The sequence below is a fragment of the Sturnira hondurensis genome, unplaced genomic scaffold (genome assembly GCF_014824575.4).
Source record: "Sturnira hondurensis isolate 20B ecotype Veracruz unplaced genomic scaffold, ASM1482457v3 Scaffold0014384, whole genome shotgun sequence".
Classification (NCBI taxonomy): Eukaryota; Metazoa; Chordata; class Mammalia; order Chiroptera; family Phyllostomidae; genus Sturnira; species Sturnira hondurensis.
The window spans coordinates 15,086,599-15,230,777 of NW_028087015.1; the positions used below are offsets into that span (position 1 = coordinate 15,086,599).

General features: G+C 43.1%; 2 protein-coding genes and 1 pseudogene across 3 annotated transcripts; 2 read left to right on the top strand and 1 right to left on the bottom strand.

The window, feature by feature from the left end:
* The first annotated feature begins 6,604 nt into the window (after nucleotides 1–6,604).
* Nucleotides 6,605–71,196, top strand: MARCHF6 (membrane associated ring-CH-type finger 6). Its single transcript, XM_037063004.1, has 26 exons — nucleotides 6,605–6,853; nucleotides 22,091–22,187; nucleotides 23,483–23,556; nucleotides 26,161–26,304; nucleotides 29,566–29,638; nucleotides 32,815–32,983; nucleotides 34,870–35,059; nucleotides 36,691–36,752; nucleotides 37,536–37,568; nucleotides 39,741–39,792; nucleotides 45,320–45,378; nucleotides 46,613–46,693; nucleotides 46,935–47,003; nucleotides 47,088–47,162; nucleotides 48,008–48,142; nucleotides 50,191–50,310; nucleotides 51,664–51,764; nucleotides 52,790–52,927; nucleotides 53,908–54,112; nucleotides 54,669–54,738; nucleotides 55,888–56,069; nucleotides 57,659–57,793; nucleotides 61,197–61,286; nucleotides 63,889–64,021; nucleotides 65,078–65,213; nucleotides 68,011–71,196. Exons 1-26 carry the CDS (start codon nucleotides 6,835–6,837, stop codon nucleotides 68,099–68,101), a joined length of 2,733 nt encoding a protein of 910 aa, XP_036918899.1. The 5' UTR covers nucleotides 6,605–6,834; the 3' UTR covers nucleotides 68,102–71,196.
* A 5,504-nt stretch (nucleotides 71,197–76,700) lies between these two features.
* Nucleotides 76,701–97,459, top strand: ROPN1L (rhophilin associated tail protein 1 like). 2 transcript variants are annotated; one of them, XM_037063005.1, is made up of 6 exons: nucleotides 76,701–76,815; nucleotides 76,987–77,160; nucleotides 80,336–80,459; nucleotides 81,735–81,896; nucleotides 90,185–90,360; nucleotides 97,282–97,459. In XM_037063005.1, exons 2-6 carry the CDS (start codon nucleotides 77,030–77,032, stop codon nucleotides 97,340–97,342), a joined length of 654 nt encoding a protein of 217 aa, XP_036918900.1. In that variant the 5' UTR covers nucleotides 76,701–76,815; nucleotides 76,987–77,029; the 3' UTR covers nucleotides 97,343–97,459. The 2 variants fall into 2 exon arrangements, with proteins under 2 accessions (XP_036918900.1, XP_036918901.1); XM_037063006.1 differs by having other exon boundaries at nucleotides 77,006–77,160.
* A 3,630-nt stretch (nucleotides 97,460–101,089) lies between these two features.
* LOC118998686 (40S ribosomal protein S15a-like) lies at nucleotides 101,090–103,151 on the bottom strand (annotated as a pseudogene).
* Between the last annotated feature and the right edge of the window lie 41,028 nt (nucleotides 103,152–144,179).

The following is a 144,179-nucleotide window of genomic DNA, read 5'->3' on the forward strand; positions in this document are numbered from 1 at the left end:
TCCCATATAAGTCTTTAAATTCTAAGGTCCAGGACTCCATTCAGGGATGTACATTGCATTTGTTGTCCTATCTCATTGGTTTCCTCCAGTCTGGAACAGTTCCTCAGTCATTCTCTATCATGCCCTTGACAGTTCAAAAGAATATAGGCCTTATGTTCTGTAGGGTGACCCTCCACCTGGGTCCATCTGATGATGTTTATTCATGTCCAGTGTCAGGTGTGTATTCTTGGTAAACTTTGCTTTTCTCATGTCAGTCTGTTCCTTCACTGGTGATGTTACTCTTGATTATATAGTCATGCTGATGCCTTCACTGTAAAGCTACTCTTTTTTTTTGTAACTGTTGGAAAATATTTCAATAATGTGCTTGGTTTGAATTTTGCCCAGTTTTAGCCTCTGTCGACAACTCAAGCCTGAATAACTATCATGTTTGGCAAGTGGTTTTCTAGTTACATCATTCTTTCTACATTTATTGGTTGACATTATACTGCAAATGAAGAGCTTTTGCAGTAAGCTCTTTCTCCCCACTTATTTATTTTTAGCACTATGAGCATATGGATTCCTATTGTATTCCATAAGTTATAATCTGTTACTGTAAATCTTTATTTTTATGCTCAAATTGCCACCAAGTGGGCCAGTGAGAGCCCATATAATCTCATGTTTATGTCCTTTTAAGATGTCCCGATTAGTCTTTGAGCACTTCCTTAATTTCTGTCACAAAATGTTCTAGTCTCGTCTTGTAGTTTCCTGTTCTAGCCCTAAAATCTGATCTTTCCCCAAAGAGTCTTGGTTCTTTTCCCTGCCCCCAGGTAACTACTTTAAAAATATAGCAGACTGTATTATTTTTAGAGCAATTTAAGGTTCCCAGCAAAACTGAGAGAAAGATACAGATTCCCATATGCACCCAGCCCCCACACAAGCATTGCCTCCCCCATTGTCAATCTTCCCCACCATGGTGGTACATTTGTTACAATTGGTGGGCCTACTTTGACCCATCGTGATCTCCCAAAATCCCAGTTTACACTAGGGTTCATTCTTGGTATTGCACATTCTATGATTTTGGAAAAAAGCATAATGACTGTATGACACCATCATTATCTATCATACAGTCTTGGTCCCTATTAGTGGAGCATGGTATTAGAAACCAAAATCCATGTATTCAGTGTACTCAAAGTTGTTGGGGTATCACTGCATGTAGATCCTGTCAGAGGATAGAACTAGGACATTTACATATTTCCCAGTATATGTATTTAATATCTAATGTATATTATATATAAATTTAGACATGCATGTATAATTTAATATTTGTTTATGTATTTCTTAAGTGAGTTCATAATGACATTTACATTTCTGATCTAATACCTTATGGCCCTTTCTAGCTTTCCCCCTTTCCATGTTAGTATTTTCTCAAACAGTGGAAAATCTGATCATTTTTAAAGGTTTTATTTATTTTTAGAAAGGGGGAGGGAGGGAGAAAGAGAGGGAGAGAAACATCAATGTGTGGTTGCCTTTTGCACACCCCCTACTAAGGACATGGCCTGCAACCCAGGCATGAGCCCTGACTGGGAACCAGTGACCATGTGGTTTGCAGGCTGGCATTCAGTCCACTGAGCCACACCAGCCAGGTCTGGTCATGATTATTCTCAGTATCTTTACTCATTTGTTCAACATAATCAACTGTCCAGCACCAGTCTTCTCTGTTACCCTCATGCCTCTCCCTTCAGTTCTCATGTTCTTGCCCAAATCACTGTTGTGTCTCAGGGAAGAAAGGGAAGAGAAATAGAAAAAAAAAAGACAAAAAGAAAAGGAAGATGGAATAGGAAGGGAATATAGGAAGGAAGGAAATATGAAAAGGAAAGAGAAAACAGGAAGGGAAGAGTTTAACATTAAGATAATGCCATAAATTGCTTTCAATAATTTGTTAATGTCAATGATTTCAAGCTTATAGTAGGGCACTCTGCCTAATTAACATATCTATGTGTGTTCAGCAGCAATTCTGGGCAACTGTTGCAAAGTCATGGGTTCCTGTATAAACATGGGCTCACAGTAAAAAGTTAAGAGTTAAATGGCAGTGTTAAATTGGTGGCTGCTAATGGCAAACTGGCGAGGTTTAACACTTGGAGGCCTGGAGTAGGACAGACTTGTGCTTTAATTCTGGTTCCTTTTCTACATGTGTGGCCAAGAGCTAACTTAACAGCTCTGAGTCTCAGATTCCTCACCTGTGAATGGGTATAATATTTATTTCACAGGCTTGCCATTGATGTTCATCGGATATAATAGTGAGTTTGATTAATTATTATTATAGGTAGTGCTAAAAATTGTACTGTCTTGATACACATGCCTTTTTGTTCATTTTATTGCTATGAGAAACCCAGCTCTGGATGATGTGGCTCAGTGGACTGAGTGCTGGCCTGTGAGCCAAGAGGTCGCAGGTTCTATTCTCAGGCAGGGTACATGCCTGGGTTGTGGGCCAGGTCCCCAGTTAGGGGTGTGCAAGAGACAACCACACATTGCTGTTTCTCTCCCTCTCTTTCTCCCTCCCTTCCCTTCTCTCTAGAATTAAAAAAAATCTTTAAAAAACCCACAGCATTACTACGGTATCCTCATGACACAGTAAACACACAGATATAAATGAGGCTGGAACTTGTGTATGCTATACCTTTAAATACTTCTTTTGGTCAAAATAGCATTTTTCAAGATTGTAATTCTGTACCAATTCTAACATTGGTTTTGTTGTATAAAAGTTTGCCAAATAAAAATGTTTCTATGTAATATTGGTGTTCTCATTTGAAAATAATGAGACTTCTAATATAATGGACATCTGTTGTTTTGTCCATCTGTAATGTGGTGCCACCAAGGCCCCACTCAAAAGAGGGATTTGTAATGGGGTCCAGAACTTGGGGTGTGTCCAGGAATTATAAAATATAGGCTATCCTCACCCGCAACGTGTTTTTGAGCTGGGGGTGGGACACAAGATCAGGGCCATTGAGATTTATTTTGCATATCAACAATTGGCCAGCTTCATACCTGATATACAAAAACAATTATTTTACATATCTATAACAGCTGGCTAGCTTCATAGATAAGTAGCTGTGGCCATGCTTTGAGCCAGGGGGATGGGAGTGACTTTGACCCAGGAAAAAACTGGGAGGCAGCTCCCCCTGGTTACAGCACCTGCGTGAGAGCTTGGAGATGGTTCACTCCATGCCACGGGGCCAGGCCTGCCCGGACTTACTCTGGCAGCCCAGAGGAGCTGGAAAAAAAAAAATGCAGGAGTGCTAGCAGGTGTAGACAATTGTGGGAGGAGTCGGAAATGGGGTTGCAGGGGAACATTCGAGGGATTTAAACCCAAGTGCAGCAGCCATGCAGGGCTTACCACACAGTTTTGGGGGGAACCACATGGTTTTGGGCCTCCCTTAACCATGCAGCTTAGGAAGCAGGAAAGCAGGATGTAGCAACAATGCAGAGCTTTCTCTTAGCTGTTTGGAAGAATGCAGGATAGACGACAATGCAGGACTAGGGATAGGGACAATGTGAGACCTTGCAGAGCAGGGAAGGGGTAAAAGGACTCGTGCTGGTGGGCCATGAGAAGGTGCCATATGGGTTTAGATTAAGGAGTGGAGATCCCAGCGACACAGCTGATGGTGCTGGGAACCGCGGGAGACCTGCCAGCCAAGCACAAATGACTGAGAAGAACCAGGAGAAGTGAGCTGCAGATTTGTGTTTTTTCTTCTGGAGGATGGTACTTCTGATTGGCATGTTCTGAGACTGCCTGCTGGGGCAAAGGTGGGAAGGAAGGACTGTGAGTGTGGGTGTTTTAAGGGACTTAGGGATTTTAATGAGGACCTTAAGTCACTACTCTAAGTTTGTATAACTTTGAATAAATAGTTCCTTTCCTTCTCACCAAGTTCTGGCATTGAGTGCCATAATTCCCATTCCCTGGTGGTGGGCAAGGAATCCACAGTGACAGAGGGACCCCAGGTGGGAGGGAGCGTGTTTTGGTAACAGTGTCTTGCCCCCCCCCACCCCCGCCCTGCCGCTGGGCTGTTCTGTAACACTTCCTTTTACATGGGAAATGTTTTTTCTCCACTTCAATAATTTAGTTCAGGGGCAGCAGCCACGTTCTTAGTGATCCTAGCTCTTTGGCAAAATCATTTGGTTCAGGAGTGGGGACCTTGCTGAATCAATGAACTGTTCTTCCCTTGGAATTTTTAACTTGGGACAAGAGATTATCACTCTCAATCTGTCTGATAGGCTGAATATGTGACCTTGAGACCTATCAGTGGCCTTTTCTCCAGCCACACGGAGGAAGCTGGTTTGAGAGCATGAAGCTAGTGTGCAGTGTGAAGCAGGGCTTTGCGATGGGGGCAGCGAGGGGCACGCTGACCAAGAGCAGTCCATGAGGCCCAACAGACCACTACTTTTGTCCAACTTTATTCATATCAACAGTGCATTCCTCCTGTTTGCCTCCCAGTTTACTTGGGTTCCTTTCAATGGCAACCAAGAGGTTGACTGACATATCTCAAAGGGATGTTGATAGGACCAGTTCCTGGAATGTACCAGGGACTCACAGATGTTGGTTTAGTACTTATATTTAACCTCCAAGCGAAAAAGATTGAGCACTTCTTGATTATAGAAGTAACTTTCCTTTGAGCATCACTAAGGAAGACACCTAAAGACAAAAGGAGCCCTCCACCCCATCACACACACACATATCCCTCCAGTCCTAATTGGGTTTTGCTGCCTGGAGGGTCACATACCTGCATTGAAAAACTAGTACTTCCTTCAGTAAATCTCAAAGTCCATCCCTCTCTCAGAATCCTTTTTTCCCTTTGCTACTCAACATCTGAGACTTGGCCTGGTGGTCCTGAATTGTGTCCCTGGCCTGACCTGAGTGAGACATTCTCATTGGGGAGAGGTGATCTCAAGTTGGGACTAGGTGGAAGAGATCAGAGTCAGGGAATGAGCCTTCAAATTCATCATGAAAGGCTCAAATATGCTCATGTCTGAAGGTTAACCATTGAAAACAGGGGGGCTCCATTATTGTGTTAAAAATTTGCTTTCAGACCCTGGCTGGTGTGTCTCAGTAGATTGAGTGCCTGCTTGCGTGCGAATCAAAAGTTTGCCAGTTCAATTCCCAGTTGGGGCACATGCCTGGGTTGTGGGCCAGGTCCCCAGCTGGGAGCATGCGAGAAGCAACCGATGCTTCTCTTCCCTTCTTTCTCCACTCTCTAAACATAAATAAGCAAAATCTTAAAAAAAAAAAAGGGCTTTCCTGCCTTGGCTAACATTAGTCAAACCAGTGACACTAGTCTTCAAGGGCTGCTCTTTTTGGAGGACTCCGGCTTATTATTTTTATTCTTCGTCTTGTCCTGATTGATGAGACTTGGGAGAGGAGTCTTCTCAATTTCTTCACTCACACAGATGGGAAAAAGTTTGCATTCTTGAATCTATCTGCATATTGTTTAAAATATATATTTTATCAGGGTTAGAGCTCATCTTTGCTTCTATTCGGGCAATTCTAAAGTGGTGGTCTTTCTAATCTGTATTTTCTAGTTATTCACTTAGAGAAAGAGCCAAGGCTATGAGGAAACTGGTGCACTGATGCAGGCAGAGGTCAGTCTTTTATCAGGCCAAAGCAACTTAGGTAAGCATCCGTAACTCAGTAGATCAGGCCCTGTCTGGTCTAAACACTTCTCTTTGGTTCACGTTTCAACCCCCAACCTCGCCAGTTTATGGAAGTTAACCTAACCACAAGCAGAAGTCTCCCTGGGTGGAATCTTGGTAAAGTTAACTCTTGTCTTACTTTCAGCACTGCTTTAGCACTTCCTCTTACATTTCACTGATATTTTAGTGCCATTTTCAACCCATGTGCTGCAAGAGTATTTAAAACATGCAATACCTATTTAAGCCAGGGACACTGATCCCTTTTCTCTTAGATTGTCAAATTAAAAAAGAAAAAAACAGCCAACACAACAGTAGCCATCTGGTGTGAATCAAAATTATACCTATTTTTTGTCTGCTCAGCAAAAACTATTTTTGTGTGTTCCTGCATAATTTTAGTAATTACTTTATATGTGACATGAAATGAAAAAGGGTTAAAATTACTATTTTTGTGCTTCCTCAAAACGTGCATCAGAAGTACCCCAGTGGCAAAAAATGCATCTTCCTGGGCCCACTCCAGGAATCGGCTCCAGAATCTCCGAGTGGGGGGTGGGGGGTAGAAAGGCGGAGAACCGTATATTTATACGGGCCCAGGGAATTCTTAAGCACCCCAGGAAGGTCTATGGTTCCAGTTTGGAGCTGGTGCTGGGCTTCCTGCCTCACCGTCAGGGACTCGCGCACGCACGCTGCTTTCCCCCCTCGCACTCTCTGTCGCCTCCCAACGTGCCACCAGAGCTCAACCACTTTTTAGGTTATAGCCCTGTTGCCCCACACAGCCCTCAGGACTTCAAAGCCCAGATAACCGAGTGCCTGCCGAGTATTGCTACCACTGAACACACACACAGCTCCCCGCCCCACGGCCGCCGGAAGTGACGGCCCTGGTCGTTGGGAGCATCCCGCCCCTTCCGGCCAGCGCCCCGCCCAGGCCTCGCCCCTCTGGTCTCCCAACCCCTCCCCCTCCCCACTCTTGCCCGCTTTCTGTCAGCCTCTCTCCCTCTCCCTCTTTCCCTCCATCCTCCGGCTTCCTCACTCGCACCTGAAGACACGCACCTGCCCGGACCCAGCTCCACTCTCTCCTCCCTTCTCCCTTCCCTTCCTCCCCACCCTAGACGGAAGGCTCCGGCCTCGCCGCGGGAGCCTCGCGGCTGCGTCACCACCGCCCTGCCAGACAAGATGGACACCGCCGAGGAAGGTAAGTCGACCGCGTCCGCGCCCTTGCACGGGAGCCCACGGTCCGGCTGGCACCCCATCTGCGAAGCTCGAGGTGTGAGCGGGCCCGGGCTGCGCGGCAAGGCGCCTCCCCTCTGGGCGGGGGGCGCACGCGGTGACAGCAGCGGGGCCAGCGCCCGAGCCGTTTGCCCATGGAACAGTCGGCTCGAGGGGCTGTGGACTCTGGTGGGCAGGGGAAGGTGACCCCTCGGCTCTCCACGCTGTTTCCCGCCTATGGGCGCAGCGGTCAGGACCCTTCGGGGCTGGGGCGTCTGGGCAGCAGGGACTGTGGCTGCCTGGGCTCCCCCACCCCTCCTGCATCCCGCCAGGCCCCGGGCAGGGGGAAGCGCGGTCGTGGCTGTTCTAAGTGTGGGGGCGTTCTTCACACCCTTCCCTCCCTCGGTTTTGTCTTTCTGTCGTCTTGCGCATCGCTATGCGGGCCCTACCCCATTGCAACAAAACTTCTTTGTTGACTCTGAAACTTAGCGAAAATAGCCCGCCAGGCAGTGGCCGAGTGGAGTGAATTGGACTGACCCCTGTTTAAAAACCTTGCCTTCTGCTTGTGTCCTAATTGAAACGGGGAAGTGGAAGGTCCGGCCAGGTTATTTGAAGGAGGGAGGCTCTTTAGGATTCTTTTGTTTTGGTGTAGTTTATTTTGTGTTTAATTCGCCCGACACCGAGAGGCCAGGTTTCGTGTGTGTGCGTTTTGTTTCGTGGGTGCGTGTGTTTTGGATATGGTAGTTTGGGAACAAGCTGACCCTTGTAAATGAAATACGTATATATAAACATCAGAGTATTGAATGCATTTGTTTGTCTGGCTACCGAAGGTCAGAGGTTATTTTTAAGCAGTTATATTTTTAGAGCCAGTCAAATAATTTAGTAAGTCTCTGGAGGAAATGGCAAAATTATCCTGTTTCTTGATGTTTTGGCTATTAGTGAAGACACATTTATGCTTTGGGTATCTTTAAGTGGGGAAATGATAAAACACCTTTCAGCCTTATAAGTTGCGATTTTTTTTTGTTTTTGGATGAAACTCATGGAGCATTGTTACGGCGTGAAGTAAATAATGAGTGCTAAAATATTTGATATTGTCCGTATATGTCATGAGCTGATAGAATTCGATGTACCATTTTTTATAAGAAGTCTTTCATAATCAGTGAGAACCTCAACTGTAATAACATTTGCATGTGACACTTAACAGTTTACAAAGCATGCTCACATGCATTCACATTTGATCTTCACAGAAGCCCTATGGAATATGTAGATAGGTATTATCCTTTATAGACGTGGAAATTCAGGCTTCGTTATTTTAATAGGTTCAAGTTTCACACCCAAGTAAGAGAGAGATTTGAACCCAGGTATTTGGATTACAGGTAGAGTTTTCCTTTTATTATGCCTCCATTTGACAACCCCTGATTTTGTATTTGTTTTATGAAACTACTAGACATAAAATGAAAATGAATTTTAATACCTTTGATGCCTACTTTTGCAAAATTCTAAATTGGAAGTCTTTTGAAATTGTAAAAATTAATTTAAATTAAACTTGGAGAAACAGTGGAAGGAAAGGGAGGATTACAGAGAATTTCATTATAAAAATGTTAGTCAAGATACCAAAAAGTTTGGAAACAGCTGTTCTATTTGCCAAATTACAGATCCTTCCTTTTTTAAAAATTTTACATTTTAAAAAGATTTTATTTATTTATTTTTAAAGAGAGGGTAAGGGAGGGCCAGAAAAGAAAGTTTGTTCTGTGAGAGTGAAACAGTTGCCTCTCACACGCCCCCAACTGGGGACCTGGTGCAGAACGCAGGCCTTTTCTCTGACTGGGAATCAAACCAGCGACCTCTTGGTTTTGCAGGCCAGTGCTCAATCCACTGAGCCATACCAGACAGGGCCAGAGTATTTCTTTTGTAAAAAATTATTTTAAATGGATTGATTTTAGGCAGTGAGAGAGGAAGGGAGGGAGGAGAAAGAGAAACTTTGATTTGTTGTTCCACATGTTTATTCATTCACTTATTCATTGGTTGATTCTTGTATATGCCCTGATTGGGGATCCAACCCACAACCTACGTGTATCAGGATGATGCTCCAGCCAACTGAGCTACCTGGCCAGGGCACAGATTCTTTCTTTCTTTTTTTTTAATTTTTGAAAAATTTTATTTATTTTTAGAGAGAGAGGAAGGAGAAAGGGAAACACCAGTGTGTGGTTGCCTCTTGTGCACCCCCTACTGGGTTCCTGGCCAGCAACCCATGCATATGCCCTGACTGGGAAGCGAACCAGCGACCCTTTGGTTCATAGGTTGGCACTCAATCTACTGAGCCACACCAGCCAGGGAAGACACAATTATTTCTTAAATTAAAAAAAAAAAGCAGTTGTTTTTCTTTCTGTGATTACAAAAGAAAGTCTTTTTGTAGGAGACCCAGAAAATACTGCTAAACATAAAGAAAATTTTAAAAATCTCTTAAACCTATCACACTATTAAAAACTGATATTTTTATTCTTTTTTTAATGTTAATCTCAGCAAATGGAATTAGAATGCTACTAAAATATTAACCCTACAAGCATTGTAACTTTTTTAAAAATAGCATTTGCTTGCCTCTAGTGCTACCATATATTATGTTATAATGCTCAGACTGTTTTGTATCTATACTAAATAGTACTGAATTCTGTTAGAACATTGGTTAGTTCCCAGATGCATTTTGACCTTTCATATTTTTTACTAGATTTGAAATATATCTAAAGTACTTAGTATATTAAAACTTATTTTTCTAAAACCAGCAGGTGTATAATATATTTTTATAATGCAAAAGGTGGATGAATCATTCTTATTGTTTGTATGAGTTCAAGTGTATTAAAACTGTTGTCCATTATCAAATCTTTAAACTTAATCACTGAGGAGACCATAGATACACAGCTTCCTCATTTTATGGATTAGGAGCCTAATCCTGCACTGCACTGAGATTTTTCAGTTTCAAAGGAAAAAATCTATCTTTTGGTCAAAGATACATTTAAAAAAAAAATAAAAGTACCACACTATTAGAATAGATGTTGCAAGCAAGTACTGATCTATGAAACTCTCGTTTGATAGTAAATGTTTTGACATCATTCGGCTCATTTCAACTCAGTGATACATATAGCTGATTTTTTTCATTTTGCTAAATTACTCCTTATACTAGCAGAATTTAATTAAAAATCTAACCAGCAGTTTTTCAAAAACAAAATGTCAAATCAATTGTTCTTTATGCTTTATGAACACATTCATTGGGAAGGTATGAAGCTGAAGTATATTGCAGTTGATCATGTTCTCTATTTACTATGGGAAAACTTGAGGTGACTTCGATTTGGATGAGTTAAAAGGATGAGAAGTTATCAGAACCAGACAGCTAGTTACTGTCTTTCTAGAACCACATGGTTTTTCATCTCTACTTCCAGGCATGTCTGCTTCGTATTTCTCTCCACAGATAGCTTTCACTGCTTTGGCATGCTTATGACCAAACAGATATGCACTTCTTTGTCAAATGTTTACTGCGCACATGTTACAAGCCAGGCATACTATGTTATGAACCTGGGCTGGGCAGACAACAAAATACACAAAATCTAAGACCAAAAAAAAAAAAACAAACCCAACAACCCTAAAACCCTCCACAAAAGCCATGTAAGAACTTATATGGCATAACCTTCTATATGGCATAGAAGGTTATATGTACTGTGGACAACAGTAGATGAGGAGGGAATAAGGAGTGTCAGGATATGAGGATTGGTTGCAATTTGGAATATGTCTCCTACTCACTGGGAAGGAGCAAAGAAGGAGAGGGAGTTAGACATGCAAATAAATGCTCTGTGGGCAGAGCATTCTAGGCACAATGAATAGCCAATGTGAAATCTCTAAGTTGGGAATATGCCAGGAATTTTCAAGAAATGAGTTGGGGGAAAGAGTAAGCAAAATATGAAGTCAGAGAGGTCATGGGGCCAGTGGGGAGTGTAGAGGGAGAGTAAGTAGAACTTAGTGGACTTACTTTTGTGAAATAGAGTCATGGGAGGGTTTCGAGCAGAGACAAGACGTAAATTGTCTTGCCACTCTGTCACTGGCGACTTCCCTGAACGTACAGTCAAACTTTCATTCTTGAATGTCTCCTATTTTGAACAATTTGGTTCTCAACCAAGTTGTTCATGGAAAAAATGCTTCATTTCTTGAAGTGACAACCCTTTCATCCTGGTACCCATATGATTAGTCACACATCTCTTAGGCATGATTTGGTTTTTGAACAAATCGCTTCTCGAACAGCCTTCCAGAATGAATAAAGTTCAAGGACTGAGGTTCCACTGTACCTCTTTCCAAATCAGCTCTTAAACCCAAATTTCTGGGAGCTAGAATCTGATTGGCCCATATTGGGTTGGTCAGGTACCTACCTATGATCCAGGTAGCTGGCTAGGTGGTAGTTAGAAAGATAATGTAAGAATAAAAATCATGTCCAAAGGTACAGACTTCCAGTATTTGAATAAATCCTGGTGATATAATGTACAATATGGTGACTATAGTTAATAAATAATACTGTTATTTATTTGCCAGGTGAAAACAGTAGATCTTAAAAGTTCTCAGAATAAGAAAAATAATTTGTAACTGATGATGCTTTTACCTAGACTCATTGCACAGTATATACATGTATTAAATCTTTATGTTGTACACTTTAAATTTTTAAAAAATATTTTCTTTGTTTATTTTTAGAGAGAGGAGAAGGGAGGGAAAAGGAAAGGGAAAGAAACTTGGATGGGTTGCCTCTCACATGCCCCCCAACTGGGGACCTCGCCTGCAGCGCAGCCATGTGCACAGACTGGGAATTGAACTTGCAGCCTTTTGGTTTGTGGGACTATGCCCAACCCACTGAGACACACCAGTCAGGGCTGACTGTATACTCTTTAATGATAGGTTAACAAGGTATAATTTACACACAATAAAATTTACCTTTTTAAACTTAAATTGTTTAAACATTTGTTATTTATTAATTTTAAAGAGAGAGAAACATTGATTTGTTGTTTCACTTATTTGTGTATTCATTGGTTGTTTCTTGTTATGTGCCCTGACTGGGGATTGAACCCACAACCTTGGCATATCAGGATGATGCTGTAACCAACTGAATACCTGGCCAGGGACAAAACTTACCCTCTCAGTGTGCTGTTCCATTATACCACTTCTTTTTTTAAATAAAGATTTTATTTATTTATCTTTAGAGGAGAAGGGAAGGAGAGAGGGAGAGAAATATCAACATATGGTTGCTTCTCGTGCGTCCCCTGCTGGGACCTGGCCTGCAACCCAGGCGTGTGCCCTGACTGGGAATTGAACTGCGATCCTTTGGTTCACAGACCTGAGCTCAATCCACTGAGCTATACCAACCAGGGCTATTATACCACTTCTGAATACAAGAATTGGAGATTCCTTGTCTTTGCTTTCCTTTCTATTTACCAAATAATTGAATACCTGCTATGTACTTAGGCCCTGTGCCAAAGTGTTTTCTACATAAGTTTCATTTCCCCCGTTCTCAGACATTGCAAAGTTCCTTAGTATCACTTTTATTGAATGGTACAGTTTGAAGACCATTGGTCTTAGGATTCCTTTACACTCTTAAAAATTGAAGATCCAAAGGACTTTTGTTTAGGTGGGGTATGGGTGTGTGTGTGTATGTTACTGTATTTGAAATGAAAACAACTTTAAACATGACACATGTAAAAATAACTTTATGATAAGTGTTTTTTTTAAGACAAACAGCCTTAATGAGAGAGTAGCACTGTTTTAATTTTTTTGCAAATCTTTTAAAAATGTTTTAAATTTTTTAAAAATATATTTTATTGATTATGCCATTACAATTGTCCTGTTTCCCCCCACTTCATTCCCCTCCACCCTACACACTCCCTCCCCCACCATTCACCTCCTTTAGTTTATGTCCACATACCTCAAGTTCTTTAGATTCTATATTTCCCATACTATTCTTGCCCTCCCCCATATCTGTTTTCTATCTACTGTCTATGCTACTTATTCTCTGTACCTTCTCCCCCTTCTCCTCCTCCCACTCCCCTGTTGCTAACCCTCCATGTGATCTTCATATCCATGGTTCCACTCCTGATCTAGCTGTCCTCTTAATTTGCTCTTGTTTTAGGAGTGGTTGTTAATAACTGTGTGTTTGCTGTCCTTTCACTGTACATATTTTTCATCTTCTTTTTCTTAGATAAGTCCCTTTAACATTTCATATAATAAGGGCTTGGTGATGATGAACTCCTTGAACGTGACCTTATCTGAGAAGCACTTTATATGTCCTTCCATTCTAAATGAAAGCTTTGCTGGATAGAGCAATCTTGGCTGTAGGTCTTTGGATTTCATGATTTGGAATACTTCTTTCCAGCCCCTTCTTGCCTGTAAGGTCTCCTTTGAGAAATCAGCTGACAGTCTGATGGGAGCTCCTTTGTAGATGACTATCCCCTTATGTCTTGCTGCTTCTAGGATTCTCTCCTTCATTTTAATCTTGGCTAATGTAATTATGATGTGCCTTGGTGTGTTCCTTCTTGGGTCCAACTTCTTTGGGACTCTGAGCTTCCTGGATTTCCTGGAAGTCTATTTCCTTTGCCAGACTGGGGAAGTTCTCCTTTATTATTTGTTCAAATAACTTTTCCATTTGCTCTTTCTCTTCCCCTTCTGGTACCCCTATAATTCGGATATTGGAATGTTTAAAGATGTCCTGGAGGTTCCTAAGCCTCTCCTCATTTTTTTGAATTCTTGTTTCTTCACACTTTTCTGTTTGATCATTTTTTTTCCCTACTGGTCCACTCCCTTGATTTGAGTCCGTTTCCTTTCCATCACTATTGGTTTCCTGTGCATTTCCCTTCATTTCAATTAGTTTAGCCTTCATTTGTTCATCTAATTTGTGGCTAAAATCAACCAGTTCTGTGAGCATCCTGATCACCAGTGTTTTGAACTGTGCATCTGATAGGTTGGCTATTTCTTAGTTGCTTAGAGTTATTGGCTCTGGGGCTTTGAGTTCTTCTTGAGCCATAATGTTTTGGTCTATTCACGCCTGTTACCTATGAGGGGCAGAGTCCTAGGTGTTCACCAGGGCTGGGCAACCCAGGTCTCTGGGTTGTGATGCTGTATGTGGGGGCAGGGTCAAGGAGGGGCAATGGCGGTCCCCTCTGCTACTTCCCACTGCTGGGGCCTGGGTGGTTTGTCTCAGTGCTCGCTCCTTCGCCTGGTTTATCTGCGTGCGAATGTGTGACTGCCGTCAGCCTGCCCCCTTGCGCCTTCACTGAGTCCTCCCGTTGCCACCCCACACATGGGATCAGCCAATGGCTGCCTGTGTGCCTGGGTCAGTCCAGCAGATCTTTCCTGTCCAACACTGCTTCCCCCCTGGCTCTGTCCCTCATACTGGTCTGGCGGAACGGTTTGTTGTTGTCGGACTTCCGTATAGTTCAATTTTCTGTGTTTTGGTTGCATTTTTGTTACTAAAACTTTGTTGTCTTTAAACTTGTTTGTGCGAGGAGGCACAGTGTTTCCACCTATGCCTCCATTTTGTATGGAAGTCTCGCAAATCTTTTTTATGTGTGGGTTATCAGAAGACAATTGGATTCTCATTTCTGCCTGTACAGTTACTGTGTTCTTATATGTTTCAATTCAAGTAGGTGAAGATTTGTTCTCACACAGTTAGTTTGAAAAGGGAGGCATATTTTCAGATAATTTGGGATAGTTTGATATTTTACCAAAACTCAACAAGTAGTAGGTTCTTAAGCAGCATTATATCTGGAAAACATATCAATCAAATGTTAAAAATTAAATCAACTTAAAATACATTGGTCTGATGGTTCAGGAAAGAAAGTCCAGAAATAGACCCATTGATATATGGACAATGGATTTTTGAGTAAGGTACAAAAACAATGCAGTAGAGAAAGTATAGTGCTGGATAATTGAATATCCAGTGGCAAAAAATAAACTTTGAGCTATACTTTGTATCATGTACCAAAATTATGTCAAAGGGGTATTAGACCTAAATGAAAAAAACAAAACTAAAACTATGAAACTTCTAGAAGAAAATATAGGAGAAAATCTGTGTGATTTTGGGTTAGGCCAAGATTTCTTAGGTACAAAACTAAAAGTATAAACCATGAGAGAGGAAATTGGATGGTATAAAAATTAAGAACATCTGTTCTTTGAAAGACACTTTTAAGAGAATTGAAGACAGGCCACGGAAAGTGTTTGCAAAATGTATGCCTGATAAAGGATTTATTTAGAGTATGTAAAAAACTCTCAGTACTTAATAAGAATGTGAATAACGGAATTTGAGAAATAGCCCAAAGATTTGGACAGACACTTCACCAGAGAATATATACACATGGCTAGTAAGTACATGAAAAGATGATAGGCATCATAGTCACTAGGTACACACAAATCAAAACTACAGTGAGATAATTCACACCTACTAGGATGGCCATAATCAAAAAGGACAGACAATCAGTCTTGGTAAGGATGTGAAGAGATCAGAACCTTCATTCATTGCTGGTGATAATGTATAGTACTGCAGCCAATTAGCCTCAAAACATTAAACTCAGTTACTATATGACCCAGCCAGCACTTTCATTCTTAAATATATACCCAAGATAATTAAAAATATATGGTTTTTTAAAAATATTTTATTTATTTATCTTTAGAGGGGAAGGGAAGGAGAGAAGGAGAGAAATATCAATGTGTGGTTGCCTCTCATGAGTCCCCTGCTAGGAACTGGCCTACAACCCAGGCATGTGCCCTGACTGGGAATCGAACCGCGATACTCTGGTTCACAGGCCCGCGCTCAATCCACTGAGCTACACCAGCCAGGGCTTAAAAATATATGTTCATAAGCCATAGAAACAACACATTGTTCACCAGCTGTTGGATAGATAAGCAAAATGTGCTATATATAAAAAATGGAATATTATTTGGCAATACAAATGAATGAAATGCTACTACTTGAATTAATCTCACAAACATACTAAGTGAAAGAAACCATTCATGAAATAACACATTTTATATCATCCAATTTGCATGAAGTGTCCAAAATAGGCAAATCTTCATAAAGAGAAAGTGGGAGGGCTAACAGAATGGGGAGTAACTTTATAATATGTAAATTATGTTTCAGTAAAGCTGTTAAGAAGGAAAATTATGAGGTATTACTGCATACCTATTAAAATGGCTAGACTGGAGGCAAATCACACGTCCATGTCTAATTTCTAGGTGGCAAAGTTCTGTCCTGCCATATACACAGAAAGTGGAATTCCAGAAATATTTGATGACCAATGCTAATGATTTCCACAGTCCCATTAATTCCTACCTGGTTGAATGAAATGAATGTGCTCATTGGGACACATTTCACTCTACAGCTTCATTAGACTGAATTTGGAGGGGGAACAGTAATTTTTTTGATGTTGTCATTTGTTATTTCTTCCCACATGTATATTTAAACATTACTATAGTAAGTCTTGTTCTTTTAAGTTGAAGTATACTTTAAATACAGTAAAATTTACCTTATTAGTATTCCTGGGTTTTTGACAAATGCATAGTCACATAGCCAGCACAATTAAGGTGTAGAATAGCTCCATCACTCTCCAAGATACCACTGTACCCTTTTAAATTAACACTCCCCCAGACCCTGGCAACCACTGATCTGTTTTTGTCTCTGTAGTTTTGCCTTTCCCAGAATGTCTTAGGTGGAATCATACAGTATGTAGTTTAACTCTGCAAACTTATGACTTGTTTCAGATTTTTCTGCTGGAACATGGATTAGCAGGGAAGAAGCTTCCATTCCTTCTAGACTACACACAGATTAGCTAAAGAAATTTAGCTGAGGCTATAGAGCCCGAGCAGGTACAATGCAGGTACAACCTCTCTTCCACAGCTTTTCCTGGCTTCCAGTTCCCGAATAAAGTGCGGATATGCCCTTGACACAGCCAAGCAGGGCTTGGGACTGCCAAGCAGCTGAATATTTGCTTTACAGGTATTTAATAGTTAGGGCTTATCACCATTGTAGTTGGTTTATACCAACAATATTTGCTTTTTCATTTAGGGGAATATTTATACATAAAGACCTTTTGAACAAAACTCATTTAGTCACATCATCAGTGGGAAAAACAGTTGATACTGCAACAGAGACTTGTGATACTGTCCTTTAGAACAAATTCCATATTTGAGACACTTAGATTAAATGGTTTTATCTTTTCATTTTTTAAAATTATTTATTATTTTTTTATTTTTAAATATTTTTTAAAAGATTTTATTTATTTATCTTTAGAGAGGAAGGGAAGGAGAGAAATATCAATGTATGGTTGCCTCTCGTGAGTCCCCTGCTGGGAACTGGCCTGCAACCCAGGCATGTGCCCTGACTGGGAATCGAACCACGATCGTGTGGTTCGCAGGCCCGCGCTCAATCCACTGAGATGAATTATTTATTTTTAGAGGGAGGGGAAAGGAAGGAGAGAGGGAGAGAAACATTGATGTATGAGAGATACTACAGCGATGGTTGCCTTTTGCATGACCCTAACCTGGCCCACAACCCAGGCATGTGCTCTAACTGGAAGTTGAATGCAGACCAGCACTCACTCTACTGAGCCACACCAGGCATGGTTAGATTAAATTATTTTAAATTAGAATTGGGTTGTTGGTTGCATGGATATAGGTTTTTAGGAATGTTGAGACAGATGTTATTTAACTTTGATTTTGCTTTCTTCCTCTGATGAAGATAGTGAAAATTTTATCACATTTTTAAAAACATAGCCAGTGAAATAAGAAAATTGCTAATGTGAATTTTCAAATTTGTGTGCATGTTACATTAATCACAAGCTAAGCCCTCTTGCTAAAGAACTTCATTGATAAAATCGGACTTGGTAGTGTCAGTAAAGTAGAGGTTCAGCTGTGATATTTGCAGATTGCGTATTTAACTTTTGCGTATTTAAAAAAGTTTCATTATGTAAAATTTTTAACACTTACAAAATAGACTAATTTAATAAACTTTCTTATAACCAGCATCTAGATTCAACAGATACAAGCACATCTCACCTCCCTTCCCCACTTTGGATTATTTTAAAGCAACTCCAAGATATGCTATCTTTTTATCTGTAAATATGTATGTATTCTAAGAAATAACTTCTTAAACACAAAACCACTATCATACTGCTTATTGCCTTTATCCTTCAAGTTTTAAAATGACCATCAGTATTGTTATTAACATAATTGCTGAATTCTGCTTATGATTTCTTTGCAGTTCTTCTATCTTAGAATATAGCCTATTAAGGACGTATGATCAATCATTACTGTTTTAAAGTCTCTAAAATAATTTTTTTGTGGTTAAGTTTGATATGCATAGGTCCATTTGTTTGATTTGTTGCTGATTTGGGTGTTGCTTATTTTTCCATTTTGATGTTTGTTTTATAATTACGTAAAAGATTTTTATGGTTCTAAAGTAAAGTGATTCAGATACCTAATGTTCCCTTCCCTTTTATAGACTCAATGGAGGCTTGTGGAGCTCCTGATAAAATAATGAAAAATTTGTTTATGTGTGTATTTTGAGAGAACGATAGTTACTCTGATTTTTCCCCCAAAGGTTCCAAAGGCAAAAAGTGCATTTGAACCAATACTTTGGAGCAGTAGTTCTTCAATGTTTTTGGTTTCAGGATCCAAAGTCTAAACATGAAGTCTAAAAAGGGCTTTTATTTTCCATATGAGAAAGTAAAACAAAACAATTGGAAATATTTATTAATTTACTTAACATACCCATTATATGTTAATAAAAGCTTTTTTTAAAAAAGAAAATAACTATATATTCTAGAACCAAAATATTGGTGAGAAGAGTGGATTTATTTCATATTTGCAAATCTCATAACTGTCTGGTTTAATGGGAGGCATCTGGATTTTTTTCATCTGTGGCTGTATTCAATCAGTGTCTTAATCTAGCATCTGGAAAACTCCACTGTATACTGGCAAGCCAATGACAGTAAAAGACAGACAATGTCTTTCTGTTACAACGAAAATAGTTTTGACCTTGCAGAGGCTGGGTGAGTCCCAGTTTTTTTAGCTGGACTGTGTTAGGCAGAGCCTTGGGCTTGATTTAGATTTATTGTATTTGCTTAGTTTTGGTTCGTTGGTTTGTTATTCAGAAGGACGGTCTTCTGAAAATGTGTGTCCCATTTTATTTCAGGTGTATTCCTCAGCCCCCTAAGTGGAGGTCCAGTGTCTCTAACCTCTTTGCCCCAGCGGGCTGTTACATGGTGTTTGCCACAACTCCCCCCATCCACACGGGGCTGGCTGCCCTGGTGGGTCTGGTTCATATCATAGGACGAGCCCACCTGGATATGGTTCTCACCTAGATGGATATTGCTCCCAGCATAGCCCTTGCATTCTGATGCCAGTAGTGTGCTAACAAGAAAAATCCCTGCCTTACCCCAGTCCATTGCTTCATTTGTGGGGGCCTCAGTTACTGTGTTTATGGAGGACTGTATGACAATCCTAATTCATGTGATCGCAGTGTCCCACTGCCTTCTTCCTCTGCACTGTTCTGCCTACAGACACCCCCTTGCCATGCTGTCATTGCTGTACTCTACCTGCATCCACAGCTTCCCTGAGAGTTGGCTGGGGAAACAAGCAAGATGGGACCACTTCGCTCCATGTTTCACCTGCCTACCTACAATGTATCCAACTCATTCTGCATGGTTGATCTTGTAGTAGCAAGTGCCTATTGCTCAAGTTAACCCGGGCTCTCCAAATACTTGTAGCTGGTTGGGTGATGTTGCAAATGGATTTGAGCGCTTTTCCACTCTTACCTGCATAACTGTGGTAATGTTAGAACAAGCCCATGCCCACGGGTACCAGTGGCTCTGGTAATTCTAGATCAGGGGTCTCCAACTCTGGGCCGTCGTCAGGCACCAGTCCATGACCTGTTAGGAACCCGGCTGCACAGCAGGAAGTGAGTGGCAGGAGAGTGAAGTTACACTCACATTATCACCTGAGTTCCGCTTACCCGCGTTCCCCAAACCCCATCCACGAAAAATTGTTTTCTGCGAAACAGGTCCCTGGTGGCCAGAAAGGTTGGGGGCTGCGGCTGTTCGAGATAATAAGAGCGATCGAGAGTCCTATGTCGTAGTGCCTTACGGTGGCAACTATGGTATTCGGGAATTCTGGTGATCGGGAATCAGGTTTGGTTCCATGGAGAGAGCCTTATAATCAACTGTCCTAACTAGGGAAGACAGCAGACGTGCAAATTATTCACGACTTGGGAGAGCAGTGGTGAAAACCTGTACTGGACTTCTTTGAGATCCTGAAATTGAAGTGAATCCACTTTAACTCTTTCAAGGAGGATCCATTGCATGGCAAATCTGATGCTGGCAGCTGGGGTAATCCCAGTTTCAGTGCAGGGTATTGAATTCGGTGCGATTAAATTGCCATGCTTGGATCTCTGGCGCTGGTTCATGGTAGGGGAACCTTGGTCCCCATCCCTGCCCCCTGGCTCTTTGCTCTCCTGGCTCTTAGCCGAGTTTCTGTGGGCTGAAGTGTGCACTTGGGGAAAATTAGAGTGCTCAAAGCACGTGCAAGCCTGAACGCTGGCGCTAGATATCATGCAATGCAAGTGTGATTCTGTTTTTTTCTGTGTCAGAACTTCGAGGAAGCTGATTAGGCTGGATGGCTGGAGTGCTGGTTCATATTTGTACCACTGAAGTTCAAAGTCTTAGATCAGTGCAGGATGGACCAGAATGAAAGCTTTTGCCAAGAATGCTTTAATTAATCAAGGATGAAAGTGAAAGTGGGAGGTTTGAAGAGGTACAGATCTAGTGTAGTTCTCAGTATAAACCATGCAAACTGCACGCATTATTCCTGTGACTCGCAGAAGTGTCCTTTGGTTGGTGGTTGCTTGGAGGGTCTTGTTCCAAAGCTGAACTGAAAGGCACGACAATGGAGCCTGAGCTTAATTTGATGGAATCTAGACAACCCTCTTCCCACTCTGGCAGGAATATGATTGGCACATGGATTGCTCCTTCATGGGTGGCTGTGTGTGGGGTTTCCTTTGCAGAGTGATTTGTCTGGCCTATTTATAACTAGGAGGACTTGCCTGCTTACCATTTGGGCTATGCTGAGTGCTCAGTGTTCCTCAGCTTCAACAGATTACGTTCAGCTGCTGGAGATTGAGCAGTCATAAGTCTGATGCTCTTACATATCTGGGACTGCATGCCGCACTGCTCAGCCGGTTCCCGGGGCCCATTAAATGCGTTAGTAATGGGTTTGGATTGCAGTTATTCTGCATTAAGAGGAGTTCCCTGTAAGAGAATAGATCAAAGGTTGCTTTAAGTCCCCGCCCCTTCTACACACTGTCCATCACCCCTCAGATTGCCCACTTGGGGTTGGCACTTGACCCTGGCGGATCACAGAGAAAATGGTCAAAAGTTCGGTAGGTGGTCCTGCAGGAGGAGTATTAAGGAGCAAGTGAATGTGGTGAATCTGTTGTGATTCCTTCCCTGTAATTACTCTGCTGTGTTTATCAGGACAGTCCCGGCCATCTTGGCGAAAAGAGACACAGGTGTGTGCAAGAGCTACTAACGGCAGTGGTTGGGAGGGTGAGGGATGAGCTGCTGCCCCCTGGCTCTGGACTCGGTAGCCCTGTGCTAGGGTAGCTTCTGCTTAAAGTGGCCTCCAGCTTTTCTCTCCCTGGCCTGGCATCTTCCTGATCTTGGGGTCATGCTCCTCTCTGCCCCCCAGTCACATGTGCTCCTGTGTCCTTCTAGCTGTCCCTCTGGTGGAGTGAGGTAAGGCTAAAGGAAAATCCCTGGTGCTGCCCACTTGTGTTACTGTGTTAAATCCTTAGATGTGTTTTTATATAGTGTTAACTGTTAGGACACTAATGCATATTTTGCATATTTTTATAGTATTGTTAGTTATGAAGAGTGCCATTTTAAATAAGAACTCATATTCAACTCTGATGTACTTACAGAGCTCATACAAAGGAACAGTTCACCTTTTTATATAGTAGGAAATTTTTTAGTTTCACATATATACCTGATTATCATCCTAATGACGGGGCTTTTTTTTGGTTTTCTGTGCTTTTGATTGATGTTTTACCAAGTGATAGGCTCTTGCTTTAATATAAAATATTTTCATTTTTGGTGGTCTGTTATTCCTAAAAATTATAACCAAAGATAATGCAAATTTTGTTTTTCATTAACAGACATATGTAGAGTGTGTCGGTCAGAAGGAACACCTGAAAAACCTCTTTATCATCCCTGTGTTTGTACTGGCAGTATTAAGTTTATCCATCAAGAATGGTGAGTCATCCTTTTAGAAAATTTTATGTCTGAGCTTTAGTTTTTGTCATCTGTATAAGAAGGATTGTTTCAATGAACTATTTCTATAATTAATTATTAAGAAATTTTTGTTGTGAAATTTGTGAATTATCCATATTCCTTATTGCTGTGCTGTGTCATTTGGTATATTTTCTAGGTGTATGTGACTACTGTTCATTTATTTCTGCCATGGAGAGATTCTGTTCATTGGGAATGTTAGGTTTTCTAATTTGCTTGGCATGATAATAGTTTACTTACATTGTGAAATGCTTTGTGCCAGGTAGTGCTCAGTGCTTTTACATATCTTTACTCATTAATCCTACAACAAAAATGTGGTGGGGTAGTTATTATTATGTAGATGAGGAAACTGAAGCATAGAAAGGTTAACTAACTTGTGCGAGGTCACATAGCCAGCAAGTTAGTGACAGAACTAGAATTCAGACCCACACCCTAGGGTATTATCAGGCCAGAACTCCTGTTGGTGTTTGGAGATTCTTTCATGTTCATTTAGCTTTGAGATTACAATTTATTTATTTATTTTTTATTTTTATTTTTTTAAAGAGTTCAAATTCTTTTTTTAAAATTTTTATTTAACTCTTGTTCAAGTACAGTTTTCTTTCTTTTTTTAAAATATTTTATTTTATTATTTATCTTTAGAGGGGAAGGAAAGGAGAGAGGAAGAGAAACATCAATGTATGGTTGCTTCTCCTGCATCCCCTGCTGGGAACTGGCCTGCAACCCAGGCATGTGCCCTGACTGGGAATCGAACCGCAATCATCTGGTTCTCAGGCCCGTGCTCAATCCACTGAGCTACGCCAGCCAGGGCTGAGATTACAATTTAAATCAATCAAACTGTTTTGATAGTAGGAGTACATATTGTTTTTTTTTTAAATTGTTGTTCAAGTACAGTTTTCTGTCTTTTACTGGAGTACATATTGTTTTTATCTTTACTATTAGTGCTTTGTACCTTAGCAGGCAGCTGTAAAACATTTTGGAATATTTTGAAGTGTAAAAGCTCTATGAAATGTAACATATCAATAAAACAGAACATTACCGTATTTTGCCATGTATAATGTGCACTTTTTTGCCCAAATTTTTTAGGGAAAAATAAGGATGTTCATTATACGTGGGCATAATAATGGGTATAATAATCCCATGTGTAATGAACACAAAAACGTGAGTGCACATTATACATGGCAAAATATGGTCATTTTCAATGAAATTTTCACATTTCCTTGTAATAAATATTGTACTTATGAGTGTATTTGTAATTGCAGCTTAGTTCAGTGGCTGAAACACAGTCGAAAAGAATACTGTGAATTATGCAAGCACAGATTTGCTTTCACACCAAGTAAGTTCTTTAGAAATTTACACTGCTTTTTTGGGTTATAACTGGTTGTATGAGGGTATTTAATAAGTATGTAACAACTCCTATTTTCAATTAGTTTGTCTTTGGTAGTAATGGAAAGTATTGCTATAGTGTTATAGAAAATATTTTCAAAAATACGTATCAGCTCTTACATATTGAGAGAGAGATTGATGTTTCCTTTTTCTTTTTCTTTTTATTATGGACAGGTTCAAATGCTGTAACGAGCCCACATGTACACATCACTCAGTTTGACCTATTTTCATCTCATGGCCTTTACATGGCATTACTTATGCACTTATTCTCTACCTCTCCATTTTTTTAGAGCAAATGCCATTATTTATAATTTTATTGGTAGATATTTTTGTATGTATCTCTAGAAAATAAGGGTTCTTTTTGAAAAACATTAGCTATTATGTTTATGAAAATTAATAATGCCTTGATATTATCAAATATGTCACTGTTGAAATTGGGGATATCTTTTGAGTTAAAAGTGTGTAGGTTGAAATAGTAATAATAATAAAGACAAAGTTTTTACTTTTAAAAAAGATATAATTTATTTATTTTTAGAGAGAGGGAAAGGGAGGGAAAAAGAAAGGAAGAAAAACATCAATGTGTGGTTGCCTCTCATGTGCCTCCTAACGGGGACCTGGCCTGCAACTCAGGCATGTGCCCTGACTGGGAATCAAACCTGCAACCCTTTGAGTTCAGGCCAGCACACAGTCCACTGAGCCACAACAGCCAGGGCTTACCTCACGTTTTAAAATGAGACTTTTTAACCTCAGTATTTTGTAAGTATATAGTAAATATTTTTCAGGTCCTTAAAATTTCAATTATAGTTTATAATTCCTGTACCCATTGATCATATTTAATGTTCATAGTAAACAGTTAAAGGACTATAACTGGCAAATTATGGAGAATTTGAAGCATAGTTTTTATTCTGGATCTTTGTACATTGCCCTCTTCCCCCAAACTTTTTTTTATTTGTTTGTCTGTTTTTAGTATCTTGAGTTGCTGAATATAAATTAGTATTAGTTTTACTTTGTTTTTATGTAATGAGCACAGTTTACTAAAGTCATTACAGTTTCACTTTTGGAGCTTACTATTCATCAAAATATCAGTTCTATTGTTTCATAGTCTTTTTTTGTAGGGCATAAAGACTTTATAGCTTAATTTTATGGCAAACTGTAAGACTAAATAATTGAATATCTTTATGAAGTTTCATTAGAAATACTTGTGAGCTTTTTTACTTTGAGGCTAATAAATGTTACTTTTCATTTGACAGTCATATGCTGTATTCTTTGTTTTCTCAAAAGCTCTTCTGGGTTAATGTCTTGTTATGTTTATCAAATATCTTCTTAAAGTAAATGATCTTTGTGGGTATGTTGTAAAAAGTTGCTGTTTGTTGATTGTTTATTCCTTAATGTTTGTAGTTGGGAACAGTATTATGATAGTATGCTCATAAATCTTAGATATTGATTTAAAAATTTTACATATCATAATTCTTATTTTGGCCTCACTGGAGAAAGAGGTATTCTTTTATATGTTCTTTTGCAGATACCTGTGTTTGAGCAGTGGTTTACATTTGACCATGAAAAAACAAAATCTTTCTAAAATATGGCAAAGCTGCTTTCTCTCAGTGTATTGAACAGTGTCTTACAGAAAGTTGGGAAGACCTGAATTTGCATTTGCAGTGTTAATTGTGCTAAAATTGAGGAGTAGGTGGCTAACAAATGCCAGTTGTCTATTTGCGTCACATAAAATGAATCTGCTGCAGATTGTTGTGCTTTTGAGTACTATGTCTAGGACTTATAATTGGAAGGAGGGTTTATTTATTATTATTTTTTAAAATTTATTTATTTATCTTTAGAGGGGAAGGGAAGGAGAGAGGGAGAGAAATATCAATGTATGGTTGCCTCTCGTGTGTCCCCTGCTGGGAACTGGCCTGCAACCCAGACATGTGCCCTGACTGGGAATCGAACCGCGATTGTCTGGTTCACAGGGAAAGGAGGGTTTATTGTTGATGTCCTGTCATCAGCTTCACCTTTTACTCCTGTCTACTTTATCTGATTTTTTATTATTTGGGGAACCAGATAATTATATTGTTTGAATGTAAAGATATGTGTAAATTAACTTTTCATGAAGTTCATAGCTATGAGTGAGGGATGCAAACTTCTCTTGAATTTTTTCCCCTTCCTCAGAGGTCTTTTTTGTTGGCTTCTACACAAATGTGGTATTATTACATGTATGTGTTCACTTTTTTTATAGGAAAAATACTAAGTTTAATACAAATATTGAAAGTTAAGCCCTGACTGGTATGGCTGAGTGGGATGGGTGTCCTACTGTGAAGCTTAAGGTTGCTGGCTCAATTCCCAGTCACAGCACATGCCTGGGTTGAGGGCCAGGTCCCTGGTTGGGAGTCTGGGAGAGGCAATCAATTGGCGTTTCTCTGGTACATCCCCTTTCTCTAAAAATGAATAAGTAAAACCATTAAAAAATTTAAGATAATGTTACATGCCTATTTTATATTTATGAATTAAACTATTTTTCAATCTTTGTGAAATTATATGTACTTTTTTCCTATAATAGTTTATTCCCCAGATATGCCTTCACGGCTTCCAATCCAAGACATATTTGCTGGACTGGTTACAAGTATTGGCACTGCAATACGATATTGGTTTCATTATACACTTGTGGCCTTTGCATGGTTGGGAGTTGTTCCTCTTACAGCATGTGAGTATTCATTCCTCTGTGGTTGGAGTTAGTTGAACACTGCATAACTATTTAATAATATAGAGTAATATTACATCATATTTTTGGTCAAATGATATTTAATTATTTGATGTTATGTTATTATATATGAGGAAAGCCTCACTTAGGAAAACACATTATTCACCTGAATTAAGAAGTATTTGTTAATAGGTCAGTTTCTTGAATGAATGTGGGAAATAAAACTATACCATATAGAGGTTGACAATACAAGTTCATGAAAGAATTGAAAAAGCAAAACAAACTGTAGTTGGAAGGAACTTAAATTTTACCCCTTAGACTTTTTAGAGCTTCCAGGGATTGCAAAAAATGGGTTCTTTTGAGATTTTCCCTTGCTTTTAAAAGTCACTTGTATCAAATGGTCTTGAATAATTGGGAGACTTATCTTTTAAATACAGGAAGCTTTCAGGAAAGTTGATATACTAACCCTTAATTGGTACTTTTTTGGTTCTTTGTTGTTCTTGAAGACATGGAAAGGAATATATGATACCAGAGTATATAGATATGATTCTTTTGAATCATATGAGATATTATGAATAAATAAGTACAAATGATATATTTGAATAAATATGATTAATGTTTTCATGTCTCCTTAAAATAAAATAAACTTGCTCATTTATGAAAATGAAAATCTTGGGAGATAAACCAAATAGCTGAGTAGGTACTATTTTATTTATAAGAGATTAGTGAACTAGAAGATTGAGCAAGGAGTTCTCTAGGATATAACTCAAAGAGACACGAAGCTGAAAGTATGAGGGAAAAACTGAGAGATGGAGGTTACATCGAGTTTTTTTTAGTATCTGTCTGATAAGTAGTTCCAGAATAAAGAGATAATGGAGATAAAGAAATCATGGATGTCTTGCCAATTGATAGAGAGCTGATCATGATAAAAGGAAGAAGCTCAAAACCTTGAATACCTTCTAAAGTTTTTCAGTTCTGAGTAAGGTGGTGAATAGATGTTTCATTTCCAAATTATCCCACAAATTAATGAAAATCAGGTTGATGTCAGGCTTAAATCAGTGAATTTTTTTTCTGAAGCCAGAAGAAAGCATAAACTTCAAATTGAATGCTAGAAGACAAAATTCAAAATTCGTGAAAAATTTTGAACCTAAAATCTTCTACCCATGAATTCTCAGATGGAAGGGCTTCTGAGATGGGCAGGCTTAGAAAGTTTATCATCTCAAACTATTTATGAAAAATGTATAAGAAAATATATACTTTCCTTAAATGAGTGAGGAGTCAAAAAGAGTGAAAATGTGAACTATAAAGAAAAAGAAACAAGTGTATCTTATAGCTAAATTATAGTTATTATTAATCTATAATAATTAATCATTTTTAGGTAACAGCCTGGAACTAAAATTCTAGATGATCTTAACATGGGAAAAATTGTGAGGGTAGGATAAAAATGAGAATTTTTTGAGTTGTCTTATTTGTGGGAGATGGGCTTGATGCAGATAGGAAAAATATAGTGTAACTATGCATCACACATATAGAGGTAACCAAATAGAGTCCAGAACTAGATCCACACCTGCACTGTTACCTGATTAACAGTAGGTTCTACCACTGTTCAGTGGAAAAGATGATGTTTTCAGTGAATGATATAGCATCATTTGGATAGCCCTGTGGGGGAAATGAACCATATCATTATGTCATACCTCATACAAAAACTAATTTGATATGCATCATTAGCCTAAGTGTGTAAAACCAAAATCTTTTAAAACAATATAGAATTACCATAAAAGAAAATACTGATAAATTGGACTTTAATTAAAATTAAGAACTTTCTTCATGCTCAAATACTCTTACGAAAGAAAGGCATGCCACAGAGAGAAAATATTTACATTACACATATCCGATAAAGGACTTGTATCTAGAGTTCATAAAGAACTCCTCTAAATCAATAAGAAAAAAGACTACCCAGTTAAAAAGTGGACAGAAGATTTGAGTAGGTGTTTGTGGAAAGAGTAAGTAGCCAATAAATACAAGGAAAGGTGCTAATCGTTGTTGGTCATCAGGGAAATGTACAAGATCTGGTACGTACTCAGCAGGAATGGCTGAAATTAAGATAAGACAATGCCAAGTGATTCTTTTCTTGTGAAACCACTTTTCTAAGTGGTTTCATTCCTTGTCTTTTCTCTTCATAGCCAGAGTTAAGATTTTCTCTTTTTGAGGACCCCTTGAGTCTGTGTTTTTAAAAAACAGTTGTTAGTTTCCTGTTCACGGCATTGGAGCAAGCATATACTCTGTTGAGAAGTCCTCTTAATTAAAAAAAATCTGTACTTCCAAAACCAAAACCCTTTAATTTCATGAGCCAGACTCAAGGAATTTTAGAATTCTAGGTTAAAAAAATTCTCCATGTAGTTTTCGGAGATATCTGTACCTTTAGTTTTTTTTTCTTTTCAGAAATTTAAGCTTTCAATAAAAACAAGCAAGCAGATCTACAATCTAAACTTTAAATGTATTTGTGTAACTTACTCTTCACTGTTAGTGTATTTATGCTTGACTATTTTTAAAAAGTTTAGTATTTTGAGACTCAGCCTTGCAAAGACTAAATGTTTATTTCAGTGGCATTCATGGTGCTACTTCACCTCTGTTTAGTTGAGCAACTGATGCAGACTCCAGCCAGCAGGGTCTGTGTGTTATGGCTCAGACAAACAAATTCACACAGACTACAGAAGCCTGTGGAGAAAAGGGCCGGCATGGCTGCTCTCTAAGTGAGAGAGAGCCCCTATCTCTGCTGGGATAAACATTTATTGCTTTTCTAGGTACATTACATCTAGGATGGTCCTCATTTACAATGCACAGGTTCGCTTTAGGTGATGACCTTTTACATATAACAAGGGGAAGAATGTTGCTAATTAACTTCAAAGAAAGGGATGTTGCAGATGCAAGGGGAAAAAGTGGTTGAACTGGTTACACCCCATACTTGGGAGGTTAGCACAGACTTTAAAGATATGGAGTAAACCTTTTCTGCCTCAATTGAAAGTGAGGGAATTTTGGCAAAAAGCAAGCCTCAAAGCAGCCTAGATGCAATGCAGGCCTGGTTCCCCATGGAAAACTGATTTGTGGGCCTGGTTCCTGTGTGCCAACTTGCTCCCCATCATTTTTCCAAATCGGGCTGGGCTATATTCACCACTGCCACGTAGATGGGTTCTCTATAAGCAACTAACTATGTGATTCATGACAGGAGTTGTGACTGTGTGCTATTGTGCCCTTTTTTGGTAGGCCGTATCTACAAGTGCTTGTTTACTGGCTCCGTGAGCTCACTACTGACACTGCCTCTGGATATGCTGTCCACGTAAGTATGAACCTTGTGATGGTGGCAGGCTGCATTATGTATGTAGATGGTGCTTGTTTTTGCTCTGACAGTATTTGTTATAATTTGAAAAGTTACTCTGTTCTGAGGTCAAATAATACAATTTTTATATCTTATTTTAATAGTGATAGGTACAGTAGAAACACCTCCTCTGTCTCTCTCACATGCATGCACACGCACACACACACAAATGCTGTTTGTTTTAAAACATACCTATCTTAAAGGTCTGTTTTGTAATAGTGAGACAACTTGTCACATAGGCTGTCATGTAATGTGGTATATATACTACTATATTCACATGGGGAGAGTTAATTTAAATGTGTTTTTAACAGTATAGACATTTGAATTCAAATTTATTTTTTAAATATTCCTTGTGATTATTTGAGTATGAACTCTAAAAACTTGTTCACCTGTTTTTTCTGTATCTTAAGTTGACATTAAACATTGTAATTGCATTTCTTGGGAAAGAGATAGGTGTTTATTTATTTATTTTTAAACAATCTAGTCTTTTTTACAAATTTTCTAAAATTTATTTTTAGAGACGGGAAGAGAGGGAGAAAGAGGAGAGAAACATCAATGTGTGGTTGCCTCTCATGCACCACCCCATACTGGGGACTTTGGCCTGCAACGCAGGCATGTGCCCTGACTGGGAATTGAACCACTAACCCTTTGGTTCTCAGGCTGTCACTTATTCCACTGAGCCACACCAGCCAGAGCTGTGCTTTATTTATTATGGATATCAGAATTAGAAATGCTGTAAATGATTGACTGTATCAAGATCATTAGATTATTAAGCCTACAAAGATTATATCAGATTTGCTAAATCTTTTTTGCCCAGCTGCCCTTAGTCTTCTGATCCTTATGTCAGTAAAGGCAAAGAGCAGTGGTGGGACTTCGGTGGATCAGAAGCATTCAGAGTACAGCACCATCAAAGTGGGCCAGCCACATGGCAGCTGAAGAGACAGGAGAGTCTGTTACATTTCTCACAGGACAGAAATTGAGAAGGAGATCTTTTTAGTCTTTTGTGTCTGCGTTATTTTAATCATAGTGGAAAATACTTAGAAACATTACCTGTATCTGCAACACATCTACTGGCTGCTTATATCTCTTTTTGGATAGAGTGGGTGAGTCATGTTACATTTGTTTCTATGACAGTGTAGGGAGCAGACAACATAAAAAGGTTGCTATACCTTATTTACATTAGAATTGTTTTTGTTTTCATTATTGAAGAATAGCTTTGATTAAGTAATATTTAGAAATGGACAGGGGCCTTGAAATGAGGGCACTAATTGGCTATGACAAAAAGGAGAATCAGTAATTTGACACACTTTAAAGGTTAGAAATGGTGTAAGAAGACAACCCTTTGCATAAAAATGTAGACCTTCTATGAAGTGACGCAATAGAAACAAATTGGACAACATTCCTATTTCTAGACATTATATGTTTTATCTCAGCCGTACACAGTCTTAATCTAGAAGCCAGAAAAATCAGTTTTTAATGGCTCAGCTGTTATCATTGAATCTCTGTGTGTATGACATAGTTCATCTCTGGCTTTCATCTAGGAGTTGTGTATAAAACAAAGATGCATATCACAAGTAGCAAGGGTAGCCTGGCTGGTGTAGCTCAGTGGATTGAGTGTGGGCCTGCGAACCAGATGATTGCGGCTCGATTCCCAGTCAGGGCACATGCCTGGGTTGCAGGCCAGTTCCCAGCAGGGGACTCACAAGAGGCAACCATACATTGGTATTTCTCTCCCTCTCTCCTTCCCTTCCCCTCTAAAGAAAAATAAATAAAATCTTAAAAAAAAAACAATGTAGGTAGAGAATTGTAGCAATTTGTCATTTGATTTCAGCCTAAATAAGCACATTCTATAAGAAAGTTAGCAATAAAAATCTATCATTAAAAAAAAAAACAAGTAGCAAGGGTAGTTAGAAAAAAGCAAGGGTGACTGCTGAGATTGATGGAACTTGTATTTTAACATCTATAAACCATTTCAAATAGGGCAGTCTTATTCCATTTTGTTCACGGCTAAAAATCCAAATATCATTGTAGTTTTGAGAATATAGTGTAGTAGCAAGTCAGTATCTCAGTTGTCTAGAAAAGGTGACTTGAGTTTCCATCTGTGTTGCTTAATAAACGGGTATGCGTAAACATGTATGTGTAAACACTGTATGCAGATTTTGAGCACTAGGTTAATGTATAGCAAAATTGGAAGCTCACTATTGCTTGCCTTATGTTGGCAGATGCCCCTTTTCTCTCTGACCTGGTTGGTTAGTGGGCTTCCTGCATTGCTTTTATGAGACTACTCATTCCTATGGGAGGAATGCTGGCAGCATGGTGAAAATAGTCAAAAGAAATTGTAAACATAGTTTGGTTTTATAATCCCATGTGGCCTTTTATGATTTGAAGAATTGAACCAGTTTTTTCCTGAAAACATTTATAACTAAATTATTTTTTTCCTGAGTAACTTTTATTTTCTCTATAGTATTAATTTTACTTTTGAAATTTTACTTTAAATTTCTTAAATTTTTTTAAAATCATTTTTTAAAATTTCTTAATAACATAGCAGCTGCTACATATTCTGTAGCCCAGTAGGTCATCTCAGAGCACAACCTAATGGTTAAGTTTCTTCAAGATATACCATCCCTTAAACTTAGTGGCTTAAAACAATAGCCATTTTGTTTGCTCATGGTTCTGGTGGTCAGCATATTGGGCTGGGCTCAGCTGATCAGTTCATCTTTTGGGTTTGCCTTAGTTACTCATGTGTTTTACTAGGGTTGGACATCTAAGATGGCCCTAGCTGGGGTGCCTTGTTTCTCCTCCATGTAGTCTCTTATTCCAGAAGGCTAGTGGTGCTTTTTTATGTCATGTCTCAGGGCAGCACTCTAAAAGGGTGAGAGTGGAAGTTAGTAAGTTCTCTTCTAGGCTCTCGAACATGGGCAACATCACCCTTTGTCTAGGCAGTTCACAAAACAATAAGATAGATTTTCATCATCCTCAAAAATAAAAATTTTTTGAGAAACTGATTTTCACCAAGAAAATTGTGAGTTTTCTGGCTGCTTTTCTGAGATTTTAGTGTAAAATGTTGCTTTGGTTTCTTTGATTTTCTTAGGTGTTCTTTGCAGTAAGTTCATGTATTTTTTTTTATTTTTTACTAGGGACAATTTATTGGCAGATTGTTTGCAGGGTTGTTTTGTGGTGACGTGCACATTGTGTGCATTCATCAGCCTGGTGTGGTTGCGAGAGCAGATTGTCCACGGGGGAGCACCGATTTGGTTGGAACATGCTGCTCCGCCCTTCAATGCTGCTGGACACCACCAAAATGAGGTAACTCCCCTCAGCCCTTGAGTTCATTTTATTGGGGCAAGATATGAGGATTATCACCTTCTAAAACCCAAACCCTTGACTCCTATGTCCCTCATTGCAAAGCAGAATAGTTAAAGGGTTTGTGAGAAGGTGAAAGGAAATGTGAAAAAAGAAGAAAGCTTGCTGTGATTTGGCCTCATAATTTTCTAGCAAGATTGGGAGCATATCAGAGGTGTACTAAAGTACTCTTTCATGGGCTTTGCCTGGTTTAACTGCTTAATGCTGGCCTGGAAGTTAAGACACAAGCTTCTTCTACATAGTTCCGACATGCTGTGTAAGGAGGCAACTAACCCTCTTTGTTCATCAGTTTCTTTGTATGTAAAATGCCTGGTCTTTGCTGTTCCCAGCTGAAACATTACCAGAAGTAAAAACATTGGGACACTGTAACAATGGTGTTCAGTTTTACTTTTTCTTTGTGAGAGATGACATGCATAGATGCTAGAGCATTTGCTTAGAGGAGTTAAGAAGAGAAGGAGAGCCCTGGCTGGTGTAGCTCGGTGGATTGAGCACAGGCCTGTGAAGCAAAGGGTCACTGGTTCGATTCCTAGTCAGGGCACATGCCTGGGTTGTGGGCCAGGTCCCCAGTGGGGGACACATGAGAGGCAACCACACATTGATGTTTCTCTCCTACTCTTTCTCCTTCCCGCCCCCTCTCTCTAAAAATAAAGAAATAAAATATTTTTTTTTAAAAAAAGAAGAGAAGGAGAGCCCTGGCTGGTGTAGCTCGGTGGATTGAGCACAGGCCTGTGAAGCAAAGGGTCGCTGGTTGGATTCCCAGTCAGGGCACATACTTGGGTTGCAGGCTAGGTTCCCAGTGGGGAGTATGCAAGAGGCAACCACACATTGATGTTTCCTTCCCTGTCTTTAAAAAAGAGAGAGAGAGAAGGAGAACAAATTATTTTTAGTATTTTGCTTGCTGAGAAATGATAGGGTTAAAAATGTCAAAAAATTAGCTACTTACATATGAAAACAATCTATACTTCATAAAATTTTGTTATGCAAAAATTGACTATAAGATACTTGGAATGAAAATTAACAATTTAATTTTTCATGAAATGACCTGCTTTTGTCAGTATGCAGATTGATTTCATCAAATTCTGCCATATTGTTTTCTCTACAGAATTAGGTAAGAGTGCAACTTCTCCTTGGAAAATCATACATATAAAAATGGGGCTATAAAGAAAGGGTACTGTTAATACTTTTATTATTGTACCTCATATTTTGAAGCATTTAATATTGTTCTTTTTAAATCTCCATTAGTTTAATGGGAGTTGAGTGTCTTAATTAACTACAACTATGTCTTTGTTTGGTAGGTAGTTGCACACAGGAAGAGCCAGAGGGAGATGCATATGGGAACTGATAAAGTCTGTATGGACAGGTTTACCTACAGAGCTATGTTTTCTCAAGTGTTTAACTGAGAATGAAGTTTTACATCTTTATGTGTATAAAGAAACAAATAGATCCATAAATATATATGTTTTTATCCTTGAGGTGGTCATTAAAGATAGGAGTTAATCTTCTAAAGAAGTATTGTGTGGAATGATATATTCACAGTAGTCAGATGTTTAACCCATTATTTGTAATGCTTTATGAAATAGTAGTCCCTAAATTATACTGAATGGATATATATACACTGTGAAGTGAGTTTATGTCCTTACATATCAAGTTGATCCAAAATAAGATACATTTAGAAAAAATGACTTTGGGAGGTGTTTTGGGTTTTTTTTGAATTTTAATAGTTTGTGTTTGTTTGCTAGTTTGATTTTTCTAGAAGGGAGAGCTTGGTTTGGAAATAAAGCAGAACTGAGACAAGTTAGCTAAATGTCTGAGCTCTTCTGTCATTTTAGGCTCCAGCAGGAGGAAATGGTGCTGAAAATGTTGCCCCTGACCAGCCTGCCAACCCACCAGCTGAGAATGTGGTGGTGGGGGAAAACCCCGATGCCCAGGGTGATCAGGCAGAAGAGGAGGAGGAGGAGAATGAGGAGGAAGATGAGGCAGGCGGGGAAGATGCAGCGGAAGCCAACAACGGGGCCCAGGGTAATGGCTGCTGGGTTGTTCTTACTCCTCTTTCTCCACCATGAGTCCATTCCCAGACTGTCATGGGGAGAAGGATTGGAGTTTTCAGAATTCAGTGGGTTTAAAATTGTGTTTTAGCCTGTTTTTACTTTATTTTGGCAAACTTGTGTGTATGGATATACATTTTTTTCTATGAAGCAGGGCTCATTTTGTGTTTTAAAATATTACTTCAGCTCTACCTAGTGTAGCTCAGTGGATTGAGCGTGGACCTGTAAACCAAAAAGTCACTGGTTTGATTCCCAGTCAGGGCACATGCCTGGGTTAAAGGCTGGGTCTCCAGTTGGAATCATGTGAGAGGCAACCACACACTGATGTTTATCATCCTTTCTTTCTCCTTCCCTTCCCATCTCCCTAAAAATAAATAAATAAAATCTCTAAAAAAATCTTACTTCAGCAGGACTTGTGTAGAATGGATAGGAAGAATTATTTGTAAGTTGGTACAGTTCCTCATGTTTTTAAGAAGCAATTTGATAACAGATTCATCTTATTCTTTTACCATTCTATTCAGTACTTTTAGTATCATAGAAGAATTTTTGAAGTGTACACTGTAGGTTAGATGCCATCCTGAGAAACCAGTTTCTTCTTTTCCAGCCGTGTAACTGTACAACGTGAAAAGAGATCTGAGACTAGGCCCTTCCCTCGGTTAGCTCTTAGTAGCTCAGTGCTTCCTTTTTTCTCTTCCTACCCAGAGTTTTCCTATAAAGCACTGCATTGTCTCTGGGCCCACTTGATATTGCTAATATCTGAGTGTTACTGTATGCCAGGCACTCAAACACCAGGGCCTGCCTTCATGGAGTTTTTCTGGGCCAGCGATAAATATCCAAGTGAGCAAATTTATCATTACACATTGTGATGAACATTGTGCAGGTTGCTCTGAGGATGCTACTGGGGAGAGACTTATTTAGACAAGATGTCCATCCCAGTAGCTCACAGTAACTCTTACTTGAGCGGTGACATGAAGGAAGAGAAGTGCGTTGTGTAATGGGGCCCTTGCTAGGGAGAGGCCAGTATCAGTTCAAAGACTGAGAATGCAGCCTGCTGCTACCCTAGTCATGTCTTACCATTTCTGTCTTGGTCTAATGCGTTCGCTCCTGACTGGTCTTCCTTCTTTCAGTCTTGCCCCACACAGATTCAGATTGCTCTCCTGTCTTTAAAAATATTCAGTGGTTTTCCAAGATACTAAAAAAAAAAAAAATAAAATCTAGGCTTCACATTCCTTTCTCATGATCTGATCCTTGTCTGACTTTCATACTATATCTCTGCCTTCTCCTTGCCCAGAGAATTCTAGTTTCCTGGCTTCTTTCCGCAAATCTTCTAGAGTCGTTCTTGATTCAGAGCGGTTGAATTCCTCTTTCACGTAACCCCATTTATTTCCTTTCTGGTACTTACCATGCACTAGAATCACCTTAATTATTTTATATGTTGTATATATATTCTTATTTATTGCCTAACAAGCAAATACTCATATGGGAAAAATTTAAAATGTGGTTTAGCTTCTCAACAACAGCTTACAAAACTGAATTAGAGGGCGCATTTTATTATTTACAGATCAAGTCCTGTCAGTAACCTTTAAACTACAATTTTACTTTTAGACGACATGAACTGGAACGCTTTGGAGTGGGACCGGGCTGCAGAAGAGCTTACGTGGGAAAGGGTGAGTGGGACTGTCTTCTGTCAGGTGTCAGTGTTTTAATTCTAAAGTTTATTTTAAAGTTGGGCATATTTAGATTTGTATGCCAATTTTGTAGTTACATTTGATGACAATATTAGTAGAACTTTTAATTTCTAGAGAAAAGTGATGTTTTTGTATCATAAATACTAGAAACATGATACAGATCTACTGATAACTGTTTTTCTATCTTGTGTTTAAAATAAACTTTGCTATACTTTGGGAATGTTAAACCTGAAATTGTTGACTTTCAAAAAATGAAGTAACAATTTTAAGTCTCATTCTGATGCTTCAGTTGACAATATAGAGTTGTATCATGAAATCTTGACTGGCTTCATAACTAATGTAAGAGTGAAACCCCAGATGGAATTTTTTGACTTGAAAACCATGATTTGAATTAAAAGGAGACCCAAATACAGGGTCCGGCACAAGTGAAGTTCCCTTTTTATTACAAAATCATAAGCATGTAATTCTGTAACAGGACAATATCACACTCAAGTGCACTGTATGATATTTTAGGTGAAATGTTCAAGTTAAAACTATAAATTACACCCATATTATTACCATACCACACTCAAGTAGGCCTTACTTCTGCTGGACCCTGTATAAAACTCCCATGTACAGGAGTTTTTTACTCTCTGAAAATGATAGGCTAGAAAGCAGTGGGTAAGGATTACATTAAAAATATTAAAAGGAAAATGAGCTGTTTTGATAAATAGAAAAAATCCTGTTTTATCTTGAATTAATGCATATTATTATCTATTTTAGATGCTAGGACTTGATGGATCACTAGTTTTTCTAGTAAGTAAAGCTAATATTTTTTAATAATAGAATTGTGACTTAATTATTTGTGTTAGTGATCAAATGTTTTCAAATTATAATATGTGTTGGCTTTTTATACTAAAGATCAAAATGCCCTTTGATTTTTGACTACTGGGTATGTCGAAGTAAGTTTGTTATATGCACTGAAAATACTGGCGAAGCATAAAAGTAATACTATTTTAAGGAAATTATTAAATATTTGACTTTTAGAAAAGAAAAGGAAATACAGAATGAATAGTAGTTAAGAACTTGGTCTTTTCAAGTTCTACCTTATGATGTTTAAATGCCCACACTGGTGAAAATGGAGCAGTTTTGCAATATTCACAAGGAGAGCCCCAGGCTTATCATAGGTTTTCCACCTTTTGCTAAATCCTACCCATCTTTATATTGTTAATAAAGAGCAAAGCTCAAGGTGTGGAACAATTCTTTAATAAACCTGTTCTTTAAAGGAGAAATGATATTTTTTAAAGATTCTGTAATATAAAATCACTTGGCTTTTGGGATTTTGAATGGTTTTGGGTATCAAGATGACTTTGGTTGCAGGCAGGAGACCCCCCAGTGACCAAAACCATAATGTAAGTCCAGAAGAAGGATGGGCTTGAGGAGAGTTTGATCCAGAAGCCCAACAGTGTCATCAAAGACCCAAATAAGTCTGCCTGCCCTGCTGTCCACCGAGTTGGCTTCTTCCTCAGGCTGGCTCCAGATGGGAGCCCGAATAGGAAGTTGAAGTTAGTAGTTACACTGAGGAATGTACTTGATGGTAATTCATAGATTAGTGAGAATGTGATGTTAATGAGCCCCTATTCGAAGTTTGAACAGTCAGTATAGAAGGTATGTTTTTTGGCTACATACTCATTTATATCTCTTACCTTGTCAGTCCCTCAGAGGTGAGTGACAGAAGTCATTGAGGCAGTGGTGTTGACTCAAGCCCATTCTAATTTATGAAAAGAAATGTTTATAGGATGTCTTCATTTATGGAAAAATATTTTCAGTATCTACTGTGTGCCAGCTATTGTGGTAGACACTGGGAGATTCAGAGATTAATGAAATAGGACCTTGTCCTCAAAGATGCTTTATAGTTTAGTAGAGAGAAATAACCATGTGAACAAGGAAATTCAGAGGTACTATGTGTTAGAGACTCAGTGACAGAAAGTGCACATAAGACACAGCGGTGCAGAAGAGGGCTTGGTTAGGTGTTGTTTAGTGGAGTTTGTCAGCAGGAACTAGACAGGATAACTTAGAGACTGAGGCACAAAAGATGTTAGGGGATAAGAACATTTTGGGAGCTCTTAAGGCAGAGAAACTGAAAATAATTGGGGGACTTGAGCTGGCATGGTAAGAATATAACAGTCATCTCTTAGAAAACCCACCCTTCTTGCCAGAAGAAGGATTTGTGCCAGACTGGGGACTTGATCAGAATAATTTTTTTTAAAAAAGAAAATCTTAACAGTGTTGGCCCATATGGAAGAATCATTAACTTGTTGGGGCAGTAGGTGGTAGGCCTAGACAAATAGGCTTGGATTTTATAGTGTCAGCACAGAATGTGACTAAAGTATATGTGACATAGCTGGAGGAATAGATGATAGCAGTCATCTTGGAGGTGAAAATACATACTGGGGAAGTGGATCAGTGGCCCAGTGTGAGTGAGTATTCTTAAGCATGAGCAAAGAAAGCCAGGATACCATGGGGTGGAAAGGGACCGGAGAAGAAAAAGTGACCTTGCAGAAGTCATGAGAACAAAATAGACACTGAAAGAAGCACTGTGCATTTTTACATTAATATGTTGTTGGGAATTTATTGTGGTTTTCAAGTTTTTCTTCTGTGGAATTTTTCAGTGTCATTTGACTTAATGCAGTCTGGCATTTATTTATGAGACTCAATGTAGTTTGTGGTGGATTATTAATTTCTGAAGAGAAAATGTTTATGGATTAATTTCTTTGATTTTATCCTACATGTAACATTATGAACTTTGAATTGTATTAGGTTTATTTCTATGACTTATATAATGAAAAATTTAAAGTTGCACATAATTTTTGAAATTAAGTCTCAATTATAGAGGGAAAATTTCAGTCTTCTAATTGAATAAGTAGAGAAGTCTAAACATATATCAAATAGGAATTGAATGTGTTTTATTAATGTTCTTTTCCTTAGGAACATGTCTTCTGGGTGGTGTCTTTAAATACACTGTTCATTCTTGTTTTTGGTAAGTGGTGTTTATGCTTTTATTTATTGTATTATGGTCATTTAGTTTCTAGGAGCCTTCTTGTATAGGTTTTTGTTTAGTTTTTTTTTTTTTAATATATTTTATTGATTATACCATTACAGTTGTTCTATTTCCCCCCTTCAATCCCCTCCACCCACACCCTCCCTCCCCCACCATTCTCCCCCCCTTAGTTTATAACCACATGTCTCAAGTTCTTTGGGTTCTATATTTGCCCCACTATTCTCGCCCTCCCCCCTATCTATTTTCTGCCTACCATCTATGCTATTTTCTGTGCCTTCTCCCCTCTTCTCCCCCTCCCACCCCCCTGTTTCTAACCCTCCATGTGTTCTTCATTTCTATGGTTCCACTCCTGATCTAGCTGTCCTCTAGGTTTGCTTTTGTTTTAGGCGTGGTTGTTAATAAATGTGAGATTGCTGTCCTTTCACTGTTCATATTTTTCATCTTCTTTTTCTTATATAAGTCCCTTTAGCATTTCATATAATAAGGGCTTGGTGATGATGAACTCCTTGAACTTGACCTTATCTGAGAAGCACTTTATCTGTCCTTCCATTCTAAATGAAAGTTTTGCTGGATAAAGCAATCTTGGCTGTAGGTCTTTGGATTTCATGACTTGGAATACTTCTTTCCAGCCCCTTCTTGCCTGTAAGGTCTCTTTTGAGAAATCCGCTGACAGTCTGATGGGTACTCCTTTGTAGGTGACTGTCCCCTTATCCCTTGATGCTTCTAGGATTCTCTCCTTCATTTTGGTCTTGGCTAATGTAATTATGATGTGCCTTGGTGTGTTCCTTCTTGGGTCCAACTTCTTTGGCACTCTCTGAGCTTCCTGGATTTCCTGGAAGTCTATTTCCTTTGCCAGACTGGGGAAGTTCTCCTTTATTATTTGTTCAAATACGTTTTCCACTCGTGGCTGTTTCTTTCCCCCTTCTGGTACCCCTATAATTCGGATGTTGGAACGTTTAAAGATGTCCTGGAGGTTCCTAAGCCTCTCCTCATTTTTTTGAATTCTCATTTCTTCATTCCTTTCTGGTGGGATGTTTTGTTCTTCCTTCTGGTCCATTCCATTGATTTGTGTCCCCGTTTCCTTTCCATCACTATTGGTTTCCTGTGCATCTCCCTTCATTTCAATCAGTCCAGCCCTCACACGTTCCTCTAATTTGTAACTTTGTTCCTCTAATTTGTGACTATAATCAACCAGTTCTGTGAGCATCCTGATAAATAGTGTCCTGAATTGTGCTTCTGAGAGGCTGGCAATTTCTCGGTCGCTTAGAGTTATTGGCTCTGGGACTTTGAGTTCTTCTTGTGCCATCTTTCGGGTTGTTCGTGCCTGTTCCATAGCAGGATCAGAGCCCTAAAGTGTTCACTAGAGCAGGGCAACTCAGTCGCTGGGTTGTGACGCTGTATGTGGGGGCGGGGTCAAAGAGGGACTATGGCGTCCTGTCCGCCGCCTGCCGCCGCGGCCCTCACCGGTGCCGCAGTTGCTGCCGTCACCGGGCCCACGCGTTTCATCCCACTGCACGCGAGTGTGCCACCGCCGTCAGCCCTCGCCCCCTGGGGCCTGGGTGGTCTGTCTCACTGTGCGCGAATATGCGCCCGCGATCAGCCCCGCACCCCAACTGGTTCCCGTCTGCCTGCGCGCCTGGGTCTGGGGCCCTGTCCTGCCCGACCCTGCTCGCTGCTGGCTCCGCCCCTCTTACTGTCCCCGTTGAACAGTTAGATGTAGTCGGACTTCCGTATAATTCAATTTTCTGTCCTTTGGTTGTGTCTTTGTTTCTCCAAACCTTTGTTGTATTCAAACTTGGTTGTGGGAGAAGGCACAGTGTTTCCACCTATGCCTCCATCTTGGCGGAAGTCTCCTTGTTTAGTTTTTTAACAGGAATATATGGAACAGTTTTAGATGGTATCCTGTATAGGAATCCTGTATAGATACTTTCTTTCCTAAGCAACATTGACTTTAGTAACCTGTGGTTACCTACCATCTCTGCTTCTGTTGGGCATTTCTGTCTCTTTGTAAAAGCCAGTTTGACTGACTTGAGAATATACAATATTCCATCTCTGGAATTAATTTTGTGCTGATTATCTGTGTCCCTTCCCAATGGTAGAAGATTTTGGTACCATGTTTCAAAATCCTGACCGAGGCCTTACCAGAGACCCTAGTTTGGGAGCTGTCACCAGAGATGGATGTAGGCTTGAGGGAAGACAGTGACCCTTCCCCAAGTGTGATTTCCCTTAGAACTAATTCTAGTAAATGTAAAGTCACTTCCAGATACTTTCAGGACTACAGCTGTGAGGATTCTGTAACAACACACATGAGTTCCCCATGTGTGTTGGAGTAATTAGAGAAAGGAAGACAGGATTGAGGAAATGCAGTTGACAGGTTTTCTGCTTTGGGAATGGTGAACTAAATCAAGTAAAGCAAGACTTTAGAATTCAATTCCTGTGTTTCTCAAAGGAGAGAAAGTAGAGTCTGATAAAATCAAGTTATTGGGCTGTGCTATCAATTGTATCTCCTAGGAGGGACATCCGACTACAGATCTCTTCACAGATGATCTTTGAGAAATTCTTTCCTTTAATGCATGTGAGTTACTCCTCAGATCTACTGAGGAGGGAGGAGTAGATTTCCCTAAGGCTCTTGCACTGAATTCCAAGTTACTTATTCTGTGTTGGGGACCATGTTGTGACCCAGAAAGCAGTTGTTTTCAACAGGGCAGAAGCCATGTGGTCACAAAGACACTCAATAGTAAATTGAGGATGAGGCAAAAATTATTTCTGAATATTATTCATAAAGAGTAAAATATAATTATAGGTAACTTGTTGAAACAAAATATCATGCAAACAAGATGATGCAAATTAATAGGAAGCTCATTCTTTGTTGTCCCCCTTGTATATTGGATAAAAATGTATCTGTAGATTATTCTGTGTTTATTTTTCAGATGTAAAATAATTGATATGTAGAGTGTAAATAATTGAAACTGTTTTGATTTTGACCAAAATTTACTTGGGAAAAAAATGACCAATAGAATTGTCTTTGCTCTTGTAAGAAAAGGTTAATGCTAAATTAATGTTTAGAGGAACAAGTCACCTTTAAAACTGGATTTATAGAAATAAGAACTCCTATTTACATAAAGGAAATATCATTAAATAAATATTTTTCTAATCCGATCTCCTAAGCTTATATAAGCTTCTGTAAAGAAAAATTCTGTTTTAGTGCACTCTAAATACATTATGCTTAGGGATCTCTTGGAATGAAACAGTTTTCTTATTTATTTATTTATTTATTTATTTAATTCTTGTTCAAGTACAGTTTTCTGTCTTATATTTTTAGGAATATACTGTATTTCTCCTTTTAGGTGAACACTGTCATTGGGAGTAAACACATATGTTTTTTTCCTACTTCGGTTGCTCTACTGCAGTTTTCCTCTGGCATTTTATACTAATTCTTGTGGTCATGTATTTTGCAGAAATATCACCTTATAGCACTGCTGTTTCCTAGTAGAAGGGGATGATTCTGAGAAACTGACCTTTATCTGTAGTTGTGTGGAATAGGATAGAAATTAATTGTTACAATTGATAGGTTAACATTTATATACACAAATAGAGATGAGACTTGAAAGTATGCCTTTCTCAAGGACCTTCTTGAGTCATCCTCAGAGTTGGGTATGAGAACAAAATGGGAAAATTTCTGTGTACTTTTTTTCTTATTTAAAAGTTTCTTGTGCTTTATAACATACACAGTATATTAGTAAAGTAATATACATGTCTAATTTGTAAATAAATTCAAAATAGATCTTAGACCCATAAATAAATTTCTACCTTTAGATTACTTGATCCAAATTGTTTGGCAGACAGATTCTACAGATTCACTCTAATGTTTTTCTTAATGATTGAGTTCCCCTCCCTACTTCTCTAATCTACACTGTTCATTTTTTTGGTGTAATTAAAAGATAATTAAATTTTATTAAGCACAAATTAAAATTTTTATTAATATAGCAAGAAAGACAAGGAAAAGAGACTATAAAAAATTCTTACTATGAAAATTTTAAGGATATTTTCTTATTTAACCATAATATCATTACCACACTTTAGAAAAACCACCAAAATTTAATATTCCTAGCAATTTGACATATTGAAATTTCCTACATTGTCTTTTAAATGTCATTTTATAGTTGGTTGGTTTGACTGAAGATCCAGATAAGGTCTAGACATTACTTTTGGCTCTTAATCCTTTTGATCTAGAATGTTCTTCTGCTACCCCTCCCCCCTTTTTGCCATTGATTTGTTCAAGGGACTTAGGTCAGCTGCCCTCCAACTGCCTCATGTTGTATATTTGTCTAAATGCTTCCTGATGACGTCTGTTACCATGCTTCTCTTGTGTCCAAGGGCCTGAATAGATTCAGGTCCAACATGTTTGGGACTAATCTTTCACCTGGTGGTGCTTTGCCTAGTAATAACAACATATCAGGAGACCTGTGATATCTGGTTCTCCACCTTTCTCATTGGTACAGATGATAGCATCTTGAAGTCTCTGTTGGTAGGCTTCATTTTTCCATTTACCATCAGAAAGTAATGTGTGGGGGTAGTATTTTTTTTAATGCTGGCCTCATTTATTCATTAAATTTTTTAAAAATTCTCACTCAAGGACATTTTATTTGCACTGGAGAGAGAGAGAGAGAGAGAGAGAAACATCAGTTGGTTGTCTTCTTGTACATGCCCTGACTGGCAACCTGCATAGATGCCCTGACTGGGAATTGAACCTTTGACCTTTCGGTCCACGGAACAAAGTTCCAATCAACTGAGCCACACTGGCCAGGGCAGGGAATTTTAGTATCATGAAAACATCTAGTGTTTCATCAACATTTGACCTAATGATTTCATTATCTCTTGATGATACTTGCCTGAAATAATTTATTAGGCAGTTCAAAATGGTTCTTTTCAAATTGTCATTTTTCACATTTATGGACTGGCTTTGCTATAAAGAAGAACTTATTACTAGCTAAAGCTGTTTAGTAACCTGAACTACTTTGTTCAGAAGCAGCAGGACAGGTGAACAGTTCTTTTCCTTTAAATATCAGTTTTCAGGGTAAGGAGTTGATGAACTAACTACTTCCATAGGTGATAAAAGTGTTTTCTGTGATGTTGTTTTTTTCCTTCGTGTTTTTATTTGGCCTCCCACTTGTTGAGTGTAATGAACTTAATGGATTTCTATGTATTGAGTGTGTTTTCACTGGTTTGGGCCACTGTTTTTGATGCTCATGTCTCTTTTTTTTTGCCTGTGAGACCCTCTTTATAGGCAAAGTTGTTCCTGGGTCCCTTGCTGTAAGCCTATTAGACCTTGATAACTTTGTTGTTCTTTGGTTATAGAGAGTGTCCCAGGAAATACTTGTTTTTAGCTCCAGTTCTGGAATGGTCCATTTCTTTAAAAAGCTGTGGTTCCTTTTAGTGGGCGATTGGTACTAGGAGTGTTCATTGTTTTGATTTTGAAGTTTTCATTGTTTTTCCTCCCTTGTAGCATTTTGCCCTTACCACATTGGTCATTTCTCCCTTGTTGGTTTGGGATTTGAAGAACATGTGAGTATAATACTTCTATAAACTTACTTTCATTGATAACCCCCTAAATTTGATATTTATTGAGCAAGTAATAATATTATAAAGAGTTAATTTATTTCTTAATCTGCCTTATACAAAGGAATAATTATCCATCATTGTCTTGTGCTTTTCTTTAAAAACTGACAGTGAACCAAATCACAGGAGGTTATGTTGCCAGCTAAGGAAGATGTGCTCTCAAATCCCATGCTGCACTGTCTTCTTTCTTGTTGGGTGGACCAGAGGCATTCATGGGAAAATTTTCTTGCTGGCTGATTTATGACCCATTCCAATGAACCTCTGTGCCCTCCCCTCCCTTTTCACCCTAGTGAATTTAGATAAATAACAGTACATCAGTTGATTTTTTAAAAAGGTTAGTCAATATTAGAATGATGGGCTGTAGAGTTTTCTAAAGAATTTGCTTTATTTTTGACAGTTTATCATTGTCAGAGGTGGATGAATATCTGGATGGACAACTACTGTCTTGGTGGGGGTACAGAAGGACTTAGCTTTTTAAGGAAGAGCTGACATACCTGGCTACTCTGTTCAGTTTGTGTACATGAATCCTGAGAGAGAGCACATTTTGAAGTGTTCTGAAAGGGCAAAGAGGTGTTTCAATGTTTGATAAAAGCTCTCCAAATTCTCACTAGTTGAATGCAAAGACTTGAAAAGTTAGGATGAATTCTTTGATAAATTTTGACTTTCCAAACTATTGCTACTTGTTACCTGAAATTCAGGAATCAAAAATATGTGCAGTATTTGTCACTTTCCAAACTCTTGGTTCTGTAAATCAAGAATGGGACAGATTAGGAGAGCAAGGGAAATTAAATAGTGCTTTCTAGTGGTAGGAAGTGAGATGGCTGGGATGCACTGGATAGGGGGACAGCTTGGGCAATGTGTTGTTGCTTTTGGTGCTCAGCTTTTAGCAAGTTCACTTTAGAACAGAGCATTACAGCTTCTCCTTTATTTTTGTAAAATTTAATTCACTCTATTTTGTCTGCTTGAATAAAGTATTATTCTTTAGTTTTTTTCTTATCCTTTTATATACTGCATAATAGTCAGTGGGAGAATCTGGTTTCCAAAGGGGATTTCATGGTTGTTTTCTAGTTGTAAATTGCCTAGATGGTTCACTTCTAGTTTACTAGAATGGTTTAATATATTAAACTGGGGTGGAGGCCATATGGTACAGTTAAAATTTATTTATTTTTCTTATTTCCAGGTTCAAGCATCTCATTTTGAAGGCCTAATCACAACCATAGTTGGGTATATACTTTTAGCAATAACACTGATAATTTGTCATGTATCCTTTAATGAACCAAGTTGGGTGTTTAGTGATATTATTCATACCAAAGAGTTAGTCCTGTTACTGACCAAACTATTTGCTTCCCCTTATCCTCTTAGTAAAAGGTATTTGTAGTGAGGATAAGGGAAGGCAAAATATGAAATAAATTCTGTCTGCCAAGTAATATTAAGCATTACCTTAATTTTTATGTTTTGTTGTAACTTGAAATGCTTCGTTTTTCCTTGACTAGATCCTGTAGGGTTTGGCAACTCTTGTTAAATTCCATAGGTCTCGTCGCTTGCTGGGAGTCTGCTATATTGTTGTTAAGGTAATTGTTGTTATAAGTTAAAGCTGGAAATGATTTATCCCCATTTGTGCGATATTGATGACTTTGGTTTCTGCTTAATTTAAGGTTTCTTTGCTAGTGGTGGTAGAAATTGGAGTGTTCCCTCTCATTTGTGGCTGGTGGCTGGATATCTGTTCCTTGGTGAGTTTATTATTCATTATCTTATAATCAGATAATTTAAAGGCTTCAGAAAAGACATCTATAGAATGGGTTTCTTTTAAAGGAAAGCCAGTATTTGATAATAATTTGGTTATTTTTTTTTCTGTGAATGTATCACGGTGGAGTCTTCAAGCTAATTTTTCTTGAGTACCTGATTTTTTTGAGACTTTGTGCAGATTTTTGATGTCAGCGTATTTTGACTGGAACCTTGCTAATAATTGATGGAGAATTTTCTTATTTTACTCTTCTGAATGTTACGATAATGCCAAGACGTACATAAAAAGAGCAATCTGATAAAAAGACAGTCTTTGTGTTAGTAAATTCAACCCTAGCCATTTGTTTTAACTAAGATGCTCATTTTTTATTATAATCTTTAGTGGCCATCAGTGATAATCAATTATTGACTTTTCAAAAATATTTTGTATATAGAAAAGCTACCCTTGGTTCTGAGATAACATTTTCTCCCATACTTTACTATTAAAACTTGTCATGAATGCAGACCTGTAACTAAGCAAAGAAGATACTATGTTAACCAAAAATGATTTCTTTACAGTGGTGGTATTAGTATAGTTTTTACTTCGCAATTGGTTTTTCAGTCTTGATATTTATATTTAAAAATTTTCAAGTGTCATATGCATTTTTAAATAGTATTTAACCTTACATCATTTATCTTCTGTGAAACCTTGAAGTGGTATTAAGAGAACTATGGTCCCAGAACATCAAAAACGATATGCATAGTAATTTTTATTCACTTCCTAGAAAATGGAGGTGTTATTTGGCAAATGTAGGTGCTACAACTCTTGCTCACCTGTTCTGTTTTGATTTAGGAAATGTTCGATGCTACTCTGAAAGATCGAGAACTGAGCTTTCAGTCAGCACCGGGAACCACCATGTTTCTGCACTGGCTAGTGGGGATGGTGTACGTGTTCTACTTTGCGTCCTTCATTCTCTTACTGAGAGAGGTAAGTTCTGCAGGAAAGTGCTGATGCTGTACATTCACAAAAAGGACTGCTTAACCACAAGTCGCGCCTCAGAGGCTATGATCTTCTAACTAAATAATTTTCTCTGTTTTATTCTTAGATGGAATAACTGATAGATGAGTTTGGCTTAATTGCTTTGAATTGTTTTCAGTCATTTGTCTGAAAAAATTGGCATGTTTTAGTATTTCTCCCTATAATTAGTTACAAATTTGACAGATGAGTGGATTGAGGAGAAAAAGTTAAACAAAAGCACACACTTTACTTTTAGCCATCCTCTAGTACAAATTCTTGCAATTTTTTAAGATCTGAGCCTGTCTTGGACTTCATACAAGGAAATATAGTGCTGGGAATACCCAAAGGTTATGGTTTAATGTAGGATCAAATATGTAAAATGGTCTTGAAGCAGGCACCTTAAGTGTGGAATTGGAGTGAAAGTCCTTTATTTTTCCCGTTCACTTGCCAGATGGGCACCTTACTAATCTGTTTTTGGAATACAGTCTTTTCTGGTTTGAAGACAGTGACAGTGAGGTCAGTATTTGATTAGTATACATCTCATACTCAGTCATTTTGGTGCAATAGGAAGTATAAAACTGACAGGTATACTCGTTGCTATGCATTCCTTTTCTCAATATTACTGCATACTTGCTCTGTGTTAGTCACTGTGCTGTCTGCTGGGGCAAGAGTGAAAACAAAGACATGATCCCCATTCTCCCTGCTGTTATATCTTGGGGTTGAATACAACTGTCGAACCAGTCAGCTTATTCTTTTGTGAGAGCTTTGAGAGTGGCAATGGAGATGTACAAGGAAGGGCCTGAAGGAGCAGGCCTACTAATCCAGTTTGAATGGAATTAATAGCACAGAGGCTTAATGCTATTCTTGGTGTACTTTGCTGGCTGAAAATTTTGAGGAGTTGAGGAGGGTCTGGGGGCCAGCATGTTCTCCTAAATTATATAGTGTAAGTCTGTAAGTTTAGTAAATTCTGTTTTCATATTAAGCTTGTTTTCTTTCGTTGAAACAAGTGATTGAGACTAAATAATTTTTAAAAATTGTGATTATACATGCTCTCTGAAGTATGTTGTTAAGTGATAAAATGTATAAGCTGAATTTTTTCAATTTATCTATGTGGTTTTTTGTTGATACGGAATCCTAATATTTGGAAGTTAGATGGAACCTTAGAGGTCACGCATTATGACCCCGTTGTTTAGAAGCTGGAGAAATAGAGTTTGGGCATGTGAGAGGCTTTATATAGCATGACTCAGTGAGTTTCGACCACCCAGGACTAATACCCAGACTCATCCATTCATTGCCCCATTACTCACAGACTCTTGAGTTGATGATTTCCACTGAGAGAAGGGAAAAGATGGAGGTAGTGAAATCAAGATGTATAGTGAAAAGTGGTAGGCTTCTTAATTAAAATGACTCTTCCCAGAAAGTGTAAGACTGAAAACAAATCTTCTATTTAGGACATTTTAAAATTGCAACCTAATGATAAAATATAGTGACAGCTTAAAAAATATATTTATTTTTCGCCCTGGCTGGTGTAGCTTAGTGGATTGAGCACAGGTCTGTGAACCAAAGGATTGCAGTTTGATTCCCAGTCAGGGCACATGCCTGGGTTGCAGGCCAGTTCCCAGCAGGGGATGCACGAGAGGCAACCATACATTGATATTTCTCTCCCTCTCTCTCCTTCCCTTCCCCTCTAAAGATAAATAAATAAAATCTAAATAAATAAATAAATAGATTTATTTTTTATATAGGAGATCTAAATTTGACAAACTGTCCTTTAAAACATGTATTTTTCATTAAATAACTAAAAGCATTAAAGAACGTCAAACACAAAATAATTTTCATTAAAGATTCTGATTTGGGAACTTATTTTTTCCCAGGAAAGCTGTATGAATTTTCTAGGTCCTGTTTTTTTAAGATGCCAAAATAATTTTAAGATCTTATTTTTCTGTTAATGTTTTAGCTCATATACAGAACCTTGAAGACATTGCTGAGTATTTATAGTGTTTAAAATATATTTGCAGGTTCTTCGACCTGGCGTCTTATGGTTTCTAAGGAATTTGAATGACCCAGATTTTAATCCAGTACAGGAAATGATACATTTGCCCATTTATAGGCATCTCCGAAGATTTATTTTGTCAGTGGTAAGTATGCCTTTTTATTGTTTTTGAAATAAAGTGTGCTACCCTTTAGACCTTTTTAGGAGGGGGGGATCAGGGGACTGGTACAGTAGATTGAAGTAAGTTATGTTTAAGCCTATGAAACTTGGTTGTTAAATAACAGTTTGATTTTTATATATATATTTTATTGATTATGCTGTTGCAGTTGCCCCATTTCTCCCTCACTCCCCTCCAACCTGCACACCTCCTTCCATCCACATTCCCCACTTTAGTTCATATTCATGTGTCATACTTGTAAGTTCTTTAGCTTCTACACTTCCCATACTATTCTTAATTCTCCCCCTGTCTATTGTCTACCTCCCATCTATGCTACTTATTCTCTGTGCCTTTTCCCCCTCTCTCCTCCTCCCACTCCCCTGTTGTTAACCCTCCATGTGATCTCCACTTCTGTGATTCTGTTCCTATTTTAGTTGTTTGCTTAGTTTGTTTTTGTTATAGATGTGGTTGTTAATAATTGTGAGTTTGCTGTCATTTTACTTAAGGTTAAGTTGAGAGAGTTCATCATCACCACGCCCTTATATGAAATGTTAATGGAACCTATTTAAGAAAAAGAAGATAAAATAGCAGTTTTATTGGTTACTTTGATAAATTTAATAAAATGTTTACTAAAATGAAAAGACTTTCTGTTACTTTAGTAGTATACTTAATTACCAAATTACAAGTTTCTGAATTAAAATTAACTTGCATTAAAGCAATGGAGACTTGTTAATAGCTTCTAAATTAAACTCTTGTACTGGCCAGTGTGTGTGGCTCAGTTGGAGCATTGTTCCGTAACTGAAAGGTTGTGGGTTGGATCCCTGATTCAGGTACATACAGGAGGCAACCAGTTGATGTTTCTTTCTCTGTAAAAGCAATTAAAAAATGTCCTTGGGTGAGGATTAAAAAAAAACCAAAACTCTTAACAGAGGCTCTCAGTTTCTTTCCCATCTAGAAGAAGGAATTACCTAGTTAAATCTAAATTTTTCCAAAATAAAATTCTAAGAGCAATATACTCTCTTGGAAACTTTTTAGCTATCAATATGGGTCATGTCTTATAATGATTACAGATGATTTATCAAGTCACAGATAATTCTGATCCTTCATTGTGAGTTTCTAGCTCTTCCCTCACGTATCATGCAGTGAATAGTAGAGACAGACAGAAGGGTAGCCACCTCATTCAGGAATGCATTCTTTACGCAGGGATCCAAGTATAGTGTGTTGAGTGAGAACACTCTAGGCCCTGGGTGGGTATAGACTTGGATTGTGTATTGTTTGAGTATGTTCAGAAATTCTTACAGAAATGATTTACAGTGAAGTATGTCCTTTTTCTTACTGCAGATTGTCTTTGGCTCCATTGTCCTCCTGATGCTTTGGCTTCCTATACGTATAATTAAGAGTCTGCTGCCTCATTTCCTACCATACAATGTCATGCTCTACAGGTAAGTTTTTGAAATTTGGAAGCTTTACTGATTTAGCTCTGTTAAGGATTTGATATTCAGAGTACATACATTTAAAACATACATTTTTACAGATACTGAAAATTATCTGATAGTTACATTTTGCCATGTTCGAGATCACATAAACATTAGTTTAGCCATTACATTTTCCAAAGGAAGACAGACTTATTTTTCTACAAATTAAGTTTGCCTTTCTTTAGCATTGAAATGTTTGCCATATCTAATGAGAGTGTGTTAGTAGCATCATCTTTATATGAAAGTCATATCAGAAGGAATGTAGCCATAGCTGCACATTTAGTTATGGAATAAAAACAGGATATAAGTCTTATAGATGGAAACTCTTTTTTGATTTAAAAACTTAAGTCACCTGGAAGCAAAGCTTGAGTCTGGCGCCTTAGACCACTTGGCTGTCCGGACACCTTTAAGTCATCTGGAAACCTAGTTTATCACTCCTCCTACATTCCCCTTTTCAGTGATTTGAATTGTCTTTTCAGTCACCTAAAGTAAAAAATTTGCCAGGCAAATTGGATTTCTTTCTCAATTTTACTTCTGATTAGACTTTTAAGATCTTATCTAGTCGAATTCAATTTACAATTTATGACCTTAGTTCAGTCCTTCCTCTTGTCAATAATCCATCACTTACACCCTCCTCCTTCCTCTGTAATCTACATGATAATAATCCAGGTTGGGATGATGAAAGGGAAGAGGTGTGTTGAGTAAGTAGTGACCAATCTTGTAACATGCTACTAATATAGCAAGTGAGGTGAAGATAAGACCTGACCATCAGATTTAACCACACGAAGATCACTGGTAACCCTTGTAAGGAACCGTTTTGTGCCCCTTGAGTGGTAAGCCTTGTTGGCCTCTAGAGAGTGGAGGAGAGGTGGTAAAGACAGTGGAGTGGGTGCATTTGACTCTTTCTGCTGTCATCTCTTTAAATATTCCCAATATACTTATACTGGAGAACAGTGCACATTATAAATTATGGCTCTTCATAATTGTCTTAGTGATGCTCCAGTGAGTGAACTGTCCCTTGAGCTGCTTCTGCTTCAGGTTGTCTTGCCAGCATTACTCGAACAGGGACACACGCGGCAGTGGCTGAAGGGGCTTGTGCGAGCGTGGACGGTTACTGCTGGATACTTGCTGTAAGTACAGGCAGGCGACTCGCAGGTGTGTGTGTCAGTGTGACCTCCTTTCTGGAAACGTGTGTTCCTTGCCTCCCTTAGGAAAAATTAGTTTTAGTAAGAGACAATTTATTAATGTCTGCAGGTTTGTATAATACTTATTTCTAAAAAATTTTAATTAAAAAATAAGTTATTGTACATCCTTCTGTGGAGAATGTATGCATGTATTTATCCTCATAGAGGTTTGCTGCTGGCCCAGGTTCTTTTATTTTATTATACAGGGCAGAAGAAAATTAATTCATTAAAAACAAACCAACATACCCTTGTTTTAAAAGTCTTAAACCTGATATGAGCTCCTTTCAGATTTAGTTTCTCAGTCATTTATTTAGTCAGCATGTTGCATTGATTTTTTTCAAGCTTTATTTGTTATATACTTACTTTGTGATTTAAACTTTTTTTCAGAAAATAAGTGGCATTCTGTAGATATCTTAATGTGACATATTTATTTAGTTGTATTTGATCGTTTATCTTTTTCTAATGGCCCTGTGCCTTGCCCTGAGCCTCTTCCATACAACTCATTTTTGCCTTAAATGATCTGTGGATTGGAGGTTTTAGTTGAGATACATGTCACAGCAGACATAGTAGCTACCTGTAAATAGGAAAAGAAGTTGTTATTTTCCCTTAAGATCTTCACATAGAATATCTTATACATTGTACTTTTTTTCCCAGTTACTGATTTCTTCTCAGATACTACTGACTAAAGAAAACATTACAAAATTGAGTTTATGGGATACTCTGTATGCTAATTAACATTAAATTTAGAAAGGTTTAATTTAAAGTGGGCACCAACATTTAGACCAGATTGAGGTATTAGTGGTATGTACAGATTCTACTTGTACATTTTCTACCCTAAGTAATAATTATTAAGAAAGTAAATGTCATGTCTGCCGTTTATGCTGATCTTGAAGTGAGAATTTTTCACTAATGTAATTTTTACACAGGGATCTTCATTCCTATTTATTGGGAGACCAGGAAGAAAATGAGAACAGTGCAAACCAGCAAGTTAACAATAACCAGCATGCTCGAAATAACAATGCTATTCCTGTGGTGGGGGAAGGTCTCCACGCAGCCCACCAAGCCATACTCCAGCAGGGAGGGCCTGTTGGTTTCCAGCCTTATCGCCGGCCTTTAAATTTCCCACTCAGGGTAGGTACTCTACAGACTTAACTGAAAGTCAAGGTTTGTCATATTTTTATTGAGAAGTGTTCTTGCTGTTTTTGTTGTTGTTAGCATATGGTCCTCTGTAAATATGTCTTAAAGTCTCATGACAAGAACTCATGTTTTTAGACCTTTCGTTATGCAGCATAATGTATGTTAATGTCAGATCAGTTAATCAAATTGAATCACAGAGTTGGGATTCCTTGTGCTCTTGCTCCATGCTGTTTGCAAGGAAGGATGTAAAAGACTCCTAGAACAAACAAGAAATTAAGATTATTGATTCATTTCAACTATGTATCAGGAACTGGAGTGGGCAGTCTTCTGTTTTTCTCCCATTTAATTCTCATCCAAATACTTCAAAGCACTGTAGGAAATTTTACCTAAAATAAAATGTCTTTTTTATATAAAATGAAAGGAAACCTAAAAATAACCAGTACAGACCATTTGTTTTTACTGGGAAAATTGTTTTGATTGTTTCAGGGTGTTATAAAATGCATGGAGCTGATAGGAGCCATTTATGCACTCTCCGTGTTTTTCCTTGCAGATATTCTTGTTGATTGTCTTCATGTGCATAACGTTACTGATCGCCAGCCTCATCTGTCTTACTCTACCAGGTATGAACTTATCCTTGTTCTCCACTGATGATGTTGTGACATCACGAAAAGGTGCTGTGTTTTAAAATGGTATATTTTAGGCCCCGATATGCCAAGGTTGCAGGTTTAGTCCTCGATCAGGGCACATGCAAGAATCAACCAGTGAGTGCATAAATAAGTGGAACAACAAATGATGTTTCTCTCTCTTTCTCTCCTTCCTTCTCTCTCTCCCTCTCTCTTTCTCAATAAAAAATTTTTTTAAAGCATATATCTTGCTGGGGTGTGACCATTCATCAGATATAAAATTGAAATAGTTTTTTCCTCATTTCTGATTGAAGATAGGGTATTGATCTACTTAAGGTTCTTGGCCCTGGCTGGTGTAGCTCAGTGGATGAGCACGGGCCTGCGAACCACACGATCGCGGTTCAATTCCCAGTCAGGGCACATGCCTGGGTTGCAGGCCAGTTCCCGGCAGGGGCCAGTTCCCAGCAGGGGATACATGAGAAGCAACCATACATTGATGTTTCTCTTCCTCTCTCCTTCCCTTCCCCTCTAAAGATAAATAAATAAAATATTTAAAAAAATATGTTTTCTAAGTGTCAGTATATTTAGACCCTAATTTTTCCAAGAAAATTAATATGCTATTCTTTGGTAATTGTGTCCACTTCTTATTAAAATAAGCTTAGTTTTCTGTCTAGGCAAAAAAAGTCATTTGAAAGAAAACTTCTAAATTATTTGTAATACTTCTAAATATTAGAAGTATTTGTACAAATAATAGAAAATAAATTCTCTAACTTTTGTCTTGTAATGTGCTTAATGATTTCATTTGGTGATAGAAAACAGGGAAAACAACTATGCTCTCAAGTTTTTTCAGACCCAAAAGAACAAGTAATGGGCGTGGCAAGTTAGGAGGGCTAGTTTCCAGTGATTAGCTGTGTTTTGGTTGCGTTTTAATCAAATAATCATGTTCTTTAGAGTTTGGGAGGTTTGTTTTTTGTTATTTTGTTTTTGATTTGTTTGCTTTTAACAAAGATATTGATATATCAAAATGTGCTATTTTTTTTACTAATTACTTAAAATGGTTGAAAATACCAATAGACAACATTAATGTCAAGATTATAGTTCTCTTTTTGTAGCCAATGTCTCATTTATCAGCCTTTCTATTTTCAGTATTTGCTGGCCGCTGGTTAATGTCATTTTGGACGGGGACTGCCAAAATTCATGAGCTCTACACAGCTGCTTGCGGTCTCTATGTCTGCTGGCTGACTATAAGGGCAGTGACAGTGCTGGTGGCGTGGATGCCCCAGGGACGCAGAGTGATCTTCCAGAAGGTTAAAGAGTGGTCCCTCATGGTAGGTTTTTCTAGTGAAGACTGATTTTGTCTAATAGGAGTAGTGGATATTTTTCAATCATTTCTTTAAACCCTTTCACTTTTGTTTCTTCATTATCTTGGTAGTGTCAGGAGTTGATTTTCTTGAATCAGAAGGGATAGTTCTTCAAGACAGTAGCTTTCTGGTTCATTCTAAAAATCACAGTTAAATGTATGTGAGAGGTAAGAGAAAATTATGTTATTAAGTGAGGCAGTAATGTCTTGAGTAAATAATACAATAGAAAACTTATTTTGGAGATTGATTACATTTTTAAAGAGTAAGGTATTCTATAGAATTTAAAATCAGTTTAATAGAAATTTTCTTTAACAATTTTTTTCTAAAATTAGATTTTTTGATCTATTTGAATATGTAAAATCTTGACTTCAGGATTGAGTCAGTGTTTTTTATATAATTGAGAGTCCTTTAATTACACAATATATTGCTTATTCAGGAATGTCTTGGCTAACATGAAAGTGTAGTAAATAATGGAAATTTTTCCTTTCAATAAAGAACTTAACTGCCACAAGGATGGGGGGAAAATGTCACTATAAGACGGTCCAAGTGTGACAATTTATTGATTGATTGTAATGTTAGCCATGACTTGTAAAATATAGTTAGGTAATTGCTTATGCCTTTTCATTTGTATAACCAACTCTTGTTTTGTATCTAAATTTATGTTTTGGTTTCATTGAAAATTTTATATTGATTTAATATTAATGTTGAAAAAAACCATAAGAGATTTATTGTATATTTTGAGTAGAGGGATAAATCTAATCCATAGGATAATGAGACATCTAACTATATTTAAAAATAAAGAAAGAAATCAGCTAATTCTAGTTTTCACTTGATGTTCTTCTGTATCATCAGTTTGCCATTTAAAGTAACAGTGCACTGTGTCTGAGGCTGTCTTTAGAATAGTGAGATCATCAGATGTAAGGCCACTATAAAGACTGATTTCTTTGTTAGGATTTCATAGTGGCCGGTGTGTCTGAATTCTAGACCTGTACTGTCTAACATGGCAACCATGTGGCTAATAACTACCATATTGGATAATACAGATACAGGCATTTCTGTTAGCGTAGTAAGTTCTGTTGGATCACACTGTTTTAGAGGGAGCCACTTTGATCAGCTTGATTAATTACCTTAATTAGGGCTATGCAGAGCCCTTCTTCAATACTAGTTCATCTCAGGGGTCACAGGTCAGCTTGTGGGTCGGTCACCATTGGATCAGTAGCTGTTCTTGGACAAATGAAATCCGACTACTGAGAATGAGATTGAGAAAAGCAGCACGGCCACCTGGTTAATACATGTAATAAAATGAAATTTTTATAACTTTGTAGCAGCAAAGCATAGTAATATCATATTTTCATTATAGCCTAAGCTTTTATAGTTATATATTCAAATCTCATTTAAACTTGTAGCGTAAGGTATGTTTAGGTTGTTTATGATAATATATTCATTCTCTTAGACATAAGGTCAGTGAAGAAAAATAAACTTCCCAGTGGAATGAAGAGCTTGGCTAAAAGTCAGAAAGACTTTCATTAATGACATGGCTTCTCATTTCTTAATAGATAATGAAGACTCTGATAGTTGCGGTGCTGCTGGCTGGAGTTGTCCCGCTCCTTCTGGGCCTCCTGTTTGAGCTGGTTATTGTTGCTCCTCTGAGGGTTCCTTTGGATCAGACTCCTCTTTTTTACCCGTGGCAGGTAAGTGCGATCTTTTGCACTTGATACTACTTTTGATTTTAAGCAGTTTGTTTGGAAAGACTCCTTAATTCTATTTCAGGGAAGACCTTTGTAACATTAAATAATATATTTCAATCTATGGCTTTCCAAGTATGCAGGTTATATAAGTCCTTTCTTTAGACCTTGTTTTATAGGTTAAAATGTCATTATTCATTTAGGCTTCACTAATGCAAACTAACATGTGTTGATCTTTTTACCTTTTAGTTCAGGCAGGACATCTAGCTTCTTTGGCTTTGAGACTTTAAGCAATAACTTATACTTTTGAATAATTATAGCATTTATCTCACAGTGTCATAGAACTTATGGGGCTAGAACATTTTGGAGAAACCTATGTAGGTCACAGCAAAAATCTTACAGCTTATGGGGAAAAATTTAACTTAACTGTAGTACTTAGAGCCTGAAGTTAATGTCATGGACCTCAAGTTTCTAAGAGATACTAGAGGAAAGAGCTAGGCATTGACTTCAGTCATTTAAAGGCTATTTCAGCCTTGTTTTTACCTCCTCATAGTATATTACTATGGATTTTCTGGAAATGAAAATTACTTGGTACATATTTCCTTTCTTCTATACTTTCCAGACTACAAACTTCATCTAACAGCAAGTATATGCTTGAGTGCTTTAATGTGTGCCAAAACCCTGTACTGCATGACACAGGTGGAAATGGGGCTAATGCAGGAGTTTCTTGAGGACCTCAGGCTGGTGGGAAAGATAGACAGGTACCTATGTAAACTGTGCAGTGATTGATACAAGCATGAGGAGCTATGTTATCATGTAGGAGAGGCATGTAATCAGCTTTGGGAGTTTCCAAAATGATTTTTCTCTAGGAGATAGTGTCTAAGACAATCTAGTAGAGTAGAGAGAAGTGGGTAAACAATCAGGAAGTGTGTTCTAGGAAGGAGTGAGTGGGCAGACCGAAGAGTGAGCCAGAGGATGAATATATAGTTAACTGCCTCTAACCCAGTGTGCTGATGAGTTGGAATGGGAGAGAAAAGTGAGAGTAAAGTAATGCGGCGTACGTAATGCCTTTGAGAGCTGGGTTGCAGTGTAGTCAGATTGCATCGGTGATTCAAGGGAAACATTTTTTGCAGAACAACACCAGCTGATAATGATAGAGGGATTAACAGATTAGAAAATCACTGTTTTGTGATAGTTAACAAAACAATTGATTCCAGCAAGAGTTGTTAGTGAATGTTGAACCCATCTGGTGAAGGTTGATGGGTCTTGAGTTACTATTTCTGCATAACAAGTTACCTCACACTTAGTGGCTTAAAACAATTATTTGTATTGTCCAAAGAGTCCGTGGGTAAGAAATTAAGACTAGCTGAGGAATATCAGCTTGTTTCTGCTCCATGTTATCTTAGGCCTGAACTAGAAACACTCCATGGCTGAATGTGATTTGACAGCCGAGGCTAGAATCATTTGGAGGCATCATCGCTGAGGGTCAATGCTGGTTGTTGGTTACACCCAATCTGGGCTGTTGGCTGGAGCCACTGGATGTACCCGGGCTTCCTCGAAACTTGCTAGCCTCAAGAAAGTTGGGCTTCTTATATTTCACTTCAGGGAAACAAGTATCCCAACCAGTAAGACAGAAGCTGCATCTCCTTTTAGGACCATATCTCAGTGGTCTAGCTTCATTTTTCACTATATTCTACTGGGAACTAGTCACAGAGGTTGGTCCAGATTCAAGGGAAGGGGAAGTAGACCTCTACCCCTCAATGGGAAAAGAATTTACTGGCATGCTTTGATACCACAATGCACGGTGGCAAAGTGCTACCTTAGAGATTACTTCATAGTCAGAGAAACAAATCTGTATAGTGGAGGGATCAGGTGAATGATCCCTTTTACACATGTAAAACATAAGTATTGTCCAAACCTCAATAATGACCAAATATCCCCTGTCCTGGCAAATATGATTGGCTGATGCTTCATTACCAATATATAGTTTTAGTTTCAGTCTGTCCCTCAGTCTGATTTAATAAGATACCCAATTATAGATTCTCTGCCTTCTAATAACATCTGACACAGAGCAAAGCCTTGCTTCCTTAAGCTGAAATCCTGTATCAACCCCTTTCTAACAGTCTGTTACTAAGTGCCCCCAGTTCCCCATGCTGCGTTCTCCCTCACCTCAGTGAGTACTACATGCAACTTACTCAGTTACATGTGTTTTCTTGGTGGGCTTGACAGTACCCAACATTGTTATTTTGGAGAATTATTTGAACCTATTCATTTTAGGAGTGATTATATATTGTGACCTAGCAGTTTTACTCTTTAGAATCTGCTACAAAGATACATTTACACATGTGAATGTAGAAGGAGGCAAGAACAAGGCTGTTTCTGTTTTTATATCATTTTTATAATGTCAAAAAATTAGAAGCAACCTAGATATCCACCAGTAGGGTGACTAAATAAAATGTGGTAGATCTTTGATTCGATTTGGAATTCAGTGCAGCAGTTAAAAGAATAAAGTAGAGCTGTATGTTTTGTTACAGGTATCCCTCAGGTATGTTTTTGAGTAGGGGATAAACACAGTTGTAGACAAATATGTGCAGCATGATGTTCCTAATAGTGAAACCCCAAACTTTGAAAACGGAACAACTGTTTTTTCTTGATTTCTGACTTTACACTGCTTGCCTTTCTTGCCTCATCTGACTGCAGATCTGTGGGAATCTGAGGGATTTCAGCCTCGGAACTAGTGTGCTGTGTCCCTGCTCTGGGAAAGGACTGGAAAGCAGTGGCTCTTGAAAGAGCTTGAGCCTCAGCGGTCCCCGCAGGCGTCCCCCACAGTGAGGAGCCTGGTGTAGCGGTGGAGGTCTAGTGACAGTTCACAGCACTATGAGTTCACCGAGTCAGAAGTGCTCTGAGCATTTGGGATGGTTTCTTTAGGCCAAACATGGCTCCACAGTCTTACTTTGATATGATCAGCTGAGCTACAGTCTAAGAATGGTTTGATGAAATAAAATCATGGCACTCTTTTATATTTGTTCCAAGAGATCTCCATTAATGTTCCTACTTTTCCTAATTCTCCATTAATGTTCCCACTTTTACTAAAATCATGGCACTATTTTGTATATTTGCTTTTTGAGCTCTCCATTAATGTTCCTAATTTTCCTAGTTCTCTTTTCCTAAAATGATGTAGATTTCTGAAAGATACAATAATGATTTTTGATAGAAATGTTGAACTTGAACCATTGAGGAAAAATATTTCCTGTATTTTTCCAGCATATGTTAGTCTTATGTAAGTCTTAGTCATCCTGCAAGGCTTCAGTGTTGAAATGAAATAATTAAGAATATTATATAGCCTCTATGTTGGGTTTATTGCTAAAAAGAATAATACAAATTTGTTAAATGTTTTTTATTAACCTAGGACTGGGCACTTGGAGTCCTGCACGCCAAAATCATTGCAGCTATAACATTGATGGGTCCTCAGTGGTGGTTGAAAACTGTAATTGAGCAGGTAAGCAAAATCATTTTTCAGAAAAAGACTGGGAGTAATACTGATTACATTTAGTTGATGGGACCTATTTTTCATTTTTCAACTTTTCCAAGTTTTCTGTATCTTCTTTTATGAGCATATATAACTCTTTTTTAAAGTTAATTTGCTTTTTTATCACCGTGAATTTGTATCAGTCACTCTTAAGACTTACCTTATCTGAAGGTTAACCAGTAGCTTACAGTACCTAGAACTTTATACCAAAGTAAAGGCAAAAATTAGCATATGTGCTGGGGGGGGCAAGAATTCTGATGGAAGCTTGTTTAGATTTCTTAAACTTGTTGTAGGGGGAAAAAAAGCTATTCAAGGCATTGAATAAAAGGAAGGAAAACTAATAGATTAAAAAAACAAGAGTTGTTTGGCAGTATTTTAGCTATGTAGCACCTAAGTATTTTTGTATTATGGAACCATCAGATAATTTGGTCACTGTGATCATAACCTTGAAAAAGGTAGACGTGCTTCTGTATTCTGATAATAAGGCTAAGAAGAAGTATGCAGTTTATTTTAGGAAGATTTCTGTCCAAAATAGCCAACATAACAGATTTTGGAAATTATTTAAGTTTTACTTATATCTAGAAAATGTTCTTGTGGGCAATCCTCTTATCCTTATCCAGTGCCAAATAAATAAGGTGTTAGAGTTCTGTAGCAGTAAAGGGACATCTCATTTTGATGTATGGAAAATAAAGGCAGTAGTTTTCAGCCCAGTCTTCATAAGAAAAATTGTCAAAAAAATTCCTGTACGTGGAGATTTGTGAGGGTGGGGAGAGCCAGGGAATGGCTGTGCCTCTGCGTGCATCTCCCAAGTGCGGACTTTCTCTGTGAGTGCCCTGAAGTGAGGTGGATTGTGGGTGCGCGGCAGGCAGCATGTCCAGTCATGGTAGGAGTACGGGCTACTTCACTCTGGAGTTTCCAGGTAAGACACTTTTGCCCTTGCAAAGGAGTATGGAGAATAAGGGTTTAATCACAGCTGTGAAACATTGTTGATCTTTGTAATGTTGAATATTTTGCTCTCTGCTGCGTTCTTTTCCCATACACATGTGTAAGTTTAAAGTGGTTGAGAAACACTGGGATGCCTTGCTGCATGAGTGTAGATGCATCTGGGTTAAATAGATTTCTTTGGGATCAGAAGCTGCCTTTAGCGGATTAAGCCAGTCTGTCATTTTCTCTGGCCCTCTCCTCAGGGATAGGGTGAGTTGTACTGTGAGGTGTGACTGTGGGCAAGCAAGGTTGAAGTGCTGGAGAAAAACAAGAATAACACAGCCAGTGTGCCCCTCTGGCTGCCATCTTTATTTTTCATTATTCCCAAGGTGTTTTCACTTTCATTCATTCTTACCTCTGCAGTGCTATCCACTAGAACTTTCTGGGTAAGATTACAGAAATGCTCTAGAACTTTTTGTTTTCAATTACGTGATATCCAGTAAGATACCAATCTTTATTGTGTGGACCCATCCTGTTCCCTTCTTTAACACCCTCTCAATTTTCAAATATAAAATCACTGAAAGGTTCTATTTGGTTTTATTTATAATTTTTAAGGAGAATTTTTTAAAATTTATTTAATTATTTTTCAAGTACAATTTTCTATTACTCCGATCCCATCACATCCCATCTCCCCGTGCCTCCCCTCTCCCTCTCATAGAAATGCTCTAGAAATTTTTGAATTAAAAAATGTTTGAGCGCAGGCCTGCGAACCAAAGGATTGCAGTTCGATTCCCAGTCAGGGCACATGCCTGGGTTGCAGGCCAGTTCCCAGCAGGGGATGCACGAGAAGCAACCAGACATTGATATTTCTCTCCCTCTCTCCTTCCCTTCTCCTCTAAAGATAAATAAATAAAATCTTTAAAAAATATATTCACTGTAGAATTCATTTATACTAAATTTTTCCATAAAATACCTTTTGGTTTGTTAAAATTTGATTTATACAAGTTTTTCAGAAATATGTTCTTTGTTCATAATGTATTTTTAAAACTTTTTTTAGGTTTTATTTATTTTTAGAGAGGGGGAAGGAGAAAGAGCAAGAGAAACATTGAGGTGTGAGAGATACATCTATCAGTCACCTCTCGCTAGATCCCCAACCACACCCAGACAAGTGCTCTGACTGGGAATTGAACTGGTGACCTTCTGATTCACAGGCCAGCACTCAACTGATTGAGTCACTTCAGCCAGGGTTAATGTTTTTAATATTCAGATAAAATGAATGCAGTATTGAGTAGTAATAGATGATTTATGAAGTTGTCTCAAGTTAATGTGGTCTTAAACTAATGTTATTAGATGCCATCTGGTATTATATAGTTCACAGTTATTATAGTTATGATTCTAGATTAGTGTTTTACTATTTCATTTCTTAGCAGAGTTAACTACAAAGTGTAAGGAGTTAAAAACTTGTGGATCCCAAGCTTATGTTTGTGTTTCAGAATTTGCCTTGACTTTGGGTGGAAAAAATAACCAGTCTGAATCCTTTGGGCCTGGAAGACTCAACTCTCCACAGCATGGATTCAGTAGAGATTGTTCTGTTAACTGGGAAGAGTTGTTTTGTATCCTTGTTCTGACGCGTTTCCCCACTTCGCAGGTTTACGCAAATGGTATCCGAAACATTGATCTTCACTATATCATTCGTAAACTGGCAGCACCTGTGATTTCTGTGCTCTTACTTTCCCTGTGTGTACCTTACGTCATCGCAGCTGGCGTCGTTCCTTTACTAGGTGAGTAACGATGGCTAGGGGTCTGGAACTGGCATCTTTTTGGACATTGTTACAGTGTTGTCACTTCTTGTATCATAGGCTGGCTTGCACCAAATGCTTTATTTATAAAAACAAATTCAGCTAAAATAATGATTTCAAAAATTCAGTTATCTTAGATTTCATTATTCATGACAAAATTAAAAGGATCACAAAACCTTTTGATACAGTTTTTTTTCTCTCTAGGCCAGTGAGAAAGTATTGACATTCACACTGTCCCCAAAATAGGCAGGAACAGATTTCCTTCATGTTGTCTTCTCTTGACTAGAAGTGCTGTGATCGAGTTATAATTAATTCTAAAAATGTTCTTTAGCATAAAAAACCCCAAAGAGGAGATGCTAATTTGTGATACTGTGTCAACCAGAAATGATCAGTTTTGTACTGAAGAACTTTCACAGGACCTTAAACCCCACATATATTTAGTTATAAGCACAAAGTTTTCCCCTCCAAATATTTTTCTTCTGAATTTCCTCTCAGTGATTAGTGTTACCATCCAACAAGTTGCATGAGTAAGAAACCATGAAGGTCATTCATATCACCCGAGGCTCTCTGCTCTCCCTACTCAAACGGTCTTCAAGTCTCACTGATCCCACTGTTGGAGCCCATTCTCTCGTTCTGGTGCCCTCGCCTGTGGTTCACTGAGGTGTACGTTCTCTCTCACTTTAGTGCCAGCAGCCTCCTGTCTGGTTTCCCTGCTTTGACGACTAATTGTTTTTTACACTGCTGCATCAGTGACCTTTCAGAAGACTGAATCTCATGGTTTCTCTTTGGTAAACATTCTTCTTTGGTTCCTCCTTGGCCTTTAGAATATAACTCTGCTCCCATGTGTAGTTCATAGGCTCCACTTCATGCTGTGAGCAGCTCCAGTTTGACCTCCCTGGTTGTCTTACTTCATTTCATATGCAACAAGTTTCAGTTAAGCACCACCAACCAGTCCCCTCTTCTTAGTGAAAGGACAGATTTTCATTTCACTGTCATTCCATATACACTTAATAGCTTTCCTCTTTTTTGGTTTTACAGGTGTTACTGAGGAAATGCAAAACTTGGTCCACCGGCGGATTTACCCATTCTTATTGATGGTTGTTGTATTGATGGGGATCTTGTCCTTCCAGGTCCGCCAGTTTAAGCGCCTTTATGAACATATTAAAAATGACAAGTAAGTCTAGACTTCCATTCATCTGCCACTCTTGATAAGATTTCTCATCCCTTAATTTTTGTGTCTAATGTGATAAATCATAGGAAAAATTGCTTAGATTCTATATGTACATTGAGGTAGAATAGGATTTGGTAACAGACTGCATGAGGGTGTGAAAGAGAGAGTTATCAGAAACTCTGCTGGGCTGAGCTCCTGGCAGTATGGAATTGTCATTGATGTAGATCAGAGGTGTTCAGCTTGTTCCGCAGGAATTTTTAAACCATGCAGCAGCACCTGACCGGTTAGTCAGGGGCACTGACCTCTTTTTCCTTAGATTGTCAAATAAAAAAAAATGACAACAGCCAACAAAACAACAGTTATCTGGTATGAATAAATCAAAATTATACCTATTTTCTTTGTTAGATCATAAAAACCTGTATATTTTCGGTGTGCTGCAGAATTTTATTAATTGGTTTATGTGTGCCATGAGATGAAATAGGTTGAAAATTGCTGGTGTATATGAAAAGACTGGGAGAAACTGGTTTGGAGAGGAATTTTTTTTTAAGATTTATTTTTTTAGAGAGAGGAGAAGAGAAGGAGAGAGAGGGAGAGAAATATCAATGTCTGGTTGCCTCTGTGCATCCCCTGCTGAGAACTGGCCTGCAACCCAGGCATGTGCCCTGACTGGGAATCGAACCATGGTTGTTTGGTTCACAGGCTTGCACCCAATCCACTGAGCTACACCAGCCAGGGCTGAACATTATTTTTATTTTTATTTTTTATTTATTTTTAATATATTTTTTAAGATTTTATTTATTTATCTTTAGAGGGAAAGGGAAGGAGAGAGGCAGAGAAACATCAATGTCTGGTTGCCTTTCGTGCTTCCCCTGCTGGGAGTTGGCCTACAGGGAACTGGCCTTCAACCTAGGCATGTGCCCTGACTGGGAATCGAACCACAAGCGTGTGGTTCGGAGGCCAGTGCTCAATCCACTGAGCTACACCAGCTAGGGCTCGGAACATTTTTTTAAAATGCCCATTTCACATAGTTTTCAGTCAAATTCTTTGATCTGATAATATATTAAATAGTTTGAGATAAAAAGAAGCCTGTGTTAGGAATTAGCAGTACCTGCCTAAGCCATTCTTATAATCAAGAGCCAGTGGGTTACTTTGACCACTGCTGAGAGAGGTGGCAAGGTTACTGCAAAAGCCTCGAGCCTTCTCTTTGGAGAAAATGGTGAGCTAGCCTCAGTGAGAGATCGAGGACAGCTAAAGATAGATAATAGCTTTGGGGGATAATAGCCATTTGACCTTTCATTTCCTTATGGAAGGCTGAGTTCTGATCTGCTTCAGTGGGGTCTGGCAAAGAAGGTGAGTCTGTAACCATCCTTCCTGGCTTGCCTGGGAGAGTCCCAGTTTACACCTGGCACCTTCGTATCATCATTCACAGCACCCTCTTGACTCAGGAGTACCCCATTTTAGACAATACATTATGTGCTCACCTTATTTCCTCTAAGGACTTGTGAGAGTAGTATTTTTAGGAATGAAATTTCAGAGTGTTCAAGGCTTCTCCAAAGCATTTACTGACAGTTGAAAACACAAGTACACTTTTAGGTGGTGGTCAGAGTACAAAGTTCCATTAACATGAAAGAAGGGGGTGGGCGGCTTTGGTAATGGAAGCCCATTTTCTCACTTCTCTTGTTTTGGCGAGGTCTTCCTGGGCACTCCTTGATCTGCACTGATGCTCCCAAGTGGGCACTGGCACACTTGTACTCCAGGCCCCTCCAGCTCATTGCCATAGTTTTGTCACCCACTGGCTTCCAGGGCTCAAGCTCCAGGTCATTCAACAGTAAGGCATACATCGCTTTGTGGCAGTGCCTGCCATTGTCTTGGGAATGCAGTGTCCTGGTGGAGGACTTCCAGTGTTGTCAGATTTCAGCCAGTTACTTCTGTCGCTTTTTCTGCCTTCCTGCACTCTTGACCATAATCTCCGTGTCATCATGTCACAGGAGTTAGGAACATGTCACGTTCTTCCCTTGCACCATAACCTCCTACCTTCTGTCACTCACATACACTCACTTGTTTGTTGTCTCCCCTTTGACATTGCTGAAATCTTTGTCCTTTAATTTATCCTTTTCTCTAGAACTAGATGTGTTCAGGTCCACTGAAAAGAGGTCTGGCTGGTGTGACACTGAATTGAGTGCTGGCCTGTGAACCAAAGGGTCGTTAGTTTGATTCCCAGTCTAGGGCGCATGCCTGGGTTGCAGGCCAGGTCCCTAGTAGGGGATGTGCGAGAGGCAACCATGCATTGATGTTTTCCTCTCTCCTTTCCCTCTGTAAAAGTAACTAAAATCTTTAAGGAAAAAAAAGGGTAGAATAAGTCCTCCCTACCCAGCTTTCTGATTATTCTATTTCCGGTATGTTTCTTCAGATCAGTCCACTAAGGTGTTTCATAAAATACCATCCATACAGATAAATCCCCTGCATAAGTTTACTCTGCCTTATTTATTCCTCTGGACTCTTGAGTGTTTCAGTTCACAAGATGCCCCAACCTATGGACTGGGGCATGTGCTCCATTGCACACATCTGAGGCCTTCTGCTCTGCTATTCAGGCCTTCCCACATATCCGCCCCCTTGCTAGAAGGTGCTTGCTTTTGTGCTTTTGGCAGGTATTTATCTAGATTCTCCTTCTACTACCCAGTCATGGAAGTAGGAGTGAAGCGATCTGATTTGCGTTTTTAAAAAGTATCACTGACTGCTTTTTGGAAGAATGTTTTAATATGTAAGATCATAGAGTAACCACCCTGTTTTTACATCCTAGGTACCTTGTGGGCCAACGCCTTGTAAACTATGAACGGAAATCTGGCAAACAGGGCACATCTTCGCCACCTCCACAGTCATCCCAAGAATAAAATGGTTGTCTGAACTACCTTGACCTTCCCCTTGCCTTTACATGTCCTTTTCTGTGGACTTCTCTCTTTGGAGATTTTTTCCCAGTGATCTCTCAGCATTGTTTTTAAGTTAAATGTATTTGACTTGTGTTCTCAGCATTCGGAGAGAGCCGCAGCTTAAGGCTCTGCTGCCTTTCTGCGTCTTCTGACATCACTGCTGTTTGAGATCTGTACATGTGTAAATAGAAGTTCCTGGATACCCTAAAACCTTGGATTAAACAGAATGTGCATTGTACATCTTTAAACAAATGAATATTAATTTATTAAATCTAGTTGTCACTTTATTTTGGACCTGCTGTGATCTTGACAGGAAACGTGCCACAGAGCCACAGTGCAGAGGCAAGACTTACTCATGACATCTCTTGGAGCACAGTGTCATGGTGTTCCTATCAGTTCTTATTAAGTAAACTGTACACTCAGCCTGTCTTGGCTATTGATACCTTACCAAGAACATCAAAGGAGACATGGAAATCAGCAGTGGAGTGTCTGTGGTAAGAAAACATGAACTTTGTGCTTCACTGTCAGTCGTTTTTGGACGTTATTTTGTATAACACCAAAGCTGTTGTACATTTTCTACTGCCTGATTTTTTTCATGTGTCTGTGTTTGTAATATTGTATAGTATCTTGTGCTAGGTGGGGAAATGGTTTTTAATTTTGATAATTTAATATTCCTAGTGATTAGCATTGGGAGTTGGGTTTTTGTGCTTGGTAGGGGCATGACTATACTTAGAGGGGGAAAAAGTCCAAAAGAAGATTTTCATCAGTCCCTTCACCCTCACTTTTCCCCATACACTTGTGTCTTTTTTATTTTGGCAGCAGAGGTATATGTCATGCAAGTCCATAAGTCTTACAGAGTAACATCGCCTAGGACACTGCGTCTTACTGGAATCACGACATACTCGTGTCCCTTAAATGTAGGCGTGGTTTGTGGTCTGAGAGCAACAGCATTAGACGGCTGTTAGAACACTTAGTCCTACTGGCTGGTGCGTCGTTGGGTGAGGATTAGGGAGTGCATTTCTGGTTTTTCATGAGTAAATCCTGAGGTTTCCAGAGCTTTTTGTTTACAGAATAAAACCACAAACAAAACCAAGTTGATTTTATTTGTCCAGAAGGAACATGACTGAGCTGGCTGTTTAATAGAGGAGTACAGAATGTATTTGATTGGAAATGTGCTGTAAAGTCTGAGAACTGAACATACAAACATGGTTTTCCCTTACAACTAAAGCTTCAGGTAGAAGTTTAGGGAAATAGAATAGTTGGGCACGTGATCCGAATACTTGATGATCATGGTCTATTGTATGGATAGTGTCTGTTCTCTAATGATAACCAAAAGCTCTCAGAGAAAATGAAAAGCATAGTTTTTCAGAAACCATACAAGAATTTCCATATAGTATTAAAACCCATAGACTCAAATCTGAGGATTTTTAAAATTTGAAAGTCAGCCAAACATAAGCTACTGAGATCAAAAGAAATGTATTCTGGTGGTTTTATAGGTCAACAATTTTTCCCAAAGTGGTAAGCAACTACTTTAAAATATATTTTAAAATATCAGTATCAAAAAACAAAGCTTGACACAGGATTCAGTGTTACACATTTTGGCAGTCTGCAGTAGGCCTTTTCTCTAGTATTTAAAGTAAGGTCTTTGCGAGCCCTGCCTTCACTTAGAAATCTAGTCCTACTATGAAAAATAAGGAGCATTTAAAATATCTTCTGCCATGATTTATGTCTATACAGTAGAGAACTACGCTACAAAATTTGGTGTATAATTTGATTATATTAACTTAGGTTTCTTTTTAATTTTTCAGAGACTTTGTAGATCTTGATATAAAGTCATTGGAACATATTTATCTCTTTACCAGAAAGATATAGGCAGATACCACAAAAGATTAAAAATTGTTATTCTACAAAATTTTAAATGAATATTACCAGATATTTTGTAAAATATATATATGAATGGCCAAAAGATTGCCCTGCATTTCACTTTCAGATAACTTTATCTCGTCTTATTTAATGATTTTCCTATAGTTTTTCAGTTGTGCTTTATCCTGTTTCCAAAAAGATGAATACTTTCATAGAAAAGCATCTTTTGGCATACTGTTTCTGTGGGTAGCACCAAGATTTTACTGACCAGTCTTATAAATATTTAAAATCTCGAATAAATATTTAAAATCTCTAGTTTGGGAACTGTTAGTATTGCTGCCCTTCTTCATGTACAATTTATTTTTAATAATAGCGTAGTTTTGCTTCATTTTACATTGGGCTAAAATAGTCTCCAAGGAAGTTAATTAGCAAAGAAGACCTTTTTGCTTTACTTTTATAAAGTGAAAACAAGTCAACATTTAGGGTTAGTTTTTCCAAATGGTCATAGTACGAAGTATACTGTTGTTCGTTATTAGCAAATTATGTTTGATTTTTAAACTATTAAGTACTAGTAGTTGAAATGAAAACTGAAGAGCAATGCCAATGTGAAGTTTGTGTTAGCCAACTTTAAAGAGCTCCATGTTTTTAGGTGATCTTTTCCTGCTCTTTAGAGAAACAGTGGGTATCAGACATCTCAATTCCAAATGTAAACAAAAGTAATTCTTATTTCAACATTTAATATAGCTGTTATTACTGTGGATTTTTGTCTTGTGTTTTTTTTTCTTGCCCTTATTTAAGAAATAGAGAATCACTTTTTGTCAAATGATTTGATTTCAGATATGTAATTTCTTTATTGGCAAAATGTTGTTATTAAAGTGTAATTCTTGAATTTAGGTTGAATTGATGACTTTTAAAAACAACACAAAGACACAGTGGACATTTCTACATTGTGTTGCATTCACACACACGGAACTGCAGCACCAGGGTATGAATACTGGCACTTTGTAAAACTTGGCAAGTCAGCTGCTTATTTTCAGGATTGAGTATTTTAAGTCCTCCACTTAACTGGGACTTTTTTTACATTGTAAAATTAAATAATTACGTTTAAAATTCTCCTGTAGAATGTTACCTAATGATTCACAATCAAGAAAAGACAAAAGTGAAATGCCTTACTACTAAAGTGTTATTGAAAGCCTCGTTTGTGGAGATTCTCTGATTTACTTGCTGGCGCTGTCTTGTATCCTTTTACTTAATTTGCTCTCTCAATCAGATGTTTTCTCTTCAGCCCACTTACTACTCTATGTCTTTAAAAAAAATTTTAATCCTCACCTGAGGACATGCTTATTGATTTTAGAGGGAGAAGGGAGGGGCGGAGGAGAGAGAGAGAGAAACTGATGTGAGACAAACATCCCATCAGTTGCCTCACATGCACCCCAACTGGGGACGGAACCTGTAACTTAGGTACGTGCCCTGACTGGAAATTGAACCTGTGACATTTTGGTGTATGGGATGATGCTCCAACCAACTGAGCCACATTGGCCAGGATTTTTTTGTTTTGTTTTGTTTTTTAACAGCCAGCATGAGCAAGGGCTACTTTCAAATAGTCCCTGACTGTATCTCAGCATTAGTACAAGATAAAGATAAGACAGTATATATTTGTTTTTATTCCCATCTGTTTCTTACCAGTGCCTCATTTTTTGGTCATGATAGTAATACAGTACCTTATGTGAATATATAATGACTGTAAGGCCTGAACATGGACTACTGTAGAAACTAAATAGAACACTTAGTTATTTGGATGCCAGTTTTCTATTAAAGCAAACACCTTAGATACCCAGACTGATTTTATGTATATATTCTAAAATGCTCCCCTTTTTATGTGGTCATTTGTTGTCTTCTAAGTTGAGAGAACAAAACCGAATAAAGTGAATGTTAGTTGTAGCCTAGGTTTTTGGTTGGTTTTTGCTTTATTGCAAGATTGCTTCAGAATCACAGAAATGTGTATTATTAGCATAAGTAGATTATCCAGATATGTTTTAACATAATTGTGGAAGAAGAAGAACAACTCACTGAAGTTACATGTGGTTATAGACTCTTTGTTCTAACAAAGTATAAATTTAAAGTGATAGTTGCAGGAGACACAGCCCCCTCTCCTCTGCCCCTCACTGTAGTTACAGACCACCTTCACCCCGAAGGTGTAAAGCCCCTCTGTGTTGTGCTGCCCACCTCTGTGTCTCAACTACAAGATCCGAATGTTGAAGCTTCACCAGGTTGCCTCTTGTAGGTGGGTACTTAAATACAGTAACACCAGTCAAATCCATTTTACGTAGTTGCCCGTATGTCTCAGAGAAAAAGGAGAGGGCTGTGCGTGCATGCGTCTTTTCCCCCGCTGAGTGTCCTGCATGAAGAGGTCCTTTTATTTCTAATTTTTCTTTGTTTTTAGGTTCAATTTTTCAATGACTTTTAAAAATCAAGTACATATTTATTTTAAATGTGGTGGTGGTAGGCAAAATGCTATTTGAACCATAGAGCATCTTTAATCTATGAAGCTGAAGTTTTACACACACAGGAAATGGCGTGGTGAATCTCAGAAAGTGATCATTAATCCCCCTTCCGACCCACAGTTTGCAGCCTGTCTCGATGCAAACAGAACCCATACCAGAAGTGGATTAAGGGTCTGAGGAGGTAACCTCTTCTCCTCTTAAACACTCCCCTTGCCCCCACCCCATGCTTTTCAGGTCTGTGTATGTTTTGTTAGCCTGCACTGTGCTTATTAACACCATAGTTGAATGAACTATGGGGTCTGCTTTCAACGAACCCACTTAGAGTGGAAAAAAACGGAAAAAGGATCAAAGGCTGTATTAGAGTAATAAAATGCCACAGGAGACACAGGATCTGCCTGGAGGGGATTCTGTGATGACCTAGGTGTGTTCTTAATCATTATTTTGTACATACAGGCACTCTCTCCCCTACCCCCGGGATTCCTCTTTCAGCCTCCTGCAGTCTACTTCCCCTCAGTCCCACACTTTGCCCTACTCAGGCAACAGCCAGGCAGCTGGGGTGGAGGTCCCTTGCACTTTACATTTTGAAATCATCTTTCTGAAATGTTACATAGGTAACATAGGTAAACGTTGTGTTTTTCTTGTTTTTTCAGTAACTAATGTGGGATAAGAAGCTTCATTCACAAAGCCCATTCATTCATTCACTTTGGTTTTCTGCCTAAAGGGATGAAGCCTGCTACTGCACGAGTCCATTGGTCTGATGGAGCAGAACAGAGTCTAGAAAGAGACCCACACCTGCATGTACATGGGTGGCTGATTTTGTCAAAGGTGCAAAAGCCAAACAAATGGTGCTGGAGTGATTGGACATCCGGGTGCAAAATTAAAAATTGATCCATGTCAGTGTATGCAATAATTAAAATGAATTGTAGTCCTAAATATAGTTCACTCCGAACTATGTAACTTCTAGAAAAAGAAAAAGAAAATGTTCAGCCTTGGCTTAGTCATGGATTTAGATACAACCCCAAAAGCATAATCCATAGAAGAAAAAATTTAATGGACTTTATCAAAATTGAAAATGTCTGCTCTTTGAATCATACTGTTGAGAGGACAAAAAGACAAGCCATGGAGTGGCAGGAAATACTTGCCAAACATTTTTTGATAAAGGACATGAATTCAGAATAAAGAAATCTCAAAAATTCTATAGTAAGCAAACCTATTTGCTGATTTTAAAAATGGGCAGAAAATTTCAAAAGACTAAAGATGGTATACAGATGGGAAATAAACACATGCAAAACTGTTCAACATCATTAGACATTAAGAAAATGCACGTTAAAACCACAGTGTGATACCACCACATATCAGGCTACAATTAAAGCTACTGATGGTGCCATGTGCTGGTGAGAATGTGGAGGAACTGGGACTCCCATACTCTGGAGGGAATAGAAAGTGGAACATCTAATGTGGGGAACGGGCATTTCTTAAAGGTTAAAATACATACTTCCACTCCTAGTTATTTACCGAGGAAGGAGAACTCAAGTCCACATGAATACTTGTACACTAGTGTTCATAGTACTCATTCGTAATGGCCTAAAGCTGGAAACAACCCACATGCTCATTAACAGGTGAGTGGGTACACGATTATCCATACAATGAAAAGCAACTAATTACTCATGTACACAACATGCACAAATCTCAAAATAACCAGGCTAAGTGAAAGTAGACCAAAAAGGTACTGAATACTTCCATTTATGTAAAATTCTAGAAAGTGCAAAGTAACCAATGGAAATCTACAGAAAGATCAGCGGGGGTGGGGAGGAGGAACTTGGAGAGATTTCCAAGGGGCATGATGAAATGGGGGTGGTGGACCCCTATCTCGATGGGGTCCTGGTACGACCATATCTACATATGTCAAAACAAATTGTACACTTCAAATTTATGCAATTTATTGCATGTTAAATATGTCTTAATTTCAAAAAGTAATACTGTGTTCCTATCAGCTCTCTATTGAACTGTTTCATACCTTCTTTCCTCAAAGTGCTGCTTTCTTCTCCTTTCTCATTTTTGGCTGATGACTTTTATTCCTGTTTCACTGAGAAGATAGAATCAGTCGGAACAGAACTTTTCATAACTCCACACCCTCTCTGACTTATCACACCTCATGTTTACTGCTCAAGCCTCCCTTTTCCAGAACAGGTCAAACCTCAGGACCTTTCGCCCTTGTGGTTTGCCGTACTTTTATGTTCTTTATTGAGGCTCTCCCTAGCCTCTTTTTTTTAACTGAAGCATCGTTTTTAGTGAGGCATTCTGTCTCTGCATTTTTTCTTTCCTATTAACATACTATAGGGTTTATTTTGTTGATACTGCATGTTTCCCCTCACTTGGATGTAAGTGCCAGAGATTAAAAACAAAAATGAAACTAGTTGGCCCTGGCTGGTGTAGCTCAGTAGACTGAGTGCCAACCTGTGAACCAAAGGGTCGCTGGTTCGATTCCCAGCCAGGACCCATGGGTTGTGGGCCAGGTCCCCAGTAGGGGGCACATGAGAGGCAACCACACACTGATGTGTCTCTCCCTCTCTTTTGCCCTCCCCCTCTCTAAAACTAAATAAGTAAAATCTTTAAAAAAAAAACTAGCTGAGAATTACTACTGTATTCTAGAACAGTCCTTGGGACATAGTTGATATTCAATGTTGCTAAATAAATGAATAAATCAGAATCAAAATAATGTATTATAATTAAAATGAAACCGGAAAGCCCTGTGCCATTCTCCAGAGGTAACCACTGTCAGTAGTTTAGCATATGTTTCCAGACCGCGCTCTGTATATAAACACCTGCCCACACACCATTTGATCACACACAGTACGGGAGACATGTTCCACAGACTGCTCTATACAGTGCTTTCTTTCACTGTATGTTTTACAAACATCTTATATCAGCACCTAAGTAGCTACCCCATTGAAAAATTCTGACTGTTGTATTCTATTGTGTAGATAAGATTATGGTTTAACGTTTCTGAAAGAATTGGTTAGCCCATTTTATTATATGCTTTGGTAAACATTTTTGTCCCTATTATTTCACATACTTAAGCTAGAATTTCTGTAGGCTAAATTCATAAAAGATTGCTAAGTCATCAAAAAATTTTCAAGTGCCAAATTGCCCCCCAAATATACTAATTTTACACTTCTCTGGTCAATTGTTGTATGAGATACCTTATTTTCCCAAATTGTTCTCAAAATTAGTGACTTTTCAGTTTTTGCTAAAGCTGTTCATTTGAAAACGTGTATCTATTCGGTGGATACGTTGGCCAAGTAGAGGAGTCATGGTTGGGGCTTGATGACTACAGGGAAGGAGTGAGGGTTTGTCATTGGTCTCCTGGAAATAGCTCACCCTAGTTCTCCATCTTTCTGTCCAGAGGTGAGCAAGGGGAGGTGGGTCTCGGGGCCTCTTTCATTCAGTGTGGGTGTCAGGGGCAGTTGCAGCAGCCAGCCAGGATGTCCCTAAACCTGGGTTCACACCTTGCATGCTGCCCTGATCAGCACCCGCCAGAACGGAACAACTTCTTCTACCCTTCCACTTAAAGCTGTTTTATCAGAACTGGCTACACCTGGAGTGGCTCAGCCACCCTACCTTGGGAAACCAAGTTAAACAGAATCTTATGGCTGGAAACTACCCACCGTCTAAACTCTTCAGTAGCTTATAAACTGAGATCTGAAGAAAGAGTTAAGTGAAAACAACTGGACAATGGTAACAGCAAGCGCTTTAAGGCGCCGACACTTCGACATTTTTTGGACAAGCTGCCAGGGCCACGTGCAGGATGAACCAGGCAGTTGAGGAAGGCAAGGGCCAGATTCCTTCAGGGAGGCTCATGCTGACTGCACGTGAGTGCAGTGACTCCTCGTGACTTTAACGGCTTCCACAAACGGAGAACCCGAGTCACCCTGTTCCTAAGTTTCCCGTTGCTAGAGCAAGGAGAAGTGTGCGTGGCCTTTGTGAATTCGCTTCTCGCTGTCGGCAGCAGGAAAGCGATCAAAAGGCTCTTTCCTCTTAAGTGAAATGAACAGCTCTTGCAGTGGGTCCGAGGCCAGACTGCGCACGCGCATTGCCTCCCGGACAACCCGTCGGCAACAACCCTTCCACAACCCGAAGCGTGTGCGCTTGCGCGTGCGCAGCGCCCGGGGGCGGGGCCCGCGCACGCACCCCGGTTGCCGGGTTACTGCAGCGCAACAATAGCGCCAGCTTGCGCTCCGGAGCAGCTGGGTCTTGGCCGCTAGAGGGGGCGGTTGGCCATCATTTTTCGAGGAGCCGGAGGACTAGCGGGTGAGTCCCCAGGTCTGGCCCAGCGAAACGGCCTATTGGCTAACCGCAAATCCGGACCCCGGTCCGGACCCAGATTCCGAACTCCGGTCCCGCCCCAAACCCTGTTCCCTGGCCAGGGCCCAAACTTGGGGGAGGGCAGACGGGCAACTCACCGCCTTTCCTCCGCCGCAGCACACCTTGATCTTTCCAGCCTGATCCTGATCTTTGGAGAGCGATGCCGCTTCCCGACACCATGTTCTGCGCTCAGCAGATCCACATTCCCCCGGAACTACCGGACATCCTGAAGCAATTTACCAAGGCAGCGATTCGCACCCAGCCCGCGGACGTGCTGCAGTGGTCCGCGGGGTAAGTGCCCGGGACCAGTGCCTGGAAAAGCCCGCGGTCCGCGTGCCCAGGCGCCCTAGTGAATCCTCCTTTCCAGAGCGGTGGTCGAACGCCCAGAACGCTTAGAGTATCGGCAAGACTTCATTTTAGCATCGGTGGTACCTACACCTAAGTATCTATGTAGGAAGCATCGTGGTTTATTGACCATGGGGCCAGAAATTACTGCACAGTGCTCACTTATCTACAGAGTAATAACAGTTCCATTGTTGGAGAGTGATGTTTACGCAGATAGACTAAAATTTAGAAAGGATTTGCTTCGAATATAAAGGTTCTTCATTGTGTTATACAATAATTACAGACGGGAATCTTATGGCCATGTTCAGGACTCCTTCTCAGGGAGTCCTCATAGGGCTAGGTACTGGCTGACTTGGAGCGACTGAAGTCATGTTGGGGTTCTCAGCCCGAGGCTGCGATAAGGCTCGACCCTGCCCAGCTCAACTGAGCTTTCAAAGTTTTTTTGTGGCAAGCTTTCTAACTATTTTCAGAAACAGTCATTCCTAATTTTAAAGTTACAAATCAACAGACCTTAGAACCATTAAAATAAACCCTTTTGATTTTACAGGAAAACTCTGCCCTTTTTCAACAGATTTAGAAACTCAGTTTTATCATAAGAATCAGTATAACTGCAACTAAAATGTTTCAGTAACTAGCATATCAAATTTTGCTTACCTCTAAACTATATAACCAAGGTGAATTAGTTTCCTATGACTAGTGCAGGAAATTTGATGATTTGAAACTACACATTGATTCTCTGAAAGGTCTGGTGTTCCAGAGTCCAAAATCAGTTTTAACAGGCTAAAGTCAAGATGTTGGCAAGGCCTTGCTCTGGAGGTTGAAGGGAGAAGCTGTCTTTTGGATTCCCCAGCTTCTAGAGCTTCATTCCTTGGATACTTTGGCTCATGCCTCTTTCCTCTGTCTTTAAAGCCAGTAGTGTGGCATCTTCAAGTCTGTCCCTTCTAAGGACACTAGTAATTGCATTTAGGACCCATCCAGATGACCCAGTATACTTTTTCCACCTCCAGATCCTTACATAACAGGCCAGGTCTCTTTTACCATGCAAAATAAGACCCGAAGTTTCCATGATTAGGACAAACTATCCCTGGGGCTAGCTCCCATAGGAGGCTCCTACTCGGATATCTGGTGCTTTGCTTTCTGACAAACACTTCTGTCAATTGCTTCTGAAATATTCTCTGAAGGTGTTTGCCTAGAAAAATCATGGCCTGAATAAAAGATAGTTGGGACTCATAAGATTTATTTGTACTCTACTACATTCTAAGATTTAATAATTTTCTTGGAACATTAAATTATCTATGGTAATGCTTTCAAGACAACTAATACTTTAAGCTTAACTTTACAAGACTTAATTGAGAACTTTCTGAATGTTCTATGGAACTAATTTCAGAATTCGAGAGAAAAAACAAGCATTACTCATTAAGCAGTGTGTGTGTAATGGACTCAGAGGTGTTCCAGGTCTCTCAGAACAGAATCTGTTAGGATGTTGTTCAGAAGAAGATGAATTGGTCTCTGAAAGATTTCATAGGCAGACTTTGGAATTCCAAGATGAGGACACAGCATATGAACAAAGGGTCTGTGTCAAGAAGAACAAAATAAAAGATAAAAAGAGAGCGGAAAACCAGGGTGTATGTGGAAGTACCTGCTGTGGAGGACTCAAGGACATGTTCAGGTTAGCATTCCTTTCAAATGAGATTCACCAGCAGCAAAAGTAGGACAGCCTTGCCCCCCCCAGCCCGTGTACTTTGCTGTGATGTCACAGCTAGTCAGCTTTGCCTTATTGTGTCATTGAGTAGGTGTGCGTCACGCAGTAGGATGGAAGCCAGAATTGGTTGAGCGCTAAAAGGCCACTTTTTCGCTCACACGCACCGCCAGGATACTAGCAGAGCTTAACACAAGCTGGTTTTGTCACTAATGCAGGCTTTCTCAGTCTTGGCTCATCTGACACTATGGTGGGGACCATTTTGGGGGTTGAGAGGTGGGGGTATAGGATCCTTAGCAGCATCCTAGTGTGTACCCACTAGAGGGCGGTAACACCATCCACCACCTGTGGTGACAACCAGAATATCCCTGACAACTCAGTGCCTTCTCAGGAAGGGGGAGGACCCGAGTCGCCCACTGTTCTACAGGCTCCATCCAGCTCAGGTCAGATGTGCTAGGCTATGAAGAATGAAGTCCATGAGGTAGGTGAAAACCCTAATTAGGAGCAAAGCTAAGCACCCATCCGTCTGCCTGGCACCTTAGGTCTCAAGGTCCGCATTTGTCTGACTTGCTGCTGCCTTGTTTTGATTCCCCCTCAAACCATTAAATAAGTGAGAGATGACTGGATTGTCGTAAAAGCGTGAAAGCAAAGTTGAATTTGAGGGGTGGAGAAAAAGGGGATGAGATGTAACATTTGTTTTAGCCTATCAGCTGTCTTTTTATCTATATTTTGTTACATATTCCGAAATATTTCTAATTATTTGTACCTTTTAGATTGCTGCCTGTGGCCACCTCCGGCCCGGCGGCCCACAGGGGAGTGAGTTTTGCAGAAGAGCCTGCCTGACACTTCTCCCCCTCCCTCCCTCCCCACCAGCCAGAGGCTGGATGTGTGCCCGCTCCTGACTTCTTGGCCCGAACATTTCTGTGTCCTCTCTTGTCACCCATATAAGCAGCAATATGTGGGGTCCGGAAAGGACAGGTTAGGGGAAAAAAGTACTAGAAAAATAAACAAAAAACAAACCAGGCAGGAAGAGGGGAGGGGAGGGGAGGGGCAGCCTCTGACTTAGCATAGTGGTGCAGCCCCTTCTTGGCAGCACAAATAGAGGACATCCCCGACCTGCGTGCCATACAGTTGGATAGGCAGCGATGGCTGCACTCCAGCCCCTGGAAAAATAGCAAGGCCCGGAAGGGACTGTCACTGTCTCTGGCTTGCAGACAGAGAGACAGGCAGCAGGGAGGGGGAAGTAGGGAAGCTGAGTGGAGGAGTGGGGAGCGACCTGCGCCTTCAGACTCCAGCGCTTCCCTCCCTGATCACCGACCGTTGGGCTCAGGGTGGAAGGTTCATTTAAGAAAGTGCGAGAATTGTTCATTGACTTGCTTCTTGTGAATTGCTGAGTCTTCAGAGATGTCTGTTGTTGGTTAGGTATTTTTCAGCTTTGTCAAGAGGAGATCCGCTTCCTGTAAAGGACAGAATTGAAATGCCCGTGGCCACTCAGAAAACAGACACCGGCCTGACTCAAGGGCTGCTGAAAGTTTTGCACAAGCAGGTATCAGAGGGTTTGCAGTACCAATCAGCTTAACTTGAGCGAAAGCCCTGCTGTCCCCCAGTTCCTGGCGGAAGCCACCGCTGCTCTCATCCTCGCATGGTGCTTTCCCCACCAGAACTCTTCGAGTTTCATTTGGCTCTGTTGTATTCAGTGCCTGTCTCTAGTTGAAAGAACCCAAAATAGTTATCAGGATTAGATTGTAGAAAAGTGCAGTATAATTTCTTTTAAATACCAGATTAAGATGCTTAAATGCTACAAGACTAAAATAAAAGTCTAAAAATGTTAAAGTATGGCATTTGAGACATGGGAGCAGGAATGTGAACAGGTGTCCTTGAAAGCTATGTGTATGCTGAAGTGATCACGTGGGGGACAGCTGACCTGGGGAGGGGGGGTGGCAGGGAGGGCTGGTGTCCAACCCTCCAGACGGCCTGGGCCTGGCCCTACCTCCACAGCCCTTGGTGCGTCTCCTCCCTGCCCACCTGCTTGCTATCAAAGGAACGAGTTCACGGGAACTACACCAGCTTTGGGGCTCGGCATTCATAGTGCTTGGGTCGTGTTGCTAAAAAACGACACCAAGGATAGAACCTTGATTTTTAAAGTGACTGGTCCCTATTACGCATTTTTTTAGGTAATTTTGTATTTTTAAATTACAGGTGACGTACAATATTAGGTTAGTTTCAGGTGTACAGCGCAGTGCTCATTGCAGATTTTGAAGTGAGGAAAGACGAGTAGCCATCGAGAGGGGGTGGCCTGGGAAGAGACTTGCCAATACTACCCAGAGCTTTACCCACAGAACAGTACCAGCAGGTCACAGAAGTGACCCATTTTTATAGATTGTTTTAAAATAGTAGGGGCTATACATTTATTTTCGGCTTTAAGATGTCTCCCATTAACTGTTACCATGTTTATGGGGTTGGATTTTAAATGTTTTTATTTACCGAAGTTAATTTTTGTTGTGAAGTATCTTGGACAGATTGAGAGTCACACACCCACCGTCAGCCCACCCATTTTATTAAGTCACAGCGCTGTGCCATCTTTGCTTCACAGTCCTTGTTTAAGAAGTAAATTGTCGTCCAGCTCCTGTGCCCCTCCCCACCCGTGCATCTCCCCCACCACACCCCCCCCTTCTTTCCCCAGGGCTAACTGGGTCGTGAATTCAGAGTTCCCCTGTCCCTGTGTGGGGTTGGCTACTTGGGGTATGTTCAGGTATTCATAGCATTATATTATTTTGTAGATTTTAAAGCTTATATAAATTATACTGTGTTTTCCAAACAGTGTAGCCACAGGCAGTATGTGGAATTAGCTGACCTTGAGCAGAAATGGAAAAACTTGTGCCTGCCAATTGAAAAATTCAGAGCTGTCTTGCAGCTGGATCCTTGTGAACACAAAATTGAGTGGATGAAGTTTTTAGCACTTGGATGTAGCATGCTTGGTGGGGTACGTACCTAGAAATAGCATATTAGTAATTCTTTGTAATCGTTGGCCTGACTGAAAAATAACTCGGGTGTTTCAGTGACTGAAGGAAACACATTACTTTAGTAACTGTGTCTCATAAAAGCAGTGTTTTCCAGATACCTAATGTGTTTTTAGGATTATGGTTATTTTAATCTACAGAAGGTAGATACTTATGAATATCTCAAATTAGCAGGAGCTCTGGACAGGTAGCTCAGTCCATTAGCACGTTGTTCCCAATACACTGAAAGATGTCAACAGTGGGTAAAACATGTGGATGTCATTCAATTGTATTTAGGTTCTAGAAAAGAAAGCCTCAGTGACTTTGTATTAAACTACACATCATTGGGCAGAGATAACGTCTGTTTTCCCAATCTGTGGAGAGAAGCACAGAATTGTTTTGTACCTTCATTAAAATCTGTATCAGTGACTAACAGATACAGTGCAGCTCTGCTGATGCTGAAGTATGACCCAGGGACTTGGAAGGGAGACCCAGGCGACCTCACTGTTTCTGAGGTGAGGGGTTTGGGAGCCTAGGAGGTCAGTCTCTTCGTGGTTCACACTCATCTGAGGCCCATGCACGAGCCTCTTTGATTCAGTTTTAATTTAAAAAAATTTCTTTATGGAATACCACCTGACATGATCTCTAGCACTGACGATGACCCACCCCCCCCGCAAAGCATTTTTTGAGATAATTTTGAGAGCCAGGCTCTCCTGACTCTCACACTTCCCTTTTATCACATAAGCAAGGTTTGTCCAGAAGAAGCCCAGCCATTGTTAATAGAACAAGAACAGTGTGTGTGACATTGATGTAACCTGTAGCCAAGGAAAGTGGACTGGAATGTGCATGTATGAACAATGGCAACTTCACTGTACTAGTCAGTGGGGGCTAGATGCCCTTGAGTGAGCATGTGTACTGTGTGGCTATCGTATTCAAAATGATGGAGCGAGTAGAGCAATGAATCTGTGTCAAATTTTGCATTAAGCTTGAACATTCCTCTGTGGAAACTATTCAGATGATGCACAAGGCTGCAGCTATGGGCAGCTGGTGATTGGCAGCTTCATCACTACAACGTGCCCACTCAGGCATCACATCTCCTGCAGAGGTGTTTGGTCAAACATCAAATCACCCAGGTGACTCAGTCCCTTACAGCCCAGATTTGGCACCCTGCAACTTCTGGCTTTTCCCAAAACGAAAATCACCTTTGAAAAGCAAGAGATTTCAGACTATCGATGAGATTTAGCAAAATACGATGGGGCAGCTGGTGGCAACTGGGAGAACTGTGTGAGGTCCCAAAGTGTCTACTTTGAAGTGGACTGAAGTGTCATTGCCCTGTGTGCAATGTTTCTTGTATCTTCTTCAATGAATCTAGTGTTCCTAGTGCATGGCTAGATACTTTCTGGACAGACCTCATATATACCCCGAGAAATACCTTATTATAGTTCTGTTTATATTTATAAAAAGATAATTATGCTGTAGTAATCTTCTGGGACTCTTTCATTCCCAAATAGATTTCTACGTTTATCCATCCATGTCATTACAAATGGGTGTAGATCATCTCCTGTGTTGTGCAACATACCCTCTGTGGGAGCACACTTCAATTCACTGCCTTTCCGTGGCTTCAGTTGAGAAACCCTGAAAGCCCCACTGGCCAGAGGTTGGGCCAGTGGCTGCCTGACGTTGCTCAGTTTTGCTGTGTGACTGCCCAGAGGCGGTGTCCCCGCTCAGCCACAGAGAGGGCCGTCAGCCCTGGGCTAATTGTGCTGAGGGCTGGACGCTGGCTGACCAGTAGGAAAGACAGCATCGGGGTCACCAGTGAGTAGGATCTCAGTGGGGTGTTCTAGGGAAGCACGAAGACAAGTACATTGAAGTATTTAAAAATTTCATGTTGCTTGGTTTCTCTGGAACTCTGTGAAAGCGAGATTTCAGTAATATGAAATTAGTGTCAAACATATGAATTAATGTTTATGATTTGTGTCTCTCAGTTTTGATGAGAAAGCAGAATAGTTCATATTTTGGGATCCATCTTTGTAACTTCTGTCTCCCTGGTTGTGAAAACGAAGCCCCAGATTTAAAACCACAAGGGATCTGGGTTGGCAGGTTGGGTCTCGTCCACGTGCAGTGCGTGACGCTGGATGGAGACATCTCGTCAAGGATGGAGCTTTATCTTCTGCACTGGGTACTGGGGAAGGGGTGGAAAGCAGCATGCAGGCCTCTCTTCTTCCTGTAACGGGTCGTGTGAGTCCAGCTCTGTCCCCTAACTAAGCCATTACAGAGGCTGTGTCCGCTGTTGGCCCTGCCTCTCTCCTAGAGCCCTTTCCTGCTGTGGAAAGTCGTGGCCCCTGCCTGCCGTCAAGGATGAAGTTCAAGTGTGAAAGACTCAGGGGGTGGTGGTGGGATGCTGGCTCCGCCTGGGCCTGCCCCGCCTTACACAGTACAGAGATGGGTTCGAACAGCTATTGTCGGCAGGGGCTGCAGGGGCAGGGAGGCCCCCGAAGCAGGCTTGGGTGCGGATGCAGGGATTTGGCTTGTTGGTGCCACTGTGCACCCGCGCTGGCAGGGTGGCTTGGAAGGCACTGACTTGAAGCTGTGACTTCCAGAAGACGAGTCTTGGTGTAGTTTGCGGTCTTAACATTTATCTTTATGCTTAAAAAAAAAAGACCTTCAAAAAGGAGGAAATGAAGACGTGAAGCAAGATGATGAGGAGTGATTCAGAATGGGTCACTGCGTCGTCTTCCATCTCGGATTTCTGTAAAATTGGAACCTCGTCTCTGTGCTTCCATGGCGGGCGCTGCTCCTGCTGCCGCCTCCTTGTCCACCTGCCTGGCTTGTGGCAGATACTGTCCCCGTGCTCGAGAATTTCTCTGAAAAATCACTCTACTCAGATGAGTCACGTTTAAGGCCTTCACAGAGACCAGAGCCCACTCCTTCAAGCTGTCACAACCGTGGACGGGATACTGGTCTGTGCTGCGCCCTGTTCCGCGTGCTGAGATTCCTGAGTGAACGCGAGAGGCCAACACCCCTGCACCCTCAGAGCTGACATCCTGTTGTCTCTCCAAGTGCTGAGCTCTGCTCTGGTCGTTGTGTGGAAAGCTGCAGGTGGGAGTCGGGCCTCGTGGGCTGCCCCAGGCAGGTCCGTGTGGTGGTGCCTCCTGTCCTCCTGCCCTGTGCCTCGTGTGCTTACCCACGGAAAGGATTACGCCTGTGTGTTGTGACCTGTATCCTCACATTTCTGCCGCACCATCGGTGGTCCTATAATGTCGTTACAGACTTTCTCAGTCAGTGTGTGTACGGAATGGGGGACTTGGGTCACAATTTTTTGATGCCCCAAAACTGATTCCCATGCTTAAAAAAACAAAACAAAACAAAAAATGTTCATCCACCACTTTAATGTTTAAGAATATCGCTGGTGGTGCCTGTCCCAGGGGTAGAGGGGGCGTCCTCGCTTACTTCCCACTGCCCTCTATTCCGTGTCCCCCGGGTCAGCCTCTGAAGCCTGTTCTGCATACAGCACCCTCTGTAAGTGAGGGCTCCTGCCCAGACCTGTTTGGTGACTGAGAAGAAGGGGCCGCTCTGAGGTTTCTGGGCTCACCTGTCCCCAGCACTGCTTAGCCCATTACCAGGCCCAAGTCTCTTCCTCTGTGGGGAAGAGTTGAGAGAGGTGGGGTGCACTTTCCACTGGTGCTGTCACTGTGCTCCCATCCAATCCACTCATGACAATGGATGCTGGACATGGTGGTCCCTCCATCTCTTTCCTGGACAAGGCCAAGGGCAGCGTCCAGCCTGAACAGGTTGGCTTCACGCTGGGACCATGTCCCAGCCCCTCAGAGAATGTGGGTCTCCCACCCTGACCTGCCACAAGCCCCCGAACAGCTTTTTACTAACGAGAATCCTGTGAGGATAAGAAAATGAAATGAAGAGGCTCACAGGCTTTCTAGGAACGAGAGTTGGGGTTAATACCCCACTTTGACACTAACTCTGTCTGCCTCCTGAGCACAGTCAGGCCGCACCTCAGGGAGCACAGCTTTCTTTGTTCCTGTTTTATCTAAAGGGTCAGTCAAGACGTTGTTCTCATCTCTATTTCCATGCTTGCTAAACGGGACAGTTTGGGGGGTTGGGTGAGGTGGTTCTGCGTGTCATGCTAATGGCAGCTAAAACTCCGAAACTGAAAAACTCCACAGACTGGCGCGTGGAAGAGGCTCAGGAACCATAGCCGCCTCCCCACCTGTGTTTCTCACACGTCTGCACTTCAGTTTCAGACGGTGGCTAAGAACGAAGCGGCTAAGAACGAAGCGAGGGGGCCAGTCACCCCCTCCCGGGAGGTCGTAGGTACCCTCGAGTGAACCAGCAATGGCAGGAGGTGGGAGGTCAGAGGCAGGCCGCCTGCCGAGCCTGTGAGCAAGAAGCCCGACTGCCTGCCACGCTTTGGAGTCAGAAGCCTGTTTATAAGAAACAACTCTCAGGGCAAAACCAAGCAAGTTGCTTTATGATTTCTTTTGGATGTAAAAATGACTGCAAGTCTTGCTGTCAGAAATGTTAACACCGGTAATGTCATCGTGCCTTTGCAGAAAGCAGTGATGTGAGGAGGCTGGATGTATTTCTTTCCTTAAATACCTCCTCCTCAGGATTGGAACCTGCCCTCACGCAGACCCCATCTGCCTGATCCTCACCAGCCGCCGGGCCCCCTTCCACGGTGTCAGACGCAAAAGNTATGATTTCTTTTGGATGTAAAAATGACTGCAAGTCTTGCTGTCAGAAATGTTAACACCGGTAATGTCATCGTGCCTTTGCAGAAAGCAGTGATGTGAGGAGGCTGGATGTATTTCTTTCCTTAAATACCTCCTCCTCAGGATTGGAACCTGCCCTCACGCAGACCCCGTCTGCCTGCTCCTCACCAGCCGCCGGGCCCCCTTCCACGGTGTCAGACGCAAAAGTAAAATCCGACATAACGACACGTCTTTGCAAAGTTTCAAGCAAGAAACACATGTTGTGAAACACACAGCTTCAGTTTCAGCGAGTCTTCTCTCCAGCACAGCCTCTTAGAGGGCGGCTTTGCCGAGCCTTGGGGAAGTGCAGCCAGCAAATGGCTCTTCCAAGGGAGCGTGGTGGGGACTGCTGTCCGCCCAGCCCGCCGCCCAGCCCTGAGTCCCAGCTGTCAGTGACAGGCGTCAGTTCTGCGCAGCCTTCACCTCCTGCAGCCCAGTGCCTGGAATCCTGGGAATGCAGCCCAGTGTCTGCCCCATCCTTCCCTCCCGGAGCCAGCCCTGCAGCTGTTTGTGTGGGGGAGTGTGGGGCTCAGCAGCGCCTGCCTCTGCCCCTGGCTGGTTTACCTTGTGCAAGTAACTTCGCCTCTCTGGGCCCCACTGTCCTCACCTCACAGGGTTACTGTGGGGTGGAAGGGGCATGCCCTGTCAAGCTCTCAGACGCTTCATCCTGTGCAAGAACCTCCCTCCTGCCCTGCTGCCTTTTCTCCTCCCCTTGCTGGAAACACAAGGAGATCTTTCTCACATGTGCACTGGGAGGACCTGGGGGAGCTCCTGGAGCCCTGGGGAAACAAGCGGCTGCGCTGTGAGAGGGTCACATGTCCAGGACCTTGCTTGTTGTGGCTGAGGGCAGCCACCAGCCAATCTCAGCAAGACGAGCTTACAGCAGCGAGGGAATGAGTTCCACCGAGGACCAGGGTGCGGCTGCCACTGGTTCCTTCAGCACTGAGCCTCTGCATGGAACCCAGGCCCTGGCTCACACCTGGACCGAGCCCGACAAGGGGACCAGCTAAGCTGTGCCCAGACTCCTGACCCCCAGAAACTGCCAGATAACAAAAGTGTGTTGTTTAAAACAAGCGAGACAAAGAAATGGAAGGATGGGAGAAAGGCAGGAAGGCAGCCCTGTCTCCAGCCATTTGCACGTCCCTGAGGGCGTCCGAGTGCTCTCCCCACACCGCCACTGGTCCAGGCAGGCAGGCCCCATGACTTTCCCCATAGCCTCTGCTTTCCTCTGGGAGGAACCTCATCTGCAGTGTTTGCCCACGGATGTGGTAGAACTGCTCTCGCCGCAGCTGGTTTCAACCTGCCCACAGATGGCCAACCGTCTCACAAAATTCCTGGAAACCTGACGCTGTCTTTGACACAGGCGATGGCTCCCCCACCCCGAATGTGTCTCCTCAGGCTCTCATGGCTTGAATGGCTTGAAGGGGAGGCTGGGACGGGTCACCTGCTCTGGAGGCTTAGTGGTGTGGGGTAGAAGGCTTCCCTGAAGATGGGCATCTGGGCTGGAAGTGGAGGATGTTGGCCACGCTGGGGTGAAGGTGCGTGCTGCGGGCAGAGGGACAGAGCAGGAATGAGGTACCCACTGTGCATGGGAGGCAGGCTTGGTGTTTCCAGAACTGAGACAAGGCTCAGAGCAGGGGCGGACCCTGCACAGAGTCCTCTTGCTCAGAGCAGGGTCCGCCCCTGAACACAGGGGACCTTTGGGCACTGAACACGGGAGATGTTAACAGTTGTTCCAAATGGGAGAAATCATGCAAATAAGTGGGTTTTGAACACCCGTGGCAAACTTCAGAAATTTTTAGTTCTGCTGAAGGCTGGCGTTGTTTCGTTACCGAGGCATGGTCTCTCAGCCGCATGAGGAACAGCGGAAACAGGCAGCGGGTGTCCAGGAGCAGACGCCGCCCTCCTGGGGTTTTCCCGTCATCCCTGGTTAGAGGGCATCGTCTCTGTGACTACACCGTGACTCTGGCAGGGAACACGACCGTCATTCTTTTATCTCACCTAGACACCCAGCTCCATGCTCCCTTGTTTTTCTTACCCAGTTTGGTTTTTTTTTTTTTGGACCTTTGTTATGTAACTATCAAGGTCCCCCGGGTACTCGGTAGATAAATGGGATCCAAACGGTCCATTGCATACTGAGGGTATGTGCTCCAATAGCACCTCTTCCCCCTTGACTTGGGAGTCACAGTGTGTCTTCTCTGGGCAGTAATGGCCTGTGACCACTGTACTGCTGTCTGTCAACCTCTTCACAACACAGGCACTGTGCACCCTCAGCTTTGCCAGAAGATGGTGCTCACAGCCTGTTCTGTGGTGGTGGCAACGCCTTAACTGTTTGCTCCTTGACTTTGAAGTAGCCGAGATGTGGACACTGGGAGGTGGATCATTTTTCCTGTGAGACGAGAGCATTAACCAAGATGGTTTAGGTGTATTAAAAAATAATTGAGTCTCTGTTTTTGCTTTTGGAGTGGTATGTATTCTAGTACTTCTATCACAGATTCTCCCACGCAGTTATCACTCAAACTGCTCCAAGGGTCAGGTTGTCAGCCCCGCAGCATAGAGTCCATAATACCTGCAGTTCCCCCCAACAGCAGTCACTCTGGTTTGTGGAATATGAATGTATTTGTACACGAAGGCACAGAATAGCGCCTCCCAAGAGGAAAGTAGGTGCCTTCCTCGCCCGTTCACGCAACCACTGCACCCAGCCTGGGCTCATCTTTAGAAACGGAGATGCGAGGATTCTGGGAGCCCAGAGGCGTCACAGTGTCTGAGCTGCAGAGGCTGCTGAATCCGTCGTGGCCGATCACGAAAGCTGACGGTGGCTCAGCCAACTTTTGAACCGCGATCCTCCAACAGATGAGGCAGATGAAGATTTGGGAGAAGATTGTGATGGTGATGATGATGACGACACTGCACCTCTTCTTCCAGAACTTTGGGGATAGCATGGTTGGACCCGGAGACTATCCTGCTAAATGAAATAAGCCAGGCAGTGAAAGAAAAATATCACATGACCTCACGTACAACTGGAATCCAAAGAACAAAATAAACTAATGAGCAGAATAGAACCAGAGGCACAGAAACAAGGAAGAGACTGGCAGCTGTAAAAGGGGAGGGAGAGGACGGGACAGCCTGGAAGACGGCGAGGGGATTAGACAGAACATACATGCATCACCTGTGGGCGTGGACAGTGGTGGGGAAATGTATCTTTGAGGAGGTCAGTTTTCCCATTTTAAAACTTACTCCTATTTTACTATAAAATTGGTAGATTAAAAATTTTCAAACCAGTCGCATCCTGACGAAACCTTTCCTTGTTATTTCTTTCTATATGGCAAGTATACACTCACCTGGTCCTTAATTTAGGTCAAGGACATTAGTGTACTTCGGGAGACTTTCTGTAAAATATAATTGAGTGTTTATTCTGCTGGTGTCTTTGCTGACAGTTTTAGGAAATCCGAGCATTAATTGCCACCCTCTGCCTCCCCCCCCCACCCCGTTTGTGATGTTTCTAGTCCTTGAATAGTGCAATGAAGCACTTGTGTGAGATCCTGACCAAAGACGAGGAGGGGGGCCCAGCACGCATCCCCTTCGAGACTTTCTGTTACGTCTACCATTACCTGTCGGGACTGGACCCAGACGCCTCCGCTGTGGAAACGGAGGTCTACCTTGCCTCTCTCAAGGAGAACATGTAAGTAGCCCTCTGGGGTGTGCAGGCGTGTATACCTCTTATCTCTGCCAGGCACCTGGGGCCCTATCTCCCAGGTACTGGGACTAATCGTGCTGTGATGTGGCCGGAAGGAAAGGCGCCCACACGGAGATGTCACCACGTCGTGCTAAGGAAGCTGCGGCAGGAGGCGGCTTGCTTCCCATGGGATTCGGGGCAGTCTGGGGTCCAGTTCTCTTCAGACTTCAGAGGGAGGAAATCTGTTCTGTCTTTAAGAAAAGTTTATCTGAATTTATCTTGACTCTTTAGTGTGTCAAGTGGGTTAAAACCATTGTATATTGGAAAGAATTCATTTCTCAACGACAAAATGCAGAAATGGATTACTGCAGGTGGAGGGCATGGCTGGGCCCGTTGACACTACTTCGTCCTCTGTTCCAGCAACATTTTGGGGGTGCTGACTGTGTGCCCCATATTGTGCTAGTTGAGGAGAGGTGTGCAGAGGAAAAACAGCCTGGAGGGCAGGTGGGGCAGTAGTGGCTACCTGTTTGGCCCAAGTACTGGGGGCTGTGGCCCCACAGAAGAGGCTCCCCGATGGCGGTGGTGGTGCCCGTCATGGGCGGAAACCCAGGAAGCCTGTTGATGACAGGGGAGGAGGCTCTAGGTGGGACGGGACTGACCGGCTCCCTCAGGCTTCGGGGGAAGGGAGGGAGGCTATGCTCCAAGGCCTTCCGGTACCTCCTGGGCTGCTACCCCCAAGTGCCTAAGCCTCACAGCTTCCGTCAGGAGCTGTGGGCCCCTGCACATGTTCTCAAAGTGCCTACTCTGAGCCAGGGATGCAGTCTATGGATCAGGTCACCTGGGCTCTGTGGAGCTGAGATCCTGGGGACACCAGGTACACAGATCCCCAGATAGCAGGTGGGCTCGAGGGTGGTGAGGGCCAGAGAGCCCAGGGAAGGGGGCTGGACTAGGAGGATGCACATCCCCTTGGGCCCCTGAGAAGCCCCACCTGGCAGGTNTGTTCTGTCTTTAAGAAAAGTTTATCTGAATTTATCTTGACTCTTTAGTGTGTCAAGTGGGTTAAAACCATTGTATATTGGAAAGAATTCATTTCTCAACGACAAAATGCAGAAATGGATTACTGCAGGTGGAGGGCATGGCTGGGCCCGTTGACACTACTTCGTCCTCTGTTCCAGCAACATTTTGGGGGTGCTGACTGTGTGCCCCATATTGTGCTAGTTGAGGAGAGGTGTGCAGAGGAAGAACAGCCTGGAGGGCAGGTGGGGCAGTAGTGGCTACCTGTTTGCCCCAAGTACTGGGGGCTGTGGCCCCACAGAAGAGGCTCCCTGACGGCGGTGGTGGTGCCCCTCATGGGCTGAAACCCAGGAAGCCTGTTGATGACAGGGGAGGAGGCTCTAGGTGGGACGGGACTGACCGGCTCCCTCAGGCTTCGGGAGGAAGGGAGGGAGGCTGTGCTCCAAGGCCTTCCGGTACCTCCTGGTCTGCTACCCCCAAGTGCCTAAGCCTCACAGCTTCCGTCAGGAGCTGTGGGCCCCAGCACATGTTCTCAGAGTGCCTACTCTGAGCCAGGGATGCAGTCTGTGGATCAGGTCACCTGGGCTCTGTGGAGCTGAGATCCTGGGGACACCAGGTGCACAGATCCCCAGATAGCAGGTGGGCTCGAGGGCAGTGAGGACCAGAGAGCCCAGGGAAGGGGCCTTTACTAGGAGGATGCACATCCCCTTGGGCCCCTGAGAAGCCCCACCTGGCAGGTGCATGTTCACTGCCCAGATGCACATCCCCTCTTACTTCCCTGGAACCTTCCACGTCTGGGATGCCCCAGTGAGCCCTGTGCCAACTCCTCCGTCACTTCCTGCTGACAGAACCCTGGCTACCCCCACAGCCCTCGCTCTTTGTCCCTTCCAAGCCATTTCCTCTCCTCCATCCTTCCAAATCACATCCCCTCTGAGGCCCCTGGCAACTGACTGTGCCTCCACACTCTATAGTCCACTGTCTTTTCTCTCATCTGTCACCTGCCAATTTTGTAAGCACTCCTTTGTGGCTCCTCGGTTATTTCTTCCCCTCCCTGTCACTCCTGACACCAGCAGGCCCTTGGGGAGCCCAACACTCTGCCCTCTTGAATCTCCATCTTGGCTCACACAGTGTCCTCTGCAGCTACCCTTCCCTCAGTCCCTCCTGGGTCGCTGCCTCCCACACCTGTGCCACAGCCCTTCCTGCCTTCCTGTGGCCACCCCCAGGCCCTCAGCAGACACAGCCCAACCTGGAGCACAGGGCAATCTGCACCCTGCCCAGCATGTCACCAGCTTCCTCCAGCCTGCTCTTCACTCACAAGCCACAGGAGGTGGACTGGTGTCATCCTATCACCAGACTTACCAGCCTCCCACATCTGACCCGGGGTCCATCCCCTCGGCCTGCTTCCCTCCTCTCAAGTGGTGGGGGGCAGTCTTTGCCCTCGAAGAGAGCTGCCCCCATTGTGCCTGCTATGGGGCACCACCAGTGTCCTCCTCACTCCTGGCTGGGCTGGAAAACCAGGAGCACTGGCTGAGGAGACGCCTGGGGTTGGTGGGGGTACGGCTGTGGGTAGCACTGCCAGGACCTAGCCTGGGAGGCTCTGGAAGCCACTGGAAGTTTAGAGCAGCCTCTTGTTGCCAGAAGCACCCTGGCCTGGTGTGTTCTACCTAAGGTGTAAGTCCACATAAAATTCCACTCTGACTTTCTCTCATCACTTCGTTAATGGTGCTTCCCTAGCTGTGGACAGGAGCCCCAGCTAGCCGTCATTCTCTGTGACTTGAGGAGAAGGGTGGTAAGTGGTCAGGGTGATAGGTGTCATTCTCCAACCCTCTGCTCTTCTCTCGGCAGCCGCATGAGACTGCTCCACACTGTGATTCCCCTGGGCCTGTAGGAGATGGCTGCTTTTTACAGTAAAATAAGATTTAGAACCACTCCTAACTGTGCCCCTTTTACTTTTAAAATGTGAGCCCTAAAGACAGATCTCATTTTCCCCACTGACACTGAACATCAACATTGTCATAGTTCAGTATTTGTACAGTGTATCTACTGATGTCGACAGTAGTTTACTCATGTCTGCCTTCTGTCAAGAAATAAAATATCTAAAAATAGAAAAATCAAAAGATACTATTGACAGTGCCAAAGTTTAATAGGCTTAAGACAGTTCTTTAAATTTCACTGAAACCAACTTTTGAAATTGAAGGGTACCGTTGTTAATTAGTGATTAAAGTTTGAGTTGTCAGTAAAGAAAAATCGTTAAATATAGTGCTGATTTTTTGACATTTAAAAAAATAAAGCTTATTGCAGTATTGCTTGAAATAACAACAAAAGACAGGTGAGAAGTATTTGTCAGAAGGATGCATGTGAAACATGGTATGTCCATACACAGGAATTCCATAAGGTTGTTAAAATGAGGCAGATTTGTTGTCTTCTGAAGACAGCAAATTTGTAACGCTGAAGATTTACAGCTTCAAGACACAGCTGTAAATATTAAATGCAAGATACAGAACAGTAGAATAGCTTGTTTGTGTAGTCAGAAACACTTTTATCAGAAGAGTAACAAACAATTTTTAATGGTGATAATCTTTTACGGTTAAGAAGATTAATTTACATTTTATACCTTTTTATACTCTGTTTGTACAAATGTATGATTTCTATTGATTTTAAAGGTAAACATTTCAGTACTTTCAATGCATAGCTAGTAACACAGAAAAATGCTCAGAAGCAAGGGGTAAAGTAACATTTACATGATGATTATTTATAGATAAATTTCTGACATACGAAGAATAGAAGTAAAATAGAGTTATTATAGTCAAGCTGCTGAATTAACTAACACCAAGTAGGTTGGGGCATGAAGAAACAATTCTATCCCTGGTTTAACGAGCCCGGGAACTTCACCTTTGAACTTGCCAGTCCTTCACCAATGCCTGCATATGCATGAGACCTCCAGATAGACCTCTGATTACCCCTGCAGGATGTTCTCATACCTAGACTGCCTGAAACCCATCCACGCAGGCCACCGGTCATTTAGGGGATTACCATCTCAGACCAATCCAGAGACTAAGAATTCAGAACTGATTCTTCTCAAGAATGTACATTTCACAATAAGTACTCTTAGTTGCTCTTTCTTCTTTGGTACATTGCGTATTCCCTAATTGTTTTCTGGTTTGCAAACCCTAAGGCCCTTGAAGAAATCTTTGTCATGTCTTTCTAAGACATGACAAAGCCTCCTGAGGCCTCCTGATTTCACTTATGCCCAGCTGACACATGTAAAAGCCGAGCAGAAACACTGAAAGGTTAACCTATCGCCAGATAACAGGCTTGTGGCTTACTTGAACATTTTTTATGCTTTTCTATATTTTTCAACATCTTAAAATGAGAGTGCGGACTTTTAATTGTTTCAAAAACAAAAAAATAAGTATCTTCAAAAATAGAGATGAACAGGATGATCTCTATGCAGGTAAAACTCAAAACCTCAAAGACACAGAAGTCGAACATGGACAGTCCTGAGACGACTGCTTTTTAGCAAAGGATTTCACTGTGACTAAGACAAGAGAGATTAGTAAAGGCAAGGAAGAAAAATGCCATTTTAGTACCTTGTTAAGTAAAGAAAAAGGTGAAATTTAAGTCAATGGGAGCACCAAGAAATAGAAAACCATGATGAAATTACATTAAGAAAAATGTTTTTCTACCCTTTTTTTTTCCCAGTTTTTGTGTTTTTTCCCTACCCTCATTCCTACCCCACTTTGGCTTTGTCCATGTGTCCTTTGTACATGTTCCCAGCAACTCTTCCTCCTTTCTCCTCATTATCCCCTTCCACTTCCCCTCTGGTTACTGTCACTTTGTTAATTTCAATGTCTCTGGTTATATTTTGCTTGCTTATTTTGTTGATTAGGTTCCACTTATAGGTGAGATCATATGGTATTTGTCTTTCACTGCCTGACTTATTTCGCTTAGCATAATGCTCTGCAGTTCCATCTGTGCTGTAGAAAAGAGTAGGAGCTTCTTCTTTCTTTCTGCTGCATAGTATTCCATTGTGTAAATGTACCATAGTTTTTTGATCCATTCATTTACTGATGGGCACTTAGGTTGCTTCCAGCACTTGGCTATTGTAAATTGTGCTGCTATGAACATTGGGGTGTATAGGTTCTTTTGAACTGGTGTTTCAGGATTCTTAAGGTATTTTTCCAGCAGTAGAATTGCTGGGTCAAAAGGTAGTTCCATTTTCAGTTTTCTGAGGAAATCCCATACTGTTTTCCACAGTGGCTGCACTAGTCTGCATTCCCATCAACAGTGTACTTGGATTCCCTTTCCTGCACAACCTCATCAGCACTTGTTTGCTGATTCAGTTATGATGGCCATTCTGACTTGTATGAAGTGGTGTCTCTGTGTGGTTTTAATTTGCATCTCTGCTGAGTGATGCTGAGCATCTTTTCATGTGTCTCTGGATCCTCTGTATATCCTTCTCGGAGAAGTGTCTGTTCAGGTCCTTTGCCCCCCATTTTTTAATTGGGTTGTTTGTCTTCCTGGAGTGGAGTCATGTGAGTTCTTTATATATTTTGGAGGTCAAACCCTTGTTTGAGGTATCGTTGGCAAATATATTTTCCCATATGGTTGGTTCCCTCTTCATGTTGCTGATGTTTTCTTTAGCCATGCAGAAGCTTTTTATTTTGATGAGATCCCATTTGTTTATTCTTTCCTTTATGTCCCTTGTTCTAGGAGACATATCGGTGAAAATATTACTGTGTGGAATATCTGAGATTTTCCTGCCTATGTTCTCCTCTAGGACTTTTATGGTTATAGCTTAGATTTAAGTTTTTTATCCATCTTGAGTTTATTTTTACATCTGATGTAAGTTGGTGGTTGAGTTTCTTTTTCCTTTTCTTTTTTTGTACGTAGCTGTCCAGATCTCCCAATATCATTTGTTGAGGAGGCTATTTTTACTCCATTTTAAGCTTCTACCTCCTTTGTCGTATATTAATTGACCACAGAGACATGGGTTTATTTCTGGGCTCTCTATCCTCTTCCATTGATCTGTGCATCTGTTCTTATGCCAGTACCAGGCTGTTTTGATCACAGTGGTCTTGTAATACAGTTTGATAGCAGGTATTGTGATCCCTCCTCCTTTGTTCTTCTTTTTCAAAATTACTGTTGCTATTTGGGATCATGTATGGTTCCATACAAATTTTTGAAATGTTTGTTCTTTATCTGTCAAATATTTCTTTGGTATTTTAATAAGGATTGCACTGAAGCTATAAATTGCTTTGGGTAGTATGGACATTTTGATGATGTTAATTCTTCCAGTCCATGAACACGACATATGCTTCCATTTGTTTCTGTCTTCCTTAATTTCTTTCTTCATGGTTGTATAGTTTTCTGAGTACAGGTCTTTTACCTTCTTGGTTAGGTTTATTCCTAGGTCCTTTATTTTGCTTGTTGCTATATCAAATGGGATTTTTTCCTGATTTCTGTTTCTGATATTTTATTGTTGGTATACAAAAATGCCTTCAATTTCTGAATATTTATTTTGTATCTTCCTGTTTTGCCAAATTTACTTATTAGGTCAAGTAGTTTTTGGTTGAGTCTATAGGATTTTCTATGTACACTGTCATGCAAACAATGACAGTTTTGTTTCCTCCTTTCCAATTTGGATGCCTTTTATTTCTTTTTCTTGTCTGATTGCTGTGGCTAGGACTAGTACCATTTTTTTAACCTAGAAATAAATACCCATTTTTATAAAGAAAAATAGAATGCTTTAATTTTTGAGGTAAGAATTACTGACTAGAGACTGTAAATAGTTTTAAGGTAAAATTTTAAAATTATATTGCATTTAAATGATACTAAATCATAATGTCTCATAAAATTGGTATTATATTGTGAGAAATTACTAATACATGTTTTTGTCTGTTTCTATTTTAGATCTAGAAAGAATGGCATGATAGGACTTGTGGATTTTTTAATTCCACAGAGGAAAATTTAAAAAACCTCAAACAGAAAATTCAGAAGACATGACATTAGTACAAAGAAGAACACATTTTAATGTCAAAAGAGTGCTTTTTTAAAACTTGGCACCAATTACAACTTGTCATTAACTACATACCTACATTGTGTGAGTTTTTGTGGTAATGGAATGTGACCAGTGCATCTGGAGGGTCAGGGTCTATTTAGTGATTGCTCTTCACTATGTTCTTGTAAGAACCTTAAAGGCAAATTATTTCCAGCAGTAAAATGATCTAGTTGAGTAAGGCCATCTCTTTGGAAGCTATAGAGTACAAAGGGGGATGGGCAGCTTAAAAATGGCTGTCCTTTTTCTTCACTGGAAACTTGACCAGCAGGACGAAGATGCTCTTTACTTCCTGGCGGGTGCACCTAAGACTGGCCAGGAAGAACAGCTTCGGTGAATTTAGGTCCTCTCTGGGAAAGGCGGACCTAGGAACTCGTGCTTGCTCAAAGGGCAGCCATGGCCATGAAGCAAACTGGACAAACTGTTGGCCCACTGAATAGGAGTAAGCGTCCAAATCCTTTACTTTGCATTCCTTATGTACAGTCTTATACACAACATTAGAGCCAGTAGAGTACTCAGTGTAAGGAAATATATGCATCTTGGATAATTTTTCTGAGAACTTGGGAATGGTTTGGCTTGTTGTTTCTCTGCACATTGGCCACCATGCCAATCAGTGTTATCTGCATTCCAAGACTTGTGAAAACCCAAAGTCAGGAGAAATGTTTTCCTATTATCTGAAAGAGTTGGTTTTTGCGCTGAGATGTTTAAAGGATATTTTCATCTCAATACTAAATGGCCTTATTTGAGATGATCATTTGTCTAGACTTTGGTCGCCCAGTAAATAGACAAAACACAGAGATTATTCATAAATTTACAAGTAGCTTTTAGAGTTTTCAAGAGTTTTTACAATTTTTTTCTTGCTTAAAACTTTTAATAGTTTGTGATTGCCTTTTTTTCCTTTTAAAGTGTATTTTATAGATTATGCCATTATTGTTGTCCCAATTTTTTCTCTCCTTTATCCCTCTCTGCCCTGCACCTTCCCTCCCTTCAGCCTTCCCCACCCCTTAGTTCATGTCCATGGGTTGTACATATAAGTTCTTTGGCTTCTCTGTTTCCTATACTGTTCTTAATCTGCCTCTGTCTATTTTATGCTTACCAATTACGCTTCTTATTACCTGTACCTTTCCCCCCCATTCTCTCCCTCCTTGCTGATAACTCTCCATGTGATCTCTATTTCTGTGATTCTGTTCCTGTTTTAGTTGCTTGCTTAGTTTTCATTTTTGTTTTTTAGGTTTAGTTGTTGATAGTTGTAAGTTTGTTATCATTTTATTGTTCATAGTTTTTGATCTTCTTTTTCTTATATAAGTCCCTTTAACACTTCAAATAATAAGGGCTTGGTGATGATGAACTTCTTTAACTCTAACTTATCTGGGAATCACTTTATCTGCTCTTCCATTCTAAATGATGGCTTTGCTGGATAGAGTAATCTTAGATGTAGGTCCCTGCCTTTCATGACTTTGAATGTTTCTTTCTAGTCCCTTCTTGCCTGCAGGGTTTCTTTTGAGAAGTCAGCTCATAGTCTTATGAGAACTCATTTGTAGGTAGCGCTCCCTTTCCTCTTGATACTTTTAAGATTCTCTCCTTATCTTTAATCTTAGGTAATGTAATTATGATGTGCCTTGGTATGTGCTTCCTTGGGTCCAACTTCTTTGGCACTCTCTGAGCATCCTGAACTTGCATGTCTAATTCCTTTGCCAGATTGGGGAAGTTCTCCTTCATTATGTTTTCAAATAAGTTCTCCATTTCTTGCTCTTCCTCTTCTCCTTCCAGCACCCCTATGATTTGGATGCTGGAATGTTTAGAGTTGTCCCAGCCTCTTCTCATTTTTAAAAAATTCTTCTTCATTCTGTTCTGGTTCAATATTTATTTCTTCCTTTTGTTCCAAATCATTGATTTGAGTCCTGGTTTCCTTCCCTTCACTGTTGGTTCTCAGTATATTTCTTTTATTTCACTTTGTGTAGCCTTCATTTCATTTTGTGACCAAACTCAATCATTTCTGTGAGCATCCTGATAACCAGTGTTTTGAACTCTGCATCTGATAGGCTGACTATCTCCTTGTCACTTAGTTCTTTTTCTGGAGTTTTGATCTTTCATTTGGGCTGTATTTCTTTGTCTCAGTGCACCTGTTACATTGTAAGGGGTGGGCCTTAGGTATTCACCAGGGTGGAGCAACCCAGGTCGCTGTGTTTCAGTGCTGTATGTGGAAGAGGGGTCAGAGAGGGAACAATGCCATTTGCTGGGTTCTTGCCCCACTTTCTGTCACTTTCCTTGCTTCCCACGAGTAGATTGTGTCCTTTCACCTGCTGATTCCCAGGGGGGTGGGCTTGTGTACATTCTAGGGCCCTGTGGGCCTCTCCAGTGGACTCTCCTATGAGACTGGGAATGTCTCCAGCAGCTGCGACCCCCACAGGTTTTTACAGCCAGATGTTCTGAGGCTTTAGTTTCTTCGTGCTGGAACCCTGGGTTGTGTGGTCTGTCTCCCCAGTTGTTCCTCCTGGCTTATCTGCCTGCAAATGTAGGAAATCCCTTCCACCAGCTGCAGCCTGGCTACAAGTCCTCTCCACCCACACCACTTGGAAAGGCTACGTGCTGTTTGATTCCTACTACATAACTACATAACATTCTGGAAACAGCAAACCATGGTGACGATAAAAGAAGGAGTGGCTACAGGGAGGGGTCAGGGGTGAATAGGCAGATCACAGGAGTTTTAGGGCAGTGGAAAAATACTTCGTGTATTATTAGAATGGTGGGTGCATGCCATTATACAGTCATATGAACCTGCACAATGCAAGACACCAAGGTGAACTCTAAACTGTGCACTCTGGCTAATGCTGTGCTGATGTAGGTTCGTCAGTTATAGCCAATTCCCCACTCTGGTGGGGAGCATGGTCGTGGGGGAGGCTGCACAGGTGTCTGCACATGGGAACAGAATGAGGAAACGTTCTACAATCCAGGCCTGCTGGTGTTTGTCCCTGGTCTCAGAAGGTGGGTCTTTCTGGAGAGTGTTCGCCATGGAACTGGAGGTGGAATTTCCTTGAAAACATCGCAGTCCCCAAACTGTTTTGGTCCGATTTAAGTCCTGTGAGGGACCTAAAATTCAAAAAGAACTTGACCCAGAAACAGAGACCTGCCTTTGTTTCACTGATGCCACCTGAGCACAAGATATCATCCCTGTGGGGTGAGGCAAGGAGGGAACCGGAACACAAATTCTTTTCTGAGGGTGAACGCACATTTCGACAGCCAGAGCCAAACTAGGTTTCCAGAATACTATTAGATTCAACTCTGAATCAGCAGAGTTGGAGGTGGATGTCCACCCCAATCCTGTCCCCTTAATGCTGGCCCACTGGCTGTCCCTGTGAAGAAAACAAGATGGAGTCAGTAGTGCTAAGATGAATTGCAGTGGAGTCTGTGCAGTCAAGCTGGCAAAACTGGTTCAGATCAAATGGGCTGAAGCAGAAGGAAAAAATTTATTTTACTTTAGCCTGTGACCTTACAAATCTGAACTTTTCAGCTGTGCAGCAATGCCTAGATATACAAATCCCTCCAGATTACGTTCTGGAGGGCTTAGGAAAGAGTGTTCATGTGCTCAGACAACCTGACATCTGGAATGTCATTATCTTGGACCAACCCAGAAATGAAGCGTGCAGGACAAGCTCTTCTCAGAAATGTGCTTTTTACCCTAAGAACCCTCAGCTTTTTTCTTCAGACCACTCTGGGTGTTACCTGGTAGCATTTTTGATTTGCAAATCCTAAGACCTTTGAATAAAACTGTCATTCTTTTTGGCCCATTGAGGCATTTTACTTGCACGTATGTATTATATCAATAGAAAAAGAATCGCAGGATTTTCCCTCCTGTGTGTTTTCATTTTGCTTCCTCATGGTCCATGATGACCGCTGAGGTGGTCAGTATCATGAAACCAAACTGACGGGACAGAAGCAGGTGGTTCTGCCATTTTCTAGCTCTTTGAGTTGTACCTCAAATCTGGGGCTGCTTCCTCCACACTTGTTTGATCTGTCTGTGAGATTTACAATTTTCCCAGCTCTGTGGTCATCAGTAATTTCAAGTTCACCAATGTTACCGTGCTTCATCATCACAGTTCAGGACAGAAGGTGACTTTGGATCACAGCCTAATAAGAACCTGGTGTTTGTCTCTCTTTTTGGCACTCATACTGGTTGATACTCTTGAGAGCGTCAGCCAGCACGTTCACGCACACCAGTTTGGTGGCACAAAAAGATGGTGGAGAGACGGTCATTTTTCGAGTTTAGAAAAGCCTCCTGGTTCATCTGCGCTCCATCGATCCCAGCGGGGGGCATGGAGGCAGCCCCTTGGGTCTGACCCCACACTGAGATCTTGGTGGTCTGTCCCTGCAGTCGCTGCCGCAACACAGTGTGGAGTCTTCCTCGGGGTCACTCAGCTCCGCTGCAGCCCCAAGGCTGTGCCTTTCTGTTGACTGCCACCACCGGGGTCCCCGGAGAGGCTGGGCTCCGAAGAGGTGGTGAGTGAACCAGTGTTGTAGTTAACCCAGCACGAAAGGGCAAGGCCTTTCTGTCCTGTTTGTGTTGGGGAGCCTCCGGTGGCTTGTTCTCACACCTAGTTCTCACATCCAGTTTGAGGCTCGGCCCAAACCGGATGGCTTCCCCTCCATCAAATAGGTGTTTGACATTCAGACACGGGGCCTCATTTCATGGAAGAGAACGTGTTTTCCTTCTCGTGCTGGGTTGGACTCTTCCTGTCCCAGGAAGAGTCCGAATCATCTGTGTTCTCCTTCAGACCCAGTTACTCCTTTTACAAAGTCACAGGAAATTCGACTTCCAATTGAGTTGTTAACTATCTTTGGGACGCTCACTCAAATGGTTTAAATAATAACCACAAGCCTTGTTGCAAGTATCATTAAGTAGTTAAAGTGTGGGATAAAATAAACCGTGTGACTGGAATGTCTGAACAAAGGAGCTTGAAAGGGAGACCAGCAAAAACACTCCTTTGTTGCTGGGATGGGGTCGGGCGGATGAGGACTCTACAGGACTGTTAGGGGCCCAGGTATGAGGGACCAAGCTCTGATCTGCACTCACACCAAGGGGAGGCAGATGGACCATATGGGTTCAGCGCCTCAATAGACAAGAGTTTCCTCATTAACATGACTTAAAAAATAGACTTTGACAATGATGGAGACTGAGCATTAAAAAAAATCCCTGGCATTTGTGAGGGGTGGGTTTGAAAAATACCTGCTTTCTCTTGATTCAGGGGAGTGAGTTGGGGGGAAACAGGATTGCAAAAGCCATAAGATGCAAATCAGCCACCAATGAGTTTGGCTTTATGATTTTAGGCACTGTCTGTCCCATCGAAGTCCATGTGTGGAGGCCTGGTCCCTGCAGCAGCAACCAGTGAATTATTTGGTTTTTAACCATACTCTTATTTGTCACCTTCTGTATTTTCACCTTTAAATAAAGTAGGTTGCTTTGTTTTGCTTGGCATTCATGATATGTAAGGAGAAGAAAGGGCAGAAACACAGGTGATGCTGGAGACGTGATTACCTGGCACGATGGGGCTGTCAGGGCAGGGTGGGGCCGATGATCTCGTACTTGAGATGAGTTGGCTGTAAGTCGTTTATTTCATTTACTATTAGCTGTTAATTCCTGGCAATCTCCAGCATACTTGTAAACTCCGTGCTGTGAGAAGATCTCACTTTACAAATGGTTTTTAAATGCAGTGAGGTTTTTATGCATACTCAGTTTAACAATTAATAAGAATAAACATTTAAGTTAATCATTGGTTTGGATTTTGCTGTTTCTATAATTTGCAGCCTATGGGTTTTTTTTTTTCAAGCCTTAAACACTTTCATAGGTTCTTGAAACACTTGGTGGGCCTGCAGATCTGTACCACGGACAAGGACAATGGGGTGGGGGTTGTCTTTGGGAGTGGGGGCTGGATGGGGCAGGGGGAAACAATGGGGGGGAGGGATGGGGTAACTCTAACTTAACAACAATAAAAAAATTAAAAAAGGAAAGGCATTCAGACACTCCCTAAGGAAAAGCCTCTGTATTATGTTGCTTTGCAGAATTCATTCTCTGTGGTTACCAAAGGGGATTCTCACCTGAGGCCCAAGAGGTGGGCTATGGAAGCATAACTAATCCCTTTTCCCAGGGGACTAAATCAGAACTAAGAGGGCGGGGGCATCTTGGGTCCCCGTCCTGCCCCAGAGCTCAGGCCTTCCCACCTAACCTCACATTTCTGCCCCTCTGGACTCTGTCCACATCAAACATCTGCCCCATCTCCACACCAATATCTGCCCCATTTTTCCAGAGCTGGCTTTTCATGAGGTCAGAAGACCCAACACATGAAGTAGACTGAATGGATGTTGATGTGTTGGTGTGCGATCTTTCCTAGAATGTCTGAGTTTTTCCAGAAGCCTCATGGACTCTTGGTGTGTGACCCCACTAAGGTGGAGCAGGGGTCCCTTACTTCGCTGTGCTGAGATGGAGCCAGCTGGCCTGGGACAGAGGATGGTGGCTCCCTTCTGGGCACGTGTTCCACTTAGTCACCACCCCATACCTGAACCCCATGCTCGAACCTAACCTGAGGTGCAGTTTCCAGAGATGTGACTAAGACAGCCAGACAGTGGATACAAAGTGCCCTGGCAAATGCAGTTCATGGGGCCTCGGGTCCATTTGCATTGGGATAACATTCCCGCTCAGATGAAAATGCATCTACCCAGCAGCCGTTAAGCCTGGGCCTTTGGTGAGGGCTGAGCAGCTCATCTGATTCTCACACCGACCACACCCAGGGCACCACCACTACCTGCCTTTCACCTGTGACAGCACAGCACCTTGCCCAAGGTTGGTCGGATAGAAAGTGGCAGGGCTGTGACTGGACACTGGCAGTTGGATTTTGGAGCCTGGGAAGCCTCTGCATGAATAAAAGGCAAGAGGAATGTGGCTCTTGGTAGAGAGGGAGAATCTATTTCTTGATTTTCAAGTGGAAAGTGTATAGAGTGGGCCACTCGAACAGTGTTTGAGAGGAAGGCTTCGTAGAAGACTCTTTGCCCATGTGTGGGGAGGGCTAAAGGGAACCCGAGAGGGAGGGTGCAGGACTGTGGGCCAACTGCTTGGGGCTTTATAACCCTAGGCCATAAAGGGTAGGGGGAGTTGTCACTGGGGTCCAGAAAGATGGCAGCAGCTATGGATTTGGTAGAGGGGTAGACACCCTCCAGAACCCCACATGTGGGCAGGTCGGGGAATAAATGCAAACTCCTTTCATTTGCCTCCCACCCTCTGAGCTCCTGCCAGGGTCTCCTGTTGGCCAAGCACATCCAGAGGCCAAGGTGGGGAGCCTCATGACACAGAAGTCGGCTGCCTCAGGCTCGGAGTGGGGTGGAGCGAGGAGAGTAGCGCTCGGAACAAAGAAGTGGAAAATATTCAGGACACAATCATCTGTGTGGAAACAGGTGGGGAGATTTGTATCTGTATCTCTACATATTTATAAGCACACTTATAGATGCATAACTTATGAGTATTTCTGGAATGATACGCACACAAAAGAAACTGGTAGAAACTTCGGAGAAGTGGCCTACTTTCCACTGTGTAATTTTTTATCTACTGTTTGATCTTTACGTTGTGCACTTATTTTATATTCGATCGATCCATTCATCCAATAGAGACATGCATGTGATCTAAGCTAGACCAATCATAGCGCTCCCCCTCCTGGCCACAGTGATTTGTCACAGGGTGGTTGGCACATGACCTTCACTCAGCCAATCGGGGCTTTCCTGAGCTTGTCAGTTCAGCCTGGAGCTGGGAGGAAGAGGGTCCTCTTCCCTTCCTACGGTTGAGGAGCCCTCAGGATGTGGGTCTAGTTAATAGTAGCTATTATTGATAATAGTAGTTAACAATTATATGGTAACTTATGTTCTGTTAAACATATAAGTTACTGATAGACTTCATTTTTTATCCCCCAAAGGACATTTGATTTAGTTCAACCTACACATGCGGGACCCTCAGGGAGAGGGGTTTATGCAGGCACGTTCACCAGTGGGGTGGGAATTCGGGGGCTGACTTAGAATTCTGCCTACCTTATGTACATTAACTTGACTCATCTTCATAGCAACCCCATGAAGTGCGTATTATTGTTATTAACTTCTAGTATACATGTGACAAGTGAGGAGGAGGGAAGTTAAATAACTTCTCCAACATTGCACAGTGGGCTGCAGAGGCCACCAGTGTGCACCCGAGCTCCCCTCTTCTGTGCGCCCCAGTGTGGAGCACCCTCACCACACTGGGGTGGGGGTGTGTGCAGAGGAGAGGCCGAGCAGCAGGGCCCTGAGGGGTTAGGATCCGTAAAGGCAGCACCGCCTACCTCGGTCAGGCTGTCACATTAATTCTACTCAGCAGTCAAGGCCCCTGCCATGCTTTTTCAAGGTCAAGGAGAATATCTGGTCTTTGTAATGGACTTCTACATGTATAATTTCAGCCATGTAAGTGGCCCTTCAAAAGATATGTCCAAGTCTTAATCTTGGAACCTATGAATGTGGCTATGTTTGGACAAAGGGCCTTTGCAGGTATAATTAAGTATCTTGATATAAAATCATCTTGGATTTATGGTGGGTCCTAAATCCAATGGCCGTAAAAGAGAAAGACAGAGGGAGATTTGAGACATAGACAGGAACACCGGGGAAAAGGTCATATGAAGATGGAGGCAGAGAGCGGAGTGGTGCAGCCACAAGCCAAAGAAACTGCTGGTAACCACTAGGAGCCGGAGGAGGCCAGGATGGATCCTCAACTTGAGCCTTTAGAGGAAGTGTGGCCTGGATGATGCCTTGATTTTGGACTTCTGGCCTCCAGAACTGTGAGAGAATAAACTGTTATTCTAAGCCACCTTGGAGACTAATACACCCTATTTCCCTGAGTATAAAGCAGCATCAGAAATGGACCACAGCTCTGGTTTGATCCGAAGCGAGATCTAGACTTGGCTTTCTGTTGATCTTAAAGAAGAAAGCCCTCGGAGATTCCAGAAGTGAGGAGAGAGGGTTTGAGGATGGTGGAAGTGGAAGGGCAGTGAGGGAATCTTGGCTCATTTAAAAGGTCAGAGAGATTTCTAGAATGGGAAGAAGATAGACTCACTCAATACATTTTCCAATTTTCACAGACTTTCTGAGTTTCTGTGGCAGGCAGTGTTCTGAGATGAAAAAGCTGTTCCATTTACATGGTGGAACACTACTCAGCCTTTACAAAGAAGGGAATCTTACCTTTTGCACCAGCATGGATGGACATGGAGACTATTATACTGAATGAAATAAGCCAGTCAAAGAAAGATAAATACCATATGATTTCACTAATATGTGGACTCTAATGAACAAAATAAACTAAGGGGTAAAGGGGGGTAAGTGGGTTTGGAAAGGGACATGACTTGGGGTGGTGAACACACAATACAATACACAAATGATGTATTATAGCACTGCACACCTTTAACTTATATAATTATATTAAGCAATGTAACTCCAACAAATTTAAAAAAAGAATTCTGACATGGCTTCCAAGATTCTGCCTCCTGCTGTAGCTACCCTGTAGAATCTCCTGCCCTTGAGTGCGGGTAGACCTGTGGGTGTAGTGGGGTAGTCACACCTTTTTTTTGCATTGCGTTATATAAGATACAGCAGTGGAAGACTAAAGAGAGATTTTTTTCTGCTGGCTTTGGAGAACTTAGCTGTCATCATGAGAGGGCCAGGTGTCGAGGACACGTGGGTGGCCTCAGAGCGTTGAGAGTCACCTCCAGCTGACAGCCAGCAAAGAAATGAGAAGCTCAGCTTTATGATGCAAGGAGCTGAATGCTGCCAACAACGTGGATGATTTGGAAGTGAACCCTGAGCGTCAAACGAGACTGCAGCTTCAGCCCACACCTCCATGAGGTGTCTCTGCCTTGGGCACAGAGGACTCACCTTGGACGCCCGACCCACAGAAGCTTTGAGATCATTCATGTGGACTGTTTTGAGCCACTGAGTTGGTGATAATGTTATGCAGCTGTTTCTGACCAAAGTTTCTCCCAGGTTGTAAAGGACAGACACCACTGAACTTAAGTCTTGATTTTATGTTTCTTATGACCCTATGTTAAAAATGGATGTGTATTTTTAGTTGCATTTTTAGATAAATCACACATTAGTTTACAAAAACTTTGAAAGATGATCAAGAGTTTATTATTGTGTATCCATAAATGTGCCCTAAATGTCCTTGGCAGTCTCCTGCTCCCTGTTCTTTGTGTGGCCGGCAGCTTCCCCCAGTAGCCCCTCACGGGTTTCTGCAGAGTCTGTCCAGTGAGCTGTCTGCGCGAGCAGTGCTTCCCAGCAGCACAGCCACTTCCTTGGCCTTCATTAGCCATGGCCACACCTTCCCAGGTGCGACCCGGATCTCAGTGCTGGGGGGCGCTGTCCAGTCCTTGGGGGCGTGGCTGCTCCTTATATATCTATTATGTGTTCTTTAACATTCTCTTTACTTCTTTCCAGCCAGTTCCTCGTACCCCAGTCCTGTTATAGTTACTGGTTCCTGCATGAAACTTCCCTGTGGGACTTATAGTGTGGTTTCTCCCTTGCGGCCGGATGCAGATGTAGGTACTATTCCCAGCAGCGCGTGAGCACTAGGTGCTAAGCACTGAGTGGATAAGTGCAGAGTCCTGAGATGACACGGGCCTGTGTCCAAAGAGCAAAGATGATGCCATGTGAAGTGCACAGAGCACAGGACTCTGAGGTGAGAGGCTGTCTCTAGACTTGGCTCTGCAGGTGAGTATGGGATTGGGGGATCGCCCCGAAACTCAGTTCCCTCATCTGTGACCTGAAGGTAGTAGACTGCATGGCCTTGTGTTAATTAGGGTACAAGCTAAGCTGCTGTGACAAAGTGACTTAAAGAACACAGGTGTTTACTTTCTCAAATAAGGGGTCTTTCACGAGGGGTCCAAGGTGACAGGCTGCTCTGCTCCTCATGGTCATTCAGGGGCCCAGGTTCTGTCCATGCTGTGGCTTCACCGTCACGTAGGGTATCACCCTCGTCCGAATGGTTGCAGTTCACGAGAAGGTGGAGGTATGGAGGAGTATCGCTCAATGCCTTAAGGCACAGACACAGGAGTGGTGCCTGTCACCTCCATTTGCATTCCAGCGAGGTGCACTTAGTCACATGACCACACCAAAATGCTCGGGAGGCTGGGATGTGGAGTCATGCCCAGCCCCCGTGGGTTACATGGAGGAAGGGAGAAGACGGTAGGGGCTAACAATCAAGGCCCACCGCGCCTGTTCCAGCTCTCTCAGGCCTCTCCACACGTCACCTCAGCTGCCAGCAGTTAAAGAAGGAAAATGTCCTTGTCCACGGGAAATCCGGGCTTCACGGTTCTGCTTTTGCTTTCAGAGTCAAGATTCTTAGTGCTTGCAAAAATGTCTTCTGGAGACCAAAAGTGAGGAGGTGGCAGCTGTGACTAACGACATGGTCCCTGAGCATCTGCCGGGGACGAGGATTGTCGTCTCCAACGTAGCAAATGAGAAGCCATCTGGGGTTTGAGAAGCCTGAGCTAAGGTGTCCTGGGTCTGTTTGCCTGTGAAGCAGTAATGAAAAGGGAAGAAAACGCTAAGGTTAAAGAACTCTTGTGTGTCACGTAGGACAAAAACGCTTGTGAGTTTTTATCTGGTTTACTCTGATGTAGGGCAGTGCTGTTTAAGGGTTTAGGGAGGATTAAAATAAAGACCTGAAAATAATTTAACTTGTTTGTAGTGCTTCTGTGTGCCAGGCACTAGTCCAAGCCTTAAAAATGGTAATTCACCTAATTCTCACAAATATATTTTTAAATAAGGACTATGATACCCATTTCAGAGATGTGAAAATGGTGGCAGGAGGAGGAGAAATGACACACAGTGTCACACAGCTAATCAGGAGTGCACCTAGGATGTGAAGTCAGATCATTTGGCTCTAGAGTCTGGGCCTCTGTGTGTATTGGCATGTCCTGTCCTCTTCTTACAAGGAAGCCCGTCATTGATTTAGAACCCTATTCCAGATGACCTCGTCTGAACTCACTATGTCTGCAGAGGCCCTATTTCCAGATAAGGGCACCTTCAGAGGTTCTGGAGGGATGTGCACTTGGGGTGGCCGGACACTACTCCACTCACTAGACTTCCCTACCCAGATATTGCTAGGTTTTCATAGCTAAAAATGTACTCATTGGGAGAAAAAAAAGAACAGTTTTTTTCCCCTCCTTATTTCAGAAGGGAGAAAAGATGGTAAAATGATATGTTCAATTTTGTGAAGACTACACAGTGTGTGTTAAAGATACATGATGATTATATTTACATTTACACTAATATTTACACCTCCAGTCCTCACAGAGGTGTTAAGAAGATTACGCCTTGGAGAACTTCTATGTTCTAGTGTTGCATTATTGTCGTTATCATTATGATTACCCTGGTGTTCTCATTTCTGAGGGAGCTGCTATAATTACGGTAACTTGTATGGATACATTAGATTCCACAAATGATTAAGCTACAAATTAGTCACTTGGAGTGTGCAACGGTTCTTTCAAGTTCCAGGAGCATAAATGGCTGCACGTGTTTGATGCATTTATGGTTTCCATGTCCTTCATGGAGAAACGGAGACCTGGAGAATTCAGACGTGCCCATGTTCTTCCAGTGAGTAAGGGCTAGAAAATTCTTAAACCCGGACCCCAGTGGCAACAAGCATCCTCTTTCTGATTTTTTTAACTTTGTCTTTTTTTAAAGATTTTATTTATCTTTAGAGAGGAAGGGGAGGCGAGAAGGAGAGAAATATCAATGTATGGTTGCCTCTCCTGAGTCCCCTGCTGGGAACTGGCCTGCAACCCAGGCATGTGCCCTGACTGGGACTCGAACCACGATCCTTTGATTCACAGGCCTGAGCTCAATCCACTGAGCTATACGAGCCAGGGCCTTTCAAGTCTTTTTACAGGAGTACAATGCAGATTGGTGCTCAGCTCACATGCCCCACATTTTTTCAGTGAGTGGGCTGTAAACTAGCATTTGGTCAAGTTCACTTGGCAGAAGTGCAAGGCCAGGGAGGAGATTCTACTTTAACACTCACGAGCTCACTCTAGGAGTGGAAAAAAAGCAGGATGTGTGGAGGTGGGGCACTTCTTCCCTGGCTCCCCAGACAAAAGCTCTGGGACTTCTGCTGGGAGGCTACTTCTGGAACGGGCTTGCTGACTTCAGGACTGCTCTTGTCCCCCATTTCTGCCTTGCAGATATTTCCTGGGGGCTGTGGGAAAGAAGGCCTCTACCTTGAGCTGCTGCCCAGACTGTCTCCTCTTGTTGAATGTATGACATGGTATGACATGACTTTACAGTTTAAAGGTAGAAAATGCCAATTAGAAATATAGATTTATTTATTTTTAGAGAGGGGGAAGGGAAGGAGGAAGAGAGGGAGAGAAACATTGATGTGAGAGAAACACGGTTGTCTCTCACATGCCCCCAACTGGGGACCTGGCCAGCAACCCAGGCATGGGCCCTGACTGGGAATTGAACCAGCGACCTTTCAGTTGGCAGGCCAGTGCTCAGTCCACTGAGCCACAACCACCAGGGTGAGAAATGCCAATTTTTTTAACTTGAAAGGTGTTTTTGAAAAATTTTTAAGAGTTTCTTGGTGTGACAATGGTTAATAAAATTATGTAGGTTTCAGGTGTACAATTTTATAACACACGATCTGTACACTGTGTGTTCATCACCCCAAGTCAACTCTCCTTCCACCACCATTTATCCTCCCTTTACCTTCTCCTACCTCCCCCCAGACCCCCCTTTCTCCTGGTAATCATCATACTGTCCTTTGTCCTGAGGGGTTTTTTAAATCCCTTGACCTTTTTCGCCCAGTCCCCCAACCTCTCTCCCCTCTGACACCTGTCAGTCTGTACTCTGTGTCTACGAGTCTGTTTCTATTTTGTCAGTTTACTTTGTTCATTCGATTCCACGTATAAGTGAAATCAATCATATGGTATTTGTCTTTCTCTGACTGGCTCATTTCACTTAGCGCAATACTCTCCAGGTCCATCCATGCTGTCACAAAAGGTAAGATGTCCTTCTTCTTCACAGAGAGCAGTATGCCACTGTGTAAATGCCAACTTTTGAAGGGAACTTGAAGGGAAAAAATCCATGCTTGAGTGTGGGCGATGCTAAACATAGGAACATCCCAGCTTCCAGAAGAGCAGCTAAATGAACAGATGTGGTCATTAGGACGTAAACAAATGTGGTCTTTTGGGAGTCAGCCTTCTCTTGTCCCCTGGAGCTACAGAATACACACATACAGGATGATAGCTTTTTTACTAGTTTGAAAATCGTTTCTTAGACCCAGCCTACGGGCAGGCTGGTTGGTGCAGCAGCCTGATTTCTGCGACACTGGAGGTGGCTGGAGACAAACCCTCCTGGGAATGGAAGTGAAAGCCATTGTGGGAACCCCGTCTTCTGTTCCGGAAAACTGCTGAAGTGCCCTGGGAGTCCTGGCCTCCAGCATCCTAGTTTGGTTGCTGAATTAATCCACACTTTGGAAAAGAGGCTGAGAGTGCCCTGAGTGGGTGGAGGGCAGTGGGTTCGCATGGGACAGATGGCACCGGCGCAGGCCTCAGGAAGCGCTCATCCCACCCTCCAGGCACAGCGGTAAATCTGAGACTTGTGTTGGCCACGTCCCAAGATCCCTGTACCAAGTGGTCTGAGGACCAGCAGCTCAGGAGCTTCTGAGAAACACAGTGTCTCGGGACCCAGCCCAGACCTCTTGAATCAGAAATGCCTTTGCACAGGCCCCCAGGTCCCAGGGGGTTTGTGTGTGCGCATCAAAGTCTGGGAGGACGTGCCCTAGATAGAATGGCCACAGCGGGGACTGACAACCCCCCTCTGACCTCAAAGTTCCCTCCGCCTTTTGGAGAAGCTGGAAAACCCTGCTCTCTGACTGCTGATCTTTCAAGAGGATCTTATTTCTCTCATCCAATTTGACCACAAGGTTGGGGTACGTGTCCTCAGGTATAAACGGTCCTCATGTGTTTGCTCGCAGATCTTCTTTCTTCCCTCAAACAGCACAGCTCCTATGAGCCACTGTGTACCAGGCCCGGGTATTGTCAGAACTGTGGTGACCCTGACATTTTTTCTGCCTCCAGGCTCACAAGGTAGCCTGGTCTGTCAGTACCATGGGTGCTCCCAAATGACACAGGACTCCTGGGGAGGGGACAGCGAACTCTATTACTCATAGCACAGCAAGCTTGCTTTTAAAATGTGGTCTAGTAATAGAACATTTGAGGTATAGGAAGGCCAACAGATCGGAGAGGTAGTTATTCACAGTTCCCAAGGGGCGGGGAGGGTGCCACATCACATGGACTGCACAGGGAGGCACCAGCGTAGGTCAGGGCAGAGACGGCCATGGAAAAGTGTAACGAGAGCCGTTTTTTTGTGGTCTCCATGGGAAGGAACAAGGTGGGGTAAGCAGGTTTAGGACTGGCTGCTTTGGGGCTCTGGGCCACAGGGGTGTCCCTAGTCATCTGGTACCTGGCCATGGGAGACTAGGACAGATAGTGGCCTGGAGTGTGGGACCACCATAAAAGAGGTATTGGGGGAGGCAGTTCTGGGTTGGTTGGTTTGCATTTGAAAAGCACACTCGTAGGAGAGACATTTATTATGTCTAGAAATTGGCCAGCCCTGGAGGGGCGGTCCCTCCAGGGTTAGCAAGCCTCCAGATGTCACAGCATCAGAATCCTAAAAATACAAGACGTGGTGAATAGAAGCTTAGTGATTGCACTGGTTCTCACGCCCCCAAATCCCACGGGGTTGACGTGGAGGGCTCAGGGGCAGCTGCCACGTGGGGTTTGCACCAAAGCGGGGAGCCCTGAGTTCAGGGGTCACACATGTTTCTAATGGACAGTTGGAAAACACACTTGGCCTCTGCCCCAGACACTCTCTGCCTTGTACTGGACAGTAGCCACTCTCTCCGCAGAGGGACACACCTGCTGTGATCTTTCCTCAGAGCTACATGGGTGGGTTTCAAGCCAACCAGCCCACCTCTGGCTTTAAAGGCGAAGAAGCCGAGACTCGGAGCAATGAACAGGGTCGCCAAGAACCTTCAGGACTGCAGGGTACTGGGTGCAAGGGAAACGGAATAGTTAGTGCTAGGATCCCTGTGATTTGTTCTTGTGGTAAACTGACACCAAATGAAATTCTGCTCAACATTCATACAGTTCTGAAAAAAACTTGGTTGCTGAAGATGTTTCGTCTCCTAACTCAGCAATTCTGGGACAGCGCTTAGGGGGTCCAGGCCTCTTTTCTTCAGGAGTCATTGGGAGCAAAGGGGCAGGGATGGCCAGGGTGCCCGCTGCCGGAGCCATAGGCCACCAGCTCGCCCTGCACTCGGCAGTGTCCCGTGGAAACCAGTGCTGCCTCCCGGTGCCAACCGTCTCACGCCAGCAGAGACTTAGCAGCTCTGCCAAAGGGTCTCAGTTCAGCCTTTAGTGAATCGAAGTTCTGTATTTTCAGTGTCTCCTTGCTTGCTTTTGCTGGTAATTCTGTCAACTGTACATGGGCAATGTGAGCTTTTTTCCCTCTGGTAAGATTTGAAACTGATGCCTTTCATGAATTACTAAAAAATAAGTTCTAGGAGTCTCTGCTCACAGAGGTTGGCAGGTCTTAGAGTCAAAAGCACAGGTTTTAGAGAGAGCTGGATGTGAATCCAGGCTGCTGCCCGAACCCACTGTTCAATTCTGTGAGTGTTCAGACCTGCGTCCGTAAAAGGAAGAATAGAACACTTGCCCGTGGGTTCCGTGAGGACAGACAAGATGGTGTGGACAGGGCAGAAGTTGACACACAGGGCTGGCTGGTTAACAGTAGCTATAGTTTCACCCCAGCTCCCATGCCCAACATCATGTCCACATCACTGGTCGCCTGACTTCACATCCACCTTTCTGCCTCAGCCTGGCAGCCCTGACCTTCCCAGAAGCTGCCCTGAGACTCACCACCCTGCCTGGAGGAAATGTTCTCTTGTGTCTCTGCACGTCCAGACACTCTGTCCTCTGCGGGTTCTGCTGAAATGCCACATTGCATGCCCAGACACACTGTCCTCTGCGGGTTCCGCTGAAATGCCACATTGCATGCCCAGACACTCTGTCCTCTGCGGGTTCCGCTGAAATACCACATTGCATGCCCAGACACTCTGTCCTCTGCGGGTTCCGCTGAAATGCCACATTGCATGCCCAGACACTCTGTCCTCTGCGGGTTCTGCTGAAATGCCACATTGCATGTCCAGACACTCTGTCCTCTGCGGGTTCTGTTGAAACACCACATCCACCAGAAGCCTGCCTCCTCAGAGCCCCACCAGACTGCTTGTTCTTGGTGCAGGCTGTCCTGAGTGGACCTGAAGCTTGGGGTGCAGGACCCACCAGTGACGCTGGTATTCCTGGAGAGCCAGGTGTTAGAAATGCATGAGAAACGGAGGCCAGAGGAACCAGATGACCTGATCCAAGTGTCTTTATTTGATGGGGCGCTTACTGCAGGCTGAGCTGGGATCCACTGCAACCCCAAGGGGAGGCAGGAATGGGGTTTTTAAAACAGGCANTCTGTCCTCTGCGGGTTCCGCTGAAATGCCACATTGCATGCCCAGACACTCTGTCCTCTGCGGGTTCCGCTGAAATGCCACATTGCATGCCCAGACACTCTGTCCTCTGCGGGTTCCACTGAAATGCCACATTGCATGCCCAGACACTCTGTCCTCTGCGGGTTCCGCTGAAATGCCACATTGCATGCCCAGACACTCTGTCCTCTGCGGGTTCCTCTGAAATGCCACATTGCATGTCCAGACACTCTGTCCTCTGTGGGTTCTGTTGAAACACCACATCCACCAGAAGCCTGCCTCCTCAGAGCCCCACCAGACTGCTTGTTCTTGGCGCAGGCTGTCCTGTGTGGACCTGAAGCTTGGGGTGCAGGACTCACCCGTGACGCTGGTATTCCTGGAGAGCCAGGTGTTAGAAATGCATGAGAAACGGAGGCCAGAGGAACCAGATGACCTGATCCAAGTGTCTTTATTTGATGGGGCGCTTACTGCAGGCTGAGCTGGGATCCACTGCAACCCCAAGGGGAGGCAGGAATGGGGTTTTTAAAACAGGCACAGAGTTTGTGAGGGGATAGGGGATGGGTTAGTATCTTGTTCTTCCAGGCAGGTGCCGCAGGGTTTCAGGACGTGAGCCTGGAAACCGGTCAGGTAAAGGTCCGGGCTGTTCCCAGGTACAGGAGGGTCAGTCTGCCCACCGGCCATGGTGGCTGGTGCCAGAGGTGTATTACGTGCGGGAGGGAAAGACTTTCAGTGGGGCCTTGGGCTATCGAGTGAGTCAGGACAACTGAGTCATTGAGCCATGGACAGTCCAGTGAGTTGGATAACTAGCCAGACTGGGTCGTGAGCAGTCTGGCGGGCTGGGACACTGGCCTGACCCTTTCACCAGGTACACAGAAGTGGGTGTCCCCCATACCTATTAGGACAGCCCTAGTGAAAAAAGCAAAAGTAGCAGGTGTTAGTGTGGATGTGAGGAAATTGAAGCCCTGGGCACAGCTGGTAGGATTAGAAAGTGGTGCAGCCGCTGTGGAAAACAATTTGGTCACTTCTCAAAACATTAAACATAGAATTACCGTATGATCCAGCAGTTCCACTCTGGGGTATATACATAGAATCTGAATTAAAAGCAGAATCTCAAAGAGATATTTGTACACTCCATTCTTTGAAGTATTATTCATAATAATACTTCACAATAATACAACAGGTGGAAGCAACCCCAGTGTCCATCAGAAGACGAATGGACAAGCAAATGTGGTCTGTCCACACAACGCTGAATGTTGTTCAGCCCAAAAAAGGACATTCTGACACCTGCTGCAACATGGATGAGCCTTGAGGACATTGTGCTCAGTGAGAGAGACCGGTCACAAAAACACAAATACACGATTCCACTCACAAAGGCTCATAGAGCGAGGGCTGCCAGGGGTCGGGGGACACCCGGAGTTTGTGTGTAATGGGTGCAGGATTCCGTCTGGGGAGGATGAATGGGCTCCGAGACGGGCGACCGTGAGGGCTGCACCACCACGTGAATGGACGTAATGCCACTGCACAACCTGTGCACTTGTAAGTGGCCGAAACGGTAAATTTGATAAGTATTTTACCACAGTTCAAAAGAAAAACAAAACAAAACCAAAATTTTTCTAAACGATCTTTTTAAATTGTTTCTATTATTCCCTTCTGTTATTCTCCTCAGGCCTTCCCAGTTTATTGCAGACCTGCCCCAGAGGTGGGGGGCAGGTGGAGAAGTGGGTGGCACTTTGGGACCTTTTGGTAACATCAGTATTACATACATTTCTTTCCTGTGCATTCTTGGGATTTTAAAGTGGTATATGGGAGTCCTTGGAATGGGAGATTAGATTTTTGGGGGTTGAGGACCCTGAACCAAATGGGTTTGAGTGTCAGGGACCCCATAGAACATGAAAGCAACTTTGGGGTATCATAGGACCGGGATCCTGTGAGCATAGAATGGGACATGGCAGTGGGTTGAATAGTTTCCCCTCAAAATTATGTTCACATGGAAACTGTGACTGTGACCTTATTTGGGAACAGGGGTTTTGCAGATGTAATTAGTGAAGGGCCTCTATTTAAAATCATGTCCTTACAAGAAGAGGAGAGGAAACAGAGAGACACACATGATGGGGAGAAGTCCCAATGAAGATGGAGGCAGAGAGCAGAGTGACGTGGCCACAAGCCAAGGAACACCTGGAGCCACTGGGGGCTGGCAGAAGCAGGATGGCTCCTCCGCTAGAGTTTGCAGGGGAAGCGCAGCTCTGCTGACCCCTGGATTTTGGATTTCTGGCCTCCACACTGGAATAAATAAAAGAATAAATTCCTGCTGTTTCAAGCCCCACCTCCAAGATTGTGGTAATTTGCTAGGGTGGCCCTAGGAGACTAACACATGCAAGTGGGCAAAGGGATGGATCAGGGGCTAGGATCTGGGAAGCCAGGAAGACCAGAAGAAGGGGAAGGAATTAGTCAGGTCTCCTTGTTGCAGGGTCAGGAATCCTGGCCTAGCCCATTGTGCAACACAGAGAATTTACTGGTTCTTGGTCTGAACTGGTCCGCAGCTATCAGTTTCAGAAGTGGCTGGATCTGGTCATTCAGAAAAAGTCATCTAGCACCTTCCTTTCTCCATGTCTTGGCTCAACTTGAGATTCTGGTAAGCTCTGGGGCCACTCTGTAGCTTAGCTTTGGGGACCTGCCCACCCAGGGCAATCACAGCTGGTGGGACTTGGAGCCTTTTGAGTGGCCAGATCTGGGTTCACTCACACCCTTGAATGGGCACAAGGATGAGGTCCTTCCTAAGGAAAATTAGGATGCTGTGATTAAGAGAAGCAGACAGAAATAAGGGCAGGCAAAAATACCAGAAGGGTGTGATGAGGAGCTACTCTACATCTCTGCCATTTGCCAACTCCCCCCCCCCCCCCAGTGGCAGTCCCCCCATGCTAGAGTGATGGCAGTGAGTTTCGTTTTGAGTGCCCAGTGTGGTGAGATTCAGCAGGATGACCCAACTGTGAAAAAGCCACATTCTGGATGTGTTGTCTACTGCTGACTTCGGGGGTCCAGCAGGAAGGACCCTGCCCTGACCAGTGTCCTGACTTGGGGGTCCCTGTGCTGCCCACTTGAGGACAATTTAATGAGCCACCTGTCCTCTCAAGAGAGTAAATCCAGATGGTAGCAGTGACTACTCGTATGTTAGTATTTACTAAGTGTATCTGACTGCGGGGATACAGCAGTCAGAGCAAAAGCATATTGCACCAAGAAGAAATGTGTCTTTTTACCTTCCAAGGAAAGATCTTACTCAGGGGCCAGGACAGAATCCTGGGCCAACTCCCTCAGACAGCACAGCTGCTGAGCTTCTGCCACGGGGTCTTAGGCTTGCAGATCCCAGGGGATAAACCGCAGATTATGTCTAGGGGATAAGAGATTCAGCGCCCTGGGTCACCAGGCTGGAAATAGGCTCTAAATTGGGGGCGGTGGGGTGAGGGTGGACTGAAGCAAGCAGAATGGACAGAGTTGTGGGGGTGCTTTTTTCTATTTGGGGAGTGTCTCAGCAGACCTTAGCTACCAAATAGGCAGCCCCCCGTGTTTCTCCCATGGCAGGCATGGGTGCTGGGGGTGTCTAGTAACCCCCTCCACTGAGAGAGAGGGAAGAGGTGTGAAAAAATAACAGGAGAAATGAGAAAAGGAAGAGAAGTCGGGGGGAGGAGAGAAAACATAAGTAACCAAGCAGATCCCCCGAGAGGCTCACAGTGGATGCCAGACACCATCCTAAAGGCTTCGTGGGCACAGAGCTACCTCTGGACAAGCTCATGATGTGAAATTCACGAGGTCCTTCTTCTTATAGATACGGACACGGAGGCACAGAGGCAGTGTAGAGCCTTCCTGAGAGCTTCTGTGAGTGTTCGCTGAAACGCAGTGTGTTCACAGACACGGAGTTCAAAAGCCACACGTGGAGTCTGGATGCTCCACCCACGTATTTGCTAAGCATGTTCGGCGATTCCAAAGTCCACTGGCCCCCAGGGCTACAAGGCCTACTGCCCCTCCGTGACGCTCACAGCCTAGGAAGGGGAAACACAGATGTACCTTATTGCAGTGCTGTTGTCCAGGTGCAGACACTGAAATACTGGGAGGAAAAAGAGGGCCTGAAATTTCCCATTAGAAGCCTGAACTTGGAAGAGTTCTGAGTGCAGGGGCTTAACTTCCATGGGAGGAAGTAAGGGACATGCAGTTAGGTGGCAGGGTCTCTGAGTGCCAACCCCAGGGCTGTGACCCTGTCCCCCAGTATGGCAGCCATTAAGAGGTTTCAAGATGGGCCCTGGCTGGTGTGGTTCAGTGGATTGAGCGCCGGCCTGTGAACCAAAGGGTCACTGGTTCAATTCCTAGTTAGGGCACAGCCCTGAGTTTTGGGCCAGGTAGGGGGCACACGAGGAGCAACCACACATTGGTTTCTCTTCCTCTTTTTCTCCCTCATTTCCCCTTTCTAAAATATAAATAAATAAATAAATAAATAAATAAATAAAATCTTTTAAAACAAGAGGTTCTAAAGATGGGAATGTGTTAGGTCTTTTTTCATTGCAAATAACAGAAACCAAACTCAAACCAGTATAGACAGGAAAATGAACCTGGTAGCAGGACTCCGGGGAAGTGGCTCCAGTGCCCTCAGGACTAGCTGGGGGCTCCTGAGCGGAGCCAGCAATCCCCGTTCTGTTCTGACTCTGATCTAGGCTTCTCTGTGCTTGCCCAAATTCCTCCCACTGCAGGTGGGCATTCTCCATGTGGCAGGGACCCTCTGGGGTCTGTAGGACAGATACCTCCACATGGCAGGCTACCACGAGAGAGGGTATACCTGGTGTAACAGTGCTGACTGACATTCCAGTTTAAAGATCCCTGAAGAACAGAGAGGAATTCTTTCCCAGATTCGGAATGAAAAGACCCAGGAAAGGACTTTGGTTTAGTTCCAGTCACATGACCAAGGCTGCACCAGTCACTGTGGCCAGGGGCACAAAGTACTTTACATAGGCAGGCCTGAGTCTTGTGACTACCATGTGACCTGGGTCACATGATGGGTGAAGGCAGGAAGGCGAGCTTCTTGTAATTGGCAGCTCTCTCCCACCTGGGAGACGAGAGCTAAGGAAAGAGAGATACTGGTGGATAAACAACAGTTGTTCCCACAGACGGGGCAGGAGTCAGATTGGCCTTAGACGTTACTGGGCAGGCTGAACTCAGTCGGGAGAAACACCTCTCAGCTGTGTTAAACACAAGCTTACCTTCCTCACCCCTCCATGAGAATAACAACCCAAGCTAAGTTTTAACATGTTATTCGAAATTCAAAGTAGATTAAGTGTCAGGAAGAGAAACCAAGCGATCCAGCGCTGCTTTGCTTCCAGACCCCGTGCCCATTCAACAGTCCACACTCTCCTGCTGGGAGAGAAAAGACAGGAGCTTGCCTGGAGTAAGCAGTTGTACTGGTGAGAAGGAACCAGTCCTAGGGTTTAGGCCAGTGCTTATCTCCCTGTAACTAGCTCAGGACCCCTCTGGGGATCCTGTTAAATTGCAGATTCTGATTCGGGAGGTCAGGGGCAGGGCCTGAGATTCTGCCTTTCCCCAAAGCTCCCAGGTGATGGGCCCCACGCCTCGTTTTGAGCCTGAGGACTGAAGGGTGTAGAGTCCCAGGACTGTATGAGAGTTGGATGGAGCTCCGAGTTGGCTGTCACGTGTTAGATCCACCAACCACGAGAACAAATATCGGAGACTTTCAGGGATTCAAAGATGTTAATTTATTGGCCAAGTTTAACCTGCGCAGGGGCGATCCCTTCAGAGACACTGTGCCCACTGGGGGCTCGTCAGGGATTCGCGCCTAGCGCTTACAGCTACGTCCTTATATACAGGTCATAAAGCAGGCATGTGTTGTTTTTTTTTTTTTTTTTGGCACAGAGGCAGATTATTGGCTTACAGGGTCTCTTCTAGGGTTTCAGGCTCCTTGGTGCTGAGGCCATTGTTCTTGTTCCCAACATCACGGAAGCCACCAACATGGCCAGCTCGTGGTTCACCTGAGACAGGTGGAGATGGGAGTGCTGGAGCCAGGCAGATAGATGGGCTTTATTGGAGACTGTGCCAGTTTGAGCTCTCTGGGCTGCTCAAGACCGCCCCCGCCCCCAACCACCACCACCACACACACAGAGAGAACTTCTGGAGAGCCAGCGGGGAAGGGAGGTGGTCTACTCTCACTCTCGGATTACAGCCTCAGTGAGGTTCCCCTTTGTTGCCTCTGGGGGACGAAAGAAGGAGGGAGAGAGCAGCCGGAGCTACTACCTGTCAGCTCTTCCTGGAAACAAGGATGGGTACCCCAATACAGCTGTGGGAGAGTGAATAATGACCCCCAGAGTTGTCAGGTTTTAATCGCTGGAACATGTAATGTGACTGTATAGGGCAAAGTCTTTGCAGAAACAGTTAAATTAAGGATCTTGAGATGAGATTATCCTGGATTACCCAGGTGGACTCTGAATTCCATCATGTGTATTCTTATAAGGGGGAAATAGGGAGCGTTGGCACAGAGGATGAGGTGATGTGACCACGGAGGCAGAGATCAGCATGATGTGGCCAAAGGCCAAGGAATGTAGGCAGCCACCAAAGCTGGAGGAGGCGAGCAACAGGCAGCTTCTCCCCCAGAGCCTCTGGAGGGAGTGTGGCCTCCTGAGGCTTCATTTCAGATCGCCAGCCTCCAGACCCACGAGAGACTCTGTCTCTGTTGTTTTGAGCCGCCCAATCCGTGGTACTTTGTTATGGCAGTCACAGGAAAAAGATGCGGGGGAGGGGGCCAAGCCCTTCTTTGCTGGCCCTCCCCCACCTGCTACAGCCAGCACCCCAGGGGCGACCCTCTCTTCCTCCTTGGCACCCACAGCAGCCCCCTGTGCTGTGCCTGAAAAGGGGTGACCACCATGAGCAAACCTAGGAGCGGGGGTGGGGGGAGGGAGTTAGACAAAGGACACATGGCAATCAGAGGCTTTTTGACAGAAACGCTGTGCCTCCCCAGGGCTGCTGCCTCCCCCCCAGTTCCCACCAGGGGTTTTGTAAGGAGTCGCCTTTAGAACCAGGTGACAACCCACACAAGAAAACCAGCAATGTCATGTAAGGGCCACATTTGTCTCCTAAAGTGGAACTGCGTTTGGTTCCCCACGTCAGTCACCGGATTTGATGCTCAGTAACTTCTGAGCACTTCCAAATATCAGCTCCAGCTGACAAGGTGAAGGGCTGCCCTTTAAGAGACATTAAAAAGTCATCACGTGTTTCTGGCCGCTCCCATCTGGGCCACCGCCTCTGGCTAATCGGCCTCTGACTAATCAGCTTCAGCTGCTTCTGCACCGCTTTGTGGCCTTGGAAAGAAAGGAAATGGGCTTTTCCGTTTGGTTAAGGCCTTTCTGGTCCGGGGGCGGAAACTCGTCCACTGTGAGGGAGGCGAGGAAAGGTCACTCGTTTTTTCCCTGGGTGAGACTAAGTTCCTAATCCTGCTCCCACCAGGAATGACCGGAACTTCCCACTGAGATTCCCTCTGAGACCCCCTCCTCTGCGTTTCTTCAGTCCCCTACCTGCAGGCTTCCAGTTAACAGCGGTTTGTAGTCAAAGGCAGGTGAAAAATACACCTTGCTTCTGTCCTATCTTTACATCTTCATCCTGTTTCTACTCCGTCCTTCCTACATTTGGGGGTTTTGTTTGGTTTTGTGCCTGAATTAAATGTGATAGCAGGGGGAATTTTTATAGACTGCCTGAAATCAGAATATCAGGAAAACAAATGCTCCTTTGTGAGATCTTCACACGGTGGGACAGCCCGCAAGCATGAGTCCCCAGAACTTCTTGCTCTGAGTGGCTCAGGGGAGCTGGGCCCTGCCCTCGTCCTCTCCTCGTTAGCAAAGAAAAGCTTGGGGTTGGAGTAGAGCGTTTCAGACCTGAGCAAACACTCGACTCACTTGTGCCAGGTTAAAATGTAGGTTCTGATTCGTAGGTAGGTCCTGGGCAGGGCCTGAGATTCTGCCGGTTTAACCGGCTCTCAGGTGACAACTATCCAATCCAAGCATTTCACTTTGTCCTAAGCCTGGGAGCTTGCCCAACATGTATCTCAGGCCCACCTCAACCTCTTGACTCTGGGTCATCTGAATGCACGTTAGAATGTGGAGCTCAGTGCTAGACCACAGAGGAAGGAGACCTCTGCATGTTGGTGTCACTGGGGGATTTGAAGGCACTGATGCCTGGGTCTCACCTCTGGGGTCCTAATTTAATTGGGGAGGAGTGGCTTGGGCCTCAGGAATCGTCCCAGCTCCCAGGTGACTGAAGTGGGCAGCAGAGTGTAAGGACCATAGAACTGGAAGATCCTTGGACTTCAAGTCGTGATGCCATTGATTTTGCTAAGAGGATTCTGCCAAAATGGGCTGGAAAAGGCACTTGAGCAATACAGAGGTGTCTGTGGAATGTTGTTTCTGAATTGTCCCAGCGCCCTCAAAACCGACCTGGCTTGTAGCAAATACAGTGCCAGCTCCTGGCAATATCATGCAATGCACACGCACTGCCCCTCGTTTCCTCTGTCTGTGGCTCCTTTCAACACTCAGGGATCCTGTGGTTCCTGTTCACTGCCCCGCCTGACCTCAGGAGACCCTATAGCAGGAGAGGGTCTTGTGTCATCCATTTACACAGTAATGAAAATTAAAGTCAGTGGGTTATCCTCCTTTGGGACGGGGTCCCTATGTCATTGTCTCCGACTGTAGGATTAAACAGGGCAGAGTGGGAAGCAAGTGGGCTCCGGAATCTGCCGGGCTGGATTTACAGCTTGGATGATGATGAGCTGTGTAGCCCTGAGTATGTCACATCGACTGGACGAGAGACTCGGTGTCCTTCTGAGTAACGCCAGCCTCATGGCTCTGGGGAGGTTGAACGGAGCGGAGAGCAGGCCTTTAGTCTTACCTGCTTTATTCAGCCCCTATCACTGCCTAGACTCATTCTGGCTTCAGATCTCCACAGGCCAGCATCCTGGAAGGAAAGGGGGGCCGCCGAAACCATTTTTCTAAGAGAGGAACAAAGGCTTAATTGATTCCCAATAGCAAACATATTAACATAGAACGTTGTTAGGGGAATGCACACTGAAGGTGGAATGTCACAATTCAGGAGACTGCTGCAGCCTAGAGTACCTTTTTTCTTTGGAGAGTTTTATTCCTGGTGTTGTAACTACTGTGTCCCGGCAAAACCTTCAGTGACCAGCGGGAACCATTTGCTCACTGTGCTACAGGCCTATGGAGTCCGGTGGGTTTAGGAGCTGTGAGAGCAGTGGTTCTCAGCCCAGGTGGTTTGGGCCTCGTCTGGAGACATTCTGGTCGCCAGAAGTCGGGTAGGGACAGTTATTGGCATCTGCCGGGTGGAGGCCGGGGATGCTGCTAAATATCCTACGATGCACAGGACAGGCGCTGCTGCAGAGGATTATCCAGTCCAAAGGGTCGGTAGTGCTGAGAGCCCTACCTGAGACGCCGAGGCCAGAGTGATTGTATTATTTGTTTATATCTGCTTTCCTGGATGTTCAATCAAGAAATTAACAGCTTGAGTGAAGTTAACAACTGACGGTTATCCAGCCGGGAGGGATCTCTGAGACTCCACAGCCCCTGGGAGACTAGCAGCTTCAGAGGGGAGTGTGCACTCTCCAGCAGCTGGGCCACACTCAGTTCCCTTACAGAAGGGAGGTGTTAGAGCTTCCCCTAACCAGGGTCCAAACAGTCGGTAGGCTCTCCCGCCACCCCCTTGCCCAACACAGCCCCCCTGCAGCATTCAAAAGGAGGGGCTGCTCCATCTGGCCCAACTCGAGAGACTTCAGGGCGTGTTGTTGATGGGAGATACAAGGGGCCCGACGGCGTATGGGACGGTATGTCGGACGGCGTGTCGGACGGTGTGTCGGATGGCGTGTGGGAGGGCAGCCACAGAGTGGGAAGCAGAGCGTTTCCTTTCGGGGATGCTGTGAGACTGGGGTGGCAGTTGACTCCCGAATCAGGGGAGCAGTTTCGAAACAAGGTAGCGGGTGGGCAAGAGGCAGAGGTAGGAATCTGCTCTCAGAGTGTGGGGGAGGGCAGGGTGTGGGGGTCTCTCCACCAGTGAAGACACGCACTGGACGCTGCCTTCACTGTTGGGGGGCCTCTATTTCCCAGCCCAACCATTCAGGTCTGGAAACGGCTCTACATGCTTCTCCATGCAGTTGTTCTCCCTTCCTTGTGAAGCAGGTTGGTGTGGATTATACTGACTGTATAATCTTCTTCACTGTCACCCAGTCTTGGAGACAACCCCCCTCTTCCACAGGCCTGGGACACACACACACACACACTCAGAGGGCGGCTCTGTGCCTGGAGGAGCAGTTAACTTCTAGGCGAGTCCCTGGGGCCTGGCACTGCGGCTGCGTCAGGTCTTCTGCTCACAGAAGAGGCTCGGGCAGGGTGGCCTGTGATTTTGTGGGGACTACAGCATCTGTTCAGTTATATCCTGGGAGGTAATTCTCACTAGGAGGTGAGAATTCTCCAATTCTCAAGTCTCTGTAGAGTGGGAAACATTGCCTAATGCCGACAAAATGCGCCTAGAACCCTCCCTCCCAGATGATCTGATTTCTAACTGCAGGAGGACACAATCCGTCATTCACAGTACGATAATGACGACACTCTAGGGTTCAAGCCCTTGTCCACAGTTCTGAAATCCAAAACACCCTAAAAAGACGTTTTTGGGTAAGCTTGGAGACAAAACCCATCTACGTGTGGCCTGGGCTGACAGATGGGCATCCGTCCTTTGGGTCCTGTTCCAGGAGCAACTACAGTGAGAAGTAGCCAGTGAGTGTGAGCTTTCATGAAGCCCATCTGCCAGGCCACCTCTGTTTCTCACCCTTTCACAAAGACCACCTCAGAGGGCAGCTGAACCATCTTCAGGGGCAAATAGGCCTCGGCTGGCAGCCGGAAGACCCACCCCTATTTTTCCTTGGTGCCGAACATGTCTGCCCTGGAGTCTCCAGGCAGCCCAACCCCAAGGGGATTTCCCTGGAAGGTGCAGAGCAGGAGGAGTCGTGGGCACATCCCTGGGCCGGAAGCATAAACTCAGGATGATGGCTCTTCCAAGGAAGAGCTCGTGACCCAGAAACGGGCTAAAAACAGTACAGCTTGTTGAAATTACATGAAGCTTTGATTACAGAGTGTATTAGTTTACTGTGGCTGCTGGAACAAAGCCCCACAGGCCAGGGGGCCTAAAACAACAGAAATCACTGCTGGCCCAGCTCTGGAGGCGAGATGTCCCAAATCAAGGTGTTAGCAGGGCTCCGGGCTCTGCTCCCTCTGAATTCTGAAGGCTCTTGGAGAGGTCCTCCTGTCCCTTTTCTAATTCTGGTGGCTTCAGCAGTCCTCGGTGTTCTTTGATTCCAACTGCATCACACTAGTCTCTGCCTCTGTCTCCCCACAGCCTACTCCTTTGAGTGTCTGTGTCCATATTTCTGTCTTTTCACACAGACATCAGTCATGTTAGCGTCAGGGCCCACTCCCATCCACCACAAGCCCATCTTAACCTGATTATAGCTGCAAAGACCTCCTTCCAGAGAAAGTCTTATTCTGAGGTGCCAGGTGGGCATGGCCTTTGGGAGACACTCTTCAACACAGTATACAGAGTATACCCTGTTTTGAAGTAATTTTTGTCAATTAATTTTGCCACATTTAAGGATCTCCAGCTCCACTATTTTGAATGGATAATACAGAAATTCAGGAAACATGTGTAGCTTAGTTAGGGTAATCTCTGTGTTTTACTGGCTTTACAGAATGTAAATTGATTTCTCACTCAGGTGAAGTATAAAGTCAGTGATCCTGACCAGCAGGTGGTATTCAATTGATTAGTGATTTGGGGACCCAAGGTCCCCACAAGGTCCCTGAGCTCATCTGCATCTGTCCACAGAGGGGAAAAGCATGGAAATCATGTGGGTGTTTCTACCGGGCTGGGCCTTGGAAGCTTTGCCCATCATGTCCACAACTTTCCTCCAGGCCAGAACTTGGGCACAGGTCACACCAAATAGCAATGGAAGCTGGAAAGTGTAGGGTGGTTATTGGCTGGGAGAAAGAAGAGAGGGGCTGGGGAAGAACCACAGCTGGCCAGGCAGTTCAAGATGGTGGCTGAGAAGAATTTTTTTTTTTAATTTTTATTTTATTTATTTATTTTTAGAGAGAGGGGAAGGGAAGGAGAAAGTAGGAGAGAAACATCAATGTGTGGTTGCCTCTCATGTGTCCTCTACTGGGGACCTGGCCTGCATCCCAGGCATGTGCCTTGACTGGGAATCAAACCGGCAACCCTTTGTTTCACAGGCCTGCCCTCAATCCACTGAGCTACACCAGCCAGGGCAGGAATTTTTCTTTAACTTTTTCTTTCCCTTGTTCTTTTCTCCACCTTGCTAAGCACTGGCCAGTTTGTAGTCAGATGTTCTAGTCTCCCTACTTTGTAGTACATAGGAGGAGCACACTTACTTCATTTTCCTGAGCCTCCATTTTCTTGTCTATGAAATGGGCTAATGCACTATCTTGTGGAGGAAGAGGAGGAGGAGGCTAAAGTAGCTACTTCGTGTTTATCGAGTGCTTCCTGTTGCAGGCCTTGTTCTGAGCATCTGTGTGTGTCACCTCGGTGCTTCTTTAAAAGATCCCTCTGATTAAGCATTAGTGTCACTGGGGCTTTTGTGCAGACAAGGAAACCAAGGCACAGAGAGGCCGAGTAACTTGCCTAAGTGAACTGCTGTATAGGAAAATGCCTCATACACTCCCTCTTCTCCCTCCCTTCCCCTCTGTCTAAAGTAAATACAATCTTAAAAAGAAAGAAAGAAAAATGCCCTGGTTGGTGTGGCCCAGTGGATTGAGTGCCTGTGAATCAAAGGGTCACTGGTTTTATTCCCAGCCTGGGGCGCATGCCTGGGTTGTGGGCCAGGTCAGGTCCCCAGGGGGGAGGGGTGCACGAGGGGCAACCACACACTGAGCTTTCTTTCCCTCTCTTTTCCCTCCCCTCTGTCGAAAATAAATAAATAAAATCTTAACAAAAAGAAAGAAAATGCCTGATACAGTGCTTACATGTAGTACTGAACAAATTTTACTTACTATTGTTTCAAATGCTTTAAAGTATCCTTAAATATAGGCAGGTGAACAAGCTGGTGGATGACAGTGTGAGATGTTGGCTAGCAAACTGCCCGAAAGTGGCTTTAAGAGGGTCCTGGAGGTGTGAGGTAGATCTCGCCCGCGCTCCCCGCCCCCTCCAGGGGACTTTGAAACAAGGTCTGCTCACGGCAGGAGGGCAGAGGGTCCCTGCTGCCCTGTGGGAGAATCCTGATTTTCAGCATCTGAGGAACCCCGTGGAGAACAGGGGGGCAGGGACCCTGCCTCCTGGCCCTTCGTGGAAGGGTCAGAAGTGGTTACTGGAGGGAGAGACATGGTGGGCATGGCTGTCAGTCACAGGTTCATTAAAGGTTTGTAGATTAGAGACCCAGTGCTACTCTGTACCCCAATCCCCCATATCGGCGCCACCTCTAAGGATGCAACACTGCCTCTAAGGAAAAGCGTGCCCTACCAACGCAGCTTCAGAGGCTCCTTGCCTCTCTGCTCACAGTGGTCACCCCCAGTTCCTCCGGGAGAGATGGCAGCCCCTCCAGGGGACAACAGAGTTGGGCTCCCTCTGAGGGCATCAGACGAATAATTATACCAAACTGCAAGAGCCAATTACGTGTTTGTTTCTCAGAAATTATAAACAAAGAGCAAAGGGAGTTTGCATCACGGTGTCTCAGGGGCACTGGGACATTTGCTCAGAAAGCCGCAGCTGAGTTGTACTTAAACCCCCGTGGGATTATGGAAACGTTTCATCAGCAACTACTGAAGGCGTTCGGAAGAAATCTCTCTGAGGGAGACGCTTCCACTCAAGGAGGTTCCTCCTTGCCCTGTTCCAACACTGGCTTCTTCCAAATAGTCTTTCTACATCATTCAATTATAGAAGGTACTTTATGCCATATTTTCATAGTATTTTTTAACATAACTCATGACTTGGTTTGACTTCATCAGCAAAACTCAGTAATTTACCTTGCTCAGTGCCTGGCACATATTGGGCATGAAATGAATATGGAATCAAAAGTGATGATAACTATAATAATATGCATAATTATATAAAGATAATGATAAAATCAAAGCTAACTTGCTGCAGCACATTCCTCTGCCTCCTGTCGTGCCCGTGGGAACATCCTCATGTCTTGAGAGGGCTGCCTCCCCAGTTAACCCGGAAAGAGCATCACTGCAAATATTGCGCTCCGGCCCTTAGGGCAGGTGGAAGTGGAGGCTGGATGGGGAAGGAAATCTAAGGAGCCTTGGGTGTGCATCCTGAGTCTGTCTCGGGGAAGAGAGGAGCAGGGGTCCTGGCCCTGAGGCCCATGACCCTTCCATGACCCCAATGGAGAAGATATTTCATCCCCAGCTCAGAGGGCCTAGGTGTACCCCAGCTGCAACAGGTCCACAGGCTCCAGAGTTCAGGGCCCAGGGTCCTTGGACTGTGAAATGGTGCTGAACAATTTTGTCGCTGAGGAGAATGGGCAGGCTCCTTGGAGGTCAAAGGGACCCAGGACCAGCTGAGGTGGCAGGAAAAGAAGCGGTCCCTGTGGGCTCACCAAGGGTAGTATCTCCATCCTGGCTGTGACAGTCACCTCAGCCTCATCTACCCTGGAGCGGGAGTTTATATATCCTTTACCACTTCATGTAATACAATCAATTTGCATAACTATAGCACAATGCTCAAACCCAGGAAATCAACTTTGGTACAAGACTATTAACTAAGCTACAGACTTGTTTGAATTTTGCCTGTCCCATTCCCCCCGCCCCCCACCACGTGCAGTAGGGGGTTAACTCCGCAGGCTTGAAGGAGTTCAAATCCTGCACATTCCAGAGAAAGGACTGGCCCTCGACCAGGATAAAAGGGTCTCTGGTCCCCTGCCCACCCCTCTCACACACACCAAATCTCCCTATAAACTAGAAACCTCCACCTCCCTGGCCCCTCTGCGAGCCAGTTCCTCATCTCTGTCTTCCTCACTCATCTGGGCTGTTAGAGCCAAAGAAACGTTCCTGGTAGCCACGTGGTAAAGAGAAGTTAACAAAGTACCTTCTGTTTTGGCCTTGGCCTTCCCTCACCCCACTTGGTGGGTGGGGAAGGTGCTGGAGCAGGGCTGTGGTGGGCATCGGCTCTTTGTCTGAGGATAATATCTACTCTCTGAGAAATAAGCCTTCTTCCTACCATAACCAAGAGCTACGATGCGAGTTACTAGGCTCTTACAAACTTCCTCCCACGTGACCACCCCTCATTGGTCAGAATTGGACACTTGACCCCAACTGGTCCAATCAGAGCCCTTCCCTGGGAGTGAGCAGCAGGTATCAGTTGCCCTCAGGTAGCTAGCACCCAGAGTCCTCGCTGGTGGAAGAGATTGGCTTGGGGTAGGAGGGTGAACTCAGGCTGAGATTATCCCTGGAGAGAGAGAGTCTCAGCTTAGTCCTAGGTGCCTGGGAGGACTAGCTCTGCCCCTATACCCTTTCTGGGTGCTATGCACCTTCCCTTAGGTTTCTTTTACATTCAACTCAACACCTTCACTGATATAAACACCGTATTTCATCCTCTCTGCATCTCCAACTGGTGGCAAAAGTTGGGCACACATTACATCTCATGTGATTATTGAAAGGATTAAAAAGAAGAGTTCTAAGAGGTGCATTGGCACCATCACACGTTTTCTCAGGGCCGTTCCTGCCTTTATACTCCCATGCGTGGAACTGGGAAGACCAGAACCCAGTCATGGTTTCTTCCTTGTGGGTCTTCTCAAACATGTTGAATGGCATCCGTTTGAACAGGCACCTTGACGAGACTGTCTCGGTGATTTGCAAAAACAGTCTGCTGGCTTAATGAAATCAGAACAGCCGTGTTTGCCATCCTAAACTAGGAGATTAAGGAGGAAAAGCTGGTGTAAGCAGGGCATGGGGATTCTCACAGCTGTGAGCAGATTGCTCGGCTCAGCATAGCCCTAGTCCAGGAAAGTCAGCTAGAACACAGCCCCAAATGAAAAAATTGAAAAAAAAAACCCATGAAGTTCAGATTTTATTTCCCAAGCTGATCTTAATTTTTTTTAAACATTTTTTAAAAGATTTTATTTATTTATTTATCTTTAGAGGGGAAGGAGAGAGGGAGAGAAACATCAATGTATGGTTGCCTTTCATGCATCCCCTGCTGGGAGTTGGCCTGCAGGGAACCGGCCTGCAACCCAGGCATGTGCCCTGACTGGGAATCAAACCGCGATCCTCTGGTTCACAGGCCCGTGCTCAATCCACTGAGCTACACCAGCCAGGGCTGATCTTAATTTTTTATATCTCAGCTTACCTTAAAAATGATAAATAATTCACGGCAGAATAAATGGTTGGACAACAATGTTTCTCTTACTCCATGGCTACAACCACACTAGGGGTAGAAATAGGCAACTGGTGTAGACTTTGGCAAAATAAGAATCTATTGTTGTTTCATTTAAAATAATTTCCTTCCTGGTTCTAAAACATAGGGAGTCCATTTATGGAAAATTTGTAAAATGTGGAAAAATATAAAGCGTCCAGGACTGGGGCATGTGAAGAGGGTGAGGGCGGGAAATGGGTGGTGGTCAGGCACGGCTCACCCTCACCCCTGTGAGGGCGTGTCCATCGGGCCAGGCAGAGTGATGAGGAGGGTGGGGGCTTCCAGGGAAGAGGGCCTGGCACAGAAACCTGGTCCTAACTTCTCTGTCAGTGGAGCATCCACGAAACATCCATGAGTCTGTAGAATAGAGAGCAGCCAAACAGCCATCATGGGAAGGGGACACCACTTCCGGCGGTGGGGTGTGTTCCCACATGACCTTACTCCGTTTCAGTGGGAGTCAGCGAAAGGTTTTCTGAGGCTCTGCTGAGGAAGAAATGCCAATCAGCCACAAAGTTAGGCAGTGTAGAGCTTAATTGGGGTTTGTACACCCGGGTGAGGTTGCGTGGCCCACAGAGTGGGGCCATGGAAGTCATGCCCAAGTAGGGAATGTGGTGGGGTTTTATTTTGGTTGGCTCTCTTCGTGGGAGCTGGGGATTGGTCCCCTTCGAACAAAGTGATACATCATTGGTGATACATCACCCTGTATTTCTCCCACACAGCATTGACAACAATTCAATTGAGCAATTAACTGTAAAGTTCATTGTTTAGGATCTTTCTTAGGACTAGGGTGACCAGTTGTCTGCTACCAACCTGTCTAGTTTGTCCAGGATTTCCTCAATTTTATCACTGAAAATACTCCATCCCAGGAACCCCTCAGTCCCAGGCAAACCAAGAGTGTTGGTTGCCCTACTTAGCAGACAGATAGCTGTCTCCATGGAAGGACCCTCAAATCTGTCCCTAGTTATCCTATTCCTACTCACACACAGTGTCTTGCACAGATATGTGTCCAACAAATATTTGTCAAACATTAATTCTCATTATTACCAGAAATGCTCCATAAATATTTGCTGAATAAATGGCCCCCAGCCAGGAAATAAATTGTTTTCAATATCATAGTGTATGACCATTTATTAATGAATTTACAGATTATTCCAAAAAGAAATAAAGATTTTTGTGCAAGTAGAAAGTGCCAAGTAGGGTAAGTTTAGCGGATAAATCCTCAAACAAGATCAGCAAATGGCCTCAAAGGGTTTGGTACTGTTTCATGAATCAGTCCGAAGTAGGGATTATGGATTTCCAGATCCTCCCAGATGTGAGGGGCCAGAAGAGAGGACAGATGCTGGACAAATGTGGCAGTTAGTAAAGGTGAGAACTTACATGGCATGTCACTTGACATAGCAATCTCACCAACAGTCCCTTGAATGGGATGCATATGGCTGTAGGGTTGGAGAGGTGACATAACCTTCTTAAGGATACACACAAAGTGCAGAAACCAGGCCATCTTTGTGTTCGTCTGCTTTTTTGTGTGTTCCTCCCATTTTACACTGACCAGGGCTGCAGCAGTGGAGCCCAACGTGCAGTCAGTAGTTTCCCGAGGCTCTCCGAGCCATCCGAATGCATTAGCAGCTGTAGGCCGATGACCACTTAGATGATGTTAAATATGTGTAAAGGTCTGGTTGCTTGCTCCTTGCATGTGTCCAAGGAAACCTGGAGGCATGACCAACCCCTGGCCAACCCCTGGGAAGGAGGCTCAAGGAAAGTTTGTGATGTCAGTGATTTCTTTGTCGACGCCTGGGCCATGGACCATGCCCTACCAGCTTGCCAGGGTGGCTTAGTGCAAATGGCAAGACTGAGAATGTGCATCTGGTTTCATGGTTGGGGACTTGAGTTTTGGTTGCCGTGGCTGATTGATAACAGGATGTGTCTATCAACTCTCTATAAACGCCCTGGCCCCTGAGACTTGTATGAGTTTCCCTGGGCAGAGGCCTTCCCCACGTGACCCTGTAGTTCTCTGCCAGAAAAAAGCAGGCCTGCGTGGATTCAGATGAGGGGGCATGGCCATGGGGCCTGTGCTGGGCCACTCTGCATTGTGCCGACACATACATTTTCCTGCCACTTTTGCTGCATCTCTTGCTGTCATAAATCTTAGCCCTGAGTACAACTCACTGTGGTGTCTTGTCAATCATTCTAGCAAATCATGAAAACTCAGAGATATGGGCCCAACACATAAAAGGAAATGATGAAGACTAGTTCCTCTTTAATTCCGCTGGCTGCTGCCCATTCCTGAGATCCAGACCATCATGCTTTTGCCCAGCCAAACTTCTTCTAGGTTAGAATAACAGCTCTGGGAAATAAGGGTCAGAAGAGCTACAGGCAAGCCAGGGGATTGAGTTATAATCCCCTTCGGAGGGGGCATCCTCCCACTTGGAATAGGTGGCAGAGAAGCAGGAGGCCTGGACAGAAGGGGGCAGGGAGAGTGAAGGTCCCTGGAGGGCACATTTTAGGGTTGATTGCTTTTTGGAATCTCTGGGACTTGTGCATTCTGGTTAATTTACATAATTGGAGTCAAAGCCACAGGGCTTCCCTAGACCTCTGTTACTCATTACTAGCTCAGCCAGGCAAGCAGTTTGGGTCAAAGGATCTTCCAGTCCTGTAACCCTCCTCCATGTGTTCACATCTCTGTTTCACAGTCCAGAAGCAAATTATCTATCTATCACCTGTCTATCCAAAGATAATTATATGTATACGCTGATGAGTACAATCATAGACACAAATACCAATCAAACTGTTAAACAGTGAAAGGACTGAACAATTAGACATAACTTTGCTATTCAAATAAAGTCCCAGCATTTGTTTTGTATAAAAAAATGAACAGCTGCCCTGGCCAGGTAGCTCAGTTGGTTGGAATGTTGTCCCCTGTGCCATAAGGGTTGGAATTTGATCGCTGGTCAGGGCACATACCTAGGTAGTGGGTTCAGTCCCTGGCCAGGGCACATACGGGTAGCAACTGACTGATGTTTCTGTCTCACATTGATGTCTTTTCTCTCTCTCTGTCTCTCTCTCCTTCTCCTTTCCTCTCCCTCTAAAAGAAAAAAAACATATCCTTGGGTGAATATTAAAATATAAATAAATAACTGATCCAGAATAGTCAAAATAATTCTGAAAAAGACAAAATAGGAGGGCTCTCACTTTTCTATTTCAAAACATACAATAAAGAACCGTAATCAATATGGTGCCGTTCTTGCATAGGATAAACATGTAAATCAGTAGAATAGAATTGAGAGCCTAGAAATAAACCCATGTGTCTATGTCAACTGATTTTCAAGAGCATTCAATGGGAGAAAGAATGTCTTTTCAACAAACAGTGTTGAAACAAATGGATAGTCACACAGAACTTTGTCCTATGCAACTATAGTTGCATACACTTTGACCCTGACCTGTACAAAAAGTAATTTAGACTGGATCAAAGATCCAAATGTAAGAGCTACCACTATGAAACTTTTGGAAGAAAACATGGGGAAATCTTCAAGATATTGAATCTGCCCATGTTTTTTCAGATTAGGCACCAAAAGCACAGGCAACCACAGAGTTAATTTCACCCACATTGACAGGTAACTGTCACAAGAATTCAGGGATAAGTATCTCTGCAGTCTCCTATTTTACAGATAAGTTGTGACGTAAGTTGCCCAAGGCTGCACAGCTAGGGACAGCTGCAACTGAGAACTGAGACTATTGGTCAAAGCTAAGGTGGCCTAGTTACTTGAAGACACAACTCTCTAATCTTCTTCTGGAACATAAGTTGAGTCGCCACAGGCAGCAACTCTACGAAAACACTGAGGGTGTCTTATCTGGCTAAACAACAAGCCACTAGTTTTACAACAATGTGACGTGTTTGTACACATGAGTGATGGCCCATTCCTTCTTGTGTGGTGCTCTTCTCTCATTTTATGATTTATTGCTCAGTTATAAATAAATTGCTACAGCCTTGAGTGGTGTGGCCCAGTGGGCTGAGTGCTGACCTGTGAACTGATAGGTTGCCTATTTGATTCCCAGTCAGGGCACTTGCCTGGGTTGTGAGCCAGGTCCCCCATTGGGGGTGTTCGAGAGGCAAACCGATCAATGTATCTCTCGCACATCGATGTTCCTTTCCCTCTTGCTCTCCCCTCCTTTCCCCTCTCTCTAAAAATAAATAAATACAATCTTTGAAAAATTTATTTCAACTTAGCATTTGGGAGTTTCGCACAAAACTGGGGAAAAAAAAGATTGGCCCATCCAGTTGGCACTTTAGGAATATCTAAAATATTTAAATGGACTAGCTTAAGTTTTTGTGTGTTCCCATTAAAAAAGGGGGTGCTGCCAAACACGCTTTGAGCACCCTCTGTGAGGACAAATTGCCCTGCTCACACAGCCGAAGGCCAGGAAAAGGCACTTAGAGGGAGTTTCCTTCAGTTCCCTGCTGGAGGGTCATTAGAAGGCAAATAGTCCTTGGGAAATGCTCTGACCCCTTTTCTTCAGTTATTATAAAGAGTTATGATCACATAATGATTCAGCATTTTGGCCCATCTCCTACTCGCCACCACAAAGGAACCTAGTACCTAAATAAGTTAAATGTGCACTTTTTCTAACACAAACAGCTACTTGTCCTTGGTCAATGGGTGAGTGACAACCTGGATGCCCAAATTCTTTAGAAAGAGCACGTTGTATCCAGGAGTCAGTGGAAGCATCACTCACCTGCTTGGCTCCTGGAGACAGAAGGTAGTCTAGCCCAGTGGTCACAAAGGTCTTCATCTAATACAGGTGTCCTCAGACTCAGAGGCACGATACCTGGGCACCTGTGAAAAACGCCAGTGCGGCTCACCTCAGGCCAATCCAACTGGACGACGTGGGTGGGGCCCTGGAGCCCATGATCTCAACCAGCTTCCCAAGCAATGGCGATTGGAGAATGGACTTGGGTCAGAAACCAGAGTTGGTGAAAGGCAGCAGCATCGATGTCTCCTACCAGCCGACCACCAGGAAAGACTCTAAGACAACACGAAAGAGGCCCTGTCAGAAGCAGCTGCGCCTTCTCTGATTAGGACCCACCAGAAAATGCTTGTATGTTACCCATCTGTGGTGGTTTGCCGTAGATAATAGAAGTGAGAAATGAATGACTTGGGACCTGAGGGTGAACTATAATCAGACTAGGCAGTTGTGGGACAGGTTGTGTTTTCCAAAGATGGACACCGTGCTCCCTCCCTTTCCTCATGCTATTCTGCAGTCTGACCTTGTCGCTCCCCTGTTGAGGAGTGGAGTCCCTTCTCCATCCCCTGGAACCTGGGCTGCCTGTGGCTCCCTCGTGACTAAGAGCACGTGGCAGAGGTGAAGCTGCATGACTTCTAGGCCAGAGCAGGTCTGAAGCTTCTGCCTGGTTCTCTTGAAATGTCTCCTCTCGGGATGCTCCTGCTCAGATCCCAGCTGCCACGCTGGCAGAAGCCCCGGCCATGTGCAGGTAGGTGCTCCCCATGCAGCTGAACCTGGCTTCCAAGTCATCCCAGCACAGGTGNGGGCTGCCTGTGGCTCCCTCGTGACTAAGAGCACGTGGCAGAAGTGAAGCTGCATGACTTCTAGGCCAGAGCAGGTCTGAAGCTTCTGCCTGGTTCTCTTGAAATGTCTCCTCTCGGGATGCTCCTGCTCAGATCCCAGCTGCCACACTGGCAGAAGCCCGGGCCATGTGCAGGTAGGTGCTCCCCATGCAGCTGAACCTGGCTTCCAAGTCATCCCAGCACAGGTGCTGAGAGTAGAGAAGGTTCCAGAGGACCCCAGTCCAAGCCACTCGTGTCTTTCCAGCTGAGGCTTCAAACCATCTCCACTCTGCTCTGCTCCAACTGCTGACCCACAGAATCCCTGGACATGAGAAGTGGTTCTCCTCTGACACTGTGAAAATGGGGACTGCTGTTAGCCAGCATGGATAACCGGAACAGCAGGGCGTACCCAGTGTCACGATGTTTGGTGGGTGATGCAGGCCTAAGGAGGGGGACTCTGTGAGGCAAGGCCCTCTGGGATCTGGTTAAGAGACTGCTAGGCTCTAGAGGTGCCTGGATTTCAATCCAGTTTCCGCCACCAGCTCCGTGACCTCAGGACAGTTACTTAACCTCTCTGTGCCACTCAGTCCTTCCTCTCTGTGGTGGAGATAATAGTGCCCACTTGAGGGAGTTGTTATGGGGATTAAGGGTGCTAATGTATGAACGACCCTTGGCTCACTGGACACTCCATGTTGTTTTGATCATTTCTGATTTGCACAGGCCTCTGCCCAATCACAGAGGATTTACTTCCGGTCTAGAGGGCACTCATGCTTGGAAAGCAATCCTCTTACTCTGTTGCAGTGCCTCGAGGGGCAAGAAAGACAGGGTACTGTCTCCCACTGTCTGTGCCTTGGGAACTTGGGACATAAAGGAAGGTGTCGCGTTTTTGACTGGGAGGAGCTGGAGGTTTCCTAGGGAAAAACATGCTGGAGGACTCGAGAATGAAGTCAGGCAGTACCGAAGCAGGTGAAGAAGTTGGAGAGGAAGAGAGCCTGGCTGGGGCCAGTGTTTGGTGTTGTTTTAGTGGTAGGTGTGTGAGTGTGTGTGTGCAGAGGGGGTGAGATTCCTTTGAAGAAGTGAGCAGGTTTAGACCATAAAGGGCTGTGTAGAGCAAGCTGGGTGTCAGGGATGTCCCCTAAAGCTTATCAGTAAGGGATTGGAGCAAGGCTGGGTCAGGGATTGTGGCCAAACATTCATCTCGAAGGGGTCTCCGGCAGGGGGTGAAGGGGGGATGGGGAAGGCACAGGATGAAGCAAAGGCAGGAAAACCAGGATGGTTCTCAAGAGCATGGTGGCTTCCAGATTCTCCACCCACACCTGGAGAACCCTCTCTCTCTCTTGCAAAATGGAAGGACGAATTTAGTTCTCTGTACATGAACATGGGCATGCAACCCAGGTCTCAGGTTAGATTTTCTCGTGGCCTCTCTGTTCCTGGGTGAGTGAGCTGCTTTCACTGTCCTGGTTACTGAATCACAACAGTCCCTCGTAACCAGGGTCCCTTCAACACCTGCTCGTGGCTGACTGCACTGGGCGCCAAGCAAGTGTTATTCTGGCATGTGAACGGCTGAACCTGGGGGCTGTTATTAACAGTTTTAGACCTTGAAAATCCTTTGATGAAAGTGCTGCTTACGGTAAGTTGGTACTGGGCTGCCAATCTGGAGGTACCATCTGCCTTTGTTAGCGGCAGGGGTTTGGAGGTGTTTCCATAAAGGTTCCCAGTCATACTCGCTGGCTCAGCCAAAAAGGAGATTCAAGTTACAATCCCTTTGGTTCCCAAATGGTTAAGCATCTCTGTCCTACTGGTTGGCACATAGTGGGCACTTATGAAATGTTTGTGGGATGGAAGTGAATAGGTAACTGAATAAGAGGCACTGGCAGCAAGATGACTAATTAAAATCTTTCTAATTTGAGTCCCCAAGCCAGGAGCAGCTGTGACTTCCAACGCACCCAAGCAAGGCGCATGCTTGCTCACTACCCAGATTTTTATAAAAATGAGAAAAAAGATCAGAACAAGGGACAGAGGAATGCTGTCGGCCCCGCTTAGCAACTACAACTGCCTGTCCTGGCCGGCCACTGCCACCCTCACCATGTCACCATCCTTATTGGCAGGTCTCCATGTCCAGGCCAGCAGTTCTGATGGTCTCAGAAGGTGACTGTGGAATAACAGAAGAAACCATGTGCCTGGAAACAGAACCAAAGTGTGGACATGGCCCCTCGGGAGTCCTACACTGGTTGACCTTCCCTGGTCCTTGACCTCACTCACTGGCAGCTCCCAACACCAAGTGGACCGCGCTGCCCAGCCCCATTGCTTGCGTGGTGAAGGAGTTCAGCTCATCATTTTCCACTTCGGCATCTGTTTGGACCCAACCTGCTCACAAGGACGCTCACTTCTTTCAGGCTTCTTTCAGGCTCAATCATTTTGAGCCTCAAGACACCGATTCACCCTCCAGCTTCTTCTCCTGAGGGAGTGCAGGCCTTCTCTGCAGGGCCAGCCTTGAGCAGACAAAGGGGGCCTCCTTCCCCGGGCTTGAGAAGCACCCTGGTTATGCAACGATCCCCGCCTCCAGGACACCTAGGCCCTGGAAAGGAGTCCCCTTGTGAGGCAAGACGAATATTTCAGTGTGCCTAACAAACTGTTTGCAAACCTCGAGGCAAATTGTTTTGAGGATATTCCATTAAAAAATAACAAAACACCTTCAAACTTAGGGGTGATCTGAATTCTAGAAAAAGCTGAGTCATTTAGGGCTGAGTCTGGAGAGCAAGGTGAGTGATCAAATTTGGGTAAACAAGGCAGTTTTAGGTGAAAAATGAGAAGTGCTTTTAGAGCAATCAAATTGGTTTTTATATCTGAATATTGACCTGAATTTTGTAAGCACCTGATAGATATCTTGGGCAAAGGCAGCTGGATGATTTGAAAGTAGTTTTTCTCAAGGTAGCCATGACAACCTTTATTTAAAAAGGCAAATCTGGGCATTTTGTTTTTTAAGAAAACCAGTTGAACTCATTTATTTTCATAAATACTATTTCATAAACAAATATAAATATGCCAGAATTATTAAGGTAATATCCCCCAAAAGACATCAGACCATTTTGTGAAAATGTCTTTGCTTTAGAAAGTAATAGATATTTTTTATGTGTATGATGCCTATTTCCCACTTTCATGACACCAAACTAGACTATCTTACCAGCCTCTGTCCTAAATGGCTGTATTCAGGTCACTGCGTTTCTATGGCAGACTCATTAGCAACCCACTGAACATCTACCTCTCCCCTCTGCCTAATTAGCAGAGACCCACCATTCAACCCTTGCAGCTGGAGGCCCACTGAATGAAAATAGAAGCTACCTGACTACTATAAAACCTTTAGCTTTCCTGATAAAAGGCACAGATGTGGCCACAGCCTCCTTTTCTCCCTCTTCTTGCTGCCTTAGAGGAAAACATGATGTCTGGAACTGCAGCAGCCCTTTTGAAACCAGAGGGAAGGAGACCGAGGCTGAAGAGCCAACCTGACAGGGACAGGGATGACCCTGGGGCCCTAATGGCATTATCCAGCTGTCGAAGCAGGCCAGATATCCCAGACTTCTGGACTTGTTAGCACACAGGAACCCCAAAACCATTTCCTATGGCAGTCAGGCTGTCTGCTTTTAGCAGCAGACAGCAGCCTGACTTAACACACAGGGCGTTCCTTTATTTAACAAGCACTTGGCAAGCAGCTGTGTGGCAGGTTGTCCGAGTAGGAAGAATCATGGTTGGAACTTTGAGGCAGATAATTCTCGTCTTGACAGAATTCTGGAATCGATAACTATAACAATTTTTAGTTTCTCATGTAAAATGTGCTAAAGTGATTGTATCTTAATAGTTTAAGCCCTGGCTGGTGTAGCTCAGTGAATTGAGCATGGGCCGGCAACCCAGCGGTTCATGGTTCGGTTCCCAGTCAGGGCACATGCCTGGGTTGCAGGCCAGTTCCCAGCAGGGGATGCATGAGAGGCAACCATACATTGATATTTCTCGTCCTCTCTCCTTCCCTTCCCCTCTAAAAATAAATAAATAAATAAAATCTAAAAAAAAGTTTAAATTTGCAGATAACTCATGTCCTAGGAGGCCACAATCTCCTCATGGGTGGTGGGGGAGGGAATTGGATGCTTATTAAGACCCTACTCAGGAGAGGGGAGAAAGGAACCCGGTGTTTGGCATGTGCCTGCTTTGTGCCCACACTGCATGAGTGACCCCACCTATGTCACTTCTTTTAATTCCTACACCCACTTTGATAAGGGAGGTCTTATTCTCTCTTTTATGTATTTTGAACACAAGTCTCAGAGAGGTTGAGTAATTTTCCCAAAGGCACACAGCAGGTAGAGCAAATGTCTCCCGCAGCCCCAACCCCATGCCTCCCGAATGACTAGACGAGAGTCATAATTTCTTGATTGAAATCTATCAGAGAAGAGCCCAGTCTCAACCTTAGAAGCATTTTTGGAGAGCAAAAGGCAAAATCCACAACTTTAGAGGCTCCTGAATTTCTCCTTGATGTACTCATTTAAGGAAGTTGCTGTGTTGCTCTCTGGAATATTTGGGAGGCTGTGAATTAGGAATGGTTGAAAGAGACATTAATAGACATGAAATTTTCATCCTGATTAAACTAATGCTGTGTTCATAGGAAACAGACTGAAGGGCCATCTGTTGAACCCTCCTCTCCTTTTGAGAGGCTGCAGCAGAAGCACGATGAAGTCACGCAAGGATGGTTCCACCCGTCTTTCTCACAGCAAATATGCAGGGGATGGCTGAAGGCCAGAATCTCATGTACCACATATAAATATCCATGACCCCAAGTCTTTTTAATTAGCTTCATTTCTACCAAAAAAAAAAAATCCTACAAGCTGTACTGTGGCCAAGTGAATGGGTTTAGGGTGTTTGCAGGACAGTTGGTGGACGGATAAGAGCCAAGCACGTCTGAACTGGCGTTATCTTATGTTGTCATCTCAAATGGCACGCCCCAGAAGAGCATCAGGAGAAATAAGACTAGAATGTTCCACGTTATGGGTTGAGCTGTGTCTCCCTAAAATTCATATGTTGAAGTCTTAACCCCCTGTAACTAACCCCAGAATATGACTTTATTTGGAAGCGGAACTTCTGCAGATGTCCTTAATTTAGATGAGGTCCTACTGGAGCAGAGTTGGCCTCTCACTGGGTAAGACTGATGTCCTTACAAAAAAAGGACATTTGGACACTGACCTACACACAGGGAAAATGTTGTGTGAAGATGCAGATAGAGTTTGGGATGAAGGGTCCACATGCTGGGGAACATCAAAGATGGTCACAAACCCCCAAGAAACCAGGGAAGAACGTGGAATAGATCCCTTCTCTCAGTCTCAGAAGGAAACAAAGTTTCTGAGAACATCTTTCATTTCTTCACAAACTTTCTTACTTGCATGGAAAATGAGTCCTTCCTAACCAACGTGGTAGGGCACTCCGATCTGAGGTGGTTCCCCTCAACTCACCACACAAAGGAAGGAGAAAGAGAAAGAAACAGAACCTAAACCTGAGAAGCAAGATGCTGACTCAGCAGGTCTTTCCCTGGGACAGTGGGAGGAAGAGGCTCAGGCTGGCAGTGCCCAGGGCCCCAAGGCTGTCCTCCTGGGACTCGGCCTTTCTCCCTCCCACCTGCTTCTCTGAGGCTCAGTGGCCTCTTGCTGACACCCCCGTTCTCTTCCTTTCCACTCCCCCGGCTCAGCTTGTCAGGGATGATCCAGGCATTGACATCAAGTCCTAACCCAGCAGCTTAATAGTCACTTCAGAACTAGACCGGTAGAAGATTAAGGGTTGCTAATTTGGAACCAGGGACTGATGTTCTATAAAAAGCAAAGGCTTTGGGATCTGTTTAGTTTTTTAAAAGTAAGCCATTTTAGAAACTCTTCCTACACAGAAATGATGAAGTCAGTGGAATCTGTCTGCTTTGCTCACCCATTTCTTCTTTTGTGAATCCTCTTTCCCAGCTTCCTCTCCCACCCCTTCCCTAGTGCTCCTGTCCCATATGCAGGGGACAGCTGAGACACTTGCAGACCTCTTTGGAAAACTGAGTTAACACCTTTAAAGAGATCACCCCATCCTTCTAGGAGTCTAGGGACCAAGAGGAGATGGGAGGAGGGGGCTCACCCGGGCGTGGTCCCAGGGCTTTTGAAGTGATGGGCCAATGGTGAGAGAGGGGGCTTGTGGAGAGGGTTATTAGCCCAAGGGCCTGTGGGAGTTGGACTTCCCCTCCAGGGGCGGCTGCCTTTCAGAAAGGCGCTTTGGAGAACCTGCAGCATCAGCAGCTTGGGTTGGAACCTGAGCCCAGCCTGTGGGGAACCTGTGGGTTGAGAGGCCTTCCTGGGATCTGTCTGGTTCTGCTGCAGAGGCCTGTGGAAATTACCCTAAATTCTTTCTCAGGACATGCAGGGAATCTTTGCCTCTCTCAACACCAGGGTGAGGGAGGCCTAGGAGGCATGACGAACCCTTCCTCACTTTGCTCAAAACTAAAATCTGAAGAGGAGGCAGCTCCGTGTTGCAGAAATTCAAAGTGTGGAGGCTGGTTAGGAAAAGGAACTTTACTGACTTTCTTATCTGTATCCATTGGAGAGCAAGTCAGCAAGTCAGCAAGCAAGGCAGCTACGTGAACACGCATGCACACCTACACTCATGGGTGCACACATCCCCAAGAGAAAATGTATGGTTTTCTCAGCTCCATAGTGAACCAATTTCAGTTTCTCTTTGGTGGCAGAAAATATGTAGTCATTTTTTTTTTTTTTTGCTTCTTAGTTTTGAAGTTCACCTGGAATTTATTTTCCTGCCCCATATCAAGACAATTAACATGTAAGCCAAACCACACCCTTGTTAAGTCCAGTGACTGTGAAGAGGACTCTGTTTTCTTTGTGACAAATTCCAGGAAGTTCTTCGGGGCCATCATTTCTGCCCTGTAGCTATGGAGAGAAATTTTGAAAAGCCCTCAGGGCAGGAGGAACAAAGACTGAGTGAGGAGAGAAGCAGAGTCCCGGGTTTGGTGACAGATCGTTGAGGGTTAGTCATAACTAGAGCAGGGACTTGGGGCTGGGGAGCCCCTTTGTGCAGACCTCACTGTGGTGGAAGCGCAGCCCCAGGCAGCCCCGCC

Coding starts and splice junctions, on each gene's coding strand:
- MARCHF6 (XM_037063004.1), top strand. Junction 37,569..39,740: donor ATGGATCACTAGTTTTTCTA/GTAAGTAAAGCT, acceptor TCTTTTCCTTAG/GAACATGTCTTCTGGGTGGT. Junction 61,287..63,888: donor TGAAAACTGTAATTGAGCAG/GTAAGCAAAATC, acceptor CCCACTTCGCAG/GTTTACGCAAATGGTATCCG.
- ROPN1L (XM_037063005.1), top strand. CDS start 77,030: ATGCCGCTTCCCGACACCATGTTCTGCGCTCAGCAGATCCACATTCCC. Junction 77,161..80,335: donor GTGCTGCAGTGGTCCGCGGG/GTAAGTGCCCGG, acceptor GTTGTTGGTTAG/GTATTTTTCAGCTTTGTCAA. Junction 80,460..81,734: donor TGAAAGTTTTGCACAAGCAG/GTATCAGAGGGT, acceptor TTTTCCAAACAG/TGTAGCCACAGGCAGTATGT.